General features: G+C 46.5%; 1 protein-coding gene across 1 annotated transcript; it reads right to left on the reverse strand.

Annotated features, from left to right (window-relative positions):
- Positions 1 to 1,109: 1,109 nt before the first annotated feature.
- On the reverse strand, positions 1,110 to 117,016 carry EEPD1 (endonuclease/exonuclease/phosphatase family domain containing 1). Its single transcript, XM_059933614.1, has 8 exons — positions 116,529 to 117,016; positions 115,041 to 116,100; positions 42,128 to 42,179; positions 13,390 to 13,500; positions 10,300 to 10,434; positions 7,981 to 8,119; positions 3,537 to 3,731; positions 1,110 to 1,814 (listed from the first exon to the last, which is right to left on the reverse strand). The coding sequence occupies exons 2-8, from the start codon at positions 115,916 to 115,918 to the stop codon at positions 1,615 to 1,617; spliced, it is 1,710 nt and encodes a 569-aa protein (XP_059789597.1). The 5' UTR covers positions 115,919 to 116,100; positions 116,529 to 117,016; the 3' UTR covers positions 1,110 to 1,614.
- Positions 117,017 to 144,179: the final 27,163 nt, after the last annotated feature.

Below are 144,179 nucleotides of genomic sequence, written 5' to 3' on the forward strand. Positions count from 1 at the left end.
TAACTTTAGATGAAGCACCAAAAAAGGTCAGCTCAGCTGGGGAGCACCCTTTCCTACCCGCCACGACTCTTCATTCTAACTCGGCTGCTTTCGGCCGAGGCTCAGGTGGCACAGGTTCCGGGCCTCCGGGCGCCGCTCACCCTCCCACTGAAGAGACACCCCTGGGAGTGGGCATGGCTGATGCCCAGGTACCTGCAGAGCCCCCAGAAAGGGGCTTCCTTCCTGTGCTCACGACCAGTGATGCTCCTTGGAGCCAGGTGGCCCCAAAGGTGGCCTCTGATGGACAACGGGCCCCTCTGCCCATCGGCCCTGGGCCCAACAAGCCGCTGGGCTCCCACTGGTGGTGACGGTGGGCCACACGTTCACTCTCACACGTCAGTGTCGGCAGCACAGGGTTGACATGTGTGCATGGGCTTTGGACTGAGTGTGGATCCCGTCTATTTACTTACTGCTTGTGTGACCTTCAGGAGGTGAAGTTCTCTAAGCCTCAGTTTCTTCGGCTGTGAAATGGGCATTACAATCCTGGTCTCACGGAGACCTAAGCGAGAACCCAACCTGGGAAAGGAAAAGGGTGCCTGGTGGCAGTTAACCCACGCTTCCCCACCCGCCCCCAACATCCGTCACAAAGAAGGACCCTCCTTCCCTTGACACTCCGGGGCTTAGCTTCCTGCGGATCCAGAATCAACAGCTATTCCTCGGGATCAGCAGAGGGAGGCTCTGGGTAGAGAATGACTAGGCTGGGGACCCGGAGCGGGTGGGGAAGGAGGAAAGGAGATCGTTCCGATGGAATGCTCGTCTAGCACAAGGGAACCCACAGTGTCTGCAGGCACAAATGGCCCTTCAAAGTAACAGACGGTCTGGCAAAGGGCTCAGAGGATGAAGCACGGGATGGGAGGGAGGAGACGATCTAAAGATTTTACAGCGGTCTCGGGGGGTCAATGAGGGTGTCACGGGTGCGTCTGCATGATCTCAAGGCGGGGATATAAAAGGAGCTCCCGGGGTTCATCATTTTCAGGGCCCTGCAGGCCACAGCCCCCCCAGAGGCATCAGAAGGGGGCACAAAACACACACAGCAGGGGACCCACCCCCAGGCTCTCGCTGAGGCCAGGCAGGTTCATCTCTGTTTATTTTTTCAAAACAAAACTAAAAATCATCACTCAAAACATTTGAGGAGAGTGCTCAAGTTAAAAGCTTTATGGAATTTGCAGCCAGCACATCGCGGACTGGTGGTCAGAAACGGGAGCTCCGGGCGTCGCCCGGGCAGGTCGCCCTCTCTGCCTTCAGCCTCCACTGCTGTTCCCTTCGAGCTGAGGTCCAGGCAGTGGGGTGGCCAGCCCAGGGCAGCGGCTGAGGTTGGCAGCATCCGCAGATCAGAGGCTTTCCAGTTCTCCACTGGGCTTCTGATTTGACCATCCAGCACCTTGAGGGCCCGCCGTGCTCCCTCCCCCATGAGAGTCCACAAGCATCTGCAAGGAAGGCAGGCGGGTCAAGGCCCGGGCGCTGGCGCTGTCAGGACGAGGACGAAGGGGCAGGCAGTTCGGGCTCTGCATCTTCACCAGGAAGGGCGAACTCGTCGCCTCCGGGGTCAGGGGGTGGAGAACTGACTTGCTGTCATCATCGCTCGTGCTTAGTGTTGGCTTCACTTCGCTCCAGGGTGACCCCGTTGCCGTTCCGAGGGCCTTCCTTCCTGCTCCAGTCCTTCTCCGTGTAAAGCTCGGCGAGCACGGGGCAGTGTTCAGAAGCCACTCCGCCCCAGGACCAGTTATCTGGAATCCAAGGGTTCGTGAGGCCTTCTCTCACTACAGCCCAGTGGCCTGGAGGCAGAGGGAAGACAGACCCAGAAATCAGGATGGGGGACACGGTGGAGGTCACAGGCTGGCGGTTGGAGGCCAATGCTGTATGTCTGCAAGCCTGACAAGACCCCTCAAGTCAGCCGGCTTGTCTGTGCAAACGAGCTGTTTCAGCCCATTGGATGTGCCGGACAAGTGGGGGTTTACCATGTAGGCCCTGAAACTACCCCGGGTCCAGGCCTCCTGCCCAGTCACACATCCGTCGGCCTACGCATGGTGGCCGCCCCCTCACTATGCACCACTTCTAATCTGCCCAGCAGGCTAAGTGTTTGACACAGGGACACATGCCCTGCAAAGATGTCTAAAGCGAAGTGAAGGTCCTATTTCACAAAGCAAAGACACTGGGGCAGGGGGGCGGGGGTGTGGGGAGGTGGTTCTACAAAAAGAGCAAAGAAGAGAAAGTTACAGAAGTTTATGAGAAAGTAAAGGTATCTTTAAAGTCAAGATTTAGAAATATATGAAGCAGGAGGTATGTTTAAGAAACAATGAAATAGTCATGAAAGCAAGGACAGAGCAATTGGAAGCAATGGCACGGCCCTCAGTGAGAACCGTCGCGGATAATTAGATGCACCCAGGCCTGGGCTCTGGTGTGAGCTGTGCCTGCCCAGGTGACAGCTCCATGATGGTGGCAACTCCTCCCTGCACCTCGGTTTCTACAACTTAAGAGCAGGGGGTAGATGAGACGATCTCTACCTTCCTCCCGGCCCTGCGCTCTCGGGGGCTCCAGCTCCCTTGGTGACAGCACTGCCCTCCCACCGGGCCCCATGGCAGCCTGCCACTGGCCTTGGTCTGGCCAGCAGTGCGTTTCTGCGAATTGCACCTTGCCTAGTTTGATGGCCGTCACTCCCTCTGAGACCCACTTTCTTCGTCCTTTGGATTCTCCCATGACACAGTCCAACAGGAAATTCTAGTCCTGAGGATCTAAGTCTTGGCTGCACGTTGGGGTCTCACAATGGGACCTCAGCGTTGGTACCTAAAAACTTTTTTAATGTCTCACTGAAGTATAACCTGCATCCATTGGTGCTTAGTAAAGCTTCCAGGTAGAACTGAGAACAACCGTTCTTGTCCTTCACCAAAAGACCTGCTGCTTCTATATTTCTGTTTATGACTGTTTCATGACCCAAAGTCTGTTCAGCAAGTGACTGGTTTGGCGGGGGAGTGCTTTTCAGGGCTGAGATTACCCACCACACCCTGGTCCTGGTGGAGTCCTGTCTAAAGAACTTTTCCGTCCTAGCGTGATGCCAGGTGACATGTCAGCTCACCTCCAGCTGCTGCTCCTCAGGGCACTGACAGCCTGTCGGTAAACCGCAGGCCGCAACACACCGCCTGAATGTGACAGGGCTTGAGGAGTGTTTGCTGAAGGACTGTGTCCTTAAAATTAGCCTAAGGTATCAGCTCATCTTGGAATTGGGGGATGCTGCCAGCCCGGAACCAGGTTCGCCCAAGACACACTTGCTCTGGCCCTGCTGCAGATCAGTGAACGTCTTTTATTATTTTTCACACCCCCTTCACTCTTAAAAGTGGCTCTGTTTGAACGATAATTACACAGCCACCTAAGCAATAGCCTGATAAATGCCCCCAGAGGAGGGAAGGTCACTCCTGACTCTTGCTGAAACCACACAATCCAGAACTGTCAGCTCAGACAGGCGATCCTTACTCTGTCTCTGAACAGCACTTGTGCTTTACCTGTGAAAACCTTCTTTAAGCTTTTACTGATCCAGATGTTGTCCAGAGTCTTCGAGCCTTGAGGATTCTTGGTGCTGATGTTGGTAAAGGTGTGTGCGGGGACGAGGTGGTGGAATTTTTCTTTCCTCAAGATATCATAGTCACTGCTGTCTGGCCCCTGGCCGAAATCTCCTAAAACTATCACCTCTTTTTCGCCTGGAAGTGGAAGAAAGAAATTCAGGAATGTAAGAGGTGGCGGGAAGTCAACACAACACTGACCACAACTCATTTAAGTAGGATCATGACTCTCTGAATTGACTCTCCAGGGTTAGGACTGTGGCACGGTTCTTATTCTCCCAATTTTTCCAAATTCCTTGTGCAAAAACAACCCCCCAAAACTTTAGGAGTAGGTTAGTGACACATTTGGAAATGGGGGGCAATGTGATAAGAGAGATCACCTCTGTTCCGGATCATGGGTTCCAAGTCTCATAGCACAAAAAGCCCTGAGGGTCTTGCCCAGATATTTAACAAAAGCTCAACAAATATTTATTGAGCACAGAGGGAAGACCAGGTGAAGACACAGGGAGAGGGAGAGGACGGCCATCTACAAGCCGAGGTGAAGCCTCAGGAGAAACCAACCCTGCCAGCAGCTTGATCATGGACTTTCCAGCCTCCAGAACTGTGCAAAAATAAATATCTGTTGTTTAAGCCACCCAGCCTGTGGTATTTTGTTAGGGCAGCCCTAGCACACTAACACAGGGCCAAAGTGGAAAGCTTTTCTCTTTAAGTATTTTCAACATTTCTCTCATAGTTTGATTTACTAGAGTAAGTGGGATAGTTATGAAGTATTTTCCAAAGTGAGGAGACACTCAGAAAGGACAGTGGGATTCCCTGGGATTGCCATCACTTCCTGTCTCGAGATTTCCTTCCGGGAGCCACGTTATCACAGGGAGTGGTGTTTCTGTTGCACTTTGTAAGGAAAGCTTTAAGCAAAGCAATTAATAAACTAGGGCCAAATGCATCCGAGACACTCAGCAAAATCTTCCTGGACACGAATTACGTTGCAATGATAATGGCTGAAGAAATCTAAAGTGAAACAACACAAGCCACCAGCAGAGGGCACTCACGCACCGCACATGACGCTCTCCTCCAGGGGGCGTGACGGATAGCAGAGGATGGGAGCAAGGCCTTCCTGCTGCCATTGTGTGACCAACAGAGAGGTAAACTGTACCCCTCAAGCTAGATCGTAACAGCCTTGGCACCCAAAGCAGGGCGAGCCCAACCAAGCTGTCTTGAGAAATCAGTGCCAACTTCCAACAGGAAAGCCAACTTGAGAATAATACGAGTAACAACTCATACGTGGCCAGTGTTAATGACCCTCCACTGAGCCCTCACCGTGTGCCGGGCCCTCTTGCGGGTAAGAAGCTGAGGCTCTGAGAGGTGGAAGGGCTTGCCCAAAGCCACCGAGCTAGCCCTCAAATCCAGGGCTCTTTACAAAGAGCTAGGATGGAAAAGCCCCACACGTCTGGAACAGAGCCTGCTGCCGGGCAGATGAGCGATCAACACGCAGGAGAGGAATGGTGAACGAAGCACGAAGAAAACCGCAGAATTAAGGTGCACTGTATTTTTGAAAAGGAACGAAGAGAAAGATGCTACCTTTATTGAGTATCAAGGAAAACTGAAGTTAGGAAAGACTGAGGCAGAAGGTTCCCCATATAATGAGAGAGGTTTTCATTGGGATGCAGACCTGAAAAATTCGGGCCAAAAAAAAGACAATTCTGAAACCAGGAGAGATGCTGGTGTCCTGGGTCAATAAACCCAGCTCTGTGTGACTTCAGGAATGAAAATAACAGCTCTTTTTGAACTGGCAGGTCCAGTTTCTTACAACTCACCTTCTTTTGGTTAAAGCGGTTTGGTAATGACATCGAGACAGTCCTTGCCTCTAAGAATCCACAGATGTGCAGGCGCCTGATCTCTCCCAGGGAGCTGTGCGCCAGGGTGGGCTCTTGAGTCATTCTCTTAGTTTCCAGGAGTGAAGGGAGAATGCCTGGGGCTGACTTCCTCAGAGACCCTAGATTTACAAAATGCCAGCGACAATAGCAGGAGCCAGTCCTCAGTGGAAGAAGGTCTTACCCAGATGTCAAGCATGACTTTGCCCTGTTTCACTCTTGCTGAGTTCACAGAACAGGCCCCGTGGGGTCTGAAAGAAGAAAATTCCATCCGAGGATGGGCACTCCACCCCCAGCCCCTGCTGACTTCAACCTGAGAGCACATTCCAGACAAAGGCAGAAAGGCCCAGAGTTTGCTAATCAAATCGGCTCTGCTTACTCTGATAGAAAGAAGCCTGTGGAATAAAGGCTTAGTCTCTGTTTCAGCTGAGCCACCTCTGCTCATCGATTTACCCTTGTTGCCCCTTGGGCAGGCTGCAGCACTTCCTGAATCCTCGGCTCTGCCATGTCACTAGTTAACAGCAAACTGGATATTAGCTACAAGCAGGGGGACACGGGGACATGAGTCACTGTCCTTACATGGGCATGTCGAGGCCTAGCCAGGCTGTGGGTCAACAGTCCCCTGGCAACTTGGAACAATACCCTGCCCAGGTTTTCTGACAAAAAACCTGATCCCTGCCTGGATATCAGAAAAAAACGGTGAGGGCCTAAGGTTACCAGAGAAGTTAGGAACTGGCATCTTTCCTTTCTGCTTCCGTGTAAAGAAAAGGAAAAGCTTGAGATCAAGAACAATAGAAATGTCCACAGATTTAAAAGCTATCAAGTCATCCTTTTTAATAGGTTAGAAAGTAGCTGTAGGTGAACAATTTCCCACATAGCTGCTCCTTGGATGAAGTATCTCAACTTAAACATCTTTCTGACTTTTTTTTTTTTAGCCCAAAGACTCATAATTTAAGGAGAACGCTGGTCACAGCACATCCTGGTTTGAGATGTAAGCCGCCTATCAGTGTTATCAGCATTATTTACAACAGCCAAAAGATGGAAAGAGCCCAAGTGTCCACTGACCGACGAATGGGATAGTCTTTGGCCCTAAAAAGAATTCTGACATATACTACAAGCCATGAAGACATAATGTCAGTGAAATAAACCAGCCATAAAAGGACAAATATTGTAAGATTCCACTGACATGAGATACCTAGAGTGGTCAGGTTCATAGAAAACAGAAGGTAGAAGGGTGGCTGTCAGGGTCTGGGAGGAAAGGGAGAATGGGGAGTTTGTGTTTAATGGGTACAGAGTTTCAGTTTGGGAAGATAAAAAAGTTCTACAGATGGACGGTGGTGATGGTTATAAAACAATGTCAAGGTACTTGATACCACTGACTCGTACACTTAAAAACGGTTAAGATGGTACATTTCACGTTACGTATGTTTTACCATGATAAAAATCTTTTCAAACTGTAAATGTGTAGTTTGACTGAGTTATTTTTGTAGCCAAATCTTCATAAATCACCTTTTGGGGGGTGCCAGTTCAACAAGGGAAAACAAGGCTTAGCGAGCGAGGGAATATTGGTCAAGACTCTAGAATATGGGAGAGAACTGCAGGCCTCCGGCTATGAACCTGCACCTGGAGAAACTCAGTGCTCTGAAAAGCCAAGCCAAACGGAGCACATCCAGTCTTTACAGCCGTGTCAACTTTTCCTTCTGGTAAACCGCGCACAGAAAACCTTCTGTGTTACTGGGGGCAGGAGCCTGGAAAGCAGAGTGCCCCACCTTTCTTCTGAAGTTCTGTTCCTTTCAATGTTCTCTTAATCCCTCTGGCATTTTTGTGAGTCAACGCATGTCCGCTGAGCCCCTGTTATGTGCTGGGTCCTCCCTCAGACGGTTACCACGCCCCTGGGCGCCCTGTGAGGTTAGCACTGCCAGCCCCCATCAGATGGGGCTTGAAGGGTGGTGACTTGCCGGATGTCCTACAGCTGTCCTACAGCTGAAAGAGCTAAGATTAAAATCCAGCTTTTCTGTCAGCTTCAGGGCTCCTTGAACAAGGTCGGCATTCCACCAGGGAGAAAAATTCAACTTCCGGCTCGTCAGGACTTTCCCACTCCCCTTGTCACCAACCGTCTTTCACAAGAAGAGCAGGTGCAGATCTGCAGGAAGGACCACCACGGGGGCACACCCGGGGCAGCGGAGCCCACGATGGGTGTCACGGGGGAGGGTATCATCACTTAGTTTTTTTCCCTCCTAATCCTTTCCATCAAAGAGAGTCTGAAGAGCCACAAAGCCAACACCGTGGAACCCGCACGCTAGACCCACAGAGACAAAGCTGTCAGCATGCACGGGGCAGCTGGGCTCCCCAGGATGCAGGCGGTGTGGTGGTTTCCCATGAATTACTCAGTATGCATCGCCGCCCACAGGACGGCCAGCCTAAGGGAGGGGAGGGATGCTCCGAAGAGGTGACCCCCGCCTGCCCTGCAGAAGTGGGGGCTGCTGGCCCAGCCGCAGAGAAAGACAGTTTCCTACCTTTCAGGGTTTCCTGCAAGGTCTGCACGAAGCTAGCCCAGCAGTGGCTGTCACTGTGACTCTTGCTTGGGTTCTCACCCCCTGGGAGGGTCAGGGCTGCCAGGTGAAGGTTCACCAGGGTCAAGTCATGACTTCCCACCTGGGCAACAGGAAACAAAGCATCAGGGACAGGCGGAGATGTTCTTACTGCCTGTACCCGTTACCTCCGCCCCACGAATAGCTTTCTGCACAACACTGACAATGGGAAACGCGCACAAGGCCAGCTCCCCCTGGAGAGAAGGCAAGGCGGCCACTGGAAGAGTTTTCTGGGGCCCCTGCAGGACCGAGACCTGTCTTGTCCTATCGGTGTACCCCTTACATTTCAACCCCTACTCCTCCTTAGGGCCTGGAAAATTGGGCACATCTAGAAGTGTCCAATTTTTGTAGCTTTTTTCCTTCTGAGCAGCTATGAGAGAGGAAGAGGTGGCTCTAGCCGCTGGTTAGCAGCTTTGTTAACAAAGACCTGGGGCTCTTACCCACGGGGCCAGCCCGCCACCCCCTGCCAGGACCCGCTGCCGGGCCCTACCTCCTTCCCCCCGCACCTCCCCCATGTGTTTTCTTCCCTCCAGAGACCACTGCGCCCTGAGGCTTACTTTCACCTGATTTCAGACATGTGAAGAACGAAAGCTGCCCGAACCCTGGCGGCACACGGGCTATGCCCATCCTGTGTCCCCAGGGCAGGTGAGGAAGGACAAAGTCGGAGTCGGTCTCCCAAGCACCGCAGCACTGCTCAGCTGCTCTGGGTTTGGCAACCCCGCCCTTCTGTTTGTCATGGCAACAAACACCAAACCCTACCAGGAAGGTGGAGGTGCAGAGGGAGCCCCCGGGAAGTGGAGGCTACCAGTTTTGTTTTACAGATGTGACCCCAGTTTGCCATCGCCGGTGCCCAGCCGGGAGAGCTCCCTCTGCAGCTGTGGCTCTGACCTCGGGGGAAGCACCGTAAGGCCGTGGGCGGGGAAAACCTGCCTGGAGAGCGAAGCCACATCTCTGTCCCTACAACTTGCCTGGCCTAGGATGAGACACAAAGTAGAGGAGGCTACGCGGCTGTCTAGGGGATCGCTTCATTTAGAGGATCTGGGCAATTCGTGATCTGAAAGCATTTCTCACTGGCCGTTAAAAACAGCCCGCCCCCTAGAGACACTGGCTGGTTCTTCCTGTTGCTTTGCTTGGCCAAAGCCAGTACCGTCACCTTACATAGAAAAGGGACCCAGGGAAGAGGTGATACCTAGCTGATTTATGTGTCAGTACCATAAGCACAGCACGCAGACACCCCCGGGCGTGTGTGTGCACACGGAACGCCAGCATCTCTGCAACCACGGGTGCGAGGCGGGATGAGCTTGGGCTAGACCTCCACCAGAGCCACCACAGCCCCCAGCATATGGGCTGCCCCAGCCCCGTGCCACCAGGGAGAGACTGTGCTGAGGTCTGGGGCAACTCTCAGGCTCCAGAACTGCTCTGGAGCATACAGAAAGGGGGTGTCCCAGACACCCTGCAGGCGGCTTGCTGGGGACCACTCTTGCCCGACCCTGTCACTTCACGGGGTTAAGGCCATCTGCTGACTTGGTGATCTGTTTTGGCTGCTGCCTTCTCCTCCTTCCTGCTGCCCAGCTTCTGACTGTATGCTGTGCCTTAACACCTCCCAGAGGCGTCCAGGGCAATCGAAGAGGCAGCTCAGATCAGTCTGTTTGCTGCTCCCGGCTCTGGTGAGACAGGGCTCATCTGGAGGTGTCAGTTACAGGGCTGCCCTCACCCCACAGCCCAGAAGCTCCTCTGAGCCCCTTCCAAACCCAAATGACTTATCGAGGGTCCCCCGTCTCCCTGGTAAGGGAAGGGGGGTCATCAGAGCAGTTCTGCTGCCTTCTAATCCAGCAATTCCCAAAGGCCCAGCATCCTTAACCAGTGCAGGGAGAACGGAAGAAGCACCAGAGGTGCTTTTGAAAACCGGACATTCTGTGTGTCTGGGGCAGGGTCCAGGAAACCCTGATTTTGAGAAAATCTCCCCAGGTGATTCTGCTGTTTATCAGGTTTGAAAGGCAGCCACCTGATCCCCTTCCTGCCCAGCTGTCAAAGTTACCAAATCTATAGTCCCCCCAAATCCCTTTCATTCCTGCTCTGGACAAGTTCCCAGCCAAGGGAACCCCAGGAGTGCCTGCTGACCCAGCCCTGAGAGAGAAGAAAACCAAAGCAAAAAGACGAGCTTCTCTGGCTCACAGTTCAAAAGGGGACTTTTTTTCCTTTTTAGAAGGAGTGGCCCTTCACGGCAACATGAGCAAGCGGTACCTTGAACCTCACGAGGTACGGGCTGGGGCCTGCGGGCTTCCCGTGCCCATTGCCAGGTGAGCTGTCCTGCCAGGTGGCATCTCTCAGTTCCACCCCGGCCGCGGTGTCCCACAGGAACCCTGCAAACCCAGCGCCCTGCGGGAGAAGACAAGGCGTTAGTGTGCAGAGGGGTCGGTCTGGCGGCGGGGCTCAGCCCCGAGCTGGGGAGGCGGCAGGCGAGGCCAGGAGGAGACGAGGGGGAAGCAGCAGGCTCTACACCGGGTCCTGGGGTTACTGCCCAAGGCCTGTTTCTGAGACAAAAGCACATCCAAAAGCCACGGCATCTTCCTCCCTGTGCCCCCACCAACTTTCCCAGACTGGCAGTCTCAGGGAGTTTCACATACAGCCGGGGTGCCTGGGCTCTTCTTTTGGGGGGATTGGGGGCGGCCCAGACTAGGCATGGAGTTATCTTTTTAATCATCGCCTCCCATGAGGTAGCCACTCACACGCCCATCTGTCAGATGAAGACTCAGCTGCTCAGAGAGGTTAAGTAACTCCCCTGAAACCCCACAGCTGGTAAATGGCAATGCTGAGGGTCAAATATAAGACTCCAAGGGGTGGTTTTGCTTACTGATTAGTTGCTGCTTATAACAACTGGGGCCTGGCACCTAGCAGAAGCTCAATAAATATTCGCTGGATGAAGAGAGGTCAGGGCTAACAGTCCCAGTGGTTTAGAACTGGTCAAAGGCCCTCCTCAGGCCTACAGGGCTGCACACAGGGGTCTGAAGCCCCGGTGCAGGGCACTGAGAAGGCCGCTGAGCGGGGCAGATGGATGGGGGTGGTGTCGGCAGGGTCGAGGGCCTGGGGCTAAATGAACCCCTGCCACCTCTGGCCATCAGAGGGGCCGCTCTGAACCTGGCTGCTTCGTGCCGCTGTCACCAGGTGCCTTGTGGAAAGAGAAAAGATCCCCCTGCCCCGATCCCAGCTGCTGGAGGCTCTGCTGCCCGGGTGGGATCAGCAGTGTCATCCGAGGGGCCGGCGATGCTCCTGTGAAAGGAGAAGTGACTCTGCACGTCCTGAGTGGCCTCTGCTGAGTCCCCAGGTTCAGCTCAGGTCCCAGCCACCCGTGTGCTGAAGAGGGGGGAAGGAAGGAACAGTGTCCTGCGTGCCGTGCGTGTTTCCATTTTTAAATGATTGACTTGCCCACCCGCTGGAACCAGTGCTAGTGTAAGAAGACCTGGGTCTCATCCCCTCGAATCACTTAGCCCTGGGACCTCACTTAGCCCTGGGAGCCACTCTGTTTTTCCAAACCTGTTCCCTCAGGCGTAAAGTGACGGAAATGTATCTGCCCTGTCGGCTTCAGGGGGCTGTCCCCCCATTTACTGTTTCCCAAGCAGTGGTGCCAGAGTCACCTCCCTAAAGCACTGCTCAGGTCCCCTTCTGCTTAAAATCCTTCAGTGGCGCCGCTGCCCACTGCCCTTTGGGCCCTCCGGGTGGGCACCTCCTTGCTCAGTGCTGCCTTTCATGCCTGTTCACCTATGTTCCCAGCCAGACTGGGCCTTTCTGGCCTCACAAGGCTGTGCATGCTGCTCTTTCCACTGCAGGTTCCTTACACCCTTGGCAACAACCGGCTAGACTGTACCAGCGGCAGCCTGCGACGGGTACCAGCTCCCAGTACACCTGCCTGCCGCCTCATGTGTACCCTGCCAGGCGCTGGCTTATGTCTGTTAATCAAGCATTCAGTGCACATTATCTTTTAAAATCCTAGAGCCACCCTGTGAGCTGAGGGAGGGGCTGCTGCTCCCATTTTACAGATGAAGGAATTGAGGCTGAGAGATCTGAGTGGCAGCCACACGCTGTTCTCCAATGGCCTTGACACCTGACCTGGAGTAGGGTTACCTGGCCTGTCCCTCCAACGGGCTCCATCAGGCTCAGCCAAGCCCCTGGGCAGGGCTGGGTCACTGGCTCTATCTTTCTCACCGTGAATATCTGGCATATAACATAGTGCCTGGCACTTAGTAACCTTTTTAACGATTTGCTGAACAGATGAAAAAAGAGTGTTAAATGGACAGTAAGAGCCCTGTGAACCTACATATTTGTGTAAAGTGCTATTTAAAAAAAAGCAACATTAGTACTATTTCTACGTGGACTGAGAAGGAACAGCTATGGGCTGGAGTGGTAAAGACCAGATACCTTCCAATTTGGCTGTATTTCCAGCCTCCTTGTGAATATACGCTGGCTGTTACCTGCAGTAACCACTTACACCCCAAAACCCAGAGAAGTAAGTTTTACATCACACTTTAAAGTAGTAGCTAAAAAGAGAGCTTATTGTCAAGAAGTGACTGGATAGTTTTAATCCAGTAAACATTTATAATTTAAAAGCCCCAAATCTCAAATATCACTCAGATGAGTCCAATTTATATGTGTTTGTGAGCACATTAGGTATCCTAGAGATAAAAAATATAACATCTGCATTTATGGGAAAATTATGTAATGATATAATCCACTCATAATTAACTATCAGGAGTCTTTTTTTAAAAATCTAAAACTCCACGGATATTGAATATTTCAAGTGAGTAAAAACTGGTCTTGAATATCATAGGTAGGAGTGAAAATGTATACATACAGAGATTTACCCAAACCCATATGGGCAATACTAATGAAAGAAAATTCAAAATGAAAATCTGCTGAAATTTTCCACATGCACAATTCCTACCACTGAAAGCAAACACTTCACGTATGAATTAAGTGAATCTGAACTTTTCAGTCAGTGAACAATGGGCTCTCCACAAACTTGGCAGAAGCTAGAACTGTGGAGAAGGGATTAGGAGCACAAAGGACAGAAATGCCCCATTTGCTGCCTTGGTTCCAGACAGGATTTCTCCTTTCCTCCCAACACCCAAACTCCCATTTCCGAGTGGGCGGCAGTCCATTCCTGATCCAAACAGGAAACGAGAACCAGGGCATTTTGAAACAAATGGCCAAGAGCTAAAAAATGGGCAGAAATACAAAATTACATCAACGATGTTCGCAAAGGAAAATAATTTCAAATGTCTGTGATCAGGGGAAAAGAAAATGGAAAGAAACCCCCAGTTCTGCAGATGAGGGTACCTTCTGGAGCTGAGTCGAGGGCTTCTCCGAAACAACGGCCTTCCAGCATCCTCGGGGCCCCTTCCACTTGCGGATGTTGGGCAGGATTGGCTGGTTTAACTCCGTACAGAACTGTAAAGACAGAGCACAAGTCAGTATGCGTTCCCGCCTAAAGCCGTTCCCGCTGCAGGCAGCCCAAGGAGCCCGAAAATGTGTGATCCTGACTCATCAGCCTGATTCAGACACTTGTCAGACTTCATCCCTGTGTTCTCAAAGACCAGGGTTTGCGAAGACCTGGATGGCAAAACAAGTGCCACAAATTAAAAAGCAAACTGTCTACCTGTGAAATACATAATTATCACTGGGGGACTCCTAGCTCACAGCAATCGATTCTCTTTGTAGCATTTTACCACAAATAGTTCAAAACAAGTTGTCAGAATCCTTTTAATCCCTGCAAAACCAGTGGTTAAGGTCCCAGGAGGGTCTAGATAGGTATCAAATGAAGAGGAAAAAAGATGAATACATGGTGTCTTGTCTTCCCACTGCTTATATTAGAGGCACAAAAACTGACTCCCAGAATGTGGTCCATAGTGAAATAACTTTGTATGGTGACAAATGGTAACTAGACCTAATGTAGTGGTCATTTCATAAGGTATAAAAATGTCAAATCACTATGTTGTATATCTGAGACTAATACAATATTGTAAGTCAATTATACTTCAATTAAAAAAACACCAACTGACCCCTGCCCTCACCGTGCACCACTATATTGTTCACCTTGGTTTTCCTCTGAGAAGAAAGCCCTCCTGTCGTGGATGGTTACTACGCCCCATGTGTGTTTGTAGGGTGAGCTTCTTTTTATTTATGTGTGTTCCACCAATACAGTACCATAAGGCGACTTTATCATCAAGGCAAAATAAAACTGCACAGACAGGGCTTCCCTGGTGGCGCAGTGGTTGAGAATCTGCCTGCCAATGCATGAGACACGGGTTCGAGCCCTGGTCTGGGAAGATCCCACATGCCGCGGAGCAGCTGGGCCCGTGAGCCACAATTACTGAGCCTGCGCGTCTGGAGCCTGTGCTCTGCAACAAGAGAGGCCACGATAGTGAGAGGCCCGCGCACCGCGATGAAGAGTGGCCCCCGCTTGCCGCAACTAGAGAAAGCCCTCGCACAGAAACGAGGACCCAACACAGCCATAAATAAATAAATAAATAAATAAATAAATAAATAAATAAATAAATAAATAAATAAATAAAAATTAAAAAAAACTGCACAGACAAAGTAAAATGAGGAGTTGAAAAACTACGGGCTTCAGAGTATGTGGACCAGTTCCTCTAACTCGTGACTCAAACACAACCCCATCTCTTAGGGTTGGTTCTTTTGAGGCGACCCCAGAATTTGTCAGATTTGGGCTCATCTCATTTGAGATCCTCTGACAGCTGGTACTGCCCCTTCCCGGTGACACCCTCCTGTCCCTTTGCTTCATGACCTTGGACCACCCCACTCATCTCTTTCTCTGCCCGGCCCTACAAGCCAATCTCTTGGCTCCCTTGTGGAGGCCTCACTGCTATCTCTTTAATCAGCTGCCCTGGACTAATCTCACTCAGCCCCACAGCTTCAGCTTATACCTCGATCCCAAAGGCCCCCACATCTGTACCTGCAGCTCAGATTCCCCGCTTGAGTTTTGAATTGTATTTCAACTTCCTTTTTAACATTCCCATCTGAAGGTTTCCAGAGAAGCACACATCCAGCAGGTCCCAAAGGAACATGCCGTTCCCCTCCCCCCCCCCCCCCCATGCCCATCTCAGTTCCCGGCATTTGCATCCTTCCAGCTGCTCGGCCTCTTCCCTCTCTTCCCACGTGCCAGCGCTCACCAGGCCCCATCTTGCGTCACGTGTGTCTGCAGTGCCCTCTTTCTGTTCTCCAGCACCACTGCTGTGGCCCGTTTCAGAACCCATCTTCTCTCACCTGGGTCACTGGCGTAGCTTGTGGAGGCCTCCCTGCCTCTCTGTCATTCGATCACCTACCATCCGTCCACTGGGTAACCTGTAAGCCTATGCTGACGCACCACCCCTGTGGTTCTCAAAGTGTTGTGTGGGGCCCAGGAACAACAGCGTTACCTGGGACCTTGTTACAAATTCTCTGGCCCCATCCTAGACCTACTGTATCGGAAACTCTAGGGTGAGGCCCGGCGACCTGTGTTTTAACAAGCCCTCCAGGTGACTCTGATGCCTGCTAAGGTCTGAGAACCACTGCAGGTCCCACATCCTCCCTAAGCATCCGCCCCAGATTTAGGTGGTGCTGTGGGCAGACAGCCGTCAGCTGGCAGCCCCCTCTGGGAATGCCTCAGCTGCAGACGGCTGCACTCGTGCCCTTCCTGGGAGGCTCACATCCAATGGCTGAGAGATGCCAGGGTCTAAGGGTCTGTTCTTTGCTCTCCCATTGCTCATGCTGTAAGAGGGAAGACGAGGCATAAGCAAGTACTCAGCCAGTCATTGCCATAGTGACAAGCGCTATGGAGAAAATGAGACCAGGCAAGGATGGAGCCTGCTGGGAGGGCTTCTCTAGATGGTTACTGTTCTAGGAGTCATGCTGCTTTTACAGTTATGTGTTTACGTGTCTACCTCTCCCCAGCGGTGGACACCATAAGGGCAGGGACTGTCCCCAAGTCACCTTTATAAAGCCCACCTGGCACAGAGCATGGCGCCCAGTGACGCTCTGCTGGTGAACCAGGAAACTCCAAGGAAGACCACAGTCCTCAAATCCGTGTATGATAAACAAAAGGAGGAATTTCTTCTTGAAGCTAATTATTTAAATAATGGCCTCAATTTTAACCTGACTTTGAGTTTGCCTGGGAAGTGTTCTCTCTGGGATTTGGTCATCAGTGACTTTTATCCATTCCTCTTTCAATGCTGCCACGGACAGTGTTACTCCCGATGGGGGGCTTTTGCCTCGGATGAGTCCCCATGGCCAGATGGTCCTGGCTGGTAGCCATCCTCGGGTAGGAAATGAAGCACTTTGGAAAATGCTGGTAGAATTTATCGACTCTAACTTTAGGGATCCAGCAGGAAATGTACTTCCAGAGGGTCCAATTTCCTGCCAGGGAATCATTTACGTTCTGAGTGCTCATTAGAGCTGAATCCAAGAATCATTAGAAAGGAGAGCAGCTCTCCACTGCCCATCTGGTGCCTCACTGCTCTCCACGCAGGGGGTCCCAAGCCTGGCTGCTCGCCTGAATCTCTGAGGATGCACCCTGGGAAGCTCTAGTTTTAAAAAGCCCCCGAGGTGATTAGCCAACCAGCTACATTAGAGAGCCCGGGCTTCTGGGGTCACGCTGTGCTGGGAAGAGTGATCTGCAGGCAGCCAGAAAGCTCATCTCTCCTGACCCTCACAGGACCTTCAGACACCTGAAGACAGGTGAATCTCCCATTCACGCCCCAAACGCCAGCCCAGCTTACACATTCCCACTGCTGGCAATGCCACTTTGATGGGAGGGGTCAGAACTTTGAGGAGGCGGCACAGGCTGACACTATTTTCCATGCACACCGCTCTCAGAGATGTGCCAGTTAGTCCAAGTGTGATCATCAGTATCACCTGGGAACCTAAAATGCTACTGAATTAGAGTCTCTGGGCGGGGCCTGGCGATCTGCATTTTAACAGCCCCTCCAGGTGACTCTGACTCAAGTTTAAAGTTGGTGTTATTAAATGAAGGAAAGACATTCTCCTCTTTCTTTGTTTTATATTTAAAAGCCTTTCTGTCACAGGTAAACTCTGGGAGACAAGGAACCATGATTCCTGAACCCTAAGCGCCGCCTGTACTTTGTACATCTGAAGCCTTGCCCTTGATGACCTCTCTTGGCCCACAGAGTAGATGATTCCTCCCTCTGCCCTCTTCTTCAGTATTTCTTATGTTAATAGGGATGATTAATAATATAAGGGACCAGGGAGAACAGTGTTTATGGCTGAAAGCATTCAATGCTCCAATTTTCATGATCAGCATTAGGTAAGGGGTAGGTATTTTCTTCTATTTCTAGGACTGAAAAAAGAATTGCCAGCTCGTTAACTTAGCTGGCTGACTGCACTAAGAGTTTGCAGCAAGCCTAAGGAGGGGGGCACCTTTAAATTCTTGCTACTCAGAGAGTTGTCCAGTGGCATCAACGTCACCTGGGAGTCTGTTAGAAACGCAAGCTCTCAGGCCCATCTCACATCTGGAGCATTGGAATCTGCACTTTCACAGGATCCCACGGTGATGCACGAGCTCGGCAAGCTTTGAGAATCCTGTTCCAGAGCCCCTCCTCTTTTGTACACACCACCCCTATTATCCCCCGCGGCCGGCCACATCCTACCAGTTATTCGGGAGTGAGGTGCAGCCCAGAAAGATTACGCCCAAACGTAAGTGAGTTTACATTCGAGATTGCACAGCTGACAGAGGTTGGTGTGGGGGGGTGTGAACTGAGGTCTGTCTCCTGACCTGCCACCTCCTGGCCAGAACAGGTGAACAGGCGGGAACGGGCAGGCTGCAAGGGGTGTGGCCAACTGGCCTTTACCAATCCTTAGATCCTATCTCCCAAAAATTTCAAAGGAAAACAAAAGTATCCTCTGAGAGCCCTCAACCTGAACTCTGCCTTAAGTCAATTTTTGGTTTTGTTTTTGTTAAGAACGACTGGTTCTCAACTTTTCTGCTTCGCCCACATACCAGAAGGGAGAAATAATACTCGTAAGTAAAAGTGGCTCACCAGGGCAGAAAGGGCGGAAATGGAGGGGGAAGGTGAGTGTGATTGGAAAAAAGCCTCCCAGGTAACTGTGATCTGTGCAGCCCCAACAGGAGTCCTCCTACCTGCCACCGATGTTTCTAAAGTCCCATTGTCTCCCTCTGTCAGAATTACTCCGGCTCTTATTTTAAACTGTAGATTTGCCCACCTTACTGAATCAGTATCTCTGAGGTTAGAGCCAAGGTATGCACTTCTGACAAGTTCCCCAAGCAATTTTAAACCAAAGTTTTAGAAGCTCAGACAAGGCTAGACAATTGTTGCTTTAGAACTCGGCCTTCACATTTTTAATACCTGTGGTCGGGAAAGACAGCTTTTATTGTTCAAAACAAATAAATACCATTTCAGCTCTCCCACCCTGCCCAGTGGAAGCATCTGACCGAGGCCCTTTGCAGATCACCCCGTAGGATAACACATGTAGGGAGCCTGGCCACCGTATGGCGAAAAGCGTGCAACAGATATTTACTGAATGAATAAATCAAAGGCATGTCTCTGGGGGAATCCCACCTTATGGCTTCTCTCTCCCAGGATAAGTTACAAGAACCCCCATGGGCTGGACTTGTTTCTCAAGCTTCAGATCAAGTAGGGGTGATGTCACCATCCTTTAGCACCTGTCCCACAACCTGCTGGTCAGATGGCAGAACTTGATCGTCAAGGCCAAATCCACCCCACCCTTCACCTTGGCAATAAGGCGCCTCAAGACAGACATTTAAACTCCAATCTCCAAGTTGTCCAAGGCACTGGCATTCAGGAACGTCAGGTCCTAAAAGCCAAGATTCCTTTGGCTACACTTAGGATGTGATGCACCTGGGGTCTGCCTGGATCACTGGACTCTGCTCATCTCTGCAGTGACAAAAGGTTCCAAGGTTTGACACAACTGATTTTTGCTTGTGGACCTTTGGACTTTGTTTCTTCCCTTCTACCCTTCCCCCTTCCTGAAATGAATACTCCTTAGTTCATCTGGTCCTGATTGGCAAATAACAATAGGAAAGGTGTTCCAACCTCACTCAGTGGCCTGTCCAGGCACCACCAAGCTCAGCGGTCCCTTCATCTTCCGCATCCAGTTAAGGTGAAAGGAAACCTGAGGCTCTGTGTGCTGGTTATAAAGACATGCTATTAGGGCTGACTGCACAGTCAGCTGGAGACAGAATGTCAGAGTACGGGCAGGCGTTTCCAAAGCAAACTCCAAACGGCTGCCCTTATCCCGCTTCCTGGACGGTGGGGGGGAGTTGGGGGGTGGGAGGGTATGTTTTCACTTGGAATCCTCTGGGTCAAATTTCCAGATGAAGTTGCTTCACTGAGTTGGCTATTTCGCTTGCTTTCCTGATTCTGGAGGTGACTTCTCTTTTGAGTCTGGAGGTGACTTTTCCGCTTGTCAACCACCAATTCCCTCTGTGCACTCAGCTCTTGGAAACACAGTGTACTGTGGTGGATGGAGAGGCACAGGTGCCTTTAAAAGATAAACTGCCATCATAAAAGAAAGCAGCCCTGTATTAAGTCAGGCAAGGTCAAAAGACTCAACTTTCATTTTAATACTGCAGGAAACAGAGCAAATAACACAGACAATATTTTTTGAAATGTTAATAGTAAGCAAGGGCTTATCTTTGCCAGGATGGTCAACCACATGTATGTTATGGCCAACATTAGAAGCCAGCACATCTATGGGTACCTGACAGTGATCACGTGGAGAGTGAAAGCAAGGAATGGTTAGGGGCATTAAAAATGTCAACATACTCTCAAAAGAACACTGAGCAGTGCAAAAGCCCAATTACACCTGGAGCAGTATTAATCATGTTTGGCCTTTGAACTGTAACAAATAAGCCTATTACAAAGTTTTTCGGGCACACGTAGACTTTAAGATGTTGATATTTTGTAAGGCCATATTGCCTACGGGGCAGCAATACACTCAGTTACTTTGCTCTTTCCTACTAAGCGCTAAGTGCCTTAACGGTTCTTAGGCGTCTTAAAGGCCCTGGTCCACCTCTCCCCAGAGCAGGGCACACACACAAAATGTACCACGGACACAGGACAAAAGTGAAGAGTCTTTCGCTTGCCTTTCTCCCCCAATCTGTATGGAAGAGAAAGAGATTGTTCCCACAGAGCCAGGATGAGGTGTAGTCACCTTTGCTCAAATGCAAACACAGGTACGTATCCCAGAGGGGAGACAGGTGCAAGCTGGGACAGAGAGCCATGTGTTTGGGGCTCCAGGGCCGCTTTGAGCCCCTCACACAACACTGCTGCAGCACTGCTTCTAAAAGCCTTTCGCAGAGGCCCTGGAGTCGCTGGAGGGAGAGAGGGAAGCCGTTCCTCTGCCCCTTGGGGGCTCACTGAACAACTATCGTTTTCTAATATTGAGAGAAAGAACTGGGCTTGTTTCCTTGTAGCTTTGCAAGTGTCCTCAGAGGGCCACTTTCAGGAGCTGGAAGAAGAGGAGCTTGGAGGAGCTCGGGACCCCAGGCACCCCTGGCATTTGACCTCTTTGGGTCTCGATCTCCCCATCTAGTGAAGGGATGGGAGGAGATGACTATCCCCCCCAACAAGGGCACTTCCAAGTTCCAACACAGCATGATTCTAGAACACTAGGAGGAGAGGATGGAGGAGAGAGGGAAAGGCAGGAGGGTGGGGGGAGAGAAGTATAAAACTGGGAGAGAAAATACAGGAGTCTCAGAAACATTCAAACTCCTTTCTCCCTCTTTCTCTGTGATAATCGCCACGTGAACTCCATAAAGAAGCTGATTGCGCCGACAGGGCATTGGGTTAACTTTCCAAAGGCTTTCTCCCAAACGCGGAGAATGGATTCCACTCTTCCAAAAACCAGCATCAGCTTTCCTTCACATGCCCTAAGCCCCATCTGAAGGCTCCTTGCTAAAGTGCCTAAAATAAGAGCTTACTTTTCATAGGTAGTAATTCTAATAGGTTAAGTTTGGGTAAATCCAGCAATAGTAAGAAAACATAGGTGGTCAATAATCCCCGATCAAGTTAGCTTCTGAACCCTGTGAAAAAGAGAGAGCCAGAGGCAGGAGGAAGGGCGAGGGAAGGGAACCAGCATTCATTAACTGCCAACTATTCGGCAATTTTCACGTATTATCACGTTTGATCCTAATGACAATCCTGTGAGGCAGTTAATAATTCTCTCATGTGACACCTGAGGAAAGCAGGGCTCAGAAAGGGAACACGGCAAGGTCACCCACTGCCGGCAAGTGGGCCGGGGAGGGTTAAACCCGGGGCAGCAACTCTACTGGTCAAATGCACTTAACTCAGGAGAGAAGGCTCAGAAAACACAAATCAAACCAGCTGCCCTGTGTGACAATGTGTGTGGGGGTTCTCTGGAGCTAAAAGCTGCACCACCACCACCCTGCTAACGTCAGTTTCCTCACCGATGCGCCAGGCTGCCTGGGTCCTGAGGACGCTGCTCTCCCGGGACGGTCAACACATCAGACTACAGGCTTCCCCCTGGTAGGGGCCAGGGACCAGTGGGACACACAGCCAAGCGTTCAGAGCTTTGCAGGGCAGCCCCTGCCCTAAAAGCTCAGACCCCTGCTTCTGCATCCGTCCGGAGAAGCAACGGGCTTACCGCCCTTTCATCACTCTGCCCGTGAGCCGTAGCTAGGTCAGCTGCAATGAGCACACTCTTCCACAGGGACCCGAGAGGATACTTAAGGACTGTTCATCCTCGTTTAAACATTCTTATCATGCTGAGGAAGATACAAAGCAACCAAGGAGACACTCCCTCAGCCTCCACAAACAGCTAATCATCAGCTGCTTTTTCAGAGTCAAGGGAAGCGACACCCACATGCCCCCCGTCAACGGAGCAGCTGCTGGTCCTGGTAGCTTCTCCTCCGTGCTCCCAGGAGTTACTCAGCACATGTTTCCTGAACAAGATGGTTAAAAATAAGCATGGGGGATGGAGGGGACTTTGCAAGGGCAATTAGATTCTTTTCGCAAGGGCAATTATAAAATGGAGAGTAAGAGGGAGTTGAAGATTTGTGGAGATGGAAGGGAGGTTAGGGCGGGAAGGCAGAGGCATGCGGGGGGCCCGGGACCCTCCTGTGGGGATTCCACACTCCTACGCTGCCACCGTCCTTGTCACCGTCCTCATCATTCCTTGTTTCTGCCCTTCAGGGACATTTCCAAAGGTTCTTCTCTTTGGATGCTAAGACTCTTAATCTGAGATGGCAGTTAAGACTGCGCTAGTAATTTTGTGGGTTTTTCCCTCTTTCTCTTTCTTTCTTTCTTTATTTCGGCTGTGCTGGGTCTTAGTTGCGGCATGCGGGATCTTTAGTTGTAGCATGCGGCCTCATGCAGACTCTTAGTTGCAGCATGCATGCAGGACCTAGTTCCCTGACCAGGGATCGAACCCAGGCCCCCTGCATTGGGAGGGCGGAGTCTTAACCACTGGACCACTAGGGAAGCTCCTCCCCTTCTCTTTATTATTTTTTAAATTATTTTTTTAAAAATAAATTTATTTATTTATTTTTGGCTACGCTGGGTCCTCGTTGCTGTGCACAGGCTTTCTCTAGTTGCAGCGAGGGGTGGCTATTCTTTGCTGCGGTGCGCAGGCTTCTCATTGCAGTGGCTACTCTTTGTTGCAGAGCACGGGCTCTAGGCATGTGGGCTTCAGTAGTTGTGGCATGCGGGCTCACTAGTTGTGGCTCGCGGGCTCCAGAGCGCAGGCTCAGTAGTTGTGGCGCATGGGCTTAGTTGCTCCGTGGCATGTGGGATCTTCCCGGACCAGGGCTCGAACCCGTGTCCCCTGCATTGGTAGGCAGATTCTTAACCACTGCGCCACCAGGGAAATCCCCTCTCCTTCTCTTTAAATTGAGTCTTATGTTCTGGTATCAGTAAACACAAGCTCATTATAGGACAATTTGTAAAGTAAAGAAACAAAGAAAAATTTAAGTAGAATGTCATGGTGCAAAGACAACCACTGCTAACAATTTTGGTAGATTCCCTTCCAGGATGTTTCCTATGCATTTTATTAATATATGTATATCTGTTTATTCATAAAGACACACAGTTTTGTTATAACTGTGCCACATTATTACAAACTCTTCCAAACTCACTTCATGCACCATCTAACATGCTATCATATGGACACAATGTGCTATCCCCCTGGTGGTGGATGTTTCGTTGGCTGGGAGGAATTTCTGCCGTTTGGGGGCTCATTTCATTTCAATATAAACATCCTAAAATCACCTACTATGGTAACAATAAAACCTCACCATTCTACCCTATGTGCTCACAACGGTTTCATCCACATGTTTAAAAAAATATCCTGAGTAAGTTAAAGTCGTAATATTTTTGTTTCTGAACGTAAATCAAGAGGTTTTATTTTATTTCATTTTTAATATACATACTTGTGATAAACAGATGGCAGCACAGGGGCCTAGAGAGTGAATGACCACAGACATTAAGTGCCTGAAATGTACCATCAGAAAGGAAGTAACACTCTTTTTTTACATCTCCGACTGACATAAGAGGTGGGAGTCTTCGTAAATAGTTTAGTTTCTTTCATCTACAGATAAACAATTCTCACCTTTATTTTTTCCCCTCTAGCTTTGTTTTTAAAGTCTCTTTAGAGAATCTGTCCTGATGTCAACCTGTATCTGTTAGGACCCTCAGGTGCGAAGGGCCGGGGGGGATCACAAGCCGGAACTCAGTGGGAACGTCCACTGTTTGCTCTGGGGCCTTAAACAAAGCTGTCGAGACTCGGGAGAAAAGCTCCCAGGATCCAAACTTTGGCTCTGCCACTTGCCAAGAGTTTTGACTTTGGCCAAATGGCTCCCCTGTTCATGCCTTCCCTTTCCTCGGCTGTAACAAGGGGATAGCAATCATTCCCGCCTCATGAGTTGGATATTTCTAAGGCAGGGTGCACAAGGCCTGGTGCACGGCAAGCCTCCTCCGTGCTCCTGTGGTTGTCATAGAGACTGGGCCCTCCCTCAGCGCAGGGCCAAGGACACAGGATCCCCATCTTCGACTCGCCACACGCCGCAGCACAGTTCCCCAAACGCAGCAGCTGGGGATGTGGGCAGGAGGAGGGGTTGCAGCCGAGTGCCACCACACTGCATGCTGGAAGGCAGAGCCCCCTAAAACTCAGATATGGACGGAGAGATGGAACACGGTAGTGTTAATATTCTTCTCTGGCGAGCGCGAGAATGGATTCCTCCAATCATTCAATAAAAATGTAACAAGCACTAACCGTGTCGGTATCCTGGGCTAGGCTCTGGAGCTACAACGTGAGCAAAAGAGACATGGTTCCCTGCCCCCCAGAGCTTACAGTCTGGGGATGAGGGGTGTAGGGGTGCCAACGTAGGCACAGTTATTTATGTTTTTAAAAAGTTATAGTAATTATACTTTTATTGAGGTCATTTTAGTGCCAGGTACTTAACACGCATGAGTTTATTTCATGCTCACAACAGCCTTCTAAGGTAGGTGTTATGTTATTATGATCCTCACTTGGTGGATGTGAAAACAGAGGCACAGAGAGGTTAATTAACTTGCCTAAGATCACACAGGCAGTAGGGACAGAGCCAGCATTTGAACCCAGGCGGTCTGGCTCCAGAACCCATGATCTGAGAACAGCTGCCTTCTGTCTCTGTAGGCACAGTTATGAATCAAATAATCATCCAAACATGCAGCTGAACTTGTGCTGCAAAGGAGTGGTTAGGAGCCTGTGGGCATCCATGATGGTGGCAGTGGCAGTGGGGGTGAGTCTGACTTAGTCAGGGAAGGCTTCCCTGAAGAGGTAAGGCTTGCACTGAGAACCCCAGGATGAGAAGGCATTAATTAGGCAAAGAGGAGAGGGGAGCATTCCAGGCAACAGGGGTAGCATGTGCAAAGGGCCTGTGATGGGGCAGGGCCTGTGATGGGGCAGGGCCTGGAGAGTTAGTTGGACAGAAAGTCAGTGTGGCTGCAGCTCAGATGGTGAGGGGCAGAATGGTGAGATGAGCTTAAAGGAATGGTTAGAGACCTGGTCATGCAGGCCTGTGGGCCTGAAAGGAGTTTGTTTCTTACCCTCTCAGCAATTCTAAAATCAATGAAGGGCATGAACAACAGATCTGCATTTTGAAAAGGCTACAGGGTTGCAGTGTAGAGTTAGGTTGAAGCAGGGCCAGACCAGTTAAGTACTGCAGTAAGTGATAAGGGTGGCCTGACTGACAGGACAGCAGTGGACAGATCTGAGAGATAATTGGGAAATAAGCACAACTTGGATCAAAAGAATTGAAAACAAATGCTGGTATGTGAATGTTCATAGCAGCACTATTCACAAGAGCCAAAAGACAGAACAATTCAAATGTCCATCACCTGATGAACAGATAAACAAAATGTGCTATATCCATACACTGGAACAGTACTGAACTAACCCCCCAAAATGAGGAACTAATAACTGCTACCTCATGGGTGAACCTCGAAAACATTATACTGAGTGAAAAAAAACAGATACAAAAGGCCACAAATTGTATGATTCCATTCACATGAAATGTCCAGAAGAGGCAAATCCATAGAGACAAAAAGCAGATAGGCGGTCGCCAGGTGCCAGGGGGAGGGAGGGATGTGGAGTGACCGCTTAATAGGTACCGGCTGTCCTCTTTGGATGATGAAAATGTCTTGGACTTAGACAGAGGTGACAGGTGTACAACACTGTGAAGCTACTAAATGCCACTGAATTTTTCACTTTCAAGTGGACTCTTAAAATGATTAATTTTATGGTATGGAATTTTATGTCAATAATTTAAAAAGTGACTTGAGCAATGGACCAGATGTTTAAGATAGAGCAGAGAAACCACTCTTTCATTCAACAAATACCACGTGCTATTCTAGGTACAGCTGTGAAGTCCAGCTGTCCCTTACGGAGCCCTAGATCAGGTGGGGAGCAGGGAAGCAAGGCCACAGCCCTGGGGAGGCCGCCTCTAGACAGGGTTATTCCAGCCTTCTCTCCACATAGTTATATAATGCACCTGGGAGAGACATGCAGAGGCTGGTAATTCTTGGAATATAGGCTCTCTGAAGCTTAAAAAAGACAGTTTTAGGGCAAATAAAATAAACCCTGTGTCCAAATTAGACACTAAACTTGTGAGTAATGCTGGAAACTAATTATTCTAAGTGAGAGCAGGTCTGAAAATAGCAAAGCATTTTGGAGGATTTTGTGGCTATTATAGAAGAGCATAGGAGAGCTGAAGGCAGAGTGAAGTCCCACAAGTTAGAGCAGAAATGCTGTGATGGCCATGCCATGGCTTGCACCAAACATGCCATTCCATAGATGCTAATGCTTTTACCTCGCTGGAGAAACACGCCAACAATAAAGGTGGAGGACACAGAGTTTCATTTGGTACTTCCTACTGACATGCTGAACCAAAAACTCGGCAGGAAATGTCAACCATACACGTTACAACATTTTACTTGTAAAGCAAAAAGGCATCTGCCCCAAGATGATGAGAACATTGCCTAAGACAAACCATGTTGATTTAGCCAACCGTAGTTCTTCCTTTTCTAGAGTCTTCTTCCCCCTTTGACATTTTCAGGTAAACAAGCTCAGAGAATGAGTAAGACGGGTATAGATGGAGGAGAGACGGCCTCTAAACCCCAACAAGCCATCCCACAGTACAACTGATTAGTTAAGAGCATTTTTACCTGTGAGCAACAGAAAGGGTAGGGACAGGGAGAGAGAAAGCCGACACAAAAGGGTGGGAAACGATCATGCAGGTACTTAAATCCAAAGAAAATAATGGAGGAGCAGAAAAAAGCTGGCAGTTTACATCAGCTCCCCATCCCTAACCCTCCAACACGAACACCCACATATTTTTTTAAAACCCCAGAGAGATATTTTCTCGATCCGTAAACACTGAAGACTAGTTCACTCTTAGACTCACTCTAGACGGCAAGGCCCAGCACCGCCCATACGTGTTTCTGTGAAGAATGCAGAGTTATTTAGGAACTGTCACATTAAACAGAATTAGTACTATGGACCATTCAGGGAAATTGCTCTGGTTGCCATTTTTCTTATAAAACTCCAGCCTCCAGCTATATTCTAAATGGTGTTTATGCAGCCTGTCGTCCTCAGCAGCAATAATCATAAAGACTTCAAAGCTGTGGGTGAAAGTATTACAGATTCATGACTTAACTTTATTTTGGTTTGCATTATGCCAAATCCTAGTCTCTAAAGCCTGCATATTTCCTATTTTATTTCAGGGCAAACCACATAGATTTGATTGTTCTTTTCTATGTGGGCAGCCAGGGATAGAAAGACCTGCAATTTTTCACTCCCAGACACTTTATGGCAGCAGGAACTATAGGCGGTAGTTCATGAAAATAGCATCCTCATTTTGGAGAATGTCCTGAGACCCCTTGGTTCTCAATTTTCTGTGCAAGTGGGAAGAATGGAAAGCCAAATCCCCAAACTATCTTTCAGTCAACCTCCCTTCCCATCACATTTTTGGCCAGAGGCAATTAAAAATCGCCAAACTGTCTGATGTTAGTTTCACAGGCTTTTCAGGCTCCTTCCAAATTACTGGGAGTGGGTGGAGTGAAAGCAAACAGGACAGAGGGGAGTGTCACAAAGATCAAGTTGCAACCAGACGGGGCCACATGGACATCATGACAGCGTCCTGCAGGCACAAGGATGACTCCATATTAATGGGTTGTAACCCCAGTGTCCTCTTTACTAGAACACTTGCCATGAGCCAAGTACCACTGCTGGCTCTTTACACATGCTGTGTGATGTGACCCACACCACGGCTCTGTGAGGGAGGCATTCTCCTTGCTCAAGAAATGAGAGATGTAGGGCTGGAGGGGATAAGATCACCCATAGGGCAAATGGCTGGGCCAGGACCCAAATCCATGTCCGTGTTCCCATTATAGCATGCAGCTTCCAGCTGAAGCAACTACAAGGAGGGCAGTAATAGGATCAAACTTGCATTTTAGGAGGGTTACTCTGGTAACCATACAAAGGAAGGATTGAAACAAAAATTACAGAGACCAAGTAGTAATTTTATACGTTTTAACTTTTCTCTCTGCTTCCACATTTTCTAGACATTTCAGTTTTCTAGAAAGTCATAGTATAAATACCAATTAATTGGCTTGAACTTTGTCCATGTAGAAGATGTGTAAGCACACACACACGCTTTTTTGTTTTTCATAAATAAAAGGTGATTCGGTGTTGTTACTAAATAAATTAAGCACCAAAAACAACATAAAAAAAGTCCCTCCCACATCCTAACATGAAGGCTAGAAATACTTATTACTTTTTCCCCTCTTGTTCACAAATATAGCCAAGCAAGCTAAGTGCATAACAAGGACGTCTGGGGGATGAGAAACAAAATGAACAATCGATACACAGCAATTTATTTTCTAAGTAGAGGTTTCAGCCAGATGGAGAGAGGGAGAGAGACAAAGCATGCCTGACAGAGAAGGTTAGCAATGACGTAAAACTACAGACTCATGATTTCATAATCAAGGGGGAAAAGGCTCTAATGCCCCCGTCCTCACCCACTCAACCTCAGAGCTGGTGGAAATGTTGGCAATTCAGGCAAAAACCCAGAACTTGTCACCTTCCCTTCCAGGTTCAGCCCTTTGGCTTGTAAATGCTGGGGATCTTGTTTTAGTCCTGGGTACTTCTCATCCCTCTGGATCCCTAGAGCTGGACACAACAGGAAGATGCTCTGTGACACAACAGTGATTCTACAGAGCCACGAAATCTCTTGACTGGCCACTTGTGTAGGAAGCCACTAACTGCTAACTAGGAGGGCACGTAATTTTACAGTAACTCATATATGGAGAGCTGCTTTGTTTTCCCTGGCTGTCTTCTTCCAACCTAATTAACTCTGCATGTGAAAATAAGCCTGCATTTCATGGACAAGGGTTAGGGGGGACAGACAGGGCAAGAGAAGGAATGGGGCAGCAGTACAGAGTGTGGGGGGGAAACCAAGTCTAGGATCTAGAAAGGGGTCTTGGATTATGCTCATAAGGGATGTCAGTATACTGTTCTGAATTTCTGCAAAGATAGATCAAAATCTCTAAAAGTGGGTTGGATGCTTTCCCAGAAGTTTGGAGTCTTGTTAAGGCCCAAACTCACCATTTCAGTGCCTCCCAAAGGTTAATAAAAAATACTTTATCAGCTGTAGCAATTACTCATTCTAAGTAGGTAGTTAACAATCTGATAGATCTCTCCACTGAATTAATTCTGGCAAAGCAAGCCTTAATGACCAACTCAATCAGGATAATTTTACCTAATGAGAACATCCAGCATAAATGTTTTTAGCAACTGAGCCAAATAGTTTCACCTGCCTGCCCTTCCGTTTCATTTAAAATTATAAACTAGCCTGAACTTTGCTGAATACAAAGTCATGCTCTCAAGAAATGAGTGAATGAATCATTCACAAAAAGTCTCAGAATTCTCTAAAACAGTGAATTGAAAGTTCTCTCTGTACCAACTCATTGTTAGCATTTCCTGATAAGAGAAGCATTTTAGGGTGGGCCAAATAAGACAGGAAATTGCATATACCTCCTGTCATCATGGCTGTGTGAGTGTTTGTATAAGGTGATGGCTACATGCAACAATTTTGGGGGTAATGCAATGAGTTGGGCATATTTTCTTACTGTTCAAAAGCAAAAAAGAGTTAAGAGACTAACAAGGCAGGAGGGAAAAGTGCTTAGGATATACCCGAGGGTAAGCAGAGCCTTTCCAGTGCTGGAAAAAAATCCCAGAGCATGCCGTCTTCCCCTCTTTCAAGCCAAGAAATGGTCTAGAATGGCAGTTTTCAAGCATTTCTGACCATGACTCATAGCAATAAATAAATTTTTATATGTCAATCTGGTATATTCTATCCATTTGTCTGCCTGCCAACTGTGTAGGTATGTCTGTATCCATCTATCCACCCATCCACCTATCCATTCATCCATCCAGCCACCCACTCATCCATCCATCAATCCATCCATATACATATACAATGAAACAAATGATGGTTGTAATTTACTCAATTGATTTCATAACTTATAATTTGAGAATTAAACTCAGATATTTCTTAGTACAAAGTCTTTGGTCTTACTGGAATATCAAAATGCTGTCTACTTTTCATTTTTCTCTTTGCCAAAACCAAGTGAAATGTTTTGTTGGACTTTATGTAGATAATGCCTTAGAAGTCTCCTCAAACAAATGAAATTGTGTCACTAAATTTGAACCAGCTTTGGAACACTGAGTAAGTAAGAGCCACTTTTCAGAAACCCCCAAAATAAAATACCCCTTCAGTAGACGTGTGTCTAGGAATACAGCCAGCTTTCAAAATTCACTTGTTTCTAATAAGATTAGCAGCTAAATTTTCATCTGAAAAAATGAAGGCCAGAAGGCAGTAGAATGACATATTCAAAGTACTGTCAATGAAGAATCATATCCAGAAAAACCATCTTTCAAAAATGAAGATCAAATACATTCCCAGACAAAAAAAAAAAGGGAGAATTTGTTCCTAGCAGATCTTCCTTATAAGAAATACCAAAGAAAGTTCTTCAGGCTGAAAGCAAGTGACCCCAGACCAACTCAAATCCTCATGAAAAAAATGAAAAGAACCAGTAAAGGTAATTATATAATTATAAAAGACAGTATGAATACATATTTCTTCTCCTTTATTCATATTGTGTGAATATTAATACATGTATACAGTTGTATTGTTGGGTCTATAACATATAGAAATATAATATAGCTGACCAGCACAAAGGAGCTGGGTAGGAGTAAAGATGAGCTAAAATAAGAAAATGATGCCAAATGGCAAGTGGAATCCACAGGAACATATGAAGAAAATCAGAAATGGTAAATAAGAAGGTTAATGTAGTTAACTCTCTAAAATATACTTGTTCTCCTTCCTTCTCTCATTTTCTTTAAAAGACATAAAAGTATATAAAGTAATGATCATAAGAATATATAGTTGGGTCTGTAGCATAGTTAGATGTAGTATGTGTAACAATAGCACAAAAAGAGGGAAGAGGGAATAGAGCTACATAGGAGTAATGTTACTACATCTCATTGGAATTAAGTTAGTATAAATCTGATAAATTAAGATGTACATGGTAAACTCTGGAGCAACCACTAAGAATATAACTCAAAAAGCATAGCGAAAAATATCATTAAGGAAATTAAAATGCTACTTCAGAAAATATTCAGTTAGTGTAAAAGAAAGCAGTGAAAGAGAAAAGGAGGAACAAAACAGACATAAGGCATAGAAAACAAAAAGTAAAATGGCAGATGTAAACTCAACTATATCAATAATAACATTAAATGTGAATGGATTAAACAACCCAATCAAAAGGCAGAGACTGTCAAACTGAGTAAAACACAATATCCAACTACAGGCTGTGTAGAGGAGATAAATTTAAGATTCAAAGATACATGTGAGTTGAAAGTAAAAAGACTGAAAAAGTTACATCATACAAACAGCAATCATAAGGAAGCTGGAATGGCTATACTAGTATCACAAAAATAGTCTTCAAAACAAAAACTGTTATTAGAGATGACAAGAGATTTTATAATAATAAAAGAGTCAATCAATCAGAAAGACATAACCATTATAAATATATATGCACCTAATAACAGAGCCCCAAAATACATAAAACAAAAACTGTCAGAATTGAAGGAAGGAACAGACAATTCAACAATAGCCAGAGACTTCAATACCCCATTTTCAATAATGGATAGAACTAAACTGATCAACAGGAACTGAAAGGCTTAAACCACCACATAAACCAAATAGATCTACAGACATTCACAAAACACTCACCCCAACAACAGCAAAACACACATTCTTCTCAAGTCACATGAAATAGTCTCCAGAATAGACCACATGATAGACCACAAAATAAGCCTAAGTACATTTAAAAGGACTGAAGTCAAGTAAAGTATCTTCTCTGATGACAATGTAATGGAATGAAATTAGAAATCAACAACAAAAAAATTGGTGGGAAATTCATAAATAAATGGAAATTAAACAACACACTTGCAAATAAACAATGGGTCAAAGAAGAAATCACAAGGGAAATCTAAAACAAAAACTGTGAGATGAATGAAAATGAAGATGCAACATACCAAAACTTATGGGAGTCATCTAAAGCAATGCTTAGAGAGAAATTTATAGCTGTAGATTCCTAATAAAGAAGAAAGATCTCAAATCAATAACTTAACCTTCCAGTTTAAGACACTGGAAAAAGCAAGGAGACCCAAAACAACCCAGAAACCAAGGAGAAGGAAAGAAACAGTAAAGATTAGAGCAGAAGTGAATAAAACAGGGAATAAAAAACAATAGAGAAAAATCAATGAAACTAAAAGTTCTTTGAAAAGCTCAACACAAAAATGAGAAACCTTTAGATAGACTGACCAAGAAAAAAAGAGAGAGAAGACTCATGACATCCCCCAAACCTGCCTGAGCTCTAGCTGCCCACACAGACTGGGGAATGCCATCAGGGGAAAAGCCATATAGATGTGGAACTCACCCAGTGCTAGTTCCTTCTTTTGAGGGCTGACATCTCTCCGGTTTTTGGTTTCTCTTAAGTGCCTTCAAATAGTTGTTTGCACTTTATCCAGAGTTTATAATTGTTATTTGAGGAAAGGTTATTCTGATACAAGCTACTCTGGCATTACCAAGAAGTAGAACCTCCAGATGCCCTCTCAAAGAGGAAAGAGGGTGTCTCAAGGGGAGAGTCAGCACAAGAAAAATATTAACATGAACACATTATGTTTAAATCATAGGTTAGACAAGTTCACAAAACCAGCCCACCATTTATGAGTCACCAGAAGATACCAGCAAAATTCTCTCTAGTTGATGATAAAATGATTCTTAGCAAAAGATGGAGAGGGGTGATTTTTCAAGGCCCCCTTGACTTTCTAACCTGAATGAAATGATGTTTCTGCTTTTGTTATAGGTCTTGCTTTGGCCTCTGCCTGAGTTTGCAATCCATATGGCTATTATAAGATTTCTCTTCTTTTCCTCTATAAGTCCAGAATCAATTAGGAGACTAAGAAGTAATGAAGCTTTTAGAGTATGAAGACAAAGTAATGGAACCATCAAGGAGAGTGTCCCCAAGGACAACCATCACAGGTAGAAGACAGCAGTTGATTTAGACTCCCCCAGTGGTATAGCTCACCTAGATAAGACAAGCTCTAGGAATGATTTCTTTCCTTTCCCCACTCCTATTTGTATCTAAATGGGTTCAAAATTTTTTAAAATGTTTTTTTAACATAAAATCATTATGGATGCAGTATAAAAACAGAAATAGGTACCCAGAAATTACAAGAAAATGGATAATTGCATATACAAATTTTAAGTTCTACATAAAATTATTTCATAATACTTTTTGATAGAAAGCAAAAAATATTTTCAATAAAAACGCTTTGGGTTAGAAGTCGGCTAGGGTAAGCTATGGTTTATTAGATTAACTGGGACAGGGGCTAGGCTCCTAAGGGTTAAGGACAGCTGAGAGGAGATGAAGGTTGGTTGTGTAGGGTGGGAATTTACATTCAAGATAACTATGAGGACATGAAAGAAGAGAAATAGGACAGTAGCGAAGAGGAAAGTAGGACAGTAGGAACACATTTCAGATTTCAGGAGACCTAAATATGTCTCAAGTTATCAGTGAAGAAAATGATGCTAGACAGAAAGGGGTGAAGAATGGGATCACAGGTACTCTATGAACCAGATAATCTCCTTAGAATAACCAATATGGGATCAAACCATAAATCACGAAAAGGTAACCAAAGGGATGCTCTTTCTGTGCCAATGGGATGCAGTCTCATCTAAAATCTGACTGGCCTCTTACCACATGAAGGACCCTCCCCACAGACCCTGGGCACTATGCCTCCCTGGGAAGGGTGAGCCGTCCCACTCTGAGAAACATTTCCTCACTAGGCTACCATTTTGTAATGAGAGAAGATATTTCAGCATTTCTGGGGTAGAGAAATGAGTCCTACCAACACCAGGGCCCAGAAGTATGACCCTGAGGGCCTCCATGGGGAAGCTTCAAGAATATGTAAATTCAATTGCATGTATAGGTTCATAGGTGCATTTTCCTGGATGGGGTCATACAGCTGTCACGTGATACTTCAGAGGTCAGCAGCCAAGCACCACTGATCTAGAACAGGAGTTGGCAAACTTTCGGCAAAGGTCCAAATAATAAATATTCAGGGTTTTGTGGGTTATACCTTTTCTGTCACAACTACTTAACGCTGACATTGTAATGTGACAGCAGCCACAGACAATGAGTAAATGAATGGATGCATCGGCATATTAATAAAACTTGATGTTTAAAAACTAGCTATCACCAGATTTGACTGGAGGGCCCATCATCATTTGCCCTGATGTAGGAAGACCCTCCTGTGCAAGACTCCCGGGCACTCAGAGGGCACTTCTGTCTTGGTGCACAGCCCCATCCTCCAGATTCCCTGCCATCCACCTTGTTCCTTCCCCCTGGCTCCTCCAGCCATAGCTGGAGGTCTTACGGGATCTTCAAAAGTTGATTCCAGGAATATTAAATGAATGATAAAGGAAATTTAAAAGGAAAAAAGAATTACCTAATTATGTTTTGTTTGTTTCATATTTCCTTGGATGCTATGAGAACATTAGGTGCCCCCAACCATGACCTGATTTTGTTTTGGTGTTTTGGGGGGCATTGCTTATCCCTATTGTATTTAAATAAGTATTTGTGTACTTGTTAACATTTTCCTCACCAACTATGTGAGCTACATGAGGGTAGGAAAGATAATCATCTTGGTCACAGCTGTATGTGTCTCCCAGCCTAGTACAAAGCCTGACACAAGTACTTAATAAATACTGGTTGAAAGAATGAATACATATATTTTTACATAGTTGTAATTACAGCAGGTACAACTGCTTATCCTCCTTTTTGTAAACATTATATCAAATTTCTACAAGGCTAAATGATTATCATTTTTAATGGGCACATACCAGACCATGGGGCAGACCCACCACAGACGGTTTAAGCCCACCCTTCCTACTGAGCAGTGAACGGCCTGCAATGATTCATAATTATAAAGCATGCTGTCAAATGCCTTTTCCACATATTTATGGATCATTCCTTAAATACACTCCTAGGAATCCACCTTGGTCACAGGGTAGGAGCACCTCAAAGGCTAATGAAATACACCACCCCAGAGCTTCAAAAGGATAGTGTCTTGTCACTACCCTCCCCAATGAATGGGGACACTGGTGTTATCACAACTTCAACATTACATATCGTTGTTTAAAAACCTTTGCCAATGTAATAGTACATTTTAAATGATCCCTCATTGTTTAATTTGCTGATCCTTGATAGCTAACAAAGCTAAAAGGAATTAAAAAGTCCTATTTTGAGACTCTACTTTTTGCTCACTTCAAATAAAAGCTTTTCGTAATCAGAGAAAGGTACCAGGAGCCCCTCAATATACATGGTATCTTGTGATGGTTTTAAAAGAATAGGAGAAAATGCATCTTTTTCCCTTTTTGAAAATGAACTGTGAAGCCTGGCCCATAATTCACCAAGATGCTCCATTTTCTGACAGCTGAGGTGCTTGCGTTGTAGCCCAGCCGAGAGCCCTTTCCAGAACGGGGTCAGGGCCCAAGTGTGCAGTTTGCAAAGCGGAGCTGGTGAGCGGCTGGCTGTGGGGGCCCCTGCGGGCCTCAGCCAGACTCCACACAGCGAACAGGGGGAGCCTGAGCTCCACAGGGGCCCCCATTTCTGCTCACTAGCCCTTCAAGGAAGGTAGCAAGCTGCCTGCTGGAAGGGATTTAGCCAGGAACATGACTACAATGAATTTAATCATGATTAGACACGGATCTGGCTCAATCCACTTAAAAAAAAAATCTAACAGATACATGAATACTGACCACTCAAGATGGCATTCAAATTAAGCTCTATGTGAAGGACTAGGCCTGGGAGAAAAATAAACCCAGGGAGCTGAAGAATCTCCTTCTGATATTTTAAAATCAAAACAGAGTACTGTTTTGTAAAAGGTGTATTTTATGTTAAGATTCTTGAAGCAATTCATTTTGACACAGAGCCTACGAAGGGCGAGCCTGCTGCGTGTTCTCTACCTTCCTGCACGTTTCTCATCACCTTCCTTCCCAGGCCCCCGGACCCTCTGCTGCCCTCACACCTCTGAGAGGTCCTCTGCTCTCAGATGCTCCCCAACAGTGTCCGCATCCCGAGCCCTGAACCTCTGACTGCCCTCCTCCTCTAACACCCAGCCCACGTTCTCTGTCTCCCCTGCTGGGCCAAGGGGAGCTCCTGGAGACAAACACCACAAGCAAGTGTCTGTTTCGCCACAAGGATTAGAAGACCTGGGTTTCAGTTCTCCATCACCTGGGCCAGGGACCAACACTCTGCATCTGCTCCCAGCCCTGAAATGTGCAGCGACAGAAGCACCAGCAAAGTCTGCTAAAGCTGACGCCCAGGATAAACGAGACCATGGAAGACAGGCAGCAGCTGTACTGAAGGCAGCCCTGGAACGGAGCTGAGTCCACCAGGGTTGATGGTAGACTACCAACACAACTGTTATGGGCCCTGGACGAGGAGGACACTTCAACACCTCTGGTCTCTGTGTCCTGTCTGCAAAATGACAAATGACAGGGTTGGATTCCCTGAGCTCTGATATTCTGGTATTCCACATATGCCATTCAAATGTACTTTTTTAAAAAAATAATTTTATTTATTTATTTTTTGCTGCATTGGGTCTTCGTTGCTGTGCACGGGCTTTCTCTAGTTGCAGCGAGCGGGGGCTACTCTTCGTTGTGGCGTGTGGTCTTCTCATTGTGGTGGCTTCCCTTGTTGTGGAGCACGGGCTCTAGGCACGCAGGCTTCAGTAGCTGTGGAACATGGGCTCAGTAGTTGTGGCTCGCGGGCTCTAGAGCACAGGTTAAGTAGTTGTGGCGCACGGGCTTAGTTGCTCCACGGCATGTGGGATCTTCCCAGACCAGGGATCAAACCCGTGTTCCCTGCACTGGCAGGTGATTTCTTAACCACCGTGCCACCAGGGAAGCCCCAAATGTATTTTTATAACTTTATCTCCCTTGGTATGTAGTGCAATTTAGGACAGCATAAGCACTCAATTGTTGCACAAACTAAATTAACATAAAGTCCAAATCACAGTGAAAAACACTCCAAAAGTGTGTAATAACAGAGCTAGAGCTTATGTATGTGCATGTGTGTATGTTTAGAACATACCACCACCAGTTACATATACAAGCACTTGGCATCCTTAGGTTATTCATGCACTTCTATGTGACAATTATTTACCTCCTATTTCCTTCTGAAAATCCTCAGGAAGCTACTAACTTCTAATTCCAATGTTGCCCACCACTAGGGTTCAGCTGGAAGAGTCCCTGACTAGCCACCGTGTGCAAATGTCAAGTTCAATTTTTCTAGTCTCAGGCTCGCTGGTGAAATGTACATGCTTTATCTCACGTGAAAACACCAAGAGGTCTTAGAGATCATCTGCTCCACCTTTAGGAAAACTAGACTAAGAGTGGGACTTCAAAGCTGAGATTCTAAGAAAAATATCTAGCAGCAGCAGGCATGAAGACCTGCAGGCATTTTGTCCTAGACAATTTTGCAAATGGGGTGTGGGCGGAGGTAGGGGTAGGACGGGCGATGGCCATGAGTTGGGCGTCCTGAGCCTCTAGGAGGCCCGGCTCACACAGGCAGCTCTTCAGGCAGGCTTGGGTCTCGGGTGGGGTCAGTCGGTGCTCTGCCCTCTGGCCCTTCCAGGGAGAGGGTGACCTCCAGCTGGAGGGAACGGCCAAACTATTGTTTGCAGCTTTGCAGGAAGCTGTTTGAAAGGGTCATTGAAAAATGATCTTACTAAATCAAGCTGTAGCAATATTTTTATTTCCTTTCATGCAATGCCGTGTTTAAAGGCATTAGATGGGGTCTGTTTATAAAGCCTGGGAAACAAGCCTATGTGACTTAAGTTCAGAAAAACAAAAGCATCCTGCTCTTAAAGCACAGAGAACAGAGAGAGTAGGATGGCATGCATCTGTCTCAGAGCAAACCTTTGCTCTTGGTGTCTAATGGATATCTGATCAAAAAATCACATCAAGGGCTTCCCTGGTGGCGCAGTGGTTGAGAATCTGCCTGCCAATGCAGGGCACACGGGTTCGAGCCCTGGTCTGGGAAGATCCCACATGCCGCAGAGCAACTAAGCCCGTGCGCCACAACTACTGAACCTGCGCGTCTGGAGCCTGTGCTCCGCAACAAGAGAGGCCGCGATAGTGAGAGGCCCGTGCACCGCGATGAAGAGTGGCCCCCACTTGCCACAACTAGAGAAAGCCCTTGCACAGAAACGAAGACCCAACACAGCCATAAATAAATAAATAAATAAAATTTAAAAAAAAAAAAAAAGCACATCAAATCCAAAACACTTTTTCAAGGAAATGTCACATATCCTGACATTTATGCATAATAAGCCATCTTCTCAAGGTTCTAACAGATTTTTAGAAAAAGAAGCAATTATTAATTGTATGGTTTATAACATTTTTTAAATAAATGACAAATCACTGTCACTTGTCTGGGAAATGGCTTTATGTGGTGTTGGTGGAGGAGAGAAATTCAGACTTGACCTCCCAGGTGTCCCCAGTCTCCACCCCAATCAATGGCACCTGAATTAAAACAAAGAGCATTTGAAGAGGTAAAAACTGGGACTCTACTGATCTATGTATGGGGTTCACTGGGCAGGTGTTCACCATTCTCCTCTCCCTGCAGGTGAAACACAGAAGCCCCCAAACCAGTAAGGATCACTGGAGCGAGGAACAGAGAAAAATTTAGAAACCAGAGCATGAAAAGGAGAATCTTCCCCTCTTCACAGTGTGATCAAGGATCAATTGTGAAACCCAAGACTTTTTAAAGACTTTTAGACGAAGACACCACAGAAGGAATAGAAAGCAGTTTTATGGGTAACGAAAGGGGCCCAGGCCTCTGAGAAAGGCCCTCTGCCAGGTCCAACTGCCAAACAGAGGCGAGGTTGGGAGGGGACCCTGGCTCTTCTACAACAGACTCTGTGCACTGTAGAAACTGAGAAAGCCTTGGCACTTCCAAAAATGGACAGGCTCTCTACCTAAAGCCAAGGAAAGTACAAGTCAGGCAAATGGCTGGTAATTTTTAACTAAAACGCTAAGATCATAATAACAATGTCTAATATTAGGGAGAAAAAGCACTAAAAGTTTTATTGTCTAGGAGACTCCAAAACACTGCTGCTGCTTTTTAGCCTTTTATATTATGTTTTACATAATTTAAATATTTTACTGGTCAGGTTTAACCTACAAGTAGCTATGAGGGAAATGACCCCTTCAGAATAGCTTCCTTCTTATAAGAGAAAGACCATCTGTCTAGAAGTGACCAGTCCTACCATGGTGGGACCTCAGGAGTTCAGTAATTGCAAAACCCAAAAGCACGGTGCCATTTGAAGCCCGGCTGCAAAGACAGTTAAAGAGGTGTGAGGTTTGCAGGATGTGTGTTTAACTGAGGTCATTCTTGCTGGCTCTACCTATTAAATTAAATGAGACTATTTTCTTAATGAAAGGAAGAAGCAGACAAACTAAAGATAAAATCTGGGTTCTTACCAAATATCATACGGTATCACTTATATGTGGAATCTAAAAAATGATACAAATTAACTTATTTATAAAACAGAAACAGGGCTTCCCTGGTGGCACAGTGGTTAAGAATCTGCCTGCCAATGCAGGGGACACGGGTTCGAGCCCTGGTCTGGGAAGATCCCACATGCCGCGGAGCAACTAAGCCCGTGAGCCACAACTACTGAGCCTGCACGTCTGGAGCCCTGTGCTCCACAACGGGAGAGGCCGCGACGGTGAGAGGCCCGCACACCGTGATGAAGAGTGGCCCCCACTCGCCGCAACTGGAGAAAGCCCTCACACAGAAACAAAGACCCAACACAGTCAAAAATAAATAAATTAATTAATTAAAAAACAACAACAACAACAACAAAAAACCCCAAAAAAACAGAAACAGACTCACAGACATATGGTTACCAAAGTGGAAGAGGGGGGATGGATAAATTAGGAGTTTGGGATTAACAGATACACACTACTATATATAAAATAGATAATCAACAAGGACCTACTATATAGCACAGGGAACTATATTCAATATCTTGTATAACCTATAATGGAAAAGTCTGAATATATATATATATATATATATATATATATATATATATATAAATGAATAACTGAATCATTTTGCTGTACACCTGAAACTAACACAACAGTGTAAGTCAACTATACTTCAATTAAAAAAAAAAAAGAATGGAAAAAACCAAAAAAAATCCAAGAAAACAAAAAAACTGGGTTCTTACAAATAGACTTATGGTGTTTACTTCACTTTTGGTGTGAAAAAAAGGAGCTTGATTGGCCACAAAAGCAAAAAGCTGACACCTCAGAGGTTCTCTGTGAAGATGGACCAGTGATGGTGATAGTAAGTGTTACTCCTCAGGAGGACTTCTTGGACTTTGGTGCACAAGAATCACCTGGGGTCTTGTGAGAATGCAAACTGAATCAGGAGGTCTGGGTAGGGCCTGAGATTCTGCATTTCTAACAAGCTTACAATGCTACTGGTCTGCAGACCACACTTTGAGTAGCAAAGCTCTACGGTCTATGAAGATCTTTCCTTGTGGTTCTTCAACTGGTCAGGGTGGATGAGAGTTGAGGAGTAAAACAATTACCTGTAGTGAACACTGAGAAGAGAATTGGTTTTGGAGGAGTAACTTTTTAAAAGTTTCAAAAACATACCAAGAATCTTCATATATAATAACCTGGACTTAGTATGTTTTCATGGTTGGATTAAAGAATCACAATGAGTAATTAAGAATTAATATGAGTGGAGTGCTTTGGCATTTAGAAAGCCCATCCACTGCACCGACTCATTTGGTTCTCATGTCACCTCTCTGAGGTCAGGCAGGCAGCCCCACCCTTGTTCTACCTGTGTTGCCAGTGAGGCTGGAGGGACGTTAAATTCAGAGCCAGAGCTCAGACACCTCCCCCTCCACCACACCCCCACCCACTGCTTGGTGCTTAAAGACTTTATTTGCTTTAGTGCCAACCAGCAGATGGACCACTAATCCAAACATTTTAAATTCTATAAATAAGATAATATTGTTTGGGTACTTATCTCTCTAACCATTTTCTTCTACGTTAACCTTATAGATTCGAATTAACACCCATAGCCACATACTGCGGAAGAGTCCTGAGCCACTCAGGGGAGCAGCTTGGTATGAGTTGGGAGGCCCGTGGGGTGGCACTTGGGCCTCCTCGGCACCTGCCCAGCCTGCTTTTTGGAGCCCACCACACAGAACTTGAATCCATAACTGGCAAAAGATCCCTAGCTGAGTACTTGACTTGAACGTAGAAAACCGAGACACACTGGATAGCTCCTTCCAGGGCTTAGGTGGGAGGGAGTTTCCCAGTCCTCAGAAGTAGTCCCCACAGGGGCTCAAACTCATGAACTAGCCTATTAAACAGAAAAAGCATTGGTTTTGGAAATGAAACTACGGGGCTCAAATCCTTACTCTGCTGCTTAGGTAATTTTCCTCTGGCAAGTTCCCTAACCTCGCTGCCTCAATTCTACCATCCATAAGTCCAGAAAAGAACACACACAAGCAGAGATGGAAGGAAGCACAGCATCTGGCATGTGGGCGGCGTCCAGTGTGCGGTATTTCCAGGCCCAGAAAGCCTGCTCCAGAGCTTGGCCCACAGCAGGGCGAGCCTCTGCTTTCACTCAACTCTGAAAGAGCCAAGCAAGGAAGAGTTTGCAAGTGTTAATGGCCTATGAGCATTGTGGGGCGTTTTGATTAAAATTTTGCAAGGTTCACTGACTGTTAAGAACACAAAATAACAGACCAACTCTGCTATAAGTGCTGTCTCTGGTGACAGGGAGTTGAGTTTTTCCTGTGTGTGGCACTCTGCTCTAAGTTTGTAAATCTGGGTTAAGAGGAACAAAATATTTACCTTTTCCAGGGCCTCTCTGTCAAGTAGTTCTTGCACAGCTAGCAGCTTGATGCTGTAAGAAAAAATTAAAACCACACTTGAAAACAAAACATTTTATATCACCAAGCATCAGACAAGTCACAGGAACAAAAGTCTGAAATTTTAGCCTGCATTTCTGCATCACCTCCCACCTCAAGGTAACCTTTGGTTTGAACTGAAATGACCATTTCAGAACTATTAAAAATGTTTCTAAGTTGTAAAAGTGATTTTACCATGTGATCCAGCAATTCTACTTCCGGGCATATACCCAGAAGAGTTGAAAACAGGGACTCAAGCAGATATTTGTACACCCATGTTCATGGCAGCATTGTTCACAACAGCCAAAAGGTGAAAACAACTTAAATGTCCATCTGTGGATGAATGGATAAACAAAATATGGTACACATTTTATATATGATGAAATATTATTCAGCCTTAAAAAGAAGGAACTTCTGGCACATGCTACGACACAGAGGAAACTTGAAGGCATTATGCTAAATGAAATAAGCCAGACACAGAAGGACAAATATTATATTGACTCCACTTATATGAAGTCCCTAGACTAGTCAAACACAAAGAGACAGATAGTAGAATAGTGGCTGTCAGGGGCTGTGGGAGGGAGGAATGGGGAGTTATTATTTAACGGGTACAGAGTTTCTGTTTGGGAAAATATTCTGTAGATGGTGGTGATGGTGGCACAACAATGTGAATGTACTTAATGTCACTGAATTGTATACTTACTAATGGTTGAAATAGTAAATTTTATGTTACGTACATTTCACCACAAAAATTTCTAAAAATAATTGATAGTTGCTTATGTAAGCAACCTGAATAAATTCAGAGGAATGTAAAGAAGAAAATAGTTGCCCATGTTCAGCATTAATCTTCCCTTGATGTCCCTTTGATGAGAACAAACAAATAGCTAAAATCACTCCTTATGAAGAGGGCCTACTCAGCTGCTCATTTGTTACCGTACATGGATTGAGCCCTACTGTGTGCAGGTAGTCGAGGGCACCTGATGACTATGACCTGCTCCCTGCCCACGAGGAGCTCACAGCCTCTCGGAGGCCACAGTCAGAGCAGAAGAGGACCAGTAGGGTGCCGCGTGGACTGTCTGGGGCACAGAGGGGAGCCCAGCCCGGCCAAGGTCAGAGGTGGCTTCCTGCAGGAGGGACCGGGTTAGCCTTGCCAGGGGAGGGGGCTGGGGAGAAAGGTGACCCGCAGGGAGACAGCGGGGGCAAAGGCACCAAGGGGAGAGAAAGGGCTCTAGTGTACACAGCTCATCAGTTTCCAGTTTAGGGGCCAGAGTCCAGACTGCAGCCAGCAGCTGAAGTGAGGGAATTCAACGTGGAAGCAGGTTTTACAGGGGAGGTATTTTCCCTTTTGTGACACGTTGCTTTTGAAGTGTTTGTGGACGCAGTGAGCAGGCGGCCAAGGCTGGACAGGCCAGCACGCAGGAGGAAGCGGGAGCTCAGCGAGACTGTTTAGGGGGTGGGTCAGCTGTCGATGGTGTTATCGTGCTCCTTCCCCACCCAGCTAATCTGCCTGTGGTCACTGGTCACTGCGTCCCCACCAACCTGCACAGGTTCTCTGGAGCAGAAATGGGCCCCGCCTGTACCACACACCTCCATCAAAAGGGGTTATGCCCGTGATAAGGTTCACCTCCATCTACAGAATTCTTCATAATCTCTCTGCACAACTAAGCAAGCACTGTCCAACCAAATGCAAAGGTTTACTTTAAAGCAACTTCAGCAAGCGCAATAAAGGTTTTCAAGGCCTACAAGAAACCACCACCACTACCAACAACAATTTAGCAGGCATCAGGGCTAATGGACAGGACCCTGGGCATTCCCTCTGCTCCAATCACTGACTTTCCTTCGTCTCTTGGACGGGTTTGCTTTTGTTGTTTCTCTGGCTTGGAACAGTCTTCCCCAAGATCTTGACAACACCGACTGCATCCCATTGCATCGTTTCAGTCTAAGTGCAAATGCTGTCTCTTCCAAGCAGCATCCCATGTCACCAGGTTCGTTTTTGTTTTTGTTTTTGTTTTTTCAGTGCACTTACTGGTACCTTAAAACATTTGTTAGGGTGCTTTTGTCTGTTTCCTCCCAACCAGCACTGGAAGCTCTTTGACGCTGGGAGCTCAAGGGTCTTCTCACTACATCTGCAGTGTCTATAACTGACAGAGGAAGGACAGTCAGGAATATTTACTGGCCGCCAGGCAGGGCCCAGGGGCTTAGAGGCCAAGTCGCTATCAGTGTGGACAGCTAAAATCACTGGCCAAGCCTCAGTTTCTCCACCTGAAAAAGAAGGCCTCCAATGAGATGACTGTGTGTGTTTTCCCCAGGGTGAACGGTGCTACGTGCATTTGTAGAAATGTCTGCCAGGATGTTTCTGGTGGCAGGTCAAAGCTATTGGCTACTTCTCAGTGCACTCTGATTCCCAATGCACACCTCTAGATTCCAGGTTATCAATTTGGACAGCAAGTTATAGGCTAAGGAGACTCCAGTTGTAGACCAAGTTTCAGAAGCTTAAACTACTGAAATAACCACTGGAAAATATTTTTACTGGAGGAATTTTTAAAATAGTCTCTCATTCCTGCCCTTCTCTATGGTCATGAAGTCCAGTTCAGGATCAGGTATCAGATATCGACAGGTTAGAGAAAAGGTTTATACACTGTAAATACACTCAACTCTCTTCTTCTCCCTATTCATAAAGATACTACATTCAAACCACTGTACAACATGATCTGAAAACTGACAGTTTGAGGCTTTGAATGAAGATGAAATTAAAACAACTTCAGTTGACACTTCTTAGTCAAAACCTGAAGGATGTTAGTCCTTGCTCTCACCAGTTTACTTTCCTCTTGAACGGGAAAGGCAAATACTTGGCATGTACACTCTCCAACCCTCTTCACCTCTTTCCACGGAACTCACCCCCTTTTAACTTAGATACAGCTTCAGAATCTTTCTGAACTCTCCAGTGAACCACAACCGATCTACTGAAGTTGACATGTGAGATTAAACCAATTTAACTTCTGCTCTAAAACCAATACCAAATAGGATTCATGTATTGGGTAGGGGCAGAAAAAAAACAGAAACCTTTTCACACTACTAAAACCCAGCAACACAAAGGAGAAGAGATGGAAAAGATGGAGAAAAGAGGATAGGACACTCAAATCTAGATGGTTTGAGTTTCAAAATGGAAACAATACATGTTAATCAGAAGTTACTGCAACAGCTGCTCATAACATTGGATTTCTTCAGGAAGTTGTGTTTTTTCCTCCTTAGAGCTATAATCTTTAAGAGTATTCGAGATGTTTCCTGTTATATAGCTATCCTACTGTCAGTTCTTACCTTATTGGAAACTCTTCAAGTCTGGAGTATTTATTTCAGTACTGATGGTATCAGATTCTTCTAGAGCATCAGATATTCCCTGGGAGGAAATTTCACACACACGAAGACGCAATGAGCCCATTTACCAAATCCTCCATTCGACACCTCTAACTTCTTACCCTGGAAGGGAATCTCATCTCTCAGTTTCGACTTTGCTCCCCCTTCCCTCCCTTCCTTTCTCCATTTCTCCCTCCTTCCTTCCCTCTTTCTGTCCTTCTGCTAATTCCACAAATATATACTGGCACCAGGCACCAGGAAAACAAAGATGAATGCAATATGGTCCCCGCCCTCAAAGGGCTCACAGGGGCTAGGATGTTGCTAGGGCACAAGCTCAGGGAGGTATGTCTCTCTGAGACTCTCCTGGGTTCCAACGTGGACCAGCAGAGCTGAGCGAAACAGGGCATGTCTCTCGGGTGGCCTGGTGCTTGGTCAGCATCCTCTGAAAACAGCAGGGCTCCCATCAGATGGGAGCTGCAATTTCTTTTTCGCACTTGACTTTGAGAAGAGAGGCAAATCACACAAAAGCAGCTGACAGCCGTGATTTATTTAGAAAATTGGCCATTTCAAGGCCAAGTTCTGAAGTCAAGATGGGCAACACTTAGAAGGACCTAGAATGCATGCAATTAATGTTTGCTAAGTAAGCTACAAGGAGGTGAGGCGCTTGAGGGCAGATGTCTTATTCAGCTGGATAGTGGCTGGCACAGTGAGGTCTGTAACGGGACTTGAAGTGGTGATGGGGAAGGCGCCAGGCAGACACTGACAGCAGGGAAGAAAAGCAGCAAAGTTAAAGAGACCGAAGACGGAGGGCACCCCTGCCGCCTGGGGGTGGCTTAGAGCTGCAGACTGAATGATCCTCAGTGACCCCTGAAAAGACGGATAAAATGTAACTCTCTGGGTGTAGCAAAAGCACTTAAAGGGTAAACTCCCAACTACACAGAAACTCATGCTTCCAGAACAGCTTATGAGCTACAGGGCACCAGAATCAAGAATTCGCTGCCGCTCCCTTTCTCTGAGGATTCTGGCACTTTGAGTTTCCACTGCATTTATTATAGTATAGCGCATGAGATACAGCAGATGTCAATAAATGCAGAAAGGGTGCGACACAGTGGAGCCACGCATTCACTGCACAGATAAGATATTTAAGGGATATGTATTACGTACCAGGCACTATTGGACGCTGAGGATACAATGATGTACAACGATACAATGATACAACGCAGCCTCTGCCTTCAAACTTCTGAGTGTAAGGGAGGAACCAGGTAAGTAATACACCAGCCACGTGAGGAGCACTCTCTAGAGGCGAACGCGGGGTGCTTTGAGGCCCTTTGCAAGAGCATACATAATAAAGCTGGGAGGCTTCCTGGGAAGTGACTGCTAAGCTGACACCTACGGGCTTACAAGGCAGAGAGGTGGGGTGGCAGGAATAGCATGAGCAAAGGAACGAGGTGGGAGGTCAGGCACGGCCCCCGCAGGGACTGCACGCTGACCAGGGGACACAGGGTGCCTGGGGCGTGGTGCAGGTGCTGAAAGATTATTCTGCAGAAGCAAGCAGGGCCAGGCCTCTTAGAGGGTTTGTTAAGCCATATTAAGGAGTTTGGTCTGTACTTTGGGGGCAAGGAGTGGCCACCGATGATATAGGGCTGTGGTGTGGTAGAGGGCCCGGGACACAGAAGATGCCCAGTAAAGGTATAAAAATGGCTCTGATGTGGAGAAGGGATGGGGGTGGGGAGGCATGGGGGACAAGACTGGAGGCAGCAAGACCTGAGATGGGTCCCAGGAAGAGATGAGGGAGGCTGGTGCAGGGAAAAGGCACTGAGCTAATTCCAGACAGATCGGCAGCTGGCAGGACCTGATGAAGAAACAGATAAGGGGGATGTGAGGGAAATATCCTCGTAGCTCCCAGCCTGTGAAACTGGGGGCTGAAGGGACCATCTACTTGGGTTGCTGATGGAGAGTTATGTCTTGGACACACTGACTTTGGGGCCTGTGGGATCTCTCAGTGGGGTGTGAACAGCAGCTGGCTGTCCCTCAGCAAGTTCTGGGCTCTGGGTGTGGACACCAGGAGCAAAAGGAGGTGTGGACCTCTCTGGTCCACATCCAGAGCCCAGGAGACTGTGCAGAGGAACAGAAGACCAAGGGCCATTGCCACTTAAGAGGCAGGCAGAGGACTTCCCTGGTGGCACAGTGTTTAAGAATCTGCCTGCCAGTACAGGGGACACGGGTTCGAGCCCTGGTCTGGGAAGATCCCATATGCCGCGGAGCAATGAAGCCTGTGCGCCACAACTACTGAGCCTGTACTCTAGAGCCCGTGAGCCACAACTATTGAGCCCACGTGCCACAACTACTGAAACCCATGCTCCTCAACAAGAGAAGCCACTGCAATGAGAAGCCCGCACACCACAACGAAGAGTAGCCCCCGCTTGCCGCAACTAGAGAAAGCCCGCGCGCAGCAACGAAGACCCAAGGCAGCCAAAAATAAATAAATTTATTTTAAAAAAAAAAGGATTTACTCTCTAAAGAGGCAGGCAGAGGAACAGGACCTGTCAGGAAAACAGAGAAGGAACCGCCAGGAAGGTGGAGGGAAAACCCAGAGCACATGGCCCAGGAGCCACGGGGAGCGGGCGAGGCAAGAAGTCGGGCGGGGGCAGGGGGCAATGGCTCTGATTCTGAGGAACGCCAGGGAAGTTGGGCCTGGTGTTCTGGGAGAGAGAAGTTTCAGGAAGTGGTGGAGAGAAGCCAGGTTTCAGTGGGTGAGGAGCGGACGGGTGAGAGGCGGAGAAGGGGAAATAATGAGATTAAACTCGAGGCAGAAGAGGTAGGGTGGCAAGTCCCCCAGCACGATGCCCAGGGGCAGAAGGCAAAGCCGAGAGGTCCTCATCTTATCAAGTGCGTGGAATTATTAAAGTGCAGACAACGACGCCTCTCAAGGCTTCTTCCCTCCTCTTCCTCCTTCTCTCTCGCTCCCACCACCCATCCCCCTCCCCTCCCCTCCCCTCCCCCTCCCCAAACGGTATCATCAGAGGATCCAGCTTTTCTCCAAGAGCATAATCACCATTTGCAATGATTTGGGGAAAAGTAAAGGACAAGAAAGTCCTAAACGATGCCAGGGTGATTTTGTTTTGTAATACAATATTTCCACAACCTCTTCTGAAGGATAAAAGGGGAAGGAGTGTGAAATTCTTGGGGACACAAGCTCTGTGCCCAGTGCATCAGCCCAAACTGTCCCCAGGCCTGGCAGCCAGGCCAGTGAAGGGAGCAGGGATTCCACGTGCACCTTCAGCAGGAGACTAGAGTCAGCGACAACAGGATAAAACTGCGGGAGTGGGACAGGCAGCCTTCCAACAAGGGAGAGGGCGGCCAAGAGGAGAGAATGGAGAGAAGGTAGAATTGAAGGCGGGTCCAGTGGCCACCGGCAATGGCCACCCTCTACGCACGTGCCCCTGGGTGGGGGGATTTATGAAATTTCACAAAATTCAAATTCAGCAACCGTGTCAGTCCAGTTGTCTGAACATGTCTCTTTCTCAAGGAAGGCTCCACATTACCTTCCCCTGAGCAAAGTAAGGAAGACTTCTCTCTTTTGATCACCAAATTTTAGAAGATGCCATGGGTGTTAGGTTCAGACTCATTTCCTCTAATGCTTTATTGTCTTCCACCACTGGCTCAGGGGTGGGAAAACATAGCGGGGCATCAGACTCTGGATGCAGGTGGGCGCACACCTGGGAAGAAAGGACCGGCTCCCAGGGAAGGCAGGGCTCTTCTCACATGCGTCCTCTACAGCGTTTCATCCCATCACTGCCAAACATGCTTGCATCTCATTGTTCCTCTCCAAAGCCAAGTGCTGAATTATTACATTAGCACCAGAACAGTCTACATAGAATTTAGCTTGGGTAACTCTTCTTGGCAGGTTTGCAAGAACTAGTCTGCAAAACAGTGGGCAGGAAACTTCTCTGATGACAGTCCCGTGGTTTTTGTTCTACTCAGGTTTTCAACTGCTTGAATCAATTACAGTAATTTCCATTTCTTAGAAATTTCTTAGAAGATTGTCCAATCCATTCAGATTTTCTAATTTGGAGCACAGAATTGTACTAGTAATCATTTTTAACTTAAAAACAACTTCTGCTTCTGTGGTCGTGCCCCCTTCCTCATTAATGTGTGTAGGTATTTTTTCTCATTTAAAAAATTAGATTTGTGAGAAATCAGTCTACTTTGTTGGTCTTCTGAGAAAATCAGCAACAGGATTTATCAAGCCTACCATTTTTTTCTAATTAATTAAGGTCAACATTTATCTTCATTAATTCCTTTCTCCAACTTCCCATTGTTTTCGTTAGTCTCTCTGCTTGCCTTCTTAAGTTGCATATTCATTTATTTAAATGATTTCTTATATATAAAGCCATGAATTTTTCTCCAGGTAAGTATTTGTCCTTGTTTCAAATTTCCTTATTTAGCCTTCTTGTTACTTTCCATCTAGTCTGCAGTTGCAGATTTGGTCTCTTACTGGACTCCACAGTATTTGGATTGTGCTTTTCTCTAAGTATTTGGGTTTTAAATTTTATAATTTTGTATTTTCTATAATTCTAAGTCCACTGTGGTTAGAGAAAGTACCCTGTACCTTTCCTGCTTTTAAAAATCTATTCAGGGACTGCCCTGGTGGCACAGTGGTTGAGAGTCTGCTTGCCAATGCAGCGGACATGGGTTCGAGCCCTGGTCCAGGAAGATCCCACATGCTGCAGAGCAACTAAGCCCGGGCGCCACAACTACTAAGCCTGCGCTCTAGAGCCTGCGAGCCACAACTACTGAAGCCCATGTGCCACAACTACTGAAGCCTGCGCGCCTAGAGCCCGTGCTCCACAACAAGAGAAGCCACTGCAATGAGAAGCCCGCGCACCGCAACGAAGAGTAGCCCCCGCTCGCCACACCTAGAGAAAGCCTGTGCACAGCAGCGAAGACCCAACACAGCCAAAAACAAACAAACAAACAAACAAACTATTGATACATTTTTTTGGTCTACTTTATGATGAGTTTTCCTTTTCTATTGCCCAGTGTTTGGGTAGTTCCAGAACTTGTTTTTGGATCTCCCAGTGTTTACCTGTAAGTTTTTCATATTAGGGGATAGGGAAGAGCTCTGGAGTCGGTCGGCCTGGGGTTCAAGCTGTACCACCTACTGGTGCAGGATCTTAAGGAACCTTAAGAACAGTGGGTGGGAGGGAAAGGATCTGGCATCTACACCTGGGGCCTTGAGTAGAGATGATGAAGGTAAAGTTTTTAGCATGTTGGTTAGCTCAGAGTAAACCTCCAAAAATGGCAGATATTGGTACCAATACTATTCAGAGTCTTTCTTTAGCCATTAACACTTCTCTGAAGATTAGAATAATAAAGGAAATAACTTTTTTTGTTACCAACACTATTTCAGACAAGAAACGTAACAAACCTTTACCTCCTCTTCCCTTTTTGATCTCTGTTAACAACACTCCAGGGTGTAGACCCAGAACACAGGCATACAGTTGTCTTTCCATTCTATAGCTTATTTTAAGAACAATTTCTGACATTTGTATTTGTTTGATCACCAGACTTATAATAATAATAATTTAAACTGCTCTCTAGGTTTACTGATTACAGCGCCTATGCTACCTATTCTTGAGCTCTATTCCGCTTTACCACTTAGGCTTCTGCAACATATCTTTACATTTTAAAGAAAGGAACACGCTTATTTTCCCAAGCCCTTGCATGTCTGAGAATGTCCTTCTGATGGGCTTCATACACAGAAGACATCTCAGTCAAGTATAAAGTAGTTGGGTTACAACATAATCCCCAAAACTTTATAGATGGTTTGCAAACTTACTTGATAATCAAAAGAACTTTTAATGTTTCAGATTCCCAACCCAGATAGGCATGAATATATCTGAACTTAAAAACAAACAAACAAACAAAAACTCCCTTGTGGCCTAATCTGACAGGTTCAGTAGACACAGACTCTTTGTTATAGAGAACAGATCTAAAGTCAGCTTGATTTTTATTATTCTTTTCTCTGTTTGGGCACTTGTGAAATGTTTTTCTTTCTCCCCTTTATCCTTGTTATTCTGTATTTTCCCCCGGGTATACCCCGATGTGGGCCTCTTTCCCCTGAGTTTGTTTAGAATATGGTTAGTGAGCTCTTTACATTTATACACAGTCTCTCGTCAGCTCAGGGAAGTATCTGATGCCTGGGCACTGATCCCAATAATCACCAACACCGATAAGCTGAATGTGGGCTGTCAGTTCCATCTTCCACATCTAAACCTTGTCTCTTGTTCTCTTTCTTGTATTTTCCAGAATAGTTTCTCAAGTTTCTTTTTCCTGAACCCACATCACTGGTTTGATTTTCCATAGCATTTGTATTAGTATTCTGTGACTGCTCTAGCAAATTATCACAAACTCGGTGACTTCCCACCACAGAAATTTATTCTCTCACAGTTCTGGAGGCCTGAAGTCTAAAATCAGTATCACTGGGCCAAAATGAAGTTATCAGAACAGCCGTACTCCTTCTGGAGGCTCTAGAGGAGAATCCATTCTCTGCCTCTTCCAGCTTCTGGTGGCTGCCAGCATTCCTTGGCTTGTGGTCACATCGTTCCAATCTCTGCCTCTGTGGTCACACTGCCTTCTCTTTCATCATCAAATTTCCCTCTGCCTATCTCTCACAAGAACACTCGTGATTGCATTTAGGGTCTATGTGGATAATCCAGGATAACCTCTCCATCTCTCAAGGTCCTCAACTTAATCACATCTGCAAAGTCGTTTTTTGCCATGTAAAGTAGTGTTCACAGACTCCAGAGATTAGGATACGGATATCTTTGTGGGCGGGGGCATTATTCATCTTCCCACGCATTAATACTCTTCTATACTCCTGCTAATTTGGATTTGAGCTCTGCTGCTGGATTTTACTTCCTCAAAACCTTTCTTCATTTAATCCATATCTTTTTTTTCTTTCTGTTGCCTTTTCATATCAACCCATCTTTTCCTTACGTTTTTCTGTTCCTGTTCCAGGGAGGCCATGTCTTTTTGTAGTATACTGAGGAGGCCACACATTTCCCCAAAATTCTCTTCTGGAGCCTGTTGTAGGTGATTTTCTAAAAGTAGACACTGCTTCTGGGTCTTTAGAAGCTACTGCCTTTACCTTGTCTTGCAGGACTTTTCCACGCAGTCTTTCTTTGTCTTTATTCATCCTTGAATAAGGAAAAAGTTTGTCCAGACCAATGATGAAATTTCAACAGACGTTATGAGTAGATTGGCAGTGGTTCCATTTTCTGTCCATGTTCATAAAGGATGTATCTCCTTCTTGTACCCACTATGGGAGGGGACAGGGCAAAGGCACAGCTGCCAGGGATTCAGAACCCTTGCTCTAGCAAAGTTCATCTCCTCCTCAGAGACTGAATCAACTCCAGACAGGAAGTGCTCTATTTTCCAGCATGCACAGCTCCCAGAGCAGCCTCGTTACAGCACTTTGCTTTGGGGGAGTAGACTTACTGGGGTGCACTGAAATCATGCCAGTTTCCCCTATTTCCCATCTGATTTTATTCCCATGTTTTCTTTCTCTACATGGATACGGGGTGGGGCGGGGGGAAGAGAGACAGAGAGAGCGATGGATTTACAAAAGCCCACCTCTGAGGCCTGTAGCTGAGAGTAGAAAAAAAAAAAAAAAAAAAAGAGGCCAATCAGCTGGAATTTGCTTCAAGTACAAGAGTCAGGAACTAAACAATAGAGAAGGTATAAACTATACTACCTTCTGACTTTTCTCAGGGGTGTGGGGTGTGGCTCCTCTCCATGAACCTTCACAGCATGAGCTACATCCTGGACAGAGCCCCGCGGTCCAGCCCTGTCTTCTCACCGCCATCAGCTGATGCTTCCAAGATCCTGGCATTTGTCAATCCTTCTTGGTTTTTGGCAGCCTGTTGCTACTTTTCTGTGTCATCATGGGTGTATCAGGAAGGAATCAGGAGGAACTGCAAGCCACGTGGCACCTGGACCCAGGGTGGAGCCTGTGTCTTTCTGATGAACAGGAAGATGGTTTCAGAACAACCAGATGCTTCCAGAGACAGTGTCTCTGCAGGGTAGGATGATGTCTGGTCCTCTGTTTTTAGCAACTGGCTTGTTCAATAGATGGAAAGACTGGCTCCTCCTCAAACTGCAGGGCTCTGCACCCTCCGTGTGAGGAAAAGTTTCCCAGAGGGAATCTGTCTCCCTGAGGCAGGTCCGGCTCCGCAACCTTCGGGGCTGCAGGCCTCCAGGCTCCTGAGTTACCTGGCAGGCATCCCAGATCCTCTGCTCTCAGGAAGCCCCTCTGTGTGGGATCAGGACAGCGCCCTCTGGAAATCTCCCCAAGCACAAACCACTGGAATTGCCAGAGGCGAGGAAGCCTTGACTTGAACTGAAAAACAGCTGAAGATGATCAGACCCAATGCCAGACAGCCGGACAGGGGATGGGAGGGTGGCTCCTGGTGGAGACTGGGAAAGGCTTTTCCCATCTGCAGTGTTCTTTTTCAGCAGCAAACTGCCTATTTCATGCCACTTTTTAAAAGGCTAAAACATTTAGCCTAATCTAAGGTCTGAGGCCCCACAGGAAAGCCCATTAGGAAGTTAACAGCATGGTTTAACTGCAGGAGAGGAAACTACAGTAGACTGGGTGGTTTTAGTCCTGGGAAATTGGGAAGAAAAGACACAGGAACAGACAGGAATGTGGACAGAACCAATGAAGGGGAGAGAGAGGACGCTGTTAACCCAGTGTTCTCCAGGTGTCGGGTGCTCTGCTAAGGCCTTATTAGGTTATTTCACTCACACCTCAAAGTTCTTCCTCCCCGACACAGCGGTAACAAACTGCAGATCCCAAAGCTAAAGAGCACTCAGGAATTTGGATGCTACAAAATTAGTTTTTCTTACTCCTGGCTTTGGGACATTTTATTCTCAACTGAAGAGGCATGGATTTCAACTCCTATTTTACAGCTTCAGAGTGATTTTGTGGCTTGTGCAAGGTCCACACAAGAGCTAGGAACTGAGGGAACTGAACCCTGGTCTGTACAATTTAAAAGGACTCACTGCTTTTTATTCATTCCACAAATATTTACTGAGCACTCACTGTGTGCCAGGCATGGTTCTGGCCACCAGAGATAGAGCAATGAACAAAACAAAATCTTTACTCGCACTAAGCAAAAGCAAAGTGGTCATTCAAAGCCGGGCTCAGGGTTCTGGCTGGGGTACCTCCTGATTCCATTCCAAACTTCCTCCCCAGTGTCACATCCAGCTGGTAAGAGATGAAGCCTTAGACCTTGGATGAGGTTCTTTTCTTATTGATCATTCTTAATCCAAGTGGTTATGATGACATAGGTCCAGACGTCCCTAAACCAAGGGGGCTTTCAAGTTGGTACCATTCACCTCTCTAATCCAAGTGAATTGGGGACTTCTTGGAACTTGAGCCTTCCCCCTCAATTTTTTTCAACACATGTTTACACAAGGAGACATCTGGCTAATACAATCAGAAAACGCTGCAAATATCATCTGAAGATAATTTTTCCTGCAGGAAGAAATACTTTCACCACCCTCCCCCAACTGCTTTTCCTGAACCCTTTTTGGTTACAGTATTCCTTGGCTTTCACTGGGGGGAGGTATAAGAAACAACCCGATCAAATGCACTTTTTTTTTTTAAAAAAGGAATTCCTTTATTTTATTTTTTTTTAATTTATTTATTTTTGGCTGTGTTGGGTCTTCGTTTCTGTGCGAGGGCTTTCTCTAGTTGCGGTGAGCGGGGGCCACTCTTCATCGCGGTGCGCGAGCCTCACTATCGCGGCCTCTCTTGTTGCGGAGCACAAGCTCCAGACGCGCAGGCTCAGTAGTTGTGGCTCACGGGCCTAGTTGCTCCGCGGCATGTGGGATCTTCCCAGACCAGGGCTTGAACCCGTGTCCCCTGCATTGGCAGGCAGATTCTCAACCACTGCACCACCAGGGAAGCCCCAAATGCACTTTTGTATCTACAGTGGGGGCTGTGTCCCCCTCCTGAATGACCTCACCTGGCAAAAGGTGAGGACTGTAGCTGACCCTGTTCCCCTCTGCACTTCACTTTCCTGTGGTCTTCCTGTGGCAACTCGTTCAGAACCATGTAGGGTGTGTCTCCAGGGGTGATCCTGTCTCAGTTCCCTATCTTCCCTTGCCACTCACTAGGCTTCCTTCCAACATTTTCATCTTTTGCATTTGTAGGTGTTTCTCTATGTGTATCAAATCCTGTGGGAATGGAGGCAACACACACACACACACACACACACACACACATTTTTTTCAACGCATGCTGGCCAGCTGTCAGGTCAATAATTAAGGGTTTGGGGGGGTTTGGTTCCCCACCTTTTTGTATTTGGGGATTCCTGTGGGATTCCATGTTACCTGTTTTCTGTGTAAATGTCACAAGTTTAGGTTTTGCCATCTAGTTGCTCTTTTTTTCCCCAATATTTTAACTATGACTTTTTTTTTCAAACCTTCCAGAGAGTTTAGAGAACTGTGCAGTGAACACCCCCCCACACACCTACCACCCACATTCCACAACCATTAGCATTTTCCCATATTTGCTTTCTCACACATTTGTCCTAACCGTCCACCAATCCATCATTTTTGTTTGTTTGTTTGTTATTGATGCATCTCAAAGTAATGCTGCAGCCCAGTGGTTTGGTTTCTGATATTTCACACAAAGCCTGGCCTCAGAGTAATTCTTCCTCTCATTTTCAACTGACCCGCTCCCTGCAGAGTCCAGGCCCCAGTGTGAAACTCCACCCCACAGCTCTACTGCAGACCCGGATCAATGCTTCTCCTCCAGGGCCTTCCTCTCTGGCTCTCTCTTAACGCTTTCTTTAGCCCCTCCTAACCTGGACGAAGTCGCCATTCATCCTCATCCCCTCCTCTCCCACCGTCTAATGTTTCCATCCCAAGCGTGTCGAGCCACCATGAAGTGAATATTTCTAAAGCTCAGCTTTACATTTGATCACATATTTTCAGCCAAGAGGAATGGTATTTTCACACAGTTCTCGGTATTAATGATCTCTCCGGGAGCACTACCAAAGGAAATGAGACCAGCTCTGCTCTTGACCCCTCCAGCCCCTCACCCAACTCTTAGGAACAGGCAGAGTGTCATTTGTGCCCAGTGAGGCTTACTACTGCTGCTTTCAACTGCCATTGCCACCGTCTTCAGAACTTAGTTACTTGTTTCATTTTTCTGGGATAGGGCAAGAATGATTAACTAATGTGCAAGAGAAAAAAAAATTTCCACTCTCAGAGAATACTGGAAATTAGAAAGTTATCTGACACAATACAGGAGCTGTGATTCCAGATTAATAGTCCAGCCAAAATTCTTTATCTGGCTTTCAGTTCTGACCCTTCACCTCTTACCAAGGCTCCTCTTCCTTTTAGGCCAGATGAAATTCACTTCTGGGCTTTGTCAGAGGCGATGGCCTCCTCATTAATCAGTAAAAAGCAAACGTTCATCCCTTCTTGTAATGCAAACCAGCCAGTTAGATGTTCTGGGAAGGAAGTTGTTTAAAGCAGCAATTATGGGGGTATATTTCACAGGACTCTTTTATTTATTGTTTTAAAAGAAGTAATTTACAAAGCACATATTTATTGCAGAAATTTTAGAAAATGCCAAAAAAAAAAAAAAAAAAGAGAGAGAAAAGTAACATTAACCATAATTCTGCTACCCAGGAATTACCATTATCATCTTGATTTATACCCTTTTAGACTTAAAAAAAGTGAATACATATAGTTTATAAAATTGGAATCATAATGTTTATGCTGTTTCTATTATTTTTAAACTGCCACTAAGTTATAAATTATTGTCATTATTATTAATCGACATAATTCCCTGTCATTAAGTATTATGTAATTTTAATGAAGATATATATAGATATAGATACAAATATAGATGTATGCTATAATTAATAATCCTTGTTGGACATCAAGGCTGTTTCTAATTTTTCACTGTTCTAATTATCATTTTGGTGAAAAACTTTGAACATACTACTTTCTGCATAACTTTGTTTCAAACAAAAAATTTCCAGGAGGTCAAGGGCTATGTGCAGTTTTAAGATTTAAAAAACTCTGCAAAACTGCTTTGCAGATTTAGACTTCCACCAGCAGTTATACAACCTACTCCCTTGCCCTGAGTTAATTTCTGTAAATCCTCCCTCATCCAATAGGTGGAAAAGGTGTTATTATGCTATTCAAGTTTACATTTATTTGACCACTAGAGAAATGGAACATTTTATTGGCATTTTCAACTCTTCTTTCATCAGAACTAGTGAATGATGGTGGCGGGGGTCAGGGACAGTCCTGGGGAATGTCTTCCAGCACCTATGAGTCACACCGGAAGGCCCACGAGAGCTTTAGCAGCCCTGTACAGGGTAATCAGTAAACAACCAGACCCCTGTAACTTAGCTGAAGTTCTGGAACCATCTCTCTCCCTCCTCTCCTTTGTTAATTGGATATTCTCTGGAGACACCAGAACAGTGTATACAGAAATTTTAGATTCCCAAATATTCTTGATAAGTAACTACTTTCAATATTTTGTCCCAAAAGTTTTACATAGAGGCCCACTGGCTGGAAATAGTATGATTAAAGCCCTCTCATGGGAGAGAGAGAAAAAAAAAGAGGATTTGGAAAGATTTAGTCATTGGCTCAAAATCATGTGAATAAACTAGAACCAGAACCAAGGGCTCCCATCTTCCCTGTGGTTTTGGAAGCAGAGGAAGATTTACCTTCACAAGTGTGCAAGATGAGAAAGAGTTTAGTTAGACTGGACACAAGTCTGTGGTCTGCAGGGAAGCCCAGAGGTTTTCCAGATGGGGAGAGGGAGCCCCCAGGGACAGTGCAGGCACTTATCTGCTGTTGCCTCTCATCCAGGAATAGCCCCAACGCGGGGCGGGGCCGGTCCCAGCTCCCCAGAATCTACCCACAACACTGTTCGACAACGCAGAACAGTCTGGAACACAAATCCCAGGCAGCAAGGCCCCCAAAACATCGCGTCTACAGGCTTTTAGAAGGCCAGTGAGGACCCCACTGCAGGGGCAAATGGGCACTTCCTCTTTGCTGACAGCCTTGGTTATCTGGGAAATCTTAACCCCTGGTTTCTGGGGTCAGCTTCTAATGTGTGGGGATCTGGCTGGTCTCTGGATATCTGTCCCTCTGAATTACGAAGAGGAGAAAACCCACTCTACCTCTCCAGCAATTAACATTTGCTGCCGGGCGTCCATACTGTGAGCTGCAGCGAAGTCAAGCTTCTTTAAAGTAACAGCAGCAGTCAGGGCCACCAAGCTTTCCTCTCCGGGGAACCCCAAGGTGCACCAGAAGCTTGGAGACCCAGCACGGTGCCGAGCCGAGGTGAGGATGGGGGCTGGGCCGGGGCTGGTTTTTGTTAAGCAACAGCATCTCACCAAGTTTTCAAAGCTACAGGCCCCAGACACCACAGCTATGAATTTCAGCTGCCACGTGTGAAACCTTATCCTCCAGTCTGTAACCCCTCGGGTCATTCACTGTCTTCAATTTAAAAGAGAGAATTCAGGGAGGCCCAGGAGGCGCCCCCTTCCCCACTCCCTGAACCGGCTGGCTCAGAAACTCGCGCTCAGAGTCAGGCCAGGAAAGCTGCCCGGGATCCCAACAGAAACTGCTGACCGCGTAACATGGAAGAAGCCTCTGCAAGACAGGGGTCTCTAACTTTATCAGCCCAATTCTGCAACCTCGGGGAATTCCAAAGGAGGTTTGGAGTTGACAACCTCAAAACCTCTTCCAGGAAGCAGGCGGTAAGAAAACAGACATCCCTGCTCTTGGAGGCTCCTGCACAAATGTCAGGGGAGCAAGTTCATTTCCAACAAATACTTGCTTGTGTTTTTGGAGTTAGGGCAGTGGCTCTCGAGCTTTAGTGAGCATCACCTGGAGTGTTGTTAGAACAGATTGCTGAGCCCCACCCCAAGGTCCTCTATTTAAATAGGAATTTGCGTTTCTAACAAGTTCCCAAGAGAGGCAGCTGCTGCCAGACTGGGAACCATACTTTGAGAACCGCTGAATTAGGGTATGATAGCTAAGAATGCCACTTTCGTGAAGATTTCAACACAGCCAACTATACGTGGTACGCATCTAAGATTTCCCTGACCAGACTTGGTGAGGAGGGCTCTTTGGAGAACGCTGGTGTCTGTGGATACAGAGGGCCAACTGTATGTATCGTGCTAGCCCATTTAATATGAGAGACCTGAGCATCCCTGAATGTTGGTGTCCACGGGTGCTCCTGGAACCAATGCCCCGTGGATACCGAGGGACGACCATGTTTGTCCCACCCTCTTTATTATCCTTCCACTCAGAAGACCTTCCAGTCCTCTTTTCCGAGACCAAACAGCCCACCTTTGCTCTTGAACAACCGATCACATTCCCGTCCCCCAGGACCTGCTTGCACCCCTGCTCTAAAACTTTCTCCATTGATCTTTCTCGACCTCTCACCTCTGTCTGGCACTGGTGCCTGCCCTCTCCTTGAAAATCTTCTCCTGAAACTCTCCTGGGCCCCCAACACCTTCTCTGAATCCTTCTTATCCGTTTACCTCTCTGGTTTGCTTGCTCTGTGCTTTCATTCACTCACCCTCTTGGAAAACCTGTGCCAGACAACCCTGATTAACGACAGTGGACGAGACAGACCCTGCCCTGCTCTCACGCAGCTGACAATCCAGTGGGGGCACCTCCGCGGATCAATTAATTATACAAAGGGTCACTTAATTGCAAACATGTCAAGCGCTCCAAAAGAGAAGCACAAGGTGCTGAGACTACGTATGACGGGGGTGGGGTGGGGTTGTCGGATCTGGGTCAGGGAAGGCGCTGAGTGAAGCTACAGTGAAGCAGTGTCAGGGCTTGGAAGGGGCCTGGCACTTCTTCTGCCAAGACCTTAAAGGTTGGTGAACTCAAGGATCCAATCATATTTTCTCTCTCACAATGACCACCAGTGATTCAAAAACTATTTCCTTGTCCAGCCCCGACTTCTCTTCTGAACTCCAGCTCTGTATTTCCACTAGCTGCTGGATTCCAACTACAACGACGCGGAGGGACCTCAAACTCAACATGTTAAAGGAAATCTGCCCCCCATCCCCTTCCTGCATCTTGGACACCATCCAGTCAAGGCCTGAGCCACATTACTCTTGAACCCACCTGCTCCCAGCCTCATGTATCATCTAAAAGGCCACGAACACCAATTAATTCTACCCGTCCAACCATCTCCTGAACCTGTCCTTTATCATATATTAAGTTCTCCAAACGCAGAGCCATACCTTCTTTTTTCAGACATTTTTAAATTATTTATTTATTTATTTATTTTCGGCTGCGTTGGGTCTTTGTTGCTGCGTGCGGGCTTTCTCTAGTTGCGGCCAGCAGGGGCTACTCTTCGTCGTGGTGCAGGGGGTTCTCATTGCGGTGGCTTCCCTTGTTGTGGAGCACGGGCTCTAGGCACGGGGCTTCAGTAGTTGTGGCTCGTGGGCTCTAGGACGCAGGCTCAGTAGTTGTGGCGCACGGGCTTAGTTGCTCTGTGGCATGTGGGATCTTCCCCGGACCAGGGCTCAAACCTGTGTCCCCTTCATGGGCAGGCGGATTCTTAACCACTGTGCCACCAGGGAAGTCCATACTTCCTTAATTCAATAGATATTTTTTGTTTATGATGATAAAATATATACTTATTATAGGAACTTTTGAAAATACACAGAATAAGAAATTAGAGAATAACCACTGATAACATTCTGTCATATTTCCATATATGCACGTGTCTTTGTGTGTCTTGTGTTTAGGAACTGCAATCATATAATGAATATATATGGTAGACTGTTACACTGGTGGGCAACAGTAGTCACCTCTTTGTGGTCTGCTCCCCTGAGTCAGGGTTTGGTCACGTGACTTGCTTTGGCCAACGGGACATTAGTGAGCATGATGCAGATAAAAGCCCCTGGTTAACAACTGATACATTAAATAATCTTAGAAAAATTAATTTTAAAGGCTGGATGATATTTCCTGTGTATATGTACCACAACTCACCATTTCCTCTATTGCTGGATGTAAAGATTTTTTCCACATTTTTATTATTTATGAATAATGAATATCTTTGCACATATATCAGATGCATTTCTACCTACTTCCTTAGGCTACATTTTTAGAGTTGGCTTTACTAGGTCAAAAGGTATGTATATAGTTAAGCCTCTTCAAACTGTGATAAAGCCGGAAAAGCTTTATCCAGCTATACTCCCACCAGCTATTTAGGAAAGTGCCTTTCTCAACATAACCCCTGCTGGGTAACCTGATAGGAAAAAAATGATATCTCATTATACTTTGCATTTCTTTGATTACCAATAAGTTAAACATTTTCCCCCATATTACCTGGCCGCTTGTATTTCTTTTGTGCATGGTCTATTTCTTCCCTTTGGCTAATTTTTCTATTGAGCTATTAATGTGTTTTCCTTACAGATTTACATAAGCAACAATTTATACAGTAAAGGACTTTTTTTCTGTTACATGTGACAATTCTTCTACATTGACAATAAACTTTGTTTCTAATGCTTATGATATACAGAAGTTAATTTGTAAAGACAGTCCCATCCACTGCTCTTTATTCTTATTTTCCCTAGTGCTTTGTGCTTAGAAAGCCAACCCTTCCCTAGAAAATAAGATATTCCCATATATTTCCTTATTTTTTTATGGTTTGACTTGAAATGTCAAATTGGAATTTATTTTGGTGTATGCTGTGAGAGAGGATGTAATTATTTTGCATTGGTCACTTAATAAATAATCCATCCCTTCTCCCCACTGATATCTGATGCTCCATCATCCTATTTTAAATTCTCAGAAAAGCTAGGTTTGGCTTTTGAGGTATTATTCTGTTCCTTTAATCTGCACCTCTACTCATATACCAATCACTGCTTGAATTACAGTGCATTTATATGTTTTACCGTCATGCTTTCATTTATTCACTCAACAAATATCTACCAAGCCCCTACTGTGTGCGAGGCACAGTTCTGGACACTGAGGACACACCAGCGAAGCAGGCAAAGAATTCCGCTGTCTGCTTCCCTTTCTAGTGGGGGAATGAACGTTGAACAAGTAATAACAACAACATTTATTGAATGCCTACTCTGTGTGCCAGGATCTGTTGGGCACTTTACGTGTCAAATTTAATCCTCGCAACAGTCCATAACATAGGCAGTGTCATTCCCATTTTACAGACGAGGAAAACCGACGCCCAGGGAGCCACACAGTAGTAAGGGGCAAAGCCGGACAATGAATCCAGGCAGTGCGGGTCGGAGCCCACCTCACTGTAAGTGAAGCGTATAATCCAGGGAAAAGCAGAGGACAGTAAATGGCAGGAGAGAGTGCGGTGTAGACAGGGTGTTCGAGGAAGGCTTTGAGGTGCCTTCTGAGCAGAGACCTGAATCACAAGAACCAGTGAGGCAGGAGACAGTCTGGACCAGAGAGAACAATTCTGTGCGGAGGCAGCAGCGCGCGTGAGGACGGCCACGAGCTCGGGGTTCTCCAGGACGAGGAGGAAGCCCCAGTAGCTGGAGCTCGGCGGGCGAGAGGGCCTGCAGGTCCCGGTAAAGAAGGCGGATTCTGTTCTGTGCGACAGGATGACACCATCAGATGGGACCTGACTCATGTTTTTAAAAGGTCACTCGGGACGGGGTGTGGGCAACAAACTCAAGGAGACACCATTACCCTCCCTCATGAAAAACTGTCTGGACTATTTTCAGCTCTTTATTCTTTCAAAAGACTCTTAGAATCATTCTGTCGTGTTCCCAAAAGCCCACTGGGATTTAACTGGAATCATTAAATACTCTAGGCACTGACTCTGGAAGAACTGTCATCTTTGCGAAATGCAGTATTCTCATCCAAGAAACTGGTCTACCTTTCCTCGTATTCAAGTCATTCAACAATCTACCAGTAAAAATGTGGAAAATTTTCTTCCGGAAGATCCAGCGTGTATTTCTGGACCCTTGCTGTCACTTGCCTGCACTATTACAAGCAACCACTTCCTGAAACTGGGGTCCTCCCTCTCCCCACTCCCCTCACACCCCGCCCCACCTCTCCACCTCCAGCTACCTCTCTGCTTGAGAAACCTTCACTGCCCACCGGATGTCCGACCACCCCCCCCCGCCCCGCCTCCCTCCTCTCTGCCCTCAGTGAACTCAGTGACCTCAGGGCCAACCTGCCACACAGGATTCCCTCTTCTGAAAGACCCACGTGGATAATCCGAGGCCGGGCGTCATGGGTTGAATTGTGTCCCACCTCTATCCAAATCCATATGTTGAAGTCCTAACCCCCAGGACTTCAGAATGTGACTGTAATCAGAGAATGGTCTTTAAAGAGGTAGTTAAGTTAAAATGAGGCCAGTAGGGTGGCCCTGATACAATATGATGGGTGTCCTTAGAAGAAGAGGAAATTTAGACACAGCTAAGTGCAGAGAGAAGACCATGTGAAAACACAGGAAGAGAAGATAGTCATCTACAAGCCACAGAGAGGGGCCTCGGAAGTCAACTCTGCTGACACTCTGATCTCAGACTTTTAGTCCCCAGAACCATGAGGAAATAAATTTCTATTGTTCAAGTTGCCCAGTCTGTGGTACTTTGTTATGGCAGCCCTTCCCACAGCTGCAAAATGGGGTCAAAAGCGCCTGTTAATCATGGTAAAATGGAAAGACATTTGGCCAGGATTCAGAATATCCCGGTTCTCAACCAGCCCTTTCCTGTGGCCACAGCACCTCCCCAAGTCTCAGGAGAGACAGCACCAGGCCAAGAGGCACGTTAATTCCTGGGCCAGGCAAGGCCCACGAGCCACACGCAGCCTCCGGCCGCCCCGCCCTGAACGTGTGCGGCCCGCACAGCCCTCTGGCCTACCGCACTGAGCAGTGACTCCTAACAGCCTTCCATTAAAACCCGGTAACAGGAAAGGATCAGAGATTCCCACTAAGCTGCCTGACAACCAGCACCAGCAGGAGAAAAGAACCCCTTGTGTATCCAAGACAGACACACTAATCAATAAAGGCACACATATGCTAAACTCGGCCTTGGCCTTAAAATCCTTCTCTCCGTGTTCCAAGCAGCTCCTACGAAGGAACGGGAGCAGGCAGAGAGAGAGGAGAACCCCTGGCTACTCTAGGCCTACAGAGCAGCCTACATTTTTTGCAGAAGGAGATGTGGTGACAGCTAATTGAATTAGGTTTCTAAGGGACAGCTGGTACAATTAGGTTTCGAAGTAGATGGCTTTGAGGTCCAGCAGACCTGGGAATCAAAGCTGGCTGACTGTGAGTGAGCGAGAGCAAACACCTAGGGCCTGCTCACCACGTGCCAGCACCGCTCTAGTTTTATCGTATATTCCCTAATGCAATCCACACAGCCCCACGAAGCCGGTACTATTCACACCCCTGATCTACAAATGAGTTCACTGAGGCGCAGAGTGGTTGCCCAACTTGCCCCAAGCCACACGCCTGAGGTTTGAGCCCAGATTAGCTCTGGGTCTGTGTTTTTCACCTCTTGGGTAGGGGTTCCCCAGCTTTGGAGTGCCTCAGGGTTGCCTGGAGGGCTTGTTAAAACACAGATAGCTCGGTCCCTCCCCAGAGTCCTCAGTCTGGAGAGCGCGGGTGCGGCCTGAGAATCTGCATTTCTAACAAGTGCCCAGGTGATACTGCGGGTCCGCGTACCACACTTGGAGAACCACCGCCCTAGGGAAGGAAAACTGCCTCTATAATGATAAGCTCACAGAGCAGCTATGTGGGACTCATGGGCCTACAGAGGAAAAGTACTTAACACAGTTCCTGGTACAGCATAGGGGGCCCACAAATATTATATTTCTTCCCTCTGATTCGTGCCAGTTTCCTGAGCCAGCAGTGGGGTGGGGCAGGCCGTCTGTCTTCCTGTTTCTAAAACTCTACCCTATCCTTCCCGAGAGCCTAGGGCAGCCGCCCCCCAATCCCAGGGAAAGAGCACGCACACACACACACACACACACACACGCACACACACACACACACACACACAGCCCCATGCTCAAGCTCTAAGTATGAAACCATGCTGTTCTGACGCATCAGCATGGATGAAATCTCAGCAGAGCCTCACATGTGTGAACGCCAAAGCCAACAGGCCTGAATTCCATCTACAGCCAAACTTGGAGAGGTACACACACTTGATTTCATGCTTCTAAATATTAACATCAGAATTTTGCGAACTTTGCTTGTTCTTTTCAAAGGGCTACTATAAAGGGGATGAGGGAGGGAGGAATACAGGGCCCGCTTTACTTTAAGCGTAACCTTTTCCCAGTTTGAGAGCTTGTCAGTCTGGCAGGCCACTCTGGCTCCCTGCCCCATCCCATCCAGTCACACAGGGAACCCCCATCCCTGCCACCCCAGCCCAGGGCCGCCTCTGAACGGGAGTAACCTGGTGCCGCTGGCCCAGGCCCAGGCAGACAGCTCATTCGGGTCACTAGGATTCACACTTTAAAAGCAGGAACACGCTGATGAGATAAAAATAAAAACTGCTGAGTGCAGAGGAGGCTCACCATTCCTGGAGGGCAGCAGGCCTCAGGCAGGCATGTGGGCGCGCTGTCCTGCCCTAGTGGTGGCCAATGGCCTTGTATGTACAAAAGGCGAGAGCCCAGCTCCCTGTCTGGGTTAAAATCCTTGCACTGAAATTCCAGATGGGCAGTCAGTTCACCTGGGACTGGAAACCTCCAGAAATGGTGATGTCTCCCCCAAGACTCCCCAGTAACTACAACAGAAACACTGAAAGCAGCACTTAAAGCATGCGTCCTTACTGAACTTCAACCGAACGACAGTACAGAATTGTACGCAAAGTATTCTTAAGTCAGATCTCAAAACAAAAAATGGTAGCTGCTGGCAGGAAAGGACCCTGGAAGTGAGGTCACCTGATCATTAAGTTTCAGGGTAGGGCTCTTCCCACCACTTATTCCCTTCCTAAAGATCGTGCCCAGGTACACTTTTCCCAGATGAATAGCTGCTCTAGGCTTAGCTAATCCAAACTCCTCCGGGCTCCATCTCCCATGAACACCCAGTAGGATTCTGAGCAGGTGACCTAAACTGTCTGGGCTGTAAAATGGACATACTAGGTTCAGAAGTTCTAACCCGAATGGATCACGTTCAGAACACGTCTCCCCTTCACCTCCATTTATCTACCTAGCAAAGGTGTCACTCTCCATCTTTCTACTCAAATATCTCTCCTCTGAAGTGCTTCCCCTGACGTCTTGGGCAGAATTAGAGGTGTTTCTCTTGTGTTTCCATAGCCCCTGCTCATACCCTCTACAGTTCTAACTACAGTCACACATGATTTGCTTTTCTCCTCCACTGGAATCTGAGCTCCAAGAAGGCAGGAGCTGTCTGCCAATCAGGACCTAGCACCCAACAGACCCTTAATAAACATTTGCCAAAGGAATGGTACCTGCCTGGCCTCTCTCACAGTTTTAGGGGTGCAAAGGAGAGCATACTAAAGTGTCCTGTAATGAAAAAGTCCTATGAAAATATAAAGTATTATTATCTATAACTTATTAAGGTTGAAAGCTTCTTTTCAATAGCAGAAGAATGCTATGAGGACCCTACACCAAAAGCTACAGTGATCCCACAGGTCCAGACAGCATCCCGGCAGCCTTTCAGCCTCACTCTGTAAGATGCTGAGTGATACAGCTTCTAGACCTGCACTGTCCAAGACAGCAGCCATGAGCCACATATGGCTCCTGGGCACTTGAAATGTGATGGCTTTGAAGTGAGATATGCTGCTAAGGGTAAAACACACACTGGATTTTGAAGAGCACACAAAAAGGAGGTAAAGCATTTCATTAGTAATTTTTATATTGATTATGTGCATACATGTTGAATGTGACTATTTTGGATATATTGGGTTAAATTAAAATGAATGCCACCTATTCTGTCTTACCTTTTTAAACTGTGCTTTCAGAAAACTGAAAATTGCACATGTGGCTCACGTTGTATTGCACCTCAGCGCAGTTCTTGGATGGTCTACCAAGAACTGTTCTCTCTGACCCAGCCCTGGAGCCCGACAAGATCTGCTCATTTCTTGGGATTCTTATGATAAAACCCTATTCCTTAGTTAGTGTCTCCATCCAGGGATTTAGCCTTGTTATCACCCAGCCTTCAACCAGGTGCCTGGCGTCAGGAAACCCTTTTTGGGACGGTCTGCAGCGGTCTGGCTGTCTCTGGACCACGGCCTGCATGTCGTCTGGGGCCTGAATGCACATGGGGCTGGAGTGTGAGTGGAGGACGTCGCGGCCTCAATTCAGCCCGTCCTGGCAGTGTGAGCTCATTGTACTGGAGGATTTCTGCCCTTATTTAGGTCAGTGGCCCCATTACCCCAGAGTCTGAGAGAGAGTTTCCATGGGGTTTTGTCTTCGACACTCTTTGCTATCCTTGTTCCCTCTTTGCAGAAAATGCCACTTTGCAGAGGTGATAAACCTTTAAAAAAAATAGCTAGAGCTCTGGTTTCTGAGTGCTACTCACTCCACCATCCTGATAAAACGGCCTGCTCACTTTGGGAACTGGTTAACCATTTTCAAATGTGAAACATGCAATACAAAATCTAAAGCCACCTCATTTGGGGGAAAAGACTCACACCCCATTCTTTTCACCTGCAGCTCAGTTCTCTAAATTACACTGGAGACAAACGCTTTCACTCTTCCCCACACAGCGCTGGGACCCAGAACTGAAGGGCCACTTTGGCAGTGAAACTTGAAACCCCTTGCAAAGCTCGAGAGGCCAGAAATATTCTGCAGGCCACTCCTTCCTCTCCCATGTGAAATATGGGACATGTCTTCCTCATCGCAAAATAATCGTGGGGCAGTGACTTACATACGATACAGTTTTGAAAGGAGAGAAGTCCTTGAAGAGTTTGGAGTCCAAGACTAATTAATTTTTTCCTATTGTTTATCTTCTAAATTATTTTATTTATACAAACACAGTAAACATGGCTGCATTCTCATTGTAAAAAAAAAAAAAAATCCCAAGAGCACAGAAGTGAGTAAGTGACAGAAAGCTCACACCACTGCCACCTCTACCTTATTCTTAGCTTTTGTTTCTGATGAAACGTGATGTCTGTTTGTCACGTTCACTTGCCAGCCCTCTCCCCCCACCCACCTTGCACTGCCTTGAGGGCCAGGGCTCCAGGCACAGCTAACCCTTTCCCTGCTGAGAATCAGCATAGTTAAGAGCCCAGGGGGGTGATCTGTGTGCACAGGCCACTGGTGGGAACAGAAATGAGCTGGAACCACTGTTCCTGGCTTTATTTACAGCTAACCTTTCACCCTGTCTTATAACCATTACAAGATGGTCTTTCCACCAGTTCCTAGAGGGAAAGAGCCATGATTTATTCATCCCTACACCCCCAGTGTCCAGCACGGGATCTGGCACCTAGGAAGGAATCAATAGACATTTGCTACACTGTCCCAGGGCACACCTTTTTAAAACCAGTCACACAGTAATGTCCAGCCACTTCAGGAACTCCATGGAGGCTCTCCAGAATACAGGGACAGGGGAGGTGCACACAGGAATGTGGCAGCCCCAGTCTCTGCAGCCCAGGTGGTCCCACGTGTTTGCCAGGCTCTGATACCTTGACTTCACTCCCTGTCTGTTCTGGGGCAGCCGCAAATCCCCGAGGACCAGACAGCCATGAGTCTCATGGGGGTGCCATGAGTCAAGGTCACCTTACTCAGATGGACAAATGACCCACACCCACGCAACCCAATGGGCTTATGCAGGAGGCCTGCTCGCCACAGATTTGGCCTTCGGGGTGGTCAGATCTCACGTCCTCCAAAATCTGTTTCAGCTGCTAGTAAAGTCTACTCATATTTACTAACACTATTCTCCTCTCTGCTCAATCGGCCAGTGTTTACAGAACACATACCCTGTGTAGGATGCTAAGCTACGAGAAGACACATGGGAAATGGTTCTGCTCACAAAAACTTTTCAGTCTAACTGGGAGGCACCAAATCAAGAGACTGGACTTAACCAACAATACGAGGCAACAAAGAACAAGTAAGGGGTCTAGGCGATTGGTCCTAAAGAACCAGGACTAAAGACTTGCTCCCTCTCCAGACCCCTCAGTCACAAGGTCCAACATTCAGCAGACACTGAAGAATCACCTGCTCTCACCTCACAGGCCCCCTGTGAGGCCACCTCCAGACCAAGAAGTGGAAAGAGGAAAAGGGACAGGGAGTGGAGACTCATTCTAGGACGATGGGGAACGGGCATCAAAGCTTTAAAATATGCATACCCTTTGACCCAGCAGCAACCTATGGGAAACTAAGAATGTGTTTAAACGTGTATGCTTAGTACAGAGTTGTTTAAAATACATATTTTTTTAAAAGGAAAGGCTTAGATGCCAAACATCAAAGACTAAATGGGAATAACCAGAGTACCTATCTCACAGCACTGTGTGATGATAAAGTGAGTTTATGGATAGAGCTTAGAACAGTGCCCGGCACCAAGCAACGTCTAGACAAGGCCTACTCATTGTCATCTTCATCCTTGTCGCTGCTGTCCTTAGATGAATCACGATGCCTTTACCTAATGCAGCCATTTCACCAGTAAAAAGAGCATTTAATGACATGAGGAAAAGACAAATATTACTGAGTGAATAAAGTGATTTATAAAACTATACATCAGCATGATCCCAATTCTGTATAAATAAACATTTATTCATGAACAAAGGAAATGGAGACTGGAGGTGTATTTGCCAAGATGCTGAGAGCAATTCACCCAAATGGTGGTATGAAAGGTGATTTTTCTTTATTATTTGTGCTTTTCTGACTCCTCCTAATTTTCATAGTAAAATGTATTCTTTTTATGAGTTTTTTTCAAATTAAAAAGTGAGAGAGTGGCAACTTTTGGCCCACTGCCTAATTTTCATTAAACCAATCGGCTGGTTTCCTTCAGCTCCTGCAGACGAGGGTCCAGGGTCTATTTTTATTGCCGTGTTCCCATCCCACTACAGATAATGGTTACTCCCACGAGACAGCTTTTTAAGGTGATGATACAGTCTTTCTAGAATAGCTAATTACCTCTGAGCCTTTCAGTTGAGTCTGAAAGAGAACCAGAGTTTTTAAAACACCAGCTTCTCCCTCATTGGAGTTGTGGGAAAAGGATGAGCCACACGGGCTGGGTATTAATTTAGAGTTGCTGGTGGTTTTCCACTTTCCTCTGCTCATCTGTAAGAAAGGAGAAAGAAAAGGAAGGAAAATGACTGCAGAGCGCGGCCTCGACCTGCGGTGCTTTCCTGAGCTGCTTCCTGCCCAGGTGTAGCCCACCCCATGACCGCCCCAGACCCTGTCATAGTGGCCATGCTTCAAAGCCACTGTGCGGAAACTGGAGCCTGGCCCAGCCCGGCCACCAGGAGCTGCACCATGACAAGCATCGATCGCCCTACATTCGGCCTGGTCTCCCGGCCTGCCATTCTGCCTTCTTCTGGAATGGTAGATCTATACCCAGAACCCAACACCTGTCCCCAGCATGCCAAGAGTGACCGCCAGCAGGTCGAGCCCCACCAGAGGGCAGGGCCAGAGGGCCTGGCAGGTGGCCCACCCAGGGCAAGCACAGAAAGGCAGGAAGGACACTGCAGGGTCACTGCCTCCCCTCTGTGTATGAGGGCACTGGGGTGGCCATCCTGCTTTAGACACCGGAAGGGAACCTGGGCCAGTACAACATAGGGTTCAAGAGCTGGGCTTGAAGGAAGCTCTGGGTTCAAATCCCAGCTCCACTTACAAGCTACGTAACCTTAGGTCCCTGTTAGCCTTTCTAAGTCCTGGAGTCCAAGGCTGTAAAATGGGGTTAGTGGTGGTCCCACCTCATAGAGTCCTAGTGATGGTTAAACTTAAAGGCACTTAAAGCTGGATCATCCGAGAAAAGTTAGCTTAGTTTAAAAGACAACCTGCACAGCACCTGAGTCCAGCTGAGAGAGACCAGGTCTGCCACAAAGCCTCTGCCACCTAGCAGCAGCCTGTGCTGCTGTCCATTTCCTGTGGGCACCCTCGGCAGCAGGACGCCACCAGCCTCTGTATGGAGGCCCCAGGCGTGCTTGGCATGAACGAGTACACAGGGTGAGAAACCCAAGTCCCACGGAAAATAAACAACCCCTCTCAGGCAAGACCCTGGACAGGCAACCCCATGTAGAGGCCCCGGCTGGAATCCCAGGCTGTTGGCAGGACCTCAGGCCTCTAAAGTCTCCGGGGGAGAGAATTCCACACAAGGCCGGGCCTGAACCATGCGTCCTGAAGACTTTTCTATCCTGAGCTCACATTTCTCAGCTCTCGTATCGACTCTCGTCTAGCCCCTCACTGTAGAGACGTACAACGAAACTGCTGTCCCGGTTTGGAGTCCTCTTCTATGTCAAGTCCTTGAGTAGAGGACTTTTTGAATCTCCTATCACCTGGTAAAATGCAGATTCTGAGTCTCTGGGTCTGGGGTGGGGCCTGAGACTCTGTGTTTACAACAGGCTCTCAGGTGATGCCCACGCTGCTGGTCCGGGAGCAGCAAGGGCTACAGGGCTTTGAACTAGAATCCTACAGGATGCCTGAGGTGGCGAAAGGGCAGCTGAGGCAGGATGCACCGGGACTCAATCCTACCTCAGGCTTCATCCAGCAAGAGCCAGTCAGAGAGCTTCTCATCTACAGAACCTGCTTTCTAGACCCTGGGCGTAAATGTATGTGCAGGTTTCTGAAAATACCACATGAGAGGGTGCACGGCGGAGACTGAAAGAGGGGCACTCTCTCACTTGGAGAGACTGAAGGAGATAAAGGGCAGGTCAGGGAAAGGCTGGAAGGTAGGAAAGAAGACAAATCCCTTCTTTATCACTGGGGAAGGGAATGTTACACACTGTGCGTTGCACACAGCGCCTCGTTTATACTCACAGCCACACCAGGTGGTGGGCGGATGAGGAAACGGAGGCTCGGACAGGTAATGCGACCTACCTTGTGTCACTCAGCTAACGGTTATCAGAGGCAAGATGTGAACCCAGACCAGGCCTTTCCGGCTCCAAAATCCAAGTACTTTACTCCACACCCTGGTGTGGAAAAGATGCTAGGACCTTTCACCCAGCTTCCCCCAAAGTTAACATCTTACAAAACACAGCGTTATTACCTAAATCAGAGCACTAACGGTGACAAAATAATATTAACTCTCAACTGTAATACTCTACAGACTATATTCGCATTTTGCCAAGTGTCCACTAAGGTTCCTTCCTGCTCCAGGATCCAGTCCAGGACCTCACACTGTATTTAGCTACCATGCCCCCTTGGTCCCCTCCAGTCTGGGACTGTTCCATCATCTTTGTCTTTCGTGACCCTGACAAATTTAAGAGTACTGGCTAGTTAACTGTAGAATGTCTCTTGATTTGGGTTTGTTTGTTGTTTCCTTGTGATTAAATTCAGATCACGCATTTTGGCAAAGATGCCACAGAAATGAGGTTGTACTCTTCTGGGGGTATCATATCAGAAGATAAATGAGGTTGCTATGTCCCGCATGGTAGTGTCCGCAGGTGTCTCCACTGTGAAGTTACCACTTTTCCCTTTGCAACTAATAACCATCTCATGAGGAGTTACTTGGAGACCGCCCAAATGTCTGAACAGGTGATGCTGGTGTGGGCTCAAGTTCAAGGGCCACAGGGCTGGAGGAGCAGTGAGGAGAACCAGAACTCATGTACCCAGGAGAGAAACCTGGGTACATGTTTGACCACTAGCTGGCACAACAGACAAGCTGCCGAAAACCCCAGCAAATCTCCAGCAACAGCCTCGGGCATGAATCGGCCTGGGAAATTTGGTATTCTCAACAACAATAACAAAACAACCCCAAAACACAAACCAAAAACACCCTCGGTGTCAACCTCCCAGCGGGAATGTTCTGAAGGGCAAATCCAGCACTCACGGCATCCAAGGTAGAAAACTGGAATGTGCAGGTAATGATTCCTCGAAAGTGAGCACTGCTTTCTAGAACTGAGCTCTAATCCTACAGCAAAACTGGGCATGCTTAAAGAAATATGATGCTGGAGAAAGTACCCACAAATCTTAGAAAAGAGCAGTAAGAACTCAAGATTTACAAGGTGATAAATGGCGACCGTTCATAAATGACTACGAAGGGCCAGGTGCTCTGTGTGTCATGTGTCGGGGCCAGTCCTTGTGACAATCCTATACAGGTGATGGGGGAGTTCATCACAGGCCCCAAAGCCCCTGGGTTCTGAAGGTTCTGACGCTTGCAGCTCCCTTCCCCCAGGGGAAGTGTTCCTCCCCTTTCTACATGCTGGGGGCACCACGGCTTCTGGAGAGAGGGTATAATTCCCATTTTAGGGAAGCAGCAGCTGAGACCCAGAGAGGATGCCATCACCAAGCCAGGAGAGGGAGAATGGGAATTTGAACCAGGCCTATCCAATGGCAGGCTGTCTCTCTACCTCATTTTTTCCCCCCAAAGGCTCTGCAAGACTGGTCCAGGGAGTCCTGGAAGTTTCAGAAGTCACAGACTTATTAATCCCAAACATTACTGTTAATTATTACTCATTATTAATCCCAGGCATAAGGCCTCATTTCCCATAAACACTGTGTCCTGCCATCTCTCAGCAAGTCCCCATCCTCCCCCTTCCTTCCGAGGGCCAGGCCAGTAATTAGAAAAGCTAAAATTCTAAAGGTAGGGGATAATGAGCTTTTAATAATAACGATAATAATGATAAACACCCCCCCCCTTCCTAGAAAATTCTTATCATCCAGACAGCCCTCGCACTGGAAAACCAAGGCAACTCAGTTTCCTGATACCCAACGAGAAATGGCTGGTGAGGGGCAGGACCTGGATAAATGGGTCTAGGGCAGAATGTGCTGAGTGTCGGCAAGACACTGCACCTTCTGGAGAACTTCCTTCAGATTTCTCAGAGAGAAAAAGAGCTCCCATCTCCCGAGGACAAACCTGCATTTCTGGGCCGGGATGCCAGTCAAAGGCATTATGTGAGACTTGTGTGTCCTGACGGGGCTGGCTGGGTGAGCGTGAAATCCTGAGACTCCCGGCAATGTGTAAGGCGCTCTTCTGCTTTGGAGGAGCAGCAAGAAGGCTCTCCCTGGGGCCCATCCCCTCATGGAGAGAGCTCCCAGCACAGCCAGCAGGGCACCCTCAACCCCCCAGCCTCACTGCTCAGACCACGAGGCGGCAGCAAGTCAGTGGATGGGGGGCACGGAGCGGGGGGTAGGCTCCACCCAAGTGACCCCGAGCGCGTGCTCAGGAAAGACAGCTCTGGCCAGGGCCTCTGGGGAGGGGACAATCACGACCAGAGCACCCATCAACCTTCAATCATGCCTTGATTGAACATAGCATCCATCTTGTTCCCACACACAAGGAATGCAGAGAGTCTAATCTTGTAAAGCTTCCTTCTTATCTTCAGGGATGAAGGTCCTTGATATTCCAGCATTCAAGTGCTTTACACTTTGTGTGCAGACCTAGAGAGTTTCCTGCTCACCACTGCACATTTTGTCAGAGTTCTTTAACTAAAATTGGAAAAGACACTACAAACTCAGTTCATAAAGGCATAAGGCCTTACGGGATGGCTTTCTCAGCTTCTTTTACGAATCATTAAGAGGGGAAACATTTTTCAGACCCACCCCTGATCTCACGGTCAGAAGCATCCCATCAGGGAAGCCGTGCGCTGGGCCTGGCTCTGACCCGGGCTCACTGGGTCAGGGCAGCTCTGAGTCACCTCTTACCTCCCGTGAGCAAATCAGACATGCTTCCCCTTGCCCTCCTCTTACCGCAAAGTCTGTCAGGCCTCAGTATCCCTCCAAGAAGCCAGCCCTGTTAGCCCTCTCAGCCCCACCTTCCACACTAATAGGACGACTGCTTGTGGCGCTCGGAAGGGGGGCCCTGCCCCTCAAGCTTTACTGTATCACCAGGACCCAGCCAGGTCTCTGCAGAGCAGGTACCCAATAATACCTGATCACTAAAGGAATACAGAAATGGACAAAAGAAGAAATGAGTCAGAAAAAGATTGCATCAGGAGCCCTATCTGGGGCATTAGGAGGGATTAGCTTCAAAAAGAAAGAATTCAGTCGTCTCCAGGGGCACGAGTATTCGCGTCTGGTAACTGGAGACCAGGTGAAGACACACCCAAATCACCACTGGAATCAACTAACAAATCCTGGTGCACACAGGGAACGTGGATTTCTGATCACGTGCCCACATTTTAAAAATGTGTACTTCTAAGCTAAAGGGTTAGGCAAGGTAGGATGAGGAAGGCTGATGTAGGACCCAATGCCGCCTCTCCCATCCACTTCTCTCATGCGGGCGCCCCCAGATCAACTTCACCATTCCTCCCAGACCAGTCCAGATGTAGCCTGGGACCCTGCCACACAGCACGACGTGTACTGTCCACCCCCACTGTCCACCTGCCCCAGAAGCACCTGGGATTCTGTTAGGAGGATTATGACCACTGGCTTGCATCCCATGCTGGGTCAGACTCTCTGGAATTGGGACCAGGGAATCCGCATCTAAAAGGATGCCCAGGTGAACCTTTGGTAGAGGGATATTGAGGACCACTGCTCTAGCAAGAACTAACAATCACTTAGCGTCTGTCCCATTTGCCATACCTGGACTAGAGTAGTATCCCTGGAAAGCCACACGGGGGCTTTTCCCATGAGAATAGGATCTTAGCCGAGTAGTTACAAGCTCTGGGGGATGTGATTCAGAAGACTTACATTTTGATGCAAGGGAAGTGAGAGGTAACAAGATGCAGAAAGAAGGTGGCAGCAGGAGGGGCCAGGCCTGGGGAAGTCCTGTGAGGTTCCCCTGCCCCAGGGGATACTCACCTTGGAGGGGCCACAAGGAATGGACAGGGAGGGACGCCAAAAGAACTAATGGGATGAAAATCACCACCTTGAAAAGTGTGCCTCAGGTTGGAACTGGCATTCATTCATTGATGCATTCACTCATTCATTCACCGTTCCAGGATTTCTTCCTTCAGCATGTACTTAACACGCCTGGACCAGGATCGGACCCTAAAGCATGAATTTGGTTCCACATATACCCAAGCTGTTCCCAAGGAGGACCTCAGGGCCCGGCAATCATGCCCAATGGACGACGTCCACTGCAGACATCCATCATCTTCCCCATGTGGAACCAGAAACCCGAAGGGTCCCTCATATATGAACTCAGGTCTTTTCTTGACCTCACGACAGAAATAGCCACAGCTCTTCTGGAACAAAAAGGACTCAAAACATGAAGTTCAAAGGCCACACAAAATAAACCCGGGACTGGTGAGTCTCAGGATTGGTGGAGGCTGCTTGGCCCTGAGGACGCAGGTGGAGACAGAGGCTCCAGGCAAAACTCTCCAAACCCCTCACGCTGTGTCCGAGGCTAAATTTTGCTGTCAGCTCTACCTACACTGTGATATGGCCCCAAAGGGCACCTTAGAGGGAGATGATGACTATTCGAGAAAAAACCTTAAGAACAGTGTACCAGGATGAGGGTAGCTAGGCTGCTACTGGTCACCCACTTACGGTGGCAACTGATGGCCTGGATTCCTGAATTCCTCCTAGAAAACACAGCCCTGGGCACGTGTTAAACAAGACCGCCCCTCATAGAACATGAAACAACACCCCACAGTGTCCAAAGGAAGGGCCTTCTAGAAGCTGTGGTCCCTGGAGCTTTTCCAGATTTCTCTCTACAAGGAAAGGGAATCTGGCCACCTCAGGGCATGACTCCATCAATACTTAATGAAAAATCCAGAGCTTCACTGGTCTTCCTGCCCCTCCTCTGTTCTTTCCACGCTTCCCTCTGCCCTCAGGGTAACCCTGCGCCTCTGAATGGCCTCCCAAGGCCTACTTGAAGGGGTCCCTTCCTTCCTGCCCAGCCTCATCGCTCCATATTTCCCCCTAAGGCTTCCTTTCTGTACTCCAGCTATACTTTGCCTTCTTACTCTAAACCTCTTCACTTTCTCCCTCTCGGGACCTCTGTTCTCTGGGAGCCTTCTTCGTTTAACTTCTCCTGGTGGGCACTTCGGAGCTTGGCATGCAGCATCAGGTCTTCCGGGACCCTTTCTTGACACCCCACTCACCCCACTCACCCCAAGATTCGGTTAGCATCCTTGCTGCTAACTTCGAACTCTGTGCCCTGCTTGCCTCGAGCACTGGACCAGGAGTTTCTTCAGAGCAGGCACAGGGTCAGGGCCCGGCAGAGTCAGGCTGCGACTATCTGGAGAGGGGGAGTCCCTCCCCAGGCCCCCTCCCTCCAGCAACCTGAGCCCCACACGGGAGACTGAGGGACACAAGGGATCCTGTGCCACAGCCTTCCATTCCTGCCCAGGGGCATCAGGGCATCACTGGTCTTCAGGGAGAATGCACAGCCCAACCAGCCTCTAAACTCGGGAGAGGGAAGAAGGAATTCTTCCCACTCTGATGCTTTTCGTTTCTGATGCAAAAGGTCTGTAATTTCATTCATGGAAACACAATTTAGTTCTACTGGTGGCCCAAGGAGTATCATTTCTACTCTTAGATTTTAATACCAATTTTTTTTAAATATAAGGGGAGCTGGGTTACATGATAGTCTCTGACTTTAGTAAACCAGGTCTGCCCGGTATTACCTAGTGCAGAGATGCAGGGCTGGTAAAATTCTCCCGCTCAAGTCCCACGTTTGTCCACTTTGTGATGATACTACAAGCTGTATACTCCTGACTTCTATATTTTTCACTATGCACAAGAATATTATTCCAGTTCATTTTAAGGAAAGGGAAAGAAGGAACACATGCACATAGAAATGGACATCATCAGCGCCCTGAAAATCAGAGACAAAGAAAGGTGTCAGCTACCGCAGAGAAGACAAGTAGGCAGAATTTGCTGCCTGTTCATTCCAGTCACAGGGTCTTCCCTCTGCCACTGCTCACAAATGCCTCTTGCAGAGTTCTTCCCTCGATTCATGTGACAAGAGGAGTTCGCTGCATCTGTTCTTTTGCTTTCTTCCCTTTTAAAAATAATTTGTGGTTTGCGTGTTTTTACACAATACAGATTAGCTGGCAGGGGATGCGTCACTGCTCGCACACCATCACTCCCGGCGTTTAAAAATAAAAATCACATCTGCAATGCAAAGCTCACCCGCTCCGCTTTTAGAAAAGGGTGAGAGACTTGGGTGCCCAGCACCTTCTGGTAAATGGGACTCAGCTCCTATGTGCCTGTGCAGGACTTGTTAAGATGAGGCATTTTAACCTGCAAGGTTCTGATAACCTGGAAGAGTCTTGGTGCCCCAAACCTTGACCTCCCAAACCCACCCATGCATTCTCAAGGGCATGGGGCAGGGGTCACAAACAGCCTCAGGATCCCAGACTCCTAAACCAGAAAAGGCTGTGGTCTCTGGTAACAAACTGTCCCCAGGATAAGCTCCCTCAGACTAACAAAGAAGAGCAACCTTGAGTCACAAAATGAAGTGCATCTGGTCAGAGACCCAGCGTTGGCATCTGGGATGGTTTGAATCAGAAGTGCCCAGATTTACACCTCCCAGGATGGCTCACACTTGACCAGGCAGCTGAACACGTCATTAATCATTCCCAATCCGAGTGCTCGTCTCTCTCCTTCAGTGTGGACTCAAGTCTCACTGTGGAAAGTAAACGATAGCTAGCCACTGCCAGTGCCACCTTTGCCTCGGCCGTAACAGGGGAGGGGGACTCAGCACGCCAGGCTGCTCCAGTGCCTCCGCCTCTCCCCGTCTCCCTGGTGTGCAACACACACCCTCTCCCACGCTCACCGACAGCTGTGCCAGAAAGGTTTCACCCGCAGCAAGGGCTCGGGGCTGAAACAGCGGATTTTAGGTTCTAAATCAAAGCCGTCTCAGACTGGTTGACCTCGGGGCCCCGTCTCCTTATCCTATTAACTCACTCTTGTCAGTCCAAGCACGTGCTTAATTTGAGGACCAGCAACCCAGCCGCCCAAGGTAATGAGGTCTGGCATAAAGCAACTCTTCTCAGGAGAATGTTTCCTGCACGGAAACCATGGGCACTTCATAACTTGGTACCGCCATGGTTATTCCCCAGGGAGGTCTGGTTTTCGACCACCTAGCCCAAACAAGGGAACTCTAAAGCTCCTGCATAAAAGCGAATGTGGATATCGTTTCAAGTTCTGAAACCTCTTGAGCATTCTTCTGGGGAAGAGGTCAATGACCGGGAATGACTTAGGGGAAGACGGCTGGCATGAGACCAAAATGAGGAAGCCGAAGCACTCGGGGTGTGGTGGGTGCAGGTCATGCTCTCAGCCAGCCCGGATCAACCCCAGGAGGCAGAGGCCAGGAAGGATGTGTGATTACTTGAGGGTGGGCTTCTCTCTAAAAATAACAGGGATAATCAAGCTGCAGGCTTCATCCCCCACTCTCCCACTTTGAAAGAGCGGGTTGTTTTACATCTGTACTCGGTTGAGTGTTATTTTTATGTGCCAGGCTTCCATTAGGTATCAGACTCAGAGGACTAAAATAAACCTGAAGGAACAAAGGAAGCCAGTGGAAGGGGCCAGATGTTTTCCCCTCTGCCAGTCTGCGAAGGCCACCCTGGGTGCTGGTCGCTGCTGCCACTGTGTCACCTTCAAAAGTAATCCCGTGCTTAAGGATGAAATGATGCACAGCCTTTGAAAAATCAAGCAAGAGTCATTTCTCGGTCAGGATCAGATTGATTTTTGTCTGATTATGTCACGGGAATTGAGAGTGCAGGATGGACACAGAAGCCAAATCAAGAGTCACACGAGCTACAATCTACAATAGCCAGGACATGGAAGCAAACTAAGTGTCCACCGACAGATGAATGGATAAAGAAGATGTGGCACATATATACAATGGAATATTACTCAGCCATAAAAAGAAACAAAATGGAGTTATTTGTAGTGAGTTGGATGGACCTAGAGTCTGTCATACAGAGTGAAGCAAGTCAGAAAGAGAAAAAAAAATACCATATGCTAACACATATATATGGAATCTAAAAAAAAAAAAAGGTTATGAAGAATCTAGGGGCAGGACAGGAATAAAGACTCAGACATGCAGAATGGACTTGAGGACACGGGGAGGGGGAAGGGTAAGCTGGGACAAAGTGAGAGAGTGACATGGACATATATACACTAACAAATGTAAAACAGATAGCTAGTGGGAAGCAGCTGCATCACACAGGGAGATCAGCTCGGTGCTTTGTGACCACCTAGAGGGGTGGGATAGGGAGGGTGGGAGGGAGGGAGATGCAAGAGGGAAGAGATATGGGGATATATGTATATGTATAGCTGATTCACTTTGTTATAAAGCAGAAACTAACACACAATTGTAAAGCAATTATACTCCAATAAAAATGTTAAAAAAAAAAAAAAGTCACCGGAGCTAAAAACAGTGGTCAGCTCTGATTGCAGGTTTCCTGTGTGTGCCTCTCATCTTAACGTCATCAAAACCAAAGGGGCGCCTGTTGCTTTTATTTTATGGATGGGGAAACTGAGGCACAGAAACATTATGTAATTTGCCCAACCTGTCAGACACAGCTAGCCTGGGGCACAGGATGTGAACCAAGTCTAATTGCAGACCTCTGCTCCTATCTGCAGTATTAAATAACCTCAGCAAGGCCACGTGCATAAATAATTTCTGGGAAGCCTTCCTTCTCGGTCAACATGAGAAGTGGAGGGTATGCACATTCTTTTATCCCCAAAGCACCTGCGCTGACTGGAGCTCTTACCTCAGTAAAGACTGACTGCCTAGATTTCAAGATTCTCACATTCAGCAAATCTACCTCCAAAAGTTAATACAGTCAAAGCACTTCAAAAGGATTTAGGGAAATTAATGTCCACTGATAACATAAGGAAGTTCAATGTTATACCATAGTTATTTGCACATTTAATAATAACATCAGTATTACTATTTCAAGACTAAATAAAACTATTCACGGATTTTTTTCCCTAGGACTTGGCATTTTAAAAAATCCCTATTTTTCAACCAGAAGAATGTTCCAGCCTTCAAAATTAAGATTAGCACTCATCTTGAAATTTCTATAAACTGGGTTAATCAATCAGCAAATATATTTTGGAGGACCATACTGTGCCAGGCACTGCACTAGGTCCCTCCCTTATGGCCCCTGCAGTGCGCTATTCACTGGATCGCATATGCTGTGACGGCTGGGGCAGTGGGAATGGTCTGACACCCACTAACACCCACTGCAGAGGCCGGGGTGAAGGACAGGAATGTCTCAATGGCACTGGTCACTACATCAGACTACTGAAGATGCACAGCGTCTGTCAAATCAAACCCACTGAACGACACTCAATTTGTCATGCATTAAACTGATATTTTATAATGTGGAAATCAATATTTGATAATAGATTGTTGTAAAGCATTTCTAAATATGAAATTATATAAATCCTTGATAACATTTAGCATTTTCATAATAAAACATCAGAAGTAACCAACGGGTCTCAAAAGCATTCATCTACTCGCTTTCCAAACATATTTAAAAATAAATGTCTATAAATAGCTATCTATACATTTCAGAGCTAATTTTTTTTTTTAATGCAAACCACTCATTTTGGCAGATGACTAGGAACCACGACAAGAGGAAAAGGATGCAGAATTAACTCTCACCACCTATTTACTGGAGATCTCATCTGAGCAAAGGAAAGGCCCTGATGGAAATTTTGCTTTTTATTGAAGCTGATTATTGACTCATAGCCATGGGATCACAGGACCCTCCTTCCCTGCAGGACCCAGATGACAGCCACCCAGCCTACCTGTCTCAGCTGCAGTCACAATGCTGCTAGCTGCAGCATCCTACCTCTCAATAGAGTGTTGTGGGAATCAAAGGCCATTACTACACCATTGAGACTGACCCCAGCCCAGTGCCGGCAGGTGCCAGACACACGAAATGATGGATAAAATGTCATCATTATAACTGACAGACGGCAGGGAGAACAGGAAGTGCCTCTTCTATTCATTTCTGGCCTCGTCCTCAAATATAATCATTTTCGCTATATCTATTATCAAAAAAAAGTACATGCTCTAAAAATCCTATAGTAAATATAACAGAGCTTATGGAAAAAAAAAAAAAACAACAGACTGTTCAAGACTGATGCAAATTTGTACCCAGAGAATTAACAAAGCAGGTAACAATTACAAGTTAAAAATTACCAGCACAGTTAAAAACTAATTATGAATAAGTAAACAGGACTAGCAGATAATATTTATACACCCATGTTCATAGCAGCATTATTCATACAATAGCCAAAAGGTGGAAATGACTCAAGTGTCTACAGACAGATGAATAGATAAACAAAATGTGGTATATACACACAGAGAAATATTATTCAGTCTTAAAAAGAAAGGAAATTTGGACAGATGCTACAACACGGATGAACCTTGAGGACATTATGTTACGTGAAATAAGCCAGTCACAAAAGGACAAATACTGTATAATTCTACTTATATGAGGTACTTAAGAGTAGTCAAATTCATAGAGACAGAAAGTAGAATAGTTGTTGTCAGGAGCTGTGGGGAGAAAAGGGAGTGAGGCGTTCGTGTTTAATGAGTATGTGGTTTCAATCTGGGAAGATGAAAAAAGTTCTAGAGATGCACAGTGGTGATGGCTGCACAACAATGTGAATGTTCTTGATGCCAATATACTTAAAAATGACTAAAATGGTAAATTTTCTATTACGTATATTTTACCACAATTTTAAAAAGAAAGAAGACTTCACGTAAAATCTTAAAAGGTAAAGGTGCCTTGACTGAAGAGGAGGGACAGAGGAACTGAGGCTGCTGAGTTGTAATGACAAGGGCAAAATGCACACAGCTCAGAGAGAGCCGTGCAAAATCACTTCTTGAACAGAGCACGCAGCCAAAACGAACCAAGAACAAGGTGAATGGGTTCTGTGTTCTCCCTTGCCTTCAACTTGCGGAGTTCTGCTGGATTTGTGCACTGTTGTAAAATATTAAAATGCTGGGAACAACTGACTTCCACATTACCCTGACATCATTCCCATACTTATAATCATAATAGCATATGAGCTAACCTGTGTTACAGAAATACATGTTGTAGCTAAAACGTCTGGTATTTAACATTTCCAATAATACTTCCTTAAGACTACTGAAAGAATGGTGAGCTTACTAAATTGTAATCAGCCCAAATTTTGCAACTACCCCAGCCACAGCAATGACCTTGCCTACACCTCCACCCACACACGTATACACTCATGCATCCTTACCTGTACATTTATTTTGAGTTACTTTTTTTTAGTTGAACTTCTTCAATCCATTTTATTTTTTTTTTAATTTTATCTTGAGTTACTTTTAATTGCTTGCCTTGAATCACTCTACTTCCCTCAGATCAATGCAGACATTTTAATTCAGTCATAAAGGGAAAAACAGACAATTTTGGGTCCTTCCAGTAGGCTGCTGCTATTTCACAATCCAACATGAGAATGTGGTAATGCATTTTTGCTGTCTTTAAATGAGGCTACAGAACCGTCTTTGGGTTCCCCACTGAACCCAATGGATTCCTGTTGAAGGTCTGGAATTGGTGCCAGGGGGCACAGACCCTGCTTCTCCTTCTGGGAATCACACTGGGAATTTCAGACTGCTCCCACTTGGAATAAACTTTCTGGGGGTCAGAGAGCCAACCTGCCCCAAAGTCCTTTCCTCAGTGGCCATTATCACCCTTCACTGTGAACCCTAAGGAAATAAGAGACTATACTTTTGAGGAAGAAGAGGGTGAAAGACAGAAGGAAGGAAAATAGCAGGGAAGGGGAGGGCCCCGAGAGGTGCTGGAGTGAGGCTGGGATGCGAACAAAGTGTTGGCCATTTGGCCTCTGGGTCCCCGGGGTATGCAGAGCTACGGTTACATGCTGCTGGTTTTCTACATATGCCAGGAAGAAACCAACCCACCAAGCAAAATAAATACATCTCTAGAAAGGAAAAAGTGAAGGTAAATGTACTTCAAGTATCTATATTTATAACATAACAGCCAGTTATACTTGTTCCAATGTTAAATGGTCCCTTTTGCCAGTTGGTAAAGGAATATTCTGATTTATGCCGTACACTTTTACACCAAGGTAAAGGCGCTCTATGGAGCTTTAAAAAACCTGATATAGAATACACGATCCCAGCAAAGTCTAATGACATGTGAAACAAACATGCTGCCACCAACACAAAGGGCACAAAGTAAAACATCAAAGCTGCTTAGGAACCGTGAACAGACACAGAGGCATGATTTTCTTTCCCTGACAGGAGCCATCCCCAACTCAGAATGCTCATATCTTACCAGTGACCTCCATGAGTTGGAGAGGGCAGCATCTTTCTAGGGTAGCAACGTGATGGACCACAGCCCATGGGACTTAGGGCAAGGTTATCTGGGAATCCACACACTCACCATTGTTACATCATGTCTGGCACAGGGATAACTTGATGATGGTGTGATCAATGAAATAAAAATTCCTTAATCAGACACCAAAAGCTGGCCACTCTAATCTATTCCCAAGAGAAATTCTTGCCCACATGCACCAAGAGACACATACCAGAATGTCTGCAGCAGTACAGCTTGTGATAACCAAAAACTGGAAACGATCTAAATGTCCACCACCAGTAGAATGGATAAGTCAATTGTGGTGCACCCACCACCCACAAAGTGGAATGCACAGCAGGGAAACGAACAGATCACAGCTACGTGCACCCGCACGGATGATCTCAGGAGCGTGAGGATGAGTGGAACAAAAGGGAGCTGCAGACAAACACACGGCGTGTTACTCAATGTGTATGAAGCCCAACGATGCGTCTGTTTATGGATATAAACATATGTGGTAAAACTCTCCACAGAAAAGCAAAGAAATGACGAACAATGATGAAATTTCCAGCAAGCAGTGATCTCTGTGTGGGGAGAGCACAAAGGGAACTTCAAAATAACGGTGTTCTCTTTCTTGGGTGGTAGGCATTTGAGCACTCCTGGAATCATTAATTCTTTATATCTTACACATATGTTGTGAAAGTTTTTGTAGTAACGCATTTTATAAAAATACTATTTTTATTTATTTATTTATTTATTTATTTATTTATTTATTTATTTATTTTTGGACTCTGACTCTTTCTTACAAGGATATTCCCTTAACACAGGAAGAAAGTAGAACATACAGAATGTCTTTGAAGGGGGCTCCAAAAATACTGTTTTAAAAAGCTGCCTGATTATGAGAGAGAACTATAGAATCATTCATGCCTCAAACTGAAGGGATTGCAAATGTTCAGGGGAAGCCAAAAACAAAGAGCTGCCATTCCAGAGCTTTCTCCTGCCCTCACACAGTCCGAGGTCTGATATTCCCAGGGCACACCTGACTCTTGATTCTGTGACTGTCACTCAGATAAGATGAACTCTGAGTTAAACATGGTCTGGGAGCTGCTGAGTGTACATAATCCTTCCTCTTTCTTAGAAGTGACCAAAACACATCCGCTGGGCTGGGGCAGGCGTCAGCAAACTGCAAATGCATGGGCCATACCCGGCCTGACAGCTGTTTTTGTGCTACCTGTAAAACTAAGAATGGTTTTTACTTTTTTTTAATGGTTGAAAAATATCAAAAGAATAAAATTTTATAACATGAGAAAATTATATGAAATTCAAATGTTAGTGTCCATAAAAGTTTTTTTTTTTTAGATTTTTTTTTTTTTTATTATCTATTTTTGGCTGCGTTGGGTCTTAGTTGTGGCACGCGGGATCTTTCGTCACAGCGTGCGGGCTTCTCTCTAGCTGTGGCACACAGGATCCAGGGCGCATGGGCTCTGTAGTTTGTGGCATGCAGGCTCTCTAGTTGAGGCGTGTGAGCTCAGTAGTTGTGGCGCGCGGGCTTAGTTGCTCCGCGGCATGTGGGCTCTTAGTTCCCTGACCAGGGATCGAACCCGTGTCCCCTGCATTGGAAGGCGGATTCTTTACCACTGTGCCACCAGGGAGGCCCCAGCCCCAGTGTCCATAAAGTTTTATTGGATCACAACCACATTCATTCACCTGTGGCTCCTTTCGTGCTACAACAGAAAATGGAGTAACTGCCTAAAGTATTTACTATCTGACCCTTTGCAGAAAAAAACTTGCCTCCCTTGTCCTAGAGAAAAGATTAAGAAGTAAATCAGGTCAGGTACAGAACCTAAGACACAAAATTTGCTTCTGTGCTTATATTGGACCTCATTTCATATGAAATATATGGCTGCTTATGAGACTATATAATAAACTATAGTATAAATTTAAAAAACAAGGAATATTCTGGCTAGAATGGGGAGACAGGCCCAGACAGAAAGACCATCCAGGGCATGAGATCTACACAACTATCAACACTGGAATACCAATCTGTGTTTTGAGCAGACAAAGCAGAAAGGTACACCATTGTGGAAAAAGTCACGCAGTCCGAGGAAAACTAACAAAAACATAACAGTTATTCGGAGCAAAGCTGTTCTCCCATCAGGTGTGAAGCCATCAAGTGTGATGTCCTGACAGCACTGCCCCCGTGACAGCTCCCTCCGACCCGAGCCGACTATACTATTCGACAGCACAACAGGAAAGTGGCAATTCTGTGGAGCCCTCTGTCAGGCGGATCTACTAAGTAGATGTGACCGCATTTTATCAAAAAGAGACCATGCTCAGGCTTACTGGGTCTCCAGTATCATCTTCTCCCAGGAGCACAACTAGACTGTGCGTTTGCCAAGTCCAAAACCTGCGCCAAGCAAGCCACGTTTTGGTACCCGTGGAGAGCACGATGAAACGTGCGTGCCATCTGCACATCCTAAGACACTCAGAACAGCCCACGGTCAGCTGCTCAAGCTTGGGGAGAACAGCTATGACAGTTGGGCATGTGAGCTGGCTCAGGAGCGGGGGCTTAGAAACAGGGATTGCCATCCCTCTGGGCCTCCTCTCCAAGGTCTGCCTGACCCAGTCCATCTAGAAGCCCTGACTCACCCCCCACTGGAGCTTTAGGGTTGCCATGGCAATGACTGTCCACAGAGGAAGGAAGAGGCAAAAGGTCAAAGGTCAGCATGGCATGAAGAGTAGAGGCTAACAGGTTGTGAACACCCAAAAGAGCATCTACAGACATGAAGCAAAACTTTAAAAAGGTGAAAAGGTACAAGATGCTGGATTTAACCTCAAGGGTGCCGTTTAAGTGCCTACCTCTGCATGTTGGTCCCGTGTCCATCTGCTGACGGGAAAGAGCCTCTGCTTCTATTGCACAACAGCACAGATGCAGCCCCGAGCTGGAGATCAGGAGTTCTGATCCTGCCCTGAAAGCTCGGTGGGAACTTAGCCAGGGCAAAAGCTGCTGAGACCAGTTTGGTTTAACAGTCGTCCCTAGGTATCCACAGGAGATAGGTTCTAGAACCCCCTCTGATACCAAAATCTGAGGATGCTCAAATCCCTTATATAAACTGGCACAGTATTTGCACATAACCGATGCACATCCTCCTGTATACTTTAAATCACTTCTAGATTATAATAATTTATAACGTAATTATTATTATACAATATAAATGCTATGTAGATAGTTGCTGGCACACAGCAAATTCAAGTTTTGCTTTTTGGAACTTTCCGGAACTTTCCCCCCCAAATATTTTCGATCCAAGGTTGTAGAACCCATGGATACAGGGAGACAAATGTAATTATAAAAGAATAATCAGTACATTTATATAAAATATTTTAAATGATATATTTTATTTGTATATAATTTTGGAAGGTAATACATTCACATAGTTCAAAAAATCAAGATGTTTTGGAGAAACACACTGAGAAATCTAGCTCCCACCCCCTGTCCCCCATGCATCCCCCCCACCATAGATGACCATTTTATCGGATCTTTGGTGTTCACCCAGCTTCTCTTAATGCTTTTACAAGGAAATACGAATACATGGCCTTATTTTTCTCTCCCTTTCTTACACACAAATGTATATGCTGTTCTCTACCTTACTCTTTCCCCTAACAATATAGAATGGAGATCTTTCCACATGGGCCCTCTCTTTCCTCTGTTACAGCTGCAGAGTGTCCCCCTGTGTGGCTGGACCCCATGTGCTACAGTGGACACCCAGGCTGTTTCCAGGCTCTGCTGTCACAGAAAAACGTGCAACGTGCAACCTTAACCGGAGTTCACTCTCTGTGTGCAGGTTTGTTTGTAAGATAAATTCCAGAAGCACATCAGAGATTTTAATTCCCCTTCCCCCCAGGCTACTATTTTATAAATCATGTTTATTTTTGTCAATGGCTTTAGTCACTGATGAGAAACACAAGAGATGGGAACTGGGGTAGCAAAAGTCTTGGAATCCATTTTTGGTTGGCAGTGTTAGAGAAAGAATAATAGTATGTGCCAAGACTGTCCCGTGGTCCTGCGTCTTCTCCTCCTCCTCCTTGCTAACACTGACAAATAAGGAGCTGAAAAAAGAATAGCTGAACATATGGGATATAGAAATAAATGCTCTTAACAAGTCTTTGAAAAGGGAAGCCTTGAGCCCTACTGCCCTGCTGGTCTGTGGTTCTGAGGTTGGGGACACCAAGAGAAACTCCAGGTGTTTCCTAACTCTGTTGTCATACTTATCTCCTACACCAGTGTATTTCCACATGTACCCGCTTTCCCCTCTAACATGAGTAGGGGTGGCTGAGGGCTGGGAGCATGAAGGATCTGTGAGACACAAGCCAAACTCAAGGTGCTTCTTACCCTGGCCACCCTCAACTAGGAAGTTCAACTCAAAACTTCTTTTTATTCCTTTCATTTCAGGCTGTGTGAGATGTTAGGAGTGCAAAGACATGATCTCTCATCCTTCCTTTTTTTTTTTTTTTGGCTGCACCACACAGCATGCAGGATCTTAGTTCCCCGACCAGGGATCAATCCCGTGCCCCCTGCAGTGGAAGCTCGGAGTCTCAACCACTGGACCACCAGGGAAGTCCCATGATCTCTCACCTTGAGAAACCTACAAAAAGTCGACCCTGGGATGGGCAGTTCGATAGTTGCCAAAATACAGAGATGAGCACAGGACACAAGAAGAGAGCCTCAGCAAGGACGGGTTACCTGGCCCACTTGTGCTGCACTGACTGTAGAGTTTCCAAGTGTGGAACGGAACAGAGGCAGCGAGTGGAAACTAGGGCAGCAGGATGTGGCGGGGGACTGTGGAGGGGCGAGAGGCAGGGACAGAAGATGAAGAAGGCATGTGGACGGATAACTGCTGACCACCTGGTAGACCCTGTTCAGTGGTGCTCAAACTTCTGCCTGCACCAACATCACCGGGGAGCTTGTCAAATGCACATTTCCCAGGCGCAATCCACAGAGGTCAGATCTAGTAGGTATTAAGTGGGTTCAGGAATCCACAACAAAAAATCACTCTGAGTAATTCTGCAGATTATCCAACTTGACTTCAGGAAATGCTGCTGAAGGCAGTGGAGGTGTAGGGTGACAGGAGTGACAGGCAGGCCTTAACCATCCAGGTTACTCTGGAGCTGGCAAGCTACGAGGAGGTGGGAGGCCAGGAGACCAGTAAAGGGGACGACGCTGCACGAGGCCAGGTACATGATGATGGGGCTGAGGGCATGGGCTTATAGAGCAAAAGACAGAGTTAGGGTAGAAGAGAATGGACTTATAACTGATGCCCACTGTCCAAACAGGCACAGAGCAGGGAAGGAGCCCGATCTGCCCAGGGTGGAGGCCAGCTGCCCAGAGGAAGGATTTTTAAGTTGGGATCTGAGGATGAGCTGGCATTAGTGAGATACCCAGGCAGATGCATGTAGGCTCCTGAAATTCACAGCCAGTGTTCTAAGGTAGGTATATGTCCAAACCTCCTGGGGCTGCCACAAAGCCACACTGCGTGTGCCCTGAGCATATCTATTAAAGTTTCTCCTGCCTACCACCCTGGTCTAGGACAAGCTACAGCTATGGGTACAGTCACAGAATCTCCAGTATTCCAACAGCAGTGCCAGAGACGGGCACCATGGCCCTGGTTTCTGGAAGGGTAGAGAAGGGTAGATCCTGCAGCCTTTCTGGACACTTTTCCTCCAAACCCCCAGGTACTTAGAAGGGGGAATGAGGGAGTGGGCAGGAAGGAGAGAAGGAAGAAAAGAGCTGCTGCCCTGTGACGTTTGCCCTCTCCTGTCAACCCCAAACAGAAAAGGGTACAGTGCAATGTGACACCTGGTAGTGACAAGACAAGGGGGAACACATACTGCACAGGTGGAGAGTGACCTCACATCACTTCCTCCAGGTGTTGCAGAATTCTCCTAAGCATCCTGTGCCCTGCCAGTTACCTGAGGCCTTCGTCTATGAATTTATTGTTGGTGGAAAAAGAGTCTTCTTGGAGTCTTCCCTGTGGCACTGAAGTTCCAATATCCAGGTGCCCTGGGCTGGAATCTCGAGAGAAGCCATTGCCCACCGGGCTGGGGAGAAGCGTTCTCAACCCTCCGCTCTCAGAATCAGCGGGGAGCTCTGAGCAGCACACCCGTGCCTGCCTCCCCAGGCCGGCAGAGGGGCATCTCGGTGGAAGCGGGCGTAGGAACGTCTTCAGAGCATCTCGGGTGACTGTGACGCACAAGGAGGGCTGAGCGCACTTTCCGGGGAAGTGAAGTGGGTGAGACTCCCGGCTCCAGCCCGCGGAACTTCCGTCTGTGTGTATACTGGTACATTCTGGAGTTCTACCTACAGTTTCCTCCGAGGAAAGCTTCTGCTGATTTTTAAAGCCTGCAAACCACTGTATATAGGTAAGTTTCTATATAATCGTAACCGTGTTCCTAATTTTATTTTTTTAATTATTATTTTATTTATTTATTTATTTTTATTTTGGGGTTGTGTCGCACAGCATGTGGGATCCTAGTTTCCCTACCAGGGATCGAACCCGCGCCCCCTGCATTGGAAGCACGGAGTCTTAACCACTGGACTTCCAGGGAAGTCCCCGTTCCTAATTTTAAAATAAGGCATCACTACCTCAACCATCCTTACAGCACTCTCAGTAATTCTGAGCATGTAGCCTACTTATATATTACTTACTGGTAAACTATACAGAAGTAGAAATCTAACAGTATGCACATTATAAAGTATAGCTAAAATAGAAATATTAAACGGATGAGATAAAATTCACATAAATAGAAGTCAGGGGATCGCCAGTCCCCACTGGCCCAGCAGTGGTCGGGGGAGGGAAAGGCTGATTACCAAGGTGGGAGGTAAACCACTGAATCTCTCAGATTAAAGCCCCGGAACATTGCTCAGCTTAAATATATTTTGAAAATGCATGTGTGGAGAAAATAGAGGACCTCCACAGGAAAAAGCTGGTTTGCAGGTGAACAGATGGTTAATGGGTAAGCTCTTTTAGTTCATGCAAAGAAGGCATTTCTAATTTAGAGTTTTAAGATCCCAGGAGGTCAGATGGAAAAAGAATCTTCCCCTTAGAAAAGTACCATGGGGCAAAATGCCAAGGCTATAATCTCTTTTCCAGTTTAAGTTAAACCTCTGGAAAACAAACAGGAGTTTTTTCTCCTGAACAAAGGCACAAGAGAGAAAGGGTTCTAGACCTAAGGCTTCCTGAGACCAACACAACACACAGAACACACAGTAGGATCATGTTACTTCCCCGGGGCAATTAAACAGGAAGGCAAGTCAGCGCCTCAGAGACACAGTTGATCTTCAAGGGCTGCTGACCAAGTGCCAGGCACTGTGCAGGAAGCTACGACCAGCAAGGAGCAGGGCACGCCCCACCTTGCAGGGCTCATGGTGGGTACATGAGTAATTACAGTAATTTCAAATCCTCCGGAGTTGCAATTTCAATAATTACTCATGTACCCACCATGAGCCCAAAATTGGGGCCCAAAATTAAGAGGGCCTCACAGGGGCCCTGTGCTGGCACCAACAGGAAGAGAAAGGGTGGGAAGATGGTCCCAGGCAGAGCCCAGATGGGAACTGGAAGAATTCCTGACTGGCAGGAACATCAAGGGCTGAGAGACGGCTGAAGAGCTTGAGATGAGACAAGGGACAAAGGAGGGGTGACAGTGTGTGTGTGGCAGGGGGGGCTCCCTGGGAGCACGGGGAGTGTGGAATCTATGCAAAAGCCCCGTGGGGATCCACCACGGTAGCATCTTCAGAAAGGTTAGGTCTTCCTTTTAGAAGTCATACTCTGACTGCAGGGTGTGGAGTGGAGCGGATGGGAGGCTCTGCAGGAGGCCTGGACCAGAGCCAGGCCTCAGCCAGCGAGAGGAGAAAACAACCATAGCCACAAATAATGACACAGATGATTGGTCACGGTGACGATGACACTGGGAACCAGGGGCTGTTGTCAGTGCTTTACACCTATTAATTCAATTATTAGTCCCAACAACCTCTGGGGAGGTCCACCATCACCCCCTTTTCTGGGACAAAATGAGGCACAGGGAGCTTAAATGACTTACCTTAAGTCAGGCACTCATTGAAAGGACCAATGAAACAGATGTAAGAATGGCTGAGAAGTCAAATAAGATGTCATCTAAAGCCTAGAGCAGTAACTCTGTGATTGCTTTAGTGGGATAAAATTTACATACCATGAAATCACTAAGTGTACAATTCAATGATTTTTAGTAAATCTATAGTTGTGCAATCATCACCACAATCCAGTTTTAGAACACTCAGATCCTCCGAAAAGTCTCCTTGTGCCCATTTGCAGCCAATCCCTATTCCCACCCCCGGCCCCGACCACCAAATCCACTTTCTGTCTCTAAAAATGTATGCAGTAACATTTTAAGTCAAAATATATTGAATCATTTGGGGATTTATTATTTTTCCTTCCACTGAAGACATTCAAAGTACCTAAGAGCTACTTTAGGAGAATAAGGCAGCTTTATTTTTAGGTTGTACAATTTTATACCATATGCTATTTCCCTCCCACCTCTTTGTTCCTCACTGAAAATGATTTATTCTGCTTTCTGGCATTAGCAGTTTGTTTCCGAGTATATTTATAATAGAGTCAAGCACATATCAAGCTAGCACGATCTAGAGTCAAATACAATTATCTTTTTAATGTGAGATGTTTCTCTGTACACAAAAATAACGTTTTATTTCAAGTTTTCATTTTTATTTCAAGGGGGTCATTACTACGGAAAAATTATAACATCTCCCACAGAAATACAAACACTAATACTTGAGTAACTCAAACCCTGCTAATATTTTTTCCTACCTGTTCACAACTGTAACAGTGGTACCTCCCAGCATCTGAACAGAAATAATTTTTCCGTTCTGTAATCTGAACAAATTTTATTCAAATAGCCATTGCATAAGAGAACTTGCTGAATTTACTGGGCTCCCATGAGACCCAATTTTTCTACCATAAAACAAGGCCCAGGGAAAAGCAGTCCTACCTCTTCTCTCCTTCTTCCAAATTTCTGCTCTGTTCTGGGCTGTGTGAAGGAGGGAGTCTTCTCCAGGCCCTTCTTGAAATGATTTGCCATCAAGCAAGTGCATCGACCTTCCCTGGGAAGGCCTTGCTTTATCCTTTACCCTCTTTAGGAAACTTCCTTCCGTGGGGCCTTTGCTTAGCTTCCCTGCCCTTGCCACAGCCCCAGCCCTGCCCCATCCTGGGCTCGCCCTCATCACCAAGGAGGTGGGTTCCCAAGTTCCTGCTTTATTTGGAAGTCCCAGCGAGGGGCACAGGTGCAGAGCGGCCCCTGGGCCTCACCTCCTCAGCCTTGCCTTCTACTCTACACACATACCCCCAGCTCCATCCACGCCACTCACTCCATGGCTGAAATTGTACACGTCCCAGCCTCCAACCCCCCCCCAGCCCTCCAGCTGCAAAGAGTCACCCACACTTCTTCAACCTTGCTGGGACCGGGTGGTCTGCCTCTCAGCCCCTCTGGCTCCCCTCTTTCCGTGTCCAGCCTGGGCCCCAAGGTCCAGCACTTCTATGAAGCCAAGGAAAAGCTACCAGGTCAGGCTGGGCCCTGGTCCCCACAGTGGTCACACTGCTCTTGACGTCTCCCTTATGAATAGCTCGAGAGCAGTGATTCCTAACCGGGGATGAGTTTGCTTCCCAGGGGACATTCATCTGGAGACAGTTTTGGTTGTCATACCTGGGGCAGGGGGTGCTCCTGGCATCTAGTGAGTAGAGGCCAGGGATGTCGATAAACATGCTACAGGCCAGCCCTCACAACCAAGAATTACCTGGCTCAAGGTGTCAATAGAATGTGAATCTATGAAAACCTCAAAATGAAAAAAATGTTTAAATTCAAAATTGCCAAGGTTGAGAGACCCTGCTCTAAAACACATCCTTCTTTACATGTGAGGGCGAATTTCAGCCCGTACTGACTAGTCAACTGTTAAGTTTGTTTTAATCTTAAAAATGGATTTGTGTTTTGAAGAGGACTCTTAAGAGAGGCATGTAACAAATGTCCTTTGATCCAGGTGTCCACACTTGTGCTGGGTCCGGACATGAGCCAGGTATATAACCATTCACCTGGTAAGAGCGATCAGAAGGCAAAGAGAAGGCCAGGGTCTTGGAATGGGCAGCACATGAAGAGCCCTGAAAATACAAACCATGAAGAACCAGTAGCAAACGCCAGCCTCTATTTGTCCAGTGGTCGCCTGGCAGAGAACAGCCTGTCACAAGGCCAGGGAGGCAGTGACTGATCCCAGATCAGAAAATGTCCAGGGCAGGTGGGTTTCAACTGGGCTTTGTGTGGTGCAGGCCCCTCCTGGGCCCTTAACCCAGAGCAGACCCCCTCTTATGGGCTTTATGTGTTGTACTTCCAGATGAGACTGCATTTAAAAAAATGTTTCCTTGGCTAAACAGAGTTTTAAAACCACTGGTCCAGGGGCTATATATCAGGGTGTATCAGTTAAGATTCTTTTTTTTTTAATTTGTTTATTTTATTTTATTTATTTATTTTTGGCTGCGTTGGGTCTTCGTTGCTGTGCGTGTGCTTTTTCTCTAGTTGTGGCGAGCGGGGGCTACTCTTCGTTGCGGTGCGCGGGCTTCTCATTGCGGTGGCTTCTCTTGTTGCAGAGCACGGGCTCTAGGCGCACGGGCTTCAGTAGTTGTGGCATGCGGCTCAGTAGTTGTGGCTCGTGGGCTCAGGAGTTGTGGCTTGTGGGCTCTAGAGCACAGGCTCAGTAGTTGTGGTGCAAGGGCTTAGTTGCTCCATGGCATGTGGGATCTTCCTGGACCAGGGCTCGAACCCGTGTTCCCTGCATTAGCAGGCAGATTCTTGACCACTGCGCCACCAGGGAAGCCCCCAGTTAAGATTCTTAGTTGCAAGAAACAGAAACCAACACTGGCTGATTTAAGCAGAAAAGTATTTCATTAAAAGGATATTAAGGAGCTAGGGTTGGACGATCAGGAACAAGAGGCAAACGTGACCCAGAACTATGGTGGAAAGGACCCCACTGTCTCAATGCCAAATCCCTGATGTAGCAGCCTGTGCAGCTAACAGTAACCAGCCCTGGACATCACTCCCTGTCACCAGCCATACTCTCTCTCTCACACGATCCTGTGCAAACTGTCCCTACGGCCACAGTGAGCTCTTCTTTTTTTTTTTTTAATTGTAACAACTTTTTTCTTCCCCTCTGCTTCTTTTTATAAAGTCGCTATAAATTGAAGTTTGGGTGGATGTATTTAAATATTTCTCTTTTTTTAACTTAAGTATAGTTGATCTACAACATCATATTAGTTTCAGGTGTACAACATAGAGACTTGACATTTTTATAGATTCAGAGTGAACTCTTCATAGTTCTTGAGTTGTTAGTGCCACTGGCTCCCAACTCAGAGATTAGAACGGACACACTGACCTGCAGAGCCCAGGCCCTAGCTGCAAAGGATGCTGGGAAAGTGAGCCTTTGCATTTCCAGCTTCCCCCATGGGTGGTGGACTCTGCTGCCCATCAAGTCTTATAAGGACAGAAATTTTCTAAGCACAGAACGGGTAAAGTGGGAGGGACAGTGGGATATAAGGGCTCTGGGTCCTCAGAAAGTACAATGCATTGACAAGAGGGGAAAAAGGGCCCAAGTATTATTTATTTATTTTTTTTGTATGTTTTAAATGTTTCATATCAAAACTAAAGGTCCCTACTTGGATGCCAAAAAACAAACTTCACTGTTTGGCCTAGAACTATGCAAAAGACCAAGGACATGGAAGCAGCTACCAGGCCACTTGGAAACATGGTTAAAGAAAAAGAAACTTCTAATTTTCACCTGGGTTGCTTTTAGGTGAAATCAGATGCCAGTACCACTGGGCTTGGCTGAAACTAACCAAGGAGGAGAGCCTCCAATAATTAGTTAGAAGGCAGTGTACAGCCAACTGCATACAGGTCTTCCCAACTCTACTTACTCACTGAGAAAGTAGAAGAAGCAAAGAAGCAATTAACAGTAAAGATAAAGATCTATTTTAAAAGATGGGTATATTTATAACTCACACATACCCAGACACTCTGTGGGTGGAGGCATGTACAGACATATGCCTGTGGTCAAACAGGAATCCATGGACACGTGAGGAGCAAAAAAGATTTGCAAAAATGGGACTCAATAAATGATGTTTGAACTATAAAAGATAATTCCAAGTTCTTTGATCTCAAATTTGACATAAAATAAAGTCTGACTCACTGCTAGGGTTGCCCTGAACAAAGAAAATTAATTTTAAATTTAAACATTTATAATTTATGGTCACTACTTTTTTTTGGTTTTTTTTTTTTGTTTAAAGCCAGTGGCCGTGTTTTGGTTTTTCCACCGGGATTGCTCATATTTGTATACCTACTCATACAAGAAGGGCAATCTGAGATTTAAAAAGAAGAATTGATTTATGCTTGAAAAATATGAATCATGGAGAAAGGCAAAATGAACTAAAATTATTCAGGGTGAGACTATAAGGTGGAAGGAGATTGAACTGAGGTCTCCAAACATACAGAGAGAGAGCCTCAGAGAGGTTCTGACTGGCTGGTTTTTACTTCTAGTAGGAAAGACTTAGAAAAATGGGCCTAAACTACAAATAAGGGATGTACAGTAAGTGAAGGAAGAGTATCATGGTAATAAGAACAGTTAAATACTGGAATGAGTAACAGAGAAAACTCTGGAACTTTATTCTCTGGGGATTTTTTTTTTTTTTTCCCCCTCTGGGGATTTTTTAAAAACAGGGAATCAAAGTATCTAAGATCTAAGCTAACACAGAATGCACAGGACCTTCGTGGAAATATAAGTTAAGCTTTATTAAAAGTTCCAAAAGAAGACATAAATAAATGAAGAAACATAGATTTTCCAGGAAAAGGTGACTTATCATTTCAATGATGTCAAATTGTCTCAAACTTCATGTATAAAGTCAATGCGTTCCCGATCAAAATTCCAACAGGATATTTGAGAAACTCAAACTGACTGTAAAACTTATCTGGTTAGAGAGGTTTTTTTTCCCAGCGTGCACTATGCTCCCTGTCTCCATGCTTTGCTCCTGCCAGCCGCTCTACCTGGAATGCCCTTCTGCCTTTTATTCCCTCAGCTAACTTCAGTCACCTTCCAAGATTCAGTTCAGGCTGCTTCTCTTCTAGAAAGCCTCCCTTGGACCTCTAGCTTGGGCTAAGGGATGCATCCTCCACAGCTTGAGTTTACACCCTGATCTTGGCATCAGGGTTAGCTATTGTCTACCTGCCTACCTACTACTATCTAACCCTGAACTGTGGGCTTGTCAAAGGGCGGGGCTAGGTCATTCATCTCTGGATACCCAACACCTGGCACAGCCTGGCACAGGACATGCTTAATGAACTGGAGAACTTTCTTGTAAGGTAACACCCAGATGACAACGCCTACGTACTGAGCACCTACCACGTGCAGCTCAGGGCTAGGTGCTCTATAGACCTCTGACCTTCTCCACTGACCAGCAAGGTTGCAGTGTGACAGCCCCTATCACATGAGGCAGCCAAAGTTCAAAGTTGGTTACGCAGCTTGCCCCAGGCCACCAGGCTAATAACGGGCGGGGCCACGTTTGGAACCTTGGCAGAGTTGGCTCCAAAGCTCTTTCCAGACCCCGCCCCGCTCCGCTCCCCACGTTCTCCTTCCTGTTGTGGAGCGCCTGCCACGTGCCGGTGCGCAGGATGATGGCGCACGAGACAGACCCAACCCCGGCCCCGCCTGTGCAGCGGCGGAAGAGGGCTGAAGCCCCAACCGGCGGAGAAACCAACAGGAGCCGGCACAAGAAGTGAGCGCTCTTCACCGCCCCTCAAATCAGAGCCTGACCCAGGGGGTCGGCCCGGCAGACGCTCCCCCCGACCTTCCCAGGGCATCCATCCACACACCACATCCATCCGTCCATTCCAGACGGGGATCAGGCACCGGGGCACTGTCTCCTCCCACGAAGGCCCCAGCCGCTCCTCAGGGCCTCGGCCCCGACCCAGGGAAGGTGGTCTTCACGGCGTCACCCACCCGCCCCATGCCAGCCTCCCCGCTGACATCACCCTTGGGGCCCGCTTTCCCCGCCAGGCTCAGTGGCCGGGCGCTCGCCTCACAGCCACCTGCAGTCAAGGGCAGGCACCCACCGCCCCAGGGAAGCCAGAGCCGAGGCAGCCACTCCCCTGCTCTCAGGTTAGGGAATTTTTTAAGCAGAAAAACAAGGAAGGAGAGTTACCTGACCAGATGCCACGGTATTAACAACAGTGTGGTTACAGCACTGGAACGCATGAGTTGACACACATTAAATTTGCCATGCACATATGATAAAGGATGATAAAGTGCGCATACAAATCAGCGGGGAAGGAACAAGTTGTTTGTGGATGGGACTAGAAAAATTGAAAAAAAGAAAACTGGATCCTGACCTCATACCTACTCAAAGGTAGACTCTAGATAGAGTGAAAACTTAAATGCAAAAGATAAAACTACACAACTAAGAAGCTAAGAGGAAAATGTAAGAATTAACTTGGGGTGAGATGGATTTGTCCAACAGCATCCAAAAGGGGACTGATAGATTTAACCACAGCAAAATTAAGAATTTCTGTTGTGTGCAGGGCACCACAGACAAAGTTAACAGAGGGTGATAAAGTGGGAGAAGAGCTCTGCAATCTCTGAGACCAAAAAGGGGGCTGGCATCTAGAATGTGCATGAACATTTCAAAACAACTGAAATTTTTTAAAAAAGCAACTTTAAATTTTACAAAATGGGCAAAAGCTGAGAAAAGGTGTCCCCCAGAGGGGAAATCTAAATAGCTAGAAAAGTATGTGAAGGACATGGTGGCCTCACTGGTAGCAGGGGCCCTGAGGCAGCCTGGTTCGCCATCACCTGGGGATGGACACTGGCCTACCCTTGCACGTGGCCCATGACTAAGCAGCAGTCAGGAGCAAAGAACTAGCTGGAAACCATAAAAACACAAGGTTTTTTGTAGATGAAACCATTATGTTTTTCAAAGATATGTCTAAGGTCATATATTTAACACTGTGCACTGGGAATCTATGGGAGGGGGATGAATGGGGATGGGGATGAAGAAGACAATTTTTAAATAAAACCAAAGAGAAGTGGAGCCTAGCACTGATGGATGAGAGAGTGCCATAAACTTAAGACTCTTAACGATTCAACGCTCTACAGCTGGGTTCAAAAGAATAAGGATATAAACATTATACATATCATTTCATTTGTCTGGGGTGACTTAGGCAGAGTCCTGTGGGAGGTTCCTTCCTGGCCCAGGGTTCTGGAATTTGCAGATCTTATCATGAACTATCTCCGAATTACCTCTCATTGCAAATCCTGGCATAGGATAACGTTACATTTTGACTTTGGAAAAAAGTAAAAAAGTGCTGAAGTTCCATCCAAAACACATAATTTAAATGTGAAAATCAAAGGACACCAAGTGCTTCTCAAGGACAGTGTTACAAGTCCGGTGCAGCCAGACCGCTCCAGCCAGAATATGTAATGAAGCACACCAAATGGAATTCTCCAGGTTCCTTCCCAGATGGGGGGTTTGTTTCTGTAGGATGGGAGGCATTTTTTCCTATTACAAAACAATTATTCTAGGTTAGGCTCTGGTATAATGATCCTGTGACTAAGGGGCAAGGAAGAGGGGAATATGGAGTGAAAAGGGAGTCAGCACAAAGATATACTTTATCAGCTTGGAAACAGGTGTGAGAACAGGCCACCCAGCACTATGCAGACAGTTCTCCAAAGAAGACATACAAATGGCCAGAAGACGCCCAGTATCACTAATAGTCATTAGGGAAATGCAACTAAAACCCCTAATGAGATACCACTTCATGGCCATTAGTATGGCTATAATAAAAAAGAAACAACAACAAGCGTTGGAGAGGATGTGCAGAAAATAGAAGCCCTCATATATCACTGGTGGGAATGTAAAACGGTGCAGCCATTCTAGAAAACAGTCTGGCAGTTCCTCAAAGTGTTAAACATAGAATTACCATATGACTCAGCAACTCTACTCTTAGGTATCCACCCAAGCGATATGAAAACGTATGTCATACAAAAACTTGTACATGAAAGTTCATAGCAGCATTATTCACAATAGCCAAAAAGTAAAAATAACCCAAATGTCCATCAGCTGATGACTGGATAAAGAAAATGAGGTATATCCATATAATGGAATATTATTCAGCCATAAAAAAGAAAAATACATGCTACAACATGGATGAACCTAAGTAAAAAAAAAGCCAGACACAAAATGCCATATATTACATAATTTCATTTATAGGAAATGTCCAGGACAGGCAAATCCTCAGAGACAGAAAATAGATCAGTGGCTGCCTGGGGCTGGGAGGAGGGGAGTGACTACTAATGGGTATGGAGTATCCTTGTGGGTGATGAAAATGTTCTGGAAGAGTGGTGAGGGTTGTGCAACTTTGTGAATATACTAAAAACCACTGAATTGTACATTTTAAAGGGGTGAACTATATGGTATGGAAATTATATCTCAATTTTTAAAAAATCCTGTGTCCCCAAAGCCCTGCATTCCCGACCTCACTGGATGATAGAATTGGATGACTTCCTCAAGCGCCAGCTGGGCCCTGTTCCAGGGAGCACCTCCCTTTTTAACTTGTCTCTCACACTTTCTAGATATAAAAGACTAGGAAAGAACTGTCCCCTTCCTTAACCTCCTGGTTCCATCTCCAGGTTTATGGATTCTCTGCCTCTGAATATAAAAGTGTTTGGGCTCTGAGTAATTCTGCCCAGCTCTGAACTTCTGCTCTACACTCACCAACCATGTGACTTGGGCAAGTTTACTTAAATTATTTAAGTTTCCTTATGCGTAAGGTGGGACTACTTTGCCAACCTCACTGGGATGGTGCAAACATTAAGTTAGTTAATGAATATAAAAGGCTGAGCAAGAGCACATGGGGCAAAGTAAATAGTCAATAGATGTCAGGGGTCGTTTCTCCTTTCCACAAATGCCTGAGTGTTAGGGTGCTGAAACTAGGCTGTATGTACAGTCTGGGGGTACAGAGGGCATCACACAGGCAATGACAACAGAATGCCTGTTATGGGAGGGGAAACGCAGGCCAATAGGGGAGCCCATAGCTGTGGTGCTTAACAATGTCAGGGACAGTCGAAGTTGAGTAGATTTCACAGTGGTCCCTCTGAATCACACCTTTCCACGGCCATGCTAAAGGGCACTAAAATTCTAAAGGGCAGACAAACTCATGTGTCACCACTACTCGTAGCCAAGGGCAAGCAGAGAACTTGGCAGAGTGGAGCCGCTGCCTTGGCGGGGGTGGGTAGAAGGTTTCAGGTCACTGCTGGCATTTCAGGAGAAAACCAAGGACTGGCAAGGTGGAAGGAGAGAAGTTCAAGGGAAACAAATCCCAGTCCCTAACTGCTGGTGTATACTTGCCGTGGCCCGGCCAGAAAGCCGTTCCTCTTGTCCAGCAGACTGTCACTCCAGGAACTCTAAGGCAGCTTTCTCCAGCATTTAAACTGTTAAACAAGTACTTGAAATCATCACTGCCCCAGGAAAAACCAAGAGGAACAGGCTTCTCACAAAAAGCCGAAGAGGAAGTCCCTGGGCGATTTCTCTTACACCATCTTGTTATGGGCTGAATCATATCCCCCAAAACCAATATGTTGAAGTCCTAACCCCCAGTACTCTAGTATGTGACTGTATTTGGATGCCATTAGAGTAGCCCCAATCCAATAAGACGATGTCCTCATGAGAAGAGGAAATTTGGACACAGACAGGTACCAAGGGAGGACCATGTGAAGACACAGGGAGATGACGGCTATCTACAAGCCAAGGAGAGAGGCCTCAGAAGAAACCAACCCTGTCGACACCTTGATCTTAGACTTCCAGAACTGTGAGAAAATAAATATCTTTTGTTTAAGCCACCCAGTCTATGCTCCTTTGCTCTGACAGCCCTAGCAAACTAATACAATCTTACCTGTAAAAACAAATACTTTTCCTTCTCTGAATTGAAGGGCATTTGGTAGAAATAGTGACCATTTTCCCTCTCTGGAGAAAAAGCCTAAGGGTTGGAAGGGATTTTGTGATTCAGAAGAACTGCATACATTTAAACATATAGCCTTTGTCAATATAATCCATCAATAAAAATACCACAGTTATTTTGATGAACACAGATATGTATCTGGAATCAGGGGTTATGGGTAATCCTGCAGTCTTATCTCTCACTCATCACCCAGTTTATTTCTATATCTTGCTTTGGTAGGTCAATGACAAGAAATTCCTGATTTTCATAGATTAGATAAATAGTTGCAAATAGTAACATTCTGAACAATCATCTAGAGTCTCAGATGTTCTTCAATTTACCCAAAAGTCTAAAGGACAGAAGCACCTTTTATTTCCAAGCTGAAACTCTCACAATATCTAAGTTGAAACTCTCACAATATCTAACAACTATTTGCACTTTTACTGTAAGTGTTGGAAACATCAAAACTAATACAATTCAAGATTACAAATCTACTCCAAACAGTCCTGCCTGGCATTTAACAGAGCCCAGTGTGTGAGTACTGAGACACGAGTCTCTTACACAGTTTCACATGTATGAACATGAATTTAACATGAACAAAAATTGAACTGGAACATTAAATTCAGAACGGTTAAAAAAGACAGTACAGAGTTGCAAACTCGGAAAGATGTTTTATACACCATCGACTCCAGTCCACCTGCTTATTAAATCCCTCCCAGCTCACAGTTATTCATGAGTTTCATAAGCGGGCCATCTATGGCACTGAAGAAAATGCTGACTAGTACAGGTATTATTAGGTCAAGATTGTTTTAAAGAGCTCATTACTCCTTTACCTCTTTTATTTCTAAAAGTTGCACGAGATTTGGGGGAAGAAACTGGGTCAATGAACTCCTGACCTTATAACTAGTTATATTTTTGAGTCAATCTTCTGGAAAAAACAACAGTGCATCAGTAACAACCCACAGTTACTGCCAGGGGTCTGCAATATACATCCACAGCAAATGCTGTCTCTAGACTCCAGAAATAATGTAACTTGAGCCCAGGTACTAGTGTTCTTAAAAACACAACAGAGGTTGTCCTAACCAACCTCTGCTCAAGGGATCCACCAGACTGTCCCCACTCCCTTCGTAAAACATGCTGAGAGCTGGGCACCCGTGGCACGCTGAGCTCTCCCGGAGGATAAGCGGTGCACTTCCCCTCTCGAGTGGGGCATCACATGCTCACCCAGGGTCAGCTATGTCTGTCCCCAGACTTGTTTTTGTCAGTTGTATATATTACTGTGGTCTCCTAAATGTGACACAGACTGTCGAAACAGGAATGTGAGCAGAAAAAGTTGTTTCTAAGAAAAGGAAGATGAATGTTAGCCAAGCTTCTATGAAAGCAAATTGTTTCAAGAGACTGCTGTCAAAATAGGTGTGGGCAAGATGATTGTAAAAAGACTGGAAAGTCATAAAAATATAGTATCCCACACTCAGATTGCTTTGCAAATACCCTTGCTCCACTTTGAATAAAGAAATACTGGATACACACACACACACACACAAAATGATATTGTTAGCAGCATACTTATGCAAGATCACGACTAGGGAACTCAAACCAAGGTGGTTAAGGGAGCACCTAGTCCAGTAAAAAGGCTGGGGTGATGAATAAAATACAAATTTGTGGAAAAGCATTAGTGAACTAACAGTAGCTTTTTATCATCAAGCCTTGGAATCTAATTGCTTGGATTATAATCCAAGCTCCATCACCTAAAAGCTGTGTGACCCTGGGGAAAATTACTCAGCTTCCCTGAGCCATCTCTCCTCTATCTGTAAGAGGACTGATGATGGTATCCAGTGTAAAGCCATCAGCCACAGTAATTATCAGTGTTAACTATCATTGTTTTTGTTCTTGGTACAACTACTACTACCACCACGGTCACGGACACTGAAAATATAATCACCATATGTGGAGGGGGAGGGACACGCAGTATTTCACTGTTTAAAATGAGTCCTCAAATTAAAAACAACTGGGAACCACTTCGCAAAGAGCTAACCAGTAAAATGACACAATGACCTGCAGCTGCAGAGGCTGCTCACCAAGCAAGGAAGGACAAAGCCTCAAATCTACCGGCAGGTGAGTCCCAAGCCTAATCACTGGTACTTAGAGGCCACTAAAATTTTTACTTTTTCCCCATTTAAGAAAACAGAGACTGCAAAAATATTTAAGTCAGACTGAATTTGCTTAATGAAAATACATTCTGGGGAATTTTTTTTTTTTCATAGAGAATTGGATAAGTATTTTTAAAGACAACAATCCACCTGAGCCCTCCCACTTTAAAAGACACCATGCTTTTAGCATAAGCTGAGAAACACGAAGTAGTGACTTCACCCTCCAGCTTTTGGGTGAGCAAACCAGATTCAGATCCCTAGAACACAATAAAACCACACCCAAAACGCACACAACCTTCAATGTGACCACGTGAACAACATTCTCTTGGCATCACATTTCAGGAGTTTACAACAGCTTCTAGATAAAACAATTGAAGGCCCAGTTTAACAGCTTAATCAGGTAATGGCTGAATCAAAATAGAATTCGCAGGAAACAAGGGCTTGTTGGAAACAAACAACTGAGCAACAGAGGTAGGCAGCTGTGCTCAGTAAAGAAAACTCAGGGTTTCTTTACCCAGTAGTTTAGTACAAGGATTCAAGACTTCTTTAGGGGCTTCCCCGGTGGCGCAGTGGTTAAGAATCCGCCTGCCAATGCAGGGGACACGGGTTTGAGCCCTTGCCCGGGAAGATCCCACATGCTGCAGAGCAACTAAGCCTGTGCGCCACAACTACTGAGCCTGTGCTCTAGAGCCCGTGAACCACAACTACTGAAGCCTGCACGCCTAGAGCCCGTGTTCCGCAACAAGAGAAGCCACCGCAGTGAGAAGCCCGTGCACCGCGACGAAGGGTAGCCCCCGCTCGCTGCAACTAGAGAAAGGCCGCGCACAGCAACGAAGGCCCAATGCAGCCAAAAATAAATAAATAAAAAATAAATTTAAAATTAAAAAAAAAAAATTCTTTATAATGAACCGCTTACTCTGAGCACATCTCCCCAGGGTTTCTACCCACTGGAGTCCAGCTGTTTGGCAGCTGTCAATCAAAACATTACAATAAAAACTGCCATCCAGATCAGGCCTGTGTACAGTCATCAGGAATAGGATCGGGAAGTCTCTGAGGTTCCTAAGTATTTGTTGAGGACTCCAAACAGAGCAGGGCATTTCTGTGGCCTATCCTGGATGTTCAGATAAGACTCACTGGTGTGGAATTTCCACTAAGCTGCACATGACTACACACAGACCAGGGTGTCCATGATGAACACATCACATTCGAGTGAAATGCATGATTTTATTTGTTACTGGCAGAGATTGTTATTAAGGAACTCCAGGATGAAATCTTTTGTAAGGTAGGGTAATTTTGAAAGAAAAATAACACCTACCTCAACGCTCTTCTCTACCGTGAGGCACCGTGTGTGGGAGCCTGCCACGTTCCCAGTCTGAGCATTCCAGAGCCGAGCCCGGGCGGTGGGCCAGCTGGACCCCTGCATGTCGGGAGCTGCCTCTGACTTCCTCCTCACCAGGCGGCTGCAGTGGGAGCGGCGACTTGCACGCCGACAAGACCCTAGCCGCTCAGACCCCAGCCCCGCCCACCGGACTAACTCCTCTCCAACCACCTGACTTGGTCCTGTCCTCCAATCCTTCCTCTGTGCTGAGGTCTCCACCCACCTGCGAGAGCCAAGCTAACAGGTACCAGACCCCTGTGCTTATTAAGCTTGACCTCCTCGTTCAAAACACTCATCCCCCCCCACCCCCCACCCCCCACCCCCACCCCGGTAAGTACCTGCGAACGTGTCTCCTTGTAAGACTGTGACCTCCCTGATGCCAGGGCGGGGTCTCCCTGTGCCTCTGACCTCACCAGGTAAGTGCTCTATCAGTGTTGAATTTAACTTATGGAAATGTCTTTTGATAGAAATAGTTACCTAAAACTCCCCATATATGTCCTTGTTCTACGTGTACTTGATACTAAACAGCAGAAGTGGCCTTGTCAGATGCCCAGTGTGTGGTTAGGCCATTTAAGATGGCTGTTCTCTTGTTCTCTGTACAACCCCTGCTCGACCAGTCCCTGTTTCACTCACATGACTACCCAATCCTCTTAATTATAGGGCTTAATTAGTCCCTGGTAACTGATGAGCACACCGGACGTCAATTCCCCCCTACAAACGATAGCCTCCTTCTCCAGCAAGTACCAAAGACTGCTGCCACGTCCTGCCCACCGTCTGCCGAACAAGGTGGGGTATCGATCCAGGACCCTTTGTGTAAGATTCCCCAGTCCAATAAACAATTGATGTCTCTGTCACTGTCTCTGGGTGCTTTGTTCGTCTCGAGGCTGGACAACTATAAGGCTTGGAGGACTGCGGGGTATAGCCCAACACCCGGGCTGCACAGAGGACCACAAGGCCTCTTCCTCCCTCCACTGTGGACCAAGATCCCACACCTGTCCAGAGTGAGGCAACAGCAGATGGAGGGGTGAGGTCAGCAAGCTGCATCATGCCGACACAATGCAGAGGCAGGTGAGTCAGCCCCGGGATTTCTTAAATGCCTCTGAGCCTGTCTTCTAGGAATCTACCCAGTTAATCCCCACAATAACCAAAACACAGGCAAGTCTTTCCAGTTTTTGCCTCTAAAGATCCTCTTATCCCCACCCACTTCTCCTGCTCCCCCCGTCACCATCCTTTTCAGCCTTTATTCTGTATCAGCCTCTCTACTCAACTCCCAGCACCCACTCCAAGCGGCTCCCCCAGCAGCCAGAGCAACCTGGTAACAGCTAATTCATCCCCTCTGCTTCTAATCCTCTGTGGCCTCCTCCCGCTGTTAAAGTAAAAGCCTTGCAGGGCCCACCCACCTGGCCCTGCCTCCCCCTGCAGCCCTAGCCACCTGCCACTCCCGGGACTCCACTCTCTCCAAAACACTCTCAGGGCCTTTGCACTTGCTGGTTCCTCAGGTGAAGCACTCTTTCCCCCAAGTTTTTCCATGCCTGGCTCCTCAGCTGACTCTAGCTTTCAGCTGAGGCTTCCTTGACCCCCATCTACTCAGCAAGCCTCCATCACCCTCAGCCTTCGCCACTCCCCGTAATTATTTATCTGTGTACTGACTTGTCCATCTTCTTACCTAAAATGGAAGCTCCATAAGAGCACCAGCTTTGTCTTGTCCTACACTTTATTACCAGAGCCTGACACAGAGCTTGGTACTTAGTGAGAGCTCAAAAAATTTCTGTTGAATGAATGAATAAGTAATAAAGGAATGAATATCTCCTGGAAGAATCAATACTTTCCACATCCCCGCCCTACCCTCACCAAATCAGGTCCCAAACGGGCTCAGCTTTCTGGAAAGACAAAAGTAACAGCTTTCCCTTGGGTGAAATAAAGCCTGCATCCGCCCACCCCAGGCCTTCCCTTCATTCACACTCTCTTCCCTTATTAATCCTCAGCAGTCTTATTCCTGACCACCTTTCTCTCTGGAAACCACCCAGATCTCCTTGGCTCAGAAAACCGGAACTCCGCCTTGGAGTGGAGCCAAGGTCGCACGCAAACTCACACTTGAGGGTCCAGGTGGAGGGGCCCTGGCGCCCTCTGGAGTGCTCTACCTCTGGCCAAAGGCCCTGTCCTTCCGAGGAACAAAAACAGGAAGGGAGCAGAGGCCTCCAGCGGCTTGACACAGTCCCGAGAGTCTAGGGAAAGCCCTGGTGCCTGGCCAGCCTCAGACCCAAGACAGGGAGGAAAGAGCAGGTGGGCCGGGGGTCAGTCAAGGGACGTGGAATTGGGGAAGAGACACCTCCACTCCCTGCTCTGAAATCAAACAAACGTCTGGCTTCAAAACCTGATTCCAACATCTCCATTTCTGAAGGCCACATGGCTGCCATTTAATCCCTCTGAGCCTCCATTTCCACAGCTGTCAAAATAGATTTCACAATTTCTACTTTAAGGGGATTGCTGGGCACTTTGCCCCCAGATGTTATGTCTGGCTGCATCCATCTACCTTTCAGTCCCGCAGGATGAGCCCATTATTCTTTTTTTTTTAAGTAAATTTATTTATTTTATTTATTTTATTGTTTTGGCTGTGTTGGGTCTTTGTTGCTGCACCGTCTTTTCTCTAGTTGCGGCGAGCCGGGGCTACTCTTCATTGCGGTGTGCGGGCTTCTCATTGCGGTGGCTTCTCTTGTTGCAGAGCATGGGTTCTAGGCGCATGGGCTTCAGTAGTTGCAGCACGTGGGCTCAGTAGCTGTGGTGCGCAGGTTCTAGAGCGCAGGCTCAGTAGTTGTGGTGCGCAGGCTTAGTTGTTCCACGGCATGTGGGATCTTCCCGGACCAGGGCTCGAACCCATGTCCCCTGCGTTGGCAGGCGGATTCTTAACCACTGCACCACCAAGGAAGACCCAAGCCCATTATTCTTTTTTTTTTTTTTTTTTTTAGAAATTCACGTTCTTTTATTTATTTATTTATGACTGTGTTGGGTCTTCGTCTCTGTGCGAGGGCTTTCTCTAGTTGTGGCAAGTGGGGGCCACTCTTCATCGCGGTGCACGGGCCTCTCACTATCGCGGCCTCTCTTGTTGCGGAGCACAGGCTCCAGACGCGCAGGCTCAGCAATTGTGGCTCACGGGCCCAGTTGCTCCGTGGCATGTGGGATCTTCCCAGACCAGGGCTCGAACCCGTGTCCCCTGCATTGGCAGGCAGACTCTCAACCACTGCACCACCAGGGAAGCCCAAGCCCATTATTCTTAAAGGAAAAATTCAACCAGGTATCAGTCCTACTCAGTGACTTTTGATAAAATGTATGGATTTTTCAGACTGTTTTGAGGCTGAGCCATAAAAGCTGATTCACATTGCTTAACTTGGTTTAAAAACAGGGCCAGTCTGACTCCGGAATTCAGCATATGCACGTACACCGCAGCCATTCAATAGGTGTTTTTCATTGAATGAATCAAACGACAAGATGGGCTGTGTCTACATTGAGCCTACTAATCAAGTCTGATCAACTAAAATCTCTTTTTTCACAATGAGTGCGTGCTGCCAGGCACTAATTCACCTTGTGCTTTGATATCGCAAACAAACACGAGGCAAGAAAACAGACTCAGACCGTAAAAAGGCTCAAGACTTTATGTTCCCTTCTGATGGAGGCCATGGGGAAAATGTACAAGTGGGATGCTAAACCTCCTTATTTCTTTTGGAGATTATCTGTCAGCTTGCACAGGACTTACGCTTTCAGAAACCAAAGGGACTTTCCAAAACAGAACAACTCCTCAGCAAAAAACAGAAAATAAAAATTAAACAACCTTCTCAACATCACTAATCATTAGGGAGATGCAAATCAAAACCACAATGAGATACTACCTCACACCTGTCAGAATGGCTATCATCAAAAAGACCACAAATAACAAATGCTGGAGAGGATGTGGAGAAAAAGGAACCCTCGTGCACTGTTGGTGGGAATGTAAATTGGTGCAGCCACTATGGAGAACAGTATGGACGTTCCTCAAAAAAATGAAAAATAGAACTACCAATATCATCCAGCAATTCCACTCCTGGGCATAGATCTGAAGAAAACAAAAACACTAATTTGGAAAGATATATGCACCCCTATGTTCACTGCAGCATTATGTACAATAACCATGATATGGAAGCAACCTAAGTTCCCATTAATAGATGAATAAAGATATTGTTTATACACACACACACACACACACACAGAATGGATTACTCAGCCATAAAAAAGAATGAAATTTTGCCATCTGCAACAACATGGATGGACTTGGAGGATATTATGCTAAGTGAAATAAGTCAGACAGAGAAAGACAAATACTGTATGATATCACTTATATGTGGAATCTAGGAAACAAATTAACAAACATAACTAAACAGAAACAGAGTCATAGATACAGAGAACAAACAGATGCTTGCCAGAAGGGGCCAGGGGGAGAGAAATAAGTGAGGGAGATTAACAGGTACAAACTTCAAATTACAAAATAAATGAGTCACGGGTATGAAATGTACAGTGTGGGGAATATGTCAATAATTATGTAGCATCTTTGAATAGTGACAGATCATAACTAGACTTATCATGGTAATCATTTTGAAATATACAGAAATATCGAATAGCTATGTTGTATATCGGGAACCAACCTAGTGTTGTAGGTCAATTATACTTCACAAACAAACAAACTCTTAGAAAAAGAGATCAGATTTGTGGTTACCAGAGGCGGGGTGTAGAGGGAGGAGAAATTGGAGGAAGGTGGTCAAGAAGTACAAACTTGCAGTTAAAAGATGAGTAAGTACTACGGACCTAACGTATAAAATGATTAATATAATGAACACTGCTGTGTGTTACATATGAAAGTTGTTCGGAGAGTAAAGCCTAAGAGTTCTCATCACAAGGAAAAACACATGTTTTTTTCTATTTCTTTGAGTTTGTATCTATATGAGATGATGGAGGTTCACTACATTTATTGTGGTCATCACTGCATGACGTCTGTAAGTCAGATCATTAGGCTGTACACCTTATGCAGTCCTGTATGTCAATTATATCTCAGTAAAACTGGAAGAGAAAAAAAGAAACAATCTTCATTCCATAGGCGGGCTGCCACCAAATTTTGCAAGGGTATTTAGCAGAAGCAGTCCTCTTTTAGTCCTGCTCCATAAATACTGAAAACAAGGAAAAACACTGCCTAAGACTGAGATTTGGCAAAGGAATCTGATGAAACCCGTCGGTTCTGTGCCACAGCGTGACGTCCCTGAAGGCTCCTGGTGATCGTGTGATTATTGAGCTTTCTGCTGTCCTATCTCAGGCTTCACGTGCAAAACATGATTTCTTGTAACTCATACACACCTGTCCACCAATGCAGCAGCATCTCAGGGCCAGAGCAGACTATCCCGTTAGAGTCCCACCCAGGCATGCTTTAGTCCCCCACCTACTAAAGCAAACCCACAGAGAGGAAAACAAGAGCCAGCTACTCTCTTTGCAAAAGAAGTGCCCAAGCGTTTGTGTTTCTGTGGGCTTTTTTCCCCATTAGCTACATTTAACATATGGAAAAACTGAGACTTGGAGAGGTTAAGGAATTTTATCAGTTTAACACATTAAGAGGTGGAGCCAAGGGTTTTCGTTTTGGGTTTGTTTTTTTTTTTTTTTTTCCTTTACAATGGTTTTAATGTAAGAAAATGGGACTAGTACACAATTTGGCAAGTGCCCTTGGTTAGGCAGAGTGTGGGATGCCTGAACAAGAGGCAGGATAAAGGTGAGGTGCTTATAAAACAGCACGCCTGTGAAGGGCATGGGTCTAAAGTCAGAAGGTTCTGGGTCCTAGTCCCAGCTGAGTCACTAATGAGTTGTGGGATGGAGGTAAGTCATTTAACTTCTCTGGTTTTAGTTTCCTCACCCAGAGATGGAGACTCATTAGTAAAAGCATGCATTACCTACTTCCTAGAGTTACTGAAGAAATCAAATGAATGTGAAAGCTGTTGGAAAATATGAAGGCACACCCAGAAGTCAGGTAACTCCTGTACTACATATATATTAATGTATGAAAATTAAGAGCCACCCAAAACATTACATGCATCCATTCTTGCTGAAACTAAATGTATTTCCTCTTACTAATAAAAGGATCAGCTGGAATGTGAGAGATTTTTGTGAATCAGGATGAACACAGCTCTTGGAGAATGTGCACTGCTGTTTTGAAGACACGTGATCACAGCCAGGCATCTTTTGGTGCCCTAGGACAGTCACACAGGCAAATGGACCCACTCCAGTTCTGAAGGGGGTCAAGCCCTAAGCCAATTACTTCAGGTTTACCAAACACTAACAAGGTGCCTGGAGCACCCAGAATACTGAACACATCGTGAACAGGCAAAAGGAACCACCAACCCACAGGACAATAGATGTGGCCAAGTGTGAGAAATGTGATGGGGACATAAGTCACATTTAAAGTCACTCCCAGATGCTCCCTTCTATACCCTTCTGGGTTTGGGTAAGTTCTTCCTGCACTCTCACCTGAGGACAGCAGTCAAATACCTTCAACAAATCATCACCCCTCGAGAAAATCCAAACATGAGACACCAGGACAAATCCCTCGCTGGACAAGCTAGCGCTCTTCCTCGGTGTGCCCCTGGCTGCCCCAGGTCTGCCCTGCAGATCGGAGCCCACTCTGAGGTCGGCTGTTTCTTGCTCACTCTTCCATTTTCTACCCTTTACATTCATCTGTTCTAAAATCTGAATAAATCCTTCAAACTCTGGCCAGAAAGAACATCATATGGTTGAATAACAGGATGATCAGAACAACCAAAGAAAATAGTACCTAGAAAGCTCTGCCTGGACTCACAGACCTTGTCAGAAAAGCCAGTGCAGGGGAAGGCGCTTTACAGGGCAACCCACAGGGATAGCTGACTGCCGATACACAGTACAACAGGGCTCAAACCTTAGTGCATATCAGAACCACCCAAAGGGTGCGTGAAAACACAGAAACCCAGAATTTCTGAGTCAGTTGCTGATGCTGGTCCAGAGACCACACTTGAAAACTCTGTCATAGTTAGTGGGCAAGGGCTACCCAGTCTATCATTCTTATTGGGGCAACTTCAGATCCTGATTCATCCTCCTCCACCCCCCAAACTAAGCCTTAAGAAAACTCATGATAGGAATTAAATAGCTAGCCCTCCTCCTCCTCCTCCTCCCTTCTCCTTGCCCATACATACACCCATGCAGCCATGGATGGAGAGAACAATTGCCAAGCCAGTCCCGAAAAGTACCTCCTAGGCTGAGTCCCGTTTTCACCTGTGAACTAGATGATTTTGCAAAAGGAGTGAGTTATGCTGCAAAACAGAGGACATGGCGGTGCAGGAAGAGCACTCAGGGGTCCCCCAGGTCCCGTTCCCTGAGCTGGTGCAAGGTCCCTCAATCCTCAGTGACGGAGCATGCCAGTGGGACGGTGCCAGGGAAACGTTGTGACCTGGTTTTCTCCTCACTCATTTATCCTGATGCTCTGCCACAATGCACTGTGATTTCCCGCCGAGAAGTCACTTCATGTCACTAACTGCCACCTCACCAGCCTCACCAACAGCTCAGTGCAAAAGAAAGCAGCGAGTGGCCCTAAACATACTGTGTCTTGGGGGGTGGCATGGCCAATTCCCTCCAGACCGGGATCAGAGGGTTTCTGCCCTGGAAGGGACCATTAGAAACATTTCTTTCCTTCCCAAAGTTGATTATGTTATATAATACACTATTGCACTAACAGCGCGAGTTACTGCTACAATAATATTGTTTTGTGTTAGGGAGGGTTAATGGAAGTTCCTACAGAAAGCAGTGTTGTGAATAATGTAAACACTCAGTGATAAGAGCCCATCCTACAACTCTCATCCTCTATGGTTCAAATGGGAAAATCTGGCCAATATTCACCACACTTCAGCTTGGACTTTTCTGACTCTGGGACAGGAGAGGTTACATACATTTGGGGCTGCAACTGTGGGCCTAAAAACCAACTTCAAGCTAAATAAGGGAAAAGAATGAAGAGTGATTCATTCACAGCATTTTGGTAAATATACATAGCACATGTGTTTGCAAATACCTGGCCTTTAAGATGATTTTCTGCACACAAATAGGCATATTTGGTGGAACGAATGTGACTTTGCCTCCCAAGAAAAAAAGAAATCCAAGTAGCTCTTTCATAGATGCAAAACTGCAGTAGTTCCCAGGCTCTGAGTGCCTGATCTGGTGTGAACCCCATGAAGTCTTGTAAGCCAAACTATATTCTCCAAAGCAGTAACACCAATACAATCTTCACTTACCCCAAAGTTAGGAACTGATCTCAGATATACCATGTTCAAGATACAGACCTCAAGCCCAGATAGCTGTATTCAGAAAATTCTGGAGCAGAAGAAGAGCTCAGCCACTCAGAATACTGCACAGTACTGGCTGGGGCCTCAAGAACACTGATTTAAAAATCTTGCCCTCTCCCTACCCCCCAAAAATCCACTCATTTGCATGCACGAATGAGGCCACGCAACAGCTGCCTTCACACCCAGCACCGCTGGTGGGTCTTGTCCTCACCTGTTTTCCAGAAGCGTCATGCACACCACCTCTCGCACCCCAGGGTTGTTGGCCTTCTCCACTGAACAGCCCTGCAAGTTCCAGGTGGCCAGCCTCAGCACGGGCCGCCCGTCCCTTGTGCCTCCGAAGGCCTCCACCGAAGGCCGAGTGGAGATGATCTGTGTAGGCCCCCCCGGGGGCAGGTCCAGGTCCTCACTCTGCAAGCTCAGCGAGGTGGGGCTGGGGTGAGGCTTGGCGGTGAAGGTCAGGCCCCCGTTGGTGTGGGTGGACGGGGGCCTGGACCTCTCGGCAAACACCTGGTGCCGTATCCTGTCCAGGAAGGCGGCATTGACCCCGCCCATCCTCACCAGGTCCTCGACGCTCCGGAAGGGCCCGTGCTCGCGGCGGTAGTCCACGATGCTGACGGCCATCTTCTCCGTGAGGCCGCGCACGCTCATGAGCTGAGCCGGGGTGGCCGTGTTGATGTTGACGCGCGGGGTGAGGGGCACGGCGGTGGCCAGGTGGTGAGGCTGCTGCTCCGCCAGCAGGTCCCGCCTCAGGGAGCTGGGAGAGTGCTGCGCCGAGCTGCCCTTGCTGCTCACGCAGATCTCAAACTTGACCTGCTCCAGCTTGGTGGCACCCACGCCGCTGACCAGGGCCAGGTCCTCCACCTTCTTGAAGCCACCGATGTACTCGCGGTACTCCACGATGCTGCGTGCCACCGCACGTGTCACCCCAGGCAGGGTCATCAGCTCCTCCTCCGTGGCCGTGTTGATGTTGAGCCGCTCCTGATTCACCAGGATGTTGCTGAAGTTGCAGGCCGCGCTGAACTTGCGGCTGTGGGACAAGTCCGAGGGGTCCCGGGGGATGGAGCGGTGGCAGCCCAGGGTGCTCCCCATGGCCGGCCAGGATCAAGGGGCCAGGAAGGCCTCACCACCACAGAAGAACTCTCTGGCTAGGGAGGAAGCGCAGCTCACAGGCACAGAAGGGAAGGTGCAGGATTCAGGGCATGAAATGGTTACCACAGACAAACACTAAATAGCCATGCCCAGCGTGTCCAAACCACCTTTCACTTGGCCACCTGGAAAACAAATTAATAAACATACAAATCGATCGAATCAGTTAATCAGTTTGCATTAGCACTCCCTACCTAGAGCTGGAGTTCTTAGCCAGGAGTCCAGGGCTGATGCCTGTCTGTGAACCTCTGAAAACACACATACAAGAGGGCTGGTCCATGAGGATTTCTGGTGAGGTCCAATTTTTATCACACTGGGGTCCAAAAACGCTATAAGTCGCTTCTCTTGGAAAGGGACCTATCCCCATCAGCCTACACCTCTCGTCCCTGCCTCTCTCAACTCTCCCAGAACTGGGGCCATCTCCCCCTGCTTCGGTAGCCCCCATCTGGCACTCAGCGCCACCAGCAACTTTGGAATTCCGTCCTCACTAGTGCGGGCACGGAGAAGGGGTTTATCGCCCCCTACCAGACCCGCCGCCGTTCCGGCGCCCCACCTCTCAGCCGCTCCTCCAGGGCTTCCTCCTTCCACCTGCGGCTCCGAGGCCTGAGCCCAGGCCAGGACAGCGCTGGCCCGCTGCCTTCTGAGCCAGGGCCCGCGCGGGTGCGGGTCAGGGGCGGGCCGCGGGATCCCTCCCACGCCGCCTCGGGCCGCGCGTCCCAGCTCTTTCTGCTGGAGAAACTCTCAAGAGTCTCTCTCCCAGAACCGGCAGGAGCTGCAGGGCTTTACGGAGGCGGCAGCGGCGGTGAAATCCGGCCGCCGCAGCTGCACCAAGTCTTGCGGCTGTACCAGGTCTTGCGGCTGCACCAGGACTTGCTGCGTTGCCGCAGCTGCGTTGATCCAGACAAAAAGTCCTGCCCCCGACTCGAACGCGGGATCCGCAAGAACCGCGTCCACACCCCAGCACCAGAGACACTGCTCCCGTTCGCCGTCCGTGTCAAAACCGAAGTCCCGGCCGCAACGCCCGCGCCTCCGCTGGCACCACGGCCACGCCTCCTCCAGAGCGCCAACTCCTCCCCCGGACTCCGGGGCACGTGGGGGCGGGGCCCGAGCGCTAGGCCCGGACCTGGGAGCTCCAAACCCGAGAGCGCGCGGGCGGGGCCGGGACGCGAGGTGGAGGAATGCGGGGCCCAGGAGTGTGAGAGGCGGGGCTCTGCTGGGAGAGGGCTGGCCTGAGCGCGTGGGGGTGGTGATGGCACGGGGAGTGCGGAGGCAGGGCCCTGCCGGGAGGAGGCGACCCCGGGGGCGCAGAGGCGGGATTTAGAGACTGAAGAGGCGGCGCCGACGCCAGAGGAGCCGCGGCGGGTCAACGCGAGGCTGTGTTCGGGTCTTCTGCTCCTGAGCCCGGGTTGCTACCGGGGACCGAGAGCTGGTTGTGCGGGATGGAGGCTTTTTAGCCTCTCCCGGGGCGAGACCTGCCCGACTGCTTTTCGGTGGGCTGCACCCAGGGGCGCGGCAGAAGCTACCGGGCCGCCAGCCCGAGTTTAGTCCGTCTTTGGGGCGTGGGGACAGGGCGAGGGCACTCCCAGTGGGGGAGGCACCCCTGCGGGTCAGGGGCCTCGCCTCAGTTCTATCTGAGAACGTTCGAGAGAGGACTGAATGGGATCTTTTTAACTTCTGCCCCCCACTTTCGGCGTCCTCGTTTCTTCCTGTGGAGTATTACCTTTGCCCTGCTTGCTGAGAGAGGTCCTCAAACAGCCCTAGCAACTCTGTGCTACTAGGAGAGGGCGCGCACCACGGATTAGAGGTGTGTTCACATAGGTCACATAGCGTTGTTCGTTTGCACGTTTAGTGCACTGAGTAAATATGGATATTTTCTATAAGTATGAAATCTAGTTATTAAGGAGGAAGAACGTGTTAGTTGGAAATGGAGGCTGCTTCCCAAAATTCAGAAGAGTTTTTGGATCATACCACTAAATGGTAATTTAGTTAAAGATTAAAGAGCCTGCTGCATTACAGTGGATACACGGAGCTAGAGTACTCGATTAAACAAACGGTGTGGTGATACCGTTGAATACTTTGATCCTGGGTATTCAGTGACCTCTGAAGTTTCATCCCCAACCAGTGTGACCGGTGCTTCAGCTTTAAATTTCCCAGGCTAGGTCAACAAAAACCAATTCTCAGGGAACGCAGAGGAACTTCAGATGTGAAATGAGAGCCAGCCAAGGCTTGGCAAAATGCTATCGCCTTTCTGACTGTGTATACTGGTCGGGACTCTTAATGGCAAGTGATAGAAATCCAAGTCAAACTAGCTTAGACATAAAAGCTAAAGGATTTCCGGGTTCTTGTGTAGAAAAGTTAAGGAATAGATCTTACCTATGCCACACGTGACTGCATCCAGCTCAAATGATGTCATCAGGACCTGGTCTGACCCCCTCTACCTCCTCTCCTTTCTCCCCAACCCTAGCACTAGGCTACATTATGCCACTCCTTTCCTCCAGTAATCCTGTTGTGATAAGGGGGAAAAAAATTGTTTAACAGAAAAATAAGTTACATTGTATGAGAATTACATCTCAATAAAGCTGTTAAAAATTTTAAAAAAAAATCTTTAGAGGGGGAAGAAATCTTTGTTGATCAGAATGCCTTAATGGGCCTTTGTGGCTATGGACGGACAGCCTGGGGGCATTGCTAGTTGGGCTGGAACATATTTTATTATTTAATCCAGAACACTTTGGAGGATAAGATGGGAACTATTAACTTCACTGGCACAACAGGCATAATCTGGTTTTGTTTCCTAGAAACATAAGCATATGTTCCCCATTTTAGAAATGAAGCCAAAAGCTAAACTGCTGTGCATTAAAACAAACAAAAACCACAACAGGATGGCTAAATTTAAAATGACTGACCATACCAAATGCTGGTGAGGATGTGGAGAAACTGACACTCTCATACATTGCTGGTGGGAGTGTGAGAAGATACAACGATTTTGGAAATCAGTTTGGCAGTTTCTTAAAAAGCTCAACATACATCTAGCACACAAGCCAACGATTCCATTCCTGGGTATTTACCAAAGAGAAATGAAAGCATAAAACCCAAAGTCTTGTACACGAATTTTAATAGGAAATTTGGTATATAGCCAAAACCCAGAAACAACCCAAATCCACCAGTAGAGAATGGATAAATAAGTTGGGGTATATCCATACAATGGAATACTACTCAGCAATAAAGACAAACTGTTAATACCCACAATATTGAAGAATCTCAAAACCATACTGAATGAAAGAAGCCAAGCAAAAAAAGAGAACATATTGTATGATTCCAGGGAAAATACAAGCTAACCTATAGAGAGAGAAAGCAGATCAGCACTTGCTTGGGGATATGATGGAGGAATGGATTAAAAAAGGACACAAGGAAACTTTGGGGGGGTGATAGAAATGTTTGAGGGGTCATGGTTTCACGGGAGTATGTATGTCAAAACTGATAGAATTGTACTCTTTTAAGATGTGCAGTTTAGTATACTTCAGTTAGACCTCAATAAAGACTGGGGGGAAATCTTCAAAAAAAAAAAAAGGAGTGCTCTTTGAACACAAGGAAAAAAAAAAAAAAGATGGTAATCTTAGGGAGGATGGATATGTGACCTGGGGTGGAGAGGAGGAAGCTGAAGGGGAACAAAGGGGTCCAAGGAGGTGAGTCTGGAGCTAACAGAAGAGACCAGTGAACACTCCCCAGTTAGGATTGGGGACCCAGAAGGCAGGTGTCATGAGAGAGAATACATTGTCATTGTTTTAAGCTTATAAATACTGAAGTGGTTGTCTCACAGCAATATGTATCATATAGATGTGATCCTCAGGCCTTGTTTTCCCAGCAAGAAAAGCCAATGCCACAGCTCCAAATGTTGTCCCCTTTACAATTCATTGACCTTTGTCTCATTCTTAGGATGGTTTCACCAGACTTTGGTTTCCCCCAAGAAAAGTGGTTTTTATTTTTTTTTTCAGTTGCTTCATGAGAGAATTTTGGCAAGGGCCTTCCTCTGGCCAAGTGATCGATGAGTGTCTTGTGACAGCTGTAGCAATAAAGCAGGGTAGTTTTTTTAAATGATTGTATTTAAACACAATAAATTAACACACGTTTTTTGATTGCGTTTATTTCTACTGAGCCATTTCCCCTCCCCAACAAACACGGAAGACAAGATGGAGAAGAGCAGGGACGAGGAGAAATGCAGGGGGGCAGGGGAGTAACAGTCTAGCCTCAGAAGTTCACCCAGGTGCACGGGAGGGGCCGGCCTGCGGCTCCAGGCAGGGTCCTCTCCTCTTGTTTCCCTAGTGGCCCCATGGCAGTCCTTTGAGCTGCCAGTTAACTTGGAGACTGTGCTTTCAAAGGCCATGGAGGTGCCGGATATCCTCTTATTTGAACCCCATGAGCGAAGGCCAGGCAGGTTGCACACCTCCACCTTCCACTGCACAAAGTCCTCTCGAGGATGGGCCGTGTGCCCACAGCAGCTCAACTCCCACCCGCAGCTGTTTTCTTGCAGTATCTGACCCATCTCCCACACCATCTCATTGGGCTCCGTGGATCTCATGATCTTCAGACTCCACGTAAAGTGCAGGGAGCATGCTTGACCTCCCAATGTGCTTTCTTGTTTATATCACTGCCTGGACTACCTGAGGTTCTCTCTGCTTTCAGCTTTTCAGGCTGGTTCTTTCTGGCTGACCTGAAACACAGGTGCAGATGCAGGTGAAGGACCTTCACTTTCCCACTGGCCCCTGGCTGCTGCACTTTCAGGCAAACTCTGGTGGCCAGGCACCTGTCTGGGCTGCCCAGTGTGGAGGGAGTTTTCTTTTGCAGGATACCCCCTGGGGAGGTTGGTTCCATCTGGGGTGTACTCCACCACTGCTGCTGGTGGTGTGTTGGTGCAGGGGGAGACCACAGGGCCAGGCCGGGGGCTGTGCTGGGGTGGTCTTCTCCATCCGGGTAGGGGATTGGCAGGCACTTTGGCTGTGCTGCTGGACTTCCGTCCTAACTCCTGATCCCCCTCAGGCCACTGATTTTCTGTGCTGCTGCTCTGACTGCTCTCAGAGTAAGAATTAAAGGTGGGAATGGCAAGCGCGCTGAAACGCTGCTGCTTTGGATTAGCTGTACTTTGCAGGATGGGTAAGAAGGGCAAGCTGTTGGTCAGATTAGCCAAAGGAGCGGGCTTCAGGGTAATGATATAGCCCCCCAGTTCAGATCTTTTGTAAGCCAGGAGCACATAGGTGACCATCACTTCAGTTCTTCATACTTCTGGCCCATCTACAAGTCATGGATCCCTTCCCATGTGTAGCCCATGGACACCATCAACTGAGTCTGCCCAGGATCTTTGTAGTCAGGTAGTAGCTCTGTGTAACGCATTAGTTCCTCCTCGTGGCTCATGTTCATCCATGAATCCTTTATGATTTCCTCTAAAGGGCTTCCCTTGATGGGGTTGAAGATGATGAGTTTCTTGAGCAGGTTTTCATATTTCATATGAAATATCCCATAGAAGGGAATACTGTGTATTCTGCTCAGTACCCACTCCCACAATAAAGAAAAAAGTGAGAAAAAGAAAAAAGAAAAAGAAAATAAAGAAATACAAGAAAACGGAAAAATTTTAAAGAAAAACATTTTAAATTAGAAAAATGAAAATGAAAAAATAAAGAAAAAATGAGAAAAAGAAAAAAAGAAAGAATGGGGGGTTGTGGAGGGGGAGAAAAGGTAGTAAGCAAAATAGACAAAGAGCCAAAGAGGAAAAGATTTAACTTTGGTGAAAACCCCTCAGATGACTGAAAGCTAGCTTCCTGGGCTAGACAGACCAAAAACCTAGGCCCAGCCAGGGACCCAGGTGCCTGGAATTCCATAACAATGGCTCCTTATGAGGTCATAGCAAGATATGTACCTATCACAGCTGGGGATAATATACACTGATTTTTCTCACTTTTTTGACTCAAAAATCCTTTACTGTTAAAAAAAAAAAAAAAAGCTTTTTGTTTATGTGGATTATAGCAATTGATATCTAACTTATTTGCAATTAAAAACTGTAGGATGCTTCAGTGGCCTTTTCATTTCTAGTTTTAAAAGTTATAATAATTTTTGACTTTTAAAAAGCTCATAATGTCTACACTTAAACTACTCAATTCTTTTTTTCTTTAACCTCTGAATGATTGGTCTCAAATGATGCCATAACTTAACTGACATCATGATACTATACAGAAATGTTCCTTTGCATAAAATGATGCAATGTTTTTGTCTGGCTTTGGTATTACGGTGATGCTGGTCTCATAGAATGAGTTCAGGAAGTATTCCTTCTGCTTCTATCTTCTCTAAGAACTTGTAGAGAATAGGTATCATTTCTTCCTTATGTGTTTGGTAGAATTCACCAGTGAACTCATCTGGGCCTGGTGCTTTCTGTTCTGGAAGGGTATTAATACTGATTCAATTTCTTTAATAGATACAGACCTATTCGGATTGTCTATTGAGGAAGGCTTTTTTTTTTTTCAAAATGAAGTTTTTAAAGTGGATTAATCAAAACATTTCTATGACAATAAAGTAAATAGAAAGGATTGTAAAAAACTTTCCCCATTTACAATCCATCTGTCTGTTTGTAGATGTGCCAGCTTATGTGCCAATGGGTCACTGCTGTTAGAAATAGAAGAACCTGTTTTTCTGATGAGATACATGGATGTTGAGAAGAAGCAGCTCCCAATCATTCTTATGTGCAAGCCTGCATCTGCTTTGGTATTACTAAATGGCTTCACATCAGTGCCCACAACAGAGCTCAAAAGCAGTTAAAAACAGGCACCTCAATTCACAACTTCCCGGGAACCCAGAAGTGTTATTTCTCCTTCCTTCAGTGGACTTGGCCTTATTCCAGGGAAGTGGATTGAAAGGCAGGAATGAAATTTTGGCAGTACCAGTTCGGGTTTCTTTGTATCAAATTCCTCCTTTAAAAGCTCATAGTCTGGTTTCCCTGGTGGCACAGTGGTTAAGAATCCACCTGCCAATGCAGGGGACACGGGTTCGAGCCCTGGTCCCGGAAGATCCCACATGCCACAGAGCAACTAAGCCTGTGCACCACAACTACTGAGCCTGCGCTCTAGAGCCCGCGAGCCACAACTACTGAGCCCGCGTGCCACAACTACTGAAGCCCACGCGCCACAACTACTGAAGCCTGCGTGCCTAGAGCCCGTGCTCTGCAACAAGAGAAGCCACTGCAACGAGAAGCCTGCGCACCTCAACCAAGAGTAGCCCCCGCTCGCCGCAACTAGAGAAAACGCGCGCACAGCAACAAAAACCCAACGCAGCCAAAAAAGAAAAAAAAAGAGTTTTTTAAAAAAAAGCTCATAGTCTATTGACTGATAAATTGTTTCATTTCATGGCTGACAGTTGAAGGCTTTTGTCATTTCCCCCGACATCTGGCATTTTCTTTCTTATGGAGCATTTGGCTGGAGATTATTCTAGCAAAGTCCCAACAGAACGAGGTGGCTTCATTTACAGTACCAAAATGGAGAACATTTACCGTCAGAGGTATTATGTTTCTTCTGATGGTAATGCCCAGAGTTGTTATTATTACAGAAAATAATATTCATTAATTTTTAAAGGCGATATGGTTATCACTTAGGAACTCTAGCTCCCATTTGCTTTATTCATTCCTCTTAAAAGCAACATCTGCAGTTAGTTTCAGACTTCCGCTTCTTCACAGAACAGTTTATTCTTTATTGTTTATTAAATTGGAGGGTTTCTGGAACATTCTTCTTGGTAGAGCCTAGTACTTCGATTTCTGCGTGCCTAATTAGGAGGCTTCGCTTAGCACAGGATGCTCCAGAGGCAGAAGAGGGAATCAGGCAAGCCCTTGGACCCTGAACTTCTGGGAGCTGGGAAGGAGGCTCCTTCAGCCAGCCCCTGGGCCGGAGGCGGAAGTGCCGCTGGCTGGAGCTGGGGGGCTCTCATCCGTACACAAGCAGCAGGTGGACCTCCCCGGCTCTGACTCCCGCTTCAGGCTCACCTGGCAGCATCGTCCCCATCGTCCACACCCTGCCAAGTTCAACCTCATGGCGCACTTTTCCAGTTCTCGCCTTCTCTCCCCTTTCACCATTGCCACTGATGTTCTTTCTTAGCCACATTTCTCCTAAGTATTGGAAAAGTAAGCCCTGGTCATCTCTTCCCTGATCTCACAGCCCTACTTCCAGGAATGACTCCCTTAAGAAATGACCTTGAAGGACTTAAAGAGCATCTCCCAAAATGTAACCCAATGGTGGTGAGGAATAGACATTTAGGAGGTCCCAGCCACAGCACTAACTACGATTGAACCCCTCAATGGGGAATCTTCGCCTTTTCATCACTCTGACCATCACTTTGTGTCAAGGGGAAATTCTCAGTTCAGGGCCACTGTGACCATAACACATTCTCAGATTTGTTCATCTCTTTCCATGGAGAAAACGGTGATCTCGGGCTCAGAATCTTGACAGGCACCAGTATTAAGCTAAAATGTAATTATATTATTTTCCATTTGGGGGTTTCTGTTTTTTGGGTATCTTCTATTTATGGCCAAAGATACAGCTGTTCCATATACAGTCATACATCCCCAGGCCCAGATGGTGCTCAGATATGGCAATAATCCCTGAATGTATTCAAGAAAGGCTGCAGTATAAAAACCATGTTTTACAGGCAGTGGTTCTTAACCATGGCAGCACATGGGAACCCCAAGGGCACTTGCTGAAATTCCAATGCCCAGGCCCCTCTCCCCGAGACCAATCCCATTAGAAACTCTGGGGGTGGGACCTAAACAGTGTATGTGTTAAACCTCCAGATGACTCCGGTGCATGGCTTGGGAACCAGTGCTTTAAGCCAGTCTTAGACTGGAGTATGAATGAGACTGAACATTTTTTCCACACCAAAGTGACAGGATCAGCATCCGGAACATGAATACCTATTTTAATGGCCAAGGTCAACCACAGTCTTAAAATCTCAGTCCAAGGAATTATAAAATTTTAGAGCTGCAGGGGATCTGAGGGCACCAAGTCTAGATCCTCATTTTATTTTTGAGGCCTAGAAAGGCCAAGAAATTTGCTGGGAATCACCCCGTAAGATCCAGGGGCAGGGCTCCTTCCCTAGCATCATGCTGCCTCTCTGGTGGATGTAATTGCCTCAACTGCAAGTTGAGCTGGAAGAAACTACAATCTTTTCGAGGAATAAGCTAAAGACACAAAAACTTGGAAGTTTGGCTTCTAGAAAGTGGGTAGGAAAGATGTTGTAGGGAGCCTAAGAGGCACCATGGACATTCCTCAAGGCATGCTCCATAGTTGGAAAGTACTAGATCAGAGAAATTGAAATGTTTCATCATGGCAAGACTTCTCATAGCCTTCAATTTACTAACAGGCACAGGGAATCTCCAGAAGGAAACAGTACAGGCGGTGCTTGTTTGACATTTTATGTGAAAGATTTCACAGGACCAGCCTTTCTTGGGGAAATACTAGGCGGACACAGTTTCCTAAAGCTCTGGCCGGCTCTTGATCCCTCTTAACCTGCTTTATTTTTCTTAATAGCATTTATCACTTGTAGATTTGTTCACTGCCTGTCTCTTCCTAGCTAAAATATAAGCTCCTTGAGGGGAGGGAGTTGGACTTCACTGCTGTACCCCAAGCACCTCCAACAGCGCCTAGGCTTTAATAAATATTTATGAAAGGGGCTGAATGGATAGTCTCTTAACACACAAGTAACCATGAGTAGTTATCTAGTAGACTCCACCTTTTCATGATGGTAAGTCTCTCACCACAGTGTCAGGCTGTATTTGGGAGTCCGTATAATGCAGGGAGTCTCACAGAGCCAAATAGCCCTGGTGACGCTTAGGCTAATGGCCAGGCTCTGACACTAGTGAGATCAGTGGCCCTGGGTAAGTCAATGGACTTCTTTGAGCCCCATTTCCCTCATACAGTAAAATGAGTGGGCTGGGCTGGACAATCTCCAAACCTCCTCCTCAGTTATTGTATGACAAGTGTTTAAATTAAAATAACTGATATAATTGGGGGTTTTCTATTTCTCCTTGCAGTTCTATCAGTTTTTGCTTCATGCAGTTTGAAGCTGTTATCAGGCCCATAAATATTTAAGATTGTTATCTTCTCTTGATAAATTAACCATTTTATCATTATGAAATGGACTTCTTTGTCCTTGGCAATATTCTCTGCCCTGAAATCTACTTTATCTTATATTAATATCCACCCTGGTGTTTTGTTTGTTTGTTTGGTTTGGTTTGGTTATTTTTAGTGTTACCATGGTACATCCCTTTGTGTCGTTCTACGTTTACCTTATTTTATTTAAAGTGGGTTTCCTGTAGGCAGCATAGAGTTGGTTCTTGCTTTTTCATCCAATCTCTCAACCTCTGCCTTCAAATTGAAGCACTGAGACCATCTAAATTTAATGTGATTATTGATATGGTTAGGTTTAAATTGACCATCTCGCTGTTTTTCTTTTTGTTCCACTTATTCCTTTTTCCCTTTGTTCTCTTTTTCTGCCAACTTTTGGATTGATTACTTTTTTGTAACAGCTTTTTTGAGATATAATTCACATCTCATACACTTCACCCATTTAAAAAGTGTGCAATTCAGTGATTTCTAGTATATACAGAGAATTGTGTAACCATCACCATATTTACAGAACATCACCCCAGAAAGAAACCTCATACCTTTAGCTATCACCGCCAAATCCTCTCATTCCTACCCCTCCCCCAGCACTAAGCAATTACGAATCTACTTTCTGCCCCTACAGATTTGCCTAATCTGGACGTTTTATACAAATGGAATCATATAATATGGGCCTATTGTGACTGGCTTCTTTCACTTAGCATAGTGTTTTCAAGGTTCATCCATGTTATAGTATATACCCCTACTTCATTCCTTTTTATCAATGAATTCCACTGTATGGATATACCATATTTGTTTTTCCATTCATCAGTTGATGGACATTTTATGGATAACGCTGCCATGAATATCATGTTTTTGTTTAGACATATGTTTCATTTCTCCTGGGTATATTCCTAGATGTAGAATTGCTGGGTCATATGGTAACTCTGCATTTAACTTTTTGAGTTGCTGCCAGACTGTTCCAAAGTGACTGCCCCATTTTACATTCCTACTAGCAATGCATGAAGGTTCTAAATTCTCCACATTCTCTCCAACAGTTGTTAATATCTGTCCTGGTTGGTCTAAAGCAATATCTCACTGTGGTGTTGATTTGCATTTCCCTGACAACAAATGATGTTGAACTTCTTTTCATGTGCGTACTGGCCATTTGTTTATCTTCTTTGGTGAACTGTTTATGATTCCATTTTATCTCCTCTGTGGCTTATTAGGTGTAAATCTTTGTATCATTAATTTAGTGGTTATTTTAGGTTTTATAGTATACATCTTTAATTATCACTGTCTACCTTCAAGTGATGTCCTATCACTTCATGTATATTCAAGAACCTTACACAAGTACACTTCCATTTTTCCACCCCCAACTTTTGTGCTATTGTTGTCACATCTCTGGTTAGAATAGATGGTCTCTTCTTTGTAGTATGCTGGTGCTCTGTGACCCTGAGGGAATAGGACTTGTCATGGGAAACTAGAGGAGGGGAAGAACATGGGTTCATTTTTTAACATTTTGCATTGTTCCTGGAGGGCAGGCATGGTCCAGCTATCAGAATCACCAGAGACAGCATCAAGAGGGGCCTGGATTCAAATGCAGGGAAGAAGAGAGGAGATCTTAGAGGGGTAGACATCCTTCGGAATCCCTGAGGCGCCTTCAACAGGTTCCTAATTCTCCTGAGGGTTTCCCTGGCTACGTCCCTCAGCATCCACATTGCTGGGTTCATGACTAATAAGTTTGTCAGTTGCAGTGATTACATGTGAATCAGGGCAGGGCAACAGAGAATCACGGCTTGGTAACAGACAGACTTGGACTCAAATACCAGCTGTACCACTTATAGATACATAACCCAGGGACAAGATCTAAACTCTCATGAGCCTCAGTTTCTTCACCTATAAAATGGGATTAAAAATTCTTACCTCCTAATGTTGCTAAAAGGATTAAACGAGCTGATGGAGGAAAAAGTGGCCAGCATGTGACATAACAAGCACTCCACTAATATTTTTATCCCTTCTATATGACTCATTATCTGCATTAGCCAATTGTATTTTTACATTCCTTATGTTTCCTGGGAGTTCATAATTCAGGGACTACGCTGAATTTGAGACCCTTTTTCCTCTTCATACTATGAAAATTCTAGTGAGTTCACATATTTTTATGAGATTGTCACAAACTCCCTACTTTGCAATATGTAGACCTGCCATTTATTGGGCTGACACAAGGCCATTCATGTGCTAGGTACCTTGCATGCCTCATTTTCAAAGATAATTATCAACCCCACAAGGATGGACAGGATTTCCCAACCTTGGCACAACTGCCATTTGAAGCCAGATAATTCTTGGTTATATGGGGGCTGTCCTGTGCTTTGTAGGATGTTAGCAGCATGCCTGGCTTCTACCCACTAGATGCCAGCAGCATTCCTCAGCTGTGACAATCAAAAATATCTGCAGACACTGCCACATATCTCCCAGGGTGCAAAATCTTCCTCAGGTGAGAACCACTGGGAGGGGATTGGTGTCATTCCCATCTACCTGTGAGGAAGCCACAGTTCAGAGTAGTCAAGAGCTCTGCTCAGAGTCACACAGCTACCAAGTGGTAGAAGCAGGATTCAAACCAGAGTCCAGCTGGCTCCTAATCCCCGCATTACAGTGACTCGAGATATATTCTTGTCTGCAAAAATGGCCTCAAATACTTTGGACATCCTTGGCCCTAAACTCTACCTTTTGTGCTGAAGGTGCCTAGACTCTGGACTCTCCTCTCTCAAAACCAAAAATAGACCCAAAAGGAGAGACTAGATAGTCATCATTCACAGACAGGGCTCAGAGAGATGAGTGCAACATACTGCACGTGCGAGATCTCAGTTCCCCGACCGGGGATTGAACCCGGGCCACGGCAGTGAAAGCCCAGAATCCTAACCACTAGGCCACCAGGGAACTCCCTAAACATACATTTTCTTGATATGAGGGGTGTTATGGTTTGAATCACATCCTCCAAAAGATATGTTGGATTCCTAATCCCTGGTACCTGTGAACGTGACCTTGTTTGGAAACAGGGTCGTTGCCAATATAATCAAGTTAAGATGAAGTCATTAGGGTGGCCCTGAATCCAACATGACTGGTGTCCTTATAAGAAGAGGAAAATTTGGACCCAGACACAGAGGAAAAGCCCTGCGAAGATGGAGGCAGCGGTTGGAGTCATGCAGCCATGAGTTAAAAATCATCTGGGGCCACGGAAGAGCCAAGGAAGGATCCTCCCCTAGAAGCTTTGTAGGAATATAGCACTGTCGACACCTTGACTTCAGACTTCCAGCCTGAAGAGAATACATTTCTGCTCTTTTAAGGCACCCAGTTTTGTGGCACTTTGTTACAGCAGCCCCATGAAACTACTACAGGAGAGCGCTCCCCAGCTGTGGCAGCCCCAGCACCCCATATTTTTATGTGACAGTGAGTCTTGTTCCCCAGTAAGTTATAGTATCTGGCCATTAGCCAAAGTCATGAAAGCTATTTAACTTCCCTACAATAAACCCTCCAGTTAGATTATGCATCCCACTGATTATATGGCTGAGATAGTGATCTGGCAGCGACCTGACAACTCAGCGGACTTCCTAGGTAACAGTTGCCCACTCAGATGCCTTCACCTGGTGATTCAGCAGCAATAGCCTGGTGTGTCAGCGCCTTATCTTTCTTGGAAATAGGAGGTACCATGTCACCCCGAGATAAGGAGGAACAACTTGTAGAATCTGACTCAGTGGCCTTGGTTAACTTCAGGTCATGAGTAAACAGACAGAGGGAAACAACCTCAGACAACCATGAGTGAGATATTTACATAGGAAATTACCCAAGGTAGCCGATCGAAAATCCAAAGCAATTTGCTCTGGGTGAGTAGACAGGCAGTGGCAAATAGACTCATATGAATTCCAAAATTCTTTGAGGTTGAATCAGCCCTTAGAATCATGTGCATCCCAAACAGATGTTTCATCTTTCCCTGCCCAAGCCGCGTAGGACGTTCCAAGTTTAAAGGACTATATGGAGAAGTGAATTTGGGAAGTGTTCTGTACTTTAATCGCTCTCTGGGAAGTTTGTAAAACCCCATTATCATATTAAAGACTTTGAGAAATTCTACTGGAAAGACACCCATTCGACTCCTTGGGGGGGACGCAGTAGAACACGTTTTGGACTACTGATAGATTTCAACCCATTTATGCTGCAGAATTTGAGGCAGAGGCCCAGAGTAATTAGATGCTCTTTCAAAGGTCACAAAGAAAGTGAACTTGAGTGACTCAGCTGTGGTCTTCAGATTCCAAACACATTGCTCCTCTATGTTTTCATCGTCCCATTAATTAGTTTATTAGTAAACATTTGAGTGCTACCATACAGTGATGTGGGAATATAAAAATCAATAAGGCAGGCCTTGCCTTGTATGTAAGTTACTGTTTCCAGAGTGTATGAGCAACAGAATAACAAATGATGGAGAGGTTACGGGGATAGGAAGGGAGGGAGAGGACGGCTGACTTTGGGATGGATAGAGAACCTGTCAGTCTGGAGGTTTCAGATTCAGTCACTGCTGTTGTAGTGAGTCCCATCATCAGGACCCATCATCCCTGCTGCCCACAGCCCCTACTGAGGGTAGGGTGGCCAGAGCCCTGCTGACTGAGCTGCCCAGGAGGCTGTCCACTAACCTGGCAAAGCTGACTGGAGCAGGGGTACCAGCCCACAAGCCTGCCAGACACTCACAGTATGCCTGTTCCCCCCAAATGGGACGACCAATCTGATTCCTTCAAAATTTGAAGTGGAGGCTACAGAGACGAGGCAGTGATCAGGGAAGCTGAAGATGAAAGAACATCTCAGGAGAGTACGGTAGGGAGTGTCCTGAGGGGTCCCTTGCAAGCAGGGAGATGAGGAAGCGAGCTGCCTTAGAGAGCAGAAGCTGGGAGGCTGGGGGCAGGAGGGGGGTGGTGCAGGGCAGCGCAGCAGAGAAGGAGAGGTGAGCACGGGTTCCAATCCACACCCTCCTAGCCACAGCTGCTCCTGATCCGGTTCCGGGGACGCCTGGCTGCATCAGCTCTGGGTGCTGCATTTCCAGGAGGCCCCGTGGCCCTTGCTGCCCCTATCCACCCTACTAGTCTTGGTTAGTAGAAGTGCCTAACTCCCTTTTTTTAAACTGTGGTAAAATACAGTTAACATAAAATTTACCATTTCAAGTGTACAGCTCAGAATTTAAGTACATTCACATTGCTATGCAACCGTCACCACTAGTCATCTCCGGAACTTTTTTTTAATCTTCCAAAACTGAAATTCTGTACCCATTAAACAATAACTCCTCATTCCCTCCCCTCCTCCCAGCTCCTGGCAATCTGCTTTCTGTTTCTAGGAATTTAACTACTCTAGGTACCTCATACAAGAATTGCCCTTTTATGTGCAAATAGAGATGATCATACTGAGCGAAGTAAGTCAGAAAGAGAAAGACAAATACCATAGGATATCACTTATATGTGGAATCTAAAATATGGCACAAATGAACTTATCTACAAAACAGAAACAGATTCACAGACGTAGAGAACAGACTTGTGGTTGCCAAGGGAGGCGGGTGGGATGAGGGAAGGACTGGGAGTTTGGGATTTAGCAGATGCAAACTATTACATATAGAATGGATAAACAACAAGGTCCTACTGTATAGCACAGGGAACTATATTCAATATCCTGTGATAAACCACAATGGAAAAGAATGTAAAAACAAATGTCTCTATGTATATAACTGAGTCACTTTGCTGTACAGCAGAGACTGGCACAACATTGTAAATCAACTGTACTTCAGTTAAAAAAAATTAAAAAAAAGAATTGCCCTTTTATGACTTATTTCATTTAGCATAATTGTCCTTCTATGACTGATATTTCAAGAATATATATATGTATAACTGAGTCACTTTGCTATGCAGAAGAAATTAGCACAACATTGTAAATAAACTATACTTCAATAAAATGTTTTAAAAATATGACTGTTATTTCATTAGCTAATGTCCTCAAGATTCATCCATGTTGCCCTGTGGGTCAGAACTTCCTGTTTAAGGCTGAATAATATTCCATTGTATGTAAGTATCACATTTTCTTATCCATTCATCCATTGATGGACACTTGGATTGCTTCCATTTTTGGCTATTTGAATAATGCTGCTGTGAACATGGGTGTCAAATATCTCTTTGGAATCCTGTTTTCAATTCTTTTGAGTGTCAAGACACCTGTGGGGTGGGCAGGAAGAAACAGGGGCTGCTAGGGCTCAGATGGTGAGCATTCCACTGCGGTCCGAGAAGGTGGGGTGATGAGGGACTTACCCTTGCACATAGCTTTGTGTGAGCTACTCTCCTGCCCTATACCATCAGGAGCCTCTCTCTAGGCAGAGACGGAAGATCAGTCTGAGGCACAATTTCCAGACACTCTTGCTTTCCCCTTCTGTCTCCATGCTTTTCAAACAGGGTTTCTAGAATGTAAGCTCCACGAAGGCAGTGATCGGCCTGTTCTGTTCACTCGCCCATTTCTAGCACCTGCTGAGTGCCTGGCAAAAAAAGGCAGGTTCCTATGTTCTTCTGTCTGTCCTCTCCATAAATTTTCACCCCCTTCGTTTTGTTTTTTATCAACCAAAGTTTATAGTTTACATTAGGGTTTACTCTTGGTATTGTACATTCTATGGGTTTTGACAAAGTATACTGACACATAGTCACCATTATAGTATCATACAGAGTAGTTTCGCTGCCCTAGATATCCTCCGTTCTCCAAGTATTCATCCCTCCCTCCCCTCAACCCCTGGCAACCACTGATCTTTTTTACTGTCACTGTAGTTTTGTCTCTTCCAGAAGGTCATATGGTTAGAATCATACAGTACATTGCCTTTTCAGATTGGCTTCTTTCACAAAGTAATATCCATTTGAGATTCCTCCATGCCTTTTCATGGCTTGATAGCTCATTTCTTTTTAGTGCTGAATAATATTCTATTGTCTAGATATATCACAGTTTATCCATTCGCCTACTGAAGAACATCTTGGTTTCTTACATTTTTGGTAGTTATGAATAAAGCTGATATAAGCATTTGTATGCAGGTATTTGTATGGACATAGGTTTTGAACACCTTTGAGTAAATACCAAGGAGTGTGACTGCTGGATTGTACGGTAAGTGTGTTTACTTTTGCAAGAAACTGCCACACTCTCTTCACAAGTGGCTGCGCCATTTTGCATTCCCACCAGCAGAGAATGAGAGTTCCTGTTGCTCCACATCCTCACCAGCACTTGGTGTTGTCTAGTGTTTTGGATTTTGGCCAGTCTAATAGGTATGTGATGGTATCTTACTGTTGTTTTAATTTGCAATTTCCTAATGACATATGATGTTGAACATCTTTTCATATGTTCATTTGCCATCTGTATATATTCTTTGGTGAGGTACCTGTTCAAATATTTGCTCATTTTTAAATTGGATTATTTGTTTTATTGTTGAGGTTTAAGACTTCTTCATATATTTTGGATAAAGGTCCTTTATCAGATATGTGGGTTTTTGTTGTTGTTGTTGTTGTTTTTTATTAATTAATTTATTTATTTATGGCTGTGTTGGGTCTTCATTTCTGTGCGAGGGCTTTCTCTAGTTGTGGCAAGCGGGGGCCACTCTTCATCGTGGTGCGCGGGCCTCTCACTATCGCGGCCTCTCTTGTTGCGGAGCACAGGCTCCAGACACGCAGGCTCAGTAATTGTGGCTCACGGGCCCAGTTGCTCCTCGGCATGTGGGATCTTCCCAGACCAGGGCTCGAACCCGTGTCCCCAGCATTGGCAGGCAGATTCTCAACCACTGCGCCACCAGGGAAGCCCCCAGATATGTGTTTTGCAAACAGTTTCTCCCAAGCCAAGAGTGTGGCTTGTCTTCTCATTGCATTGACCCCCTTAGTTTTAAAACAGCAATGAAACCAACAGAAATCCCCTTATATGTGGGGAATCTTAACCAGTGGTGCTCATCACAATCACCTGATGCAGACTGTCAACATTTTTCTAGGTTTGGACCCCACCTCTGAGATTCCTGTTCTATAGATTTGAAGTGAGACTCAGGAATCTGTTCCTTTAAAAAGCCCTCCTGGTGATTATGATGGTCAGCTCCATCAGGAACCATGACATTAAAGACAGAATTTCAGACACCCCCAGCGATGGGAAGATGGTCGCATCAGGACACCTTGCAGGGTGCTGCCTATGCGGCCCTCCTACCTGCCCTGTTCCTCCACAGCACCATCTGAAGCCCAGGTGAGACTCAGACCTCTATAATTCCCTGCTAATTGGACATCTCCACCTGCACCCATGATTGTCCCCCTCCTCACCTGCAAACCAGCTCCACATCTGATCTTCTGACCGTGGAAGATGGCAATTCCAAACTTCCAGCTGCTCAGGTCAAAACTCTTGAAGTCACATCTACTTCTCTCTCAGACACATCTAATCTATCAGCAATGCCTGGTGGCTTGGCCTTTAAAATAAAACCAGGATCTGATGACTTTCAACTCCTCTGCTGCCCCCACTAAAGCAGGTCTCCCTGCTTCTGCCCTTGCCCCTTCCAGTCTGTTCTCCACCCTAAGCCAGAGTCAACTATAGAAACGGAGGTCTGAGCACGTCCTCCTCTGCTCACAACCCTCCACTGGCTCCCATGTCACTCAGAGTAAAAGCCAAAGTTCTTACAACGGCCTGTAAGTTTCCTCATAGTCCTTCTTGCCCTCACATCACCCCCGCAGCTCTCTTATCTGCTATTCTCCTTCCTGGTCCTTCCAGCCACACGGGCCTTTGAAGTTCCTCGAACATGCCAGAAATATCCCGCCCCAGGGCCTTCGCGTTGCTGTTCACTCCTTCTGGAATGCTTTTCCCCCAGGGAGCCACTGGGCTGGTTTCCCCAGGCCCTGCAGACCTTCACAAGACACCTGTCTAAAATTTCAAGCTGCCCGCCCCCTTTGCCAGGGCCGCTATCTTTATTTTTCTCTAGAGGACTTAGCCCTGGTTTATTACCTGCTGACTTGCTTATTTCTGTCCAGCTCCTCCTCCTAGATGCCAGAGCCATCAGGCCGGGCTGTCATTCTATTCTGTCCACTGCGGAGCCCAGGAGCTTAGAACGAGGCCTGGTGCACAGCGGTTCTCATCCTCCGCACTCCTCTCTTCATCATGTCCTATCCGTCTCCCACGGCCTGAGGCCCCTCTGTATTTTTACTGTCTCCCATCTGCATCTCCCCTATTTGGTGTCCACTCCCTGGAACTATTGCTAAGAGCTGGGGGCCTTGTCCCATCTGATGCATCTTTTTTTTTTCTTTTTCTTTTTTTGGCTTGTGGGATCTTAGCTCCCCGACCAGGGATTGAACCCTGGCCACAGCAGTGAAAGTGCCGAGTCCTAATCACTGGACCGCCAGGGAATTCCCTGATGCATCTTCCCAGCTGCCAAAGGCTTCTTTCTAACAGGCAGGTCTATGGCAATCCTTCTATGACACCCCTTAACTTTCAGAACAGGGTTCAGACTCCCTGGCTTCAAACCCAAGTTCCCTGCCGATACGGTCTTGTCTGCTTCTGCAGCCTCATCTGGCCCCTGCCCACGTCCACGCATCTTCAACTCTGTAGGCGGATTTTTCTCTCCTGCCTTTGCACATGTGTTCCTTCTGCCTGGCAGTGCCATCCTCACTCCCTGAGCCCCAGCCCCTCCTACTCTACATCCAGCAAGCCCCTACTTAGCCTTCCTATTCTAGCTGATGGAACCTTCTAGGCCTTCTAAGAACCCCAGTCATATCGACAACCCCTTCCATGGGTCCCCTAACCCCTGCTGAGTATACTTCAGCAGCCCCGCTCTGTATAGCAGCTAGTTATTTGTGTGTGCCTGTTTCCATCATTAGTCCATTCAAGTTCTCTGCATGCCTGGTTTCTTACACTGGCCCTGGCACTGAACAGTGCTATATATATTTCACATGTTTCCTAGATGAATAAGTCTCCAGAAATGCAAAAACATGGCCTGAGTCTGCAGTAATGCTTCAAAAGTCCATGGCACTTTTGCCAGCTAATGAACTCACTATTCAATAGTACCAAGAATGTTCCAGAATGCATCATTGTAAGTGTGCCTAAAAACTAGGACAGAGGAGATAGCTGATCTGTCAGGGGTACCCGTGTAGCTCAAACTGGACTGGTTAAACAGTCTCTCCATATTTTTACTACTCCTGTGTGTGTATGTATATGTATATGTAAATATATTAAAATATATACATTTACATGTAAGTATGTTATATACACATGTATCTATATGTGATTGAAGATCCTGGAAATATTCTCTGGGGCATGGCTGGCTCACTACCCTATAATAGCCTTTCACATCTGGTTGAGATTCCTGCATTCAGGCCAGTGAAGGAATAAACCCTCAAAACTAACAGTCATTTTCCCCCAAAGTCTCTAGAACTAAAGTCTTTACTCAGATGTATGTTTCTAATTGGTAGGGCCTCACTACAAAATTTCTTTCATGTTAATTTGGGTCCACTTTATCCTGTAATCATGGAAGCCCCCAGACTAATATTCTCATGAAAAATTCTGATATGTTGAAGACAGTAATTACATCTATGACATTCGCTATTTTTAACTTTTCCAAAATTGTCCATGTGATGCTGACTAATGATTTAACATCTATGAGCATGTTGTTCATTCATTCATTTTCATTTAGGGGCTCTGCCAGTCATTCAGCCAATAATGCTCACTGGGTGTTTACTAGGTCAGGGAAACATATGATGTCCAAGGAAACACGTAAATGAAATGTTTAAATGATACATGCTGTGAACAAAATAAAGCGTGCCGATGAGACAGAGCCCTGGGACGAGGGCCTGCTGCAAATCAGATGAACAGGAGCACGTTTCTGCAGAGGTGACGTTTGAAATGAAAGCTGATGACGAGAGGAGCCAGCCATGCAAGGATCGGAGGGAAGGAGGAAAGAGCAAAGCAGTGGGGACACACAGTGGGACACGGTCCTTGCCAACCTGGAGGACGCAGGCCCGATGGCCACTCCTCCTCCTCTGGCAGCCTGGTCTGGTGCCTTCCCCTCCCCCGCCCACCCTCTGCCCTGCGGTCCTTTGTTGGTGCAGCCGTCTCCATGTCGCCCAAGACACAGTTCCCAGGCCGGCCCAGAGGTGGCTCACCCTTTCACCTTGTATCTATTCATGGCGTTTGGCAAACAGGTGAAGGTCAGTAAATGCTTGTGGCGTTGCTGAATAACAATGATTTGACCACAAAGCAGATAATGGCCAGTTATGTGATAGAGGTTCACAGGGCTATGATGGAAAAATGAATTTCCAGAACCAGAAGAAACGTGTCTTTTAATTTTGGGATTATCTATAAATGATTCTCAGGGGGAAGAAACACATGCAGTAACTATCAGGAAGGATTTAGATCGGAAAGTCGTGAAGGGGAAAAGTGAGAGTGATTTGGAGCATTGCTGAAAATGGAATTTTATGTCTTTGCTGCTAATTCCATCAGCCTCAGTTCTGGAAACCATCACCAGCCCCAGCTAGGAGGGCTCCGTGCACTGGGCACGGTGAGGCTGCAGAGACTTCTACGCTTTTGAGCGCGGCCAGAGTCCGTCACAACGCTCCTGTTGGCAGATGAGACAGGACAGCCAGGTGTGTGACTCGGCCGGTGGGGACCCGATGTGCCCACAGGTGCAGCCAGTGTCAAAGGGGCAGACACACCCAAAACACCCTGAGCCCTGACCAGTTGTGCGATTTGTCTCTGATAGCCCCAGCACCTAAAAAAAGTATTAGAAATATAATTTGATAATTTCTGATCTAAAACCCCACAAATTGGCTCATCTAGGGAGTCATTTTTGTGTCAACAGCAAATACCTTTGTGGCATTTCTAGAGGGTGGAGCCCGAGGGGTGTGACTCAGACATGCTACTGAAAACCTTTGGTTAAAAGTAATAATAGGTAACATCTATGGAGTGCTGACTATGTACCAGGTGGGGAGCCAAGTGCCTTACCTTACTTAATTCTCTCAGCAAACCTATGAGGTAGGCATTGTTACTAATCTCCTTTTACAGAACAGGCAAAATGAAGCTCAGAGAGGTTAAAAAGCTGGCCAAGATCACTCAGCAATGGGAGGCATTTTTCCTCTGGCCACGAAGTTGGTATCTCTACAGCAAGGGTCCATTCTTTTATCAGGATTGGTACTATTCTAATCCTATTTGCAAGAGTGAAACAACATGGCATATATTTATACAGCAAATAATATTAACCTTTAGAGCTCCTTGCTGAAATTGAGGCACTGGTTTGAATCCTATGGTGGGAGATTCCAGATCTTGTGCTTTAGAAATAAAATCAACCAAGTCTGTATTGAGTACCTGCTGTGATAATAATAACAACCGCTAAGAGTGAGCACTCACTAGGTGGCAGAAATGGGATTCAAGTCCAGGGAATCTGACACTTTTAAACAAATTATCGGGGCTTCCCTGGTGGCACAGTGGTTAAGAATCCACCTGCCAATGCAGGGGACACGGGTTCGAGCCCTGGTCTGGGAAGATCCCACATGCCGCAGAGCAACTAAGCCTGTGTGCCACAACTATTGAGCCTGCGCTCTAGAGCCCGCGAGCCACAACTACTGAGCCCGCATGTTGCAACTACTGAGGCCCCCGCGCCTAGAGCCCCTGCTCCACAACAAGAGAAGCCAACGCAATAAGAAGCCTGCGCACCACAGCGAAGAGTAGCCCCCACTCGCCGCAACTAGAGAAAGCCCGTGCGCAGCAACAAAGACCCAACGCAGCCAAAAATAAATAAATAAATAAATAACAAAACCCCACAAATTATTGAATAATTTAAGAACATTTTGAGTTTTGATTTTTAGTATTAGTGGATAAAACCCAGGAAAACTCTTTAGGGTCTTCCATACTCTTTAATGGTATCAGAGTCCCGGGAGTGGAAGACTTAAGACGGGCCACACTAAGCAGGATCACCTCCCTGACGGGGTTGGGCCCTGTGCCCGGCCGCAGCCCAGCCTTCTTCCTGCCGTGGATGCAGTGACAACAGTAGCTTACCTCTGCCAAGCCTCGTCTCACCCCCGTCCTAGGTTGGGCATCCTCAGCAGGCATCTTGGCTCCACGTGGCAGGGAGGCTGAGAGGGGCCCAGCTCTGCTGGATGGTCCACAGAAGTCCTTTCCATCATGGGTTGAGCATCATGCTCTGTTCTTACCGAACCCTTTCCTCCCAGTGGCTCCTCCTCTGAACAGAATGGCACAGCCTCAAATTTATGAGTCTTATTCCAGTGATGAGGCCACAGTCTCCTTTCAAGGTCTCTCTGTGGAAGGAGTATGTGGAAATTAGCAAGTTCACTGCCACTGGAGATTGTCAAACAGAGGCAGGACAAGAGCTCGTCGGGGGGTTGTGGAGGGGATTCGGCAGCCAAAGGGACATCCATGTCCTCTGCGATCCCTCCCATGTAAAGGCTGACTGCTCGCAAAGGCAAGGGCCATCACTGTTGATGAAACCAGCCAGCTGGTTCTGCTTTTAGACCCGGGGAATTCTAGGAAGCGGTATTCACAGAGGGGCTTGCAGTAAGCCCAAATCCTGAAGCTTCTGCAGGCGGCCGCTTTGTCTGTGGGGATGTTGCAGGAACCATGACATAAACCACAAAAAGTTAAGCCCAAGCCTTTTTTAAGCAGAGCCAGGTGAGTGGAGGGAGCATGAAACTCTGAGACAAGGGAAAGCAGATGATGGTGGATTCTTCGCAGGGCTGTGCCCCGTTCTAGCTGTGCTGGGTCCTTTCTCTGTGCTCTCACTCATTATTATTCATGAGGCCCCGTGTTTACATCACACTTGCAGCATACAGTGTACTTCTGCTTACCTTAGGTCATTAAGAACTTTGTGATGGGCAAGTGGAGGCTCCGTTGTGCTAAATGACTTGCCCAGGGGCAGAGCGAGTTTCCAGCAGAGACTAAATTCGAGCCACGCTCTCCCGGCTGTGAACTCGGTCCACTACAAGGCAGCCAGCTCTGAGCCCTGCAGAGGCAGGGAGGGCACAGCCCCCTGTGAACCCAGTGAACAGCCCCAGTGAGGGAACAGATGTTCTCTTCGCCTTGGTCCAGCCAAGAAATCTCATAGACCCCCAGGTCTCAGACTCTGGGCATCCCATTATAACCCAGCAACCCTGACCCCAGACCCAGTGACAACAGTGGAAGGCCAATGCCTGGAGAGGAGGAACCAGCAAGAGGCATCCAGACAAAGAAAAGAGAGAGGGAAGGAAGGAACTCATGTTGTTGAGGCCTCTGTATTGGCAGACATTATTATGTCTTAGACAGTTTATTTTAATGGTAAACTATTGATTCAAGTAAAACATACATGAAGAAAAGTGTACAGATCATAAGTGTATAGCTTGATGAATTTTCACAAAGACAACACACCCATGTAACCAGCACAGAGATCAAGAAGCAGAACACTGCCAGCACCCCCAGAAGTGTCCCTTGTGCCCCCTTCTAGGCACCACACCTAAAAGGTGACCCCTACTCTGACCTCCAGCAGCAGGCAATGGCTTTGAGTGTTTCGAAGTTTACATATATGGACACACAATAGGTACTTCTTGGTGTTGGGCTTCTTTTTCTCTCAACACCGGTGGTGAGATTCATCCTTATTCCTGTGTGTAGTTTGTTCGTTCTCGTTGCTATACAGTAAGTACTCCACTATATGACTATACCATGATTTATTTACCATTCACTGTTGGGGGACATTTGGGTGGTTTCCAGCGTTTGGCTATGGTGAATAGTGCTGTGAACATGTGAACATTCTTGTGAATGTCTTTTGGTACCTATATGCACTCATTTCTCCTGGGTTTATAACTAGAAGTGGAATTGCTGTTACATGACTTATGTCTGTTTAACTTTATAAGAAACTACCAAATAGTTTCCCAGCATGGATGTACTGATTTCCACTCCCACCTGCAGTGTATGCGTGTTCCGGTTTCTCCATATCCTTGCCAAAACTTGGTATGATTGCACCAGGCACTCTGGGTGTGTCCTTTTGAGGCAGTCTGGGTGGTGGTTAAGAGTATGGACTCTGGAGTCAGACAACCTGGGTTCTTAACCGGACTTCACCCTTTTACTAGCTGTGTGACTTTGGCTGACTTCCCTAACCACTCTGTGCCTCAGCTTTCTCATCTGTTAAATGGGAATAACATCAATAACAATTGTCTCATCCTCTTAAGGTTGTTGTGCATTTATCACAACGCCTGTCACATAGTTGTCACTCTACAAATGTTAGTTCGCACAGTAATTCCAAGTGGGCACCAGGAGGTCTTCATAGTAGTCTTTAGGGGGCCCCTGGAAAGCCCCTCCCCCTCAGCCTCCTTCATGGCCCATAGCCAGGGTCCCCATGGATAGGGTACCAGGTGGTGCTTGTGTCTGTGCTAGATGCCCAGGGAGGGGGATTCCCACACCTGAGGAGTGAACCAGCTATGAATCAACTGAATGTGAAGAAGAATGGGGAGGGGTGCGGGCATGACCAGAGTGGTAGAGGGTGGGTAGGGGGCAGCTTTCTCATCTCAAAGCGTTTCCCAAAGAAGAAGGGCTAAAAGGGATTCTATGGCTTGTACTGACAGCTGCCTTTTGGCCTCTCTTCTCATAACTTTCCCAGCTCCTCCCCCCCACACACAGTTCCCTCATTTCTTCGGAAAAGCTTGTGGTTATTTAGAAGGTAAAAAGAGGGGTAAACATCTAAAACATTCAGAATAATGTGGAGAGATTGAAATGGAGCGACGATTGGTCTGATGGGCTACACTTGTAAGTAAATGAAAGCCTAATCAATATTTTTTTAATTTATTTTTTAGAAATGATTGTTTCCTACCCCCACTTAGTTTTGTCTTTTAATTCTTGCCAGGATAGAAGTTCTTCCATTTTTTAGACCAAGCATTGTTGTGAATCATGCTACATTAAAAATGAAAATTTGCACTCATGGCCACTAACAGTGCAAGGAAATAGAAACACAATCCTCTATTAAAACCGTATGAGTGGAGATTAACCAAGATGGCGGAGTAGAAGGACGTGCTGTCACTCCCTCTTGCGAGAGCACCAGAATCACAACTGACTGCTGGACCATCATTGACAGGAAGACCCTGGACTTCACCAAGGAGGATACCCCACGTCCAAGGACAGAGGAGAAGCCACAGTGAGACGGTAGGAGGGGCGCAAGCAGAGTAAAATCAAACCCCGTAACTGCTGGGTGGGTGACTCACAGACTGGCGAACACTTATACCACAGAAGTCCACCCACTGGAGTAAAGGTTCTGAGCCCCACGTCAGGCTTCCCAACCTGGGGGTCAGGCAACGGGAGGAGGAATTCCTAGAGAATCAGACTTTGAAGCCTAGTGGGAATTGGATTGCAGGACTTTGACGGGACTGGGGGAAACAGAGATCCCACTCTTGGAGGGCACACACAAAGTAATGTGTGCATCAGGACCCAGGGGAAGGAGCAGTGAGCCTGGGGGAGACTGAACCAGACCTACCTGCTGGTGTTGGGGGGTCTCCTGCAGAGGCGAGTGGTGGCTCTGTTTCACCGTGGGGATAAGGACACTGGCAGCAGAGGTTCTGGGAAGTTCTCCTTGGCGTGAGCCCTCCCAGAGTCTGCCATTAACCCCACCAAAGAGCACGGGTAGGCTCCAGTGTTGGGTTGCCTCAGGCAAAACAGCCAACAGGGAGGGAACCCAGCCCCACCCATCAACAGTCAAGTGGATTAAGGTTTTACTGAGCTCTGACCGCCACAGCAACAGGGAGGGAACCCAGCCCCACCCATCAACAGTCAAGTGGATTAAGGTTTTACTGAGCTCTGACCGCCACAGCAACAGTCAGCTCTACCCACCACCAGAGCCTCCCATCAAGCCTCTTAGATAGCCTCAACCACCAGAGGGCAGACAACAGAAGCAAGAAAAACTATAATCCTGCAGCCTGTGGACCAAAAACCACAGTTACAGAAAGATAGAGAAGATGAAAAGGCAGAGGGCTATGTACCAGATGAAGGAACAAGAAAAATCCCCAGAAAAACAACTAAATGAAGTGGAGATAGGCAACCTTCCAGAAAAAGAATTCAGAATAATGATAGTGAAGATGATCCAGGACCTCGGAATAAGAATGGAGGCAAAGATTGAGAAGATGCAAGAAATGATTAACAAAGACCTAGAAGAATTAAAGAACAAACAAACAGAGATGACCAATACAATAACTGAAATGAAAACTACACTAGAAGGAATCAATAGCAGAATAACTGAGGCAGAAGAACGGATAAGTGACCTGGAAGACAGAATGATGGAATTCACTGCTGCGGAACAGACTAAAGAAAAAAGAATGAAAAGAAATGAAGACAGCCTAAGAGACCTCTGGGATAACATTAAACGCAACAACATTCGCATTATAGGGGTCCCAGAAGGAGAAGAGAGAGAGAAAGGACCAGAGAAAATATTTGAAGAGATTATAGTCGAAAACTTCCCTAACATGGGAAAGGAAATAGCCACCCAAGTCCAGGAAGCGCAGAGAGTCCCATACAGGATAAACCCAAGGAGAAACACGCCGAGACACATAGTAATCAAAGTGGCAAAAATTAAAGACAAAGAAAAGTTATTGAAAGCAGCAAGGGAAAAACGACAAATAACATACAAGGGAACTCCCATAAGGTTAACAGCTGATTTCTCAGCAGAAACTCTGCAAGCCAGAAGGGAGTGACATGATATACTTAAAGTGATGAAAGGGAAAAACCTACAACCAAGATTACTCTACCCGGCAAGGATCTCATTTAGATTTGATGGAGAAATCAAAAGCTTTACAGACAAGCAAAAGCTAAGAGAATTCAGCACCACCAAACCAGCTCTACAACAAATGCTAAAGGAACTTCTCTAAGTGGGAAACACAAGAGAAGAAAAGGACCTACAAAAACAAACACAAAACAATTAAGAAAATGGTCATAGGAACATACATATCGATAATTACCTTAAACGTGAATGGATTAAATGCCCCAACCAAAAGACATAGACTGGCTGAATGGATACAAAAACAAGACCCATATATATGCTGTCT

This window comes from Balaenoptera ricei, chromosome 9 (assembly GCF_028023285.1).
Source record: "Balaenoptera ricei isolate mBalRic1 chromosome 9, mBalRic1.hap2, whole genome shotgun sequence".
In the NCBI taxonomy this organism is placed as follows: Eukaryota; Metazoa; Chordata; class Mammalia; order Artiodactyla; family Balaenopteridae; genus Balaenoptera; species Balaenoptera ricei.

Excerpts from the sequence above, each read along its gene's own strand:
- EEPD1 (XM_059933614.1), bottom strand. The coding sequence starts at position 115,918 with ATGGGGAGCACCCTGGGCTGCCACCGCTCCATCCCCCGGGACCCCTCG. Across the intron at positions 10,435-13,389 it reads CCTCGACTCAGCTCCAGAAG|GGCGCTGGGTTTGCAGGGTT; the intron begins GTACCCTCATCT and ends CTTCTCCCGCAG. Across the intron at positions 1,815-3,536 it reads CTTAAAGAAGGTTTTCACAG|GCCACTGGGCTGTAGTGAGA; the intron begins GTAAAGCACAAG and ends CTCTGCCTCCAG.